The following is a 123,835-nucleotide window of genomic DNA, read 5'->3' as shown; positions in this document are numbered from 1 at the left end:
GAATTAAAATGACAAATATTGCGATCAGAATGACTTTGACAATTGGATGAAATTGATTGGATGAGTATAATGACTTAACAAGTTCAGTATTAAATTGTATTATTTGACCGATATGTTAAATAAGGAAATCTAGCAATCAGTTTTTAATGTGATATTAAATTGTCTCAATAGAATTGTAGTATATGATTAATTAGTCATTAATTAATTGGTACATGTTTAAGAAAGAAAATTGTATTATTTAACTGATATGTTAAATAAGGAAATCCAACAATCAGTTTTTAATGTGATATTAAATTGTATCAATTGGATTATAGTATATGATTAATTAGTCAATAAAAATTTTAAGATTAATTGAATAAAAGTTAAATTGCCTTAATAAAATTTTAATTTGATTTTTTTATTGATTGAATAAAAGTTAAACAATAAGATTACATACTATTTTTGAAGTGGTTGTGGTGGTAGTATGACGGTTAACTGAAAATCATGAAATTCTGCAAAATATCACTAAAAATCCCAGGTGACCTCCGGAACGGTGTTTCTAAAGTCTAAGTTAGTACCCACATATGAGTTATATGATGTAGTATTGTAGTTTAGAGAGAAAAAGTCTAATATTGCATTAGAGAGGGAAATATCAATTTATCATCTATTTACCCCAAAAAGATGTATATTTAATGAGGCTCTAAATTTAACCCTTTTAATGGACTTAATCTATATAAAATATAGGCACATATTTATGTACAATCACCTACTTTAATTTATTCTAATATGGATAATATATGGATGATGAATGAAAAACAAAATTATATTAGACCATATGCTACATAAGAGTGGGATTCTTAGGCTATGTGATTTTAGATGAAGGTTTAGGTAGATTAGTCCAAAACTAAAGCCATTAAATCTTAGCCTATTCATATAATACTCTCCGTTTCTATCAATTTAATAATATCTTATTTTTATAGAAGATTTATATATTAAAAGAGTTTAGTACTCCAATTGTTGCCTCCTGTTACACTACACTCATGATAGAGTTTTAGTTTGCTTGTTGACCGAAAAGCTAAAAATAGTGTTTTGTAAATAGTTTTGTAGAAGATAAAAAAAATCTAAAGTAAGTAAGATGAAAGACGAGTCACACAAGCTATCACAAAAGTTCTTGTTTGAAGTTGCTTTTTCTATAACAGTGCCTCTCCTGAGAGACCGTCTTTATAAGAGACGACTTTTTAGGCACAGGCTCAATAATTTAAAAAAAGAAAAAAAAAAATCTAAAAACTGATGCGCGCGGTTGAACCTATTTGGAGTTGGTGTTATAACCTATTCAAGTTGGTATTATAACTTATTTGGAGACACCAACTTTAATAGGTTATAATACCAACTCTAACAGGTTACAATACCAACTTCAATAGATTATAATATCAACTCTAACAGGTTACAATACCAACTTCAATAAGTTATAACACCAACTCCAAATAAGATTACACAGTGCGCGTTTTTCTGATAGTTGTTTTTTCTAAGTAATAATGTGCCGACCCGTTTGAGATGCGTCTTTTATAAAGACTGTCACAAGTAAGAATTTGTGTTTTTACAATGTATAGAAAATTTGCTGTGTTCTTAAAATCTTTTAACGAGTATAAGCTCAACATTTTGACTTCAATAAACTCCATTTGATACTCATAACTCAATCATAAATTGTAATAATAGAAATGAGTTTTAGTGTTTAAATGTGTAATGTTATTATCACATTTTCATAGTCATATTAAAGTAATTCATTTAAGTCGGGTCGAAATCGAGTCTTATATATATATTATAGTTTTTATATTATTATAAATTCATTTTTAAAGTCTATCAGATAAATATTAAATCAAATTTTAACACCTCAAATATGTCTCTATCTTCAAAGACATTTGGTAAACAATATAAAAGTGTTCATATTTTATATTTTTGAAAAAAAAAATTATACTATTATACTTCCTCCATTCCATATTACTTCCATCGAACCAACTTTTACACTATTCATCATTTGATGGTAATTTACATATTTCGGCTACTATACAAGAAAAAAACATAGTCAGTGGATCTTGTTTTATTCGTCTCGTCGGATATTTTCATAATATCAAATTTTTATAGTTTTTAGTTATGTATGACTCTAAATATAAATGATCCGATAAACGTATTTAATTGCGCAAAAATTTGTTTGGTGCAAGTATTATTCATGTTATTCAATAGAGGAAGTATTATTCTTTAAGCCCAAGACTTAACACCAACATCACCTAAACAAACACTTTTGTTTTTTATATGGTCTCTCTTACTTTATTCATACCCAACTATTTATTGTTACTCGTCAATCATATGATATCAACACGTTTTTCATGAACAACACATTGTTATGAAATTTTTTTTTCCAAATCACTCTTACTTCCTTCAATTTTCCTTTTTTTAATTATTTTTTTCTCTCAATATCAATACCACTCCGCTTAAACATTGCTAAATCCACCTTGAAAAACTTCTATTGCCATCACTGCTTTAAAACATTGCCAACTTTCATATAAATTTTTATTATTATCATTTAATACCACTCAAACAAGTGAAAATAGATGAAAATAAACTATAGTAAAAATTGGTTAGTATAGGAAAAATGTGATCATAAACTTTGTCAAGTGATTCTCTAGCTAAACTGTGTTAAATTTTCATTATTATTTCCACCGGCTTCTACCAAAAAAAACACAGGTTCAATTTCTGCCAACTGCCATTCTTGTGAATTGGTCTTCCCTTGATCCCCATAGTCCCAATCCCATCCCCCCTTCCTCAATTTTCAGGCAACATTAAAACTATTTACCAAATGAATAAAATTAGAACACAAAGATAGAGATGTCATTACAAGAATTTAGCCAAACAGCTTCCACTTCAATATAACAAGATTACATTACAGTCTGTGAATTGGTACCATGTGGTATCAACTTTCCAATATAGCTCTAGCACCAAAATCGTAGAAACAGGTATTCAATATCCCGCAAGCTGCCACCAATGACTTCGGGTGTTCACCGGTTGCTATGAGGGTCAACCACATCACATTCATGTTCAGGCTCTTTGGGGCTGGTACTCGACACTGCTTAAAATCCACTTTATCATCTTCCAACTATTCAATTGAAGGATCCAGAAGATTGGCACATGAATCCCAATCACCACGTTCATCAAAAAAACTATTAGCAGCGTTTTCCTTCCTTAAACGCCTTTCCTCTATAACAGCATTATCTGAATCAGTACAAAGACCACGCCTTGATTGTCTCGTAGGCCTTTCAGCCACCACAAATTTGTTCCCATCACGGCCTCTTTCGGGAAAACCTGCCCAGACTTTGAAAGAATTACGTGTCAGATATAGTCGCCACCATCATAATCATGTTCATAAAAAAGACGATCATACAGGTCAGATTTTATCAATGGAATAAATATACTCCCTCTATTAGTTTTTTGTTGCGTTATTTTCACTTTTCAATTGTCCATGCACAACTTGCACCATCAACATTTTCAGTAATTTATTAGAAAAGTAATAAAAAGTTGAGCCATTTTTATACAGTCTATTATCACAACCAATGCCCTCCGCTAACCCCCAACCCTTATCATAACCAATGCCCTCTGTTGCCCCCAATCCCTGAACAGCATAAGCAAGAGATTTGTTCATGGGACACATAGTAACGTTGAACTCAATAAGCAACGCATACTTCAACTGCTTAATGCATCAAATATGAAATTATAATTAGGTCAATGTGAAATAGTAAAATACTATAAAACCTAATCTTTAGTATCTACCTCCAAAGTGATGAAGGACAATAGAAGCTGCTATAGTAACATTCAATGAAGCAGTCCCACTTCCATACTGTGGAATGTAGACAAAGAAATCACATATCTCACATTCTTTGGCGGAGAGACCTGTTCCCTACAAAACAATATGGTAGATATTAATAAGTTGTAAACCTGTAGTAGTACTATAGTAGACAAGGTTCTCAGTTTTCAATAATTAATGTACATAAAGTTATCTCGAGGTTACAGAGAACATCTTTAACAAAACATTTAGGGAAATGCATCGCATGACTATTGAGTAATAGAAAAAGGAAAAAGGAAAATGAATTGCACAAGAAAGTTCATGCTATATGATTCATCATAGCTCTGAAGTCTGAAAGCCTTTGGCTCCTACTACATGACAAGCAAACAGACATATTCCCTAAAAAATATATGGTAGGATGTGGATCGATCGTGACAGGGATGAACATTTCCACAAAGTAGCAGGGGTGACTTGATTTTCAAGACAAGTATTCAGCACCCTTTCCAACCAACACTCAAGTGCTGCTATGGTACTCCCCCTACAATCCCACCAGAAAAAATACCATGCAAACTTACAAAACGAGATTCACTAGGAAATAAGCTCAAGTTTGGTTCATTATCGGGTCATCAGGCAAGATCAATTAAAATTAGTCATCTGCCGTAATTAAAAGACGTCATTTGCTGTAATCAAAAGATATCTAATACATAGTGTGGTCTGATCTCATCTGTTGTAATTAAAAGATGTCTAATATCTTGTCTCACTCCTGATCTTTTTTCTGGTCTAATCTAGTATTCTTATTTCACCTTCATAAGTTCAATCTGGTTTGTGAATCTACAAAGAATAGGTAATCAGAACAAATAATAAGAATAAGTATTAACAACCAAAGCAAAGATTTCTTTGTACAAACATATCGGGTGTGTTTGTTTAGAGGGAATGGAAATTATGAGATTTTTAACAAGAGACTTTGATGAGACTTTAAGGTTAAAAACAAATCACATCTCTTGTTTGTTGTATGAATCTTTTAGTTGAGGTTTTAGGGCTAAAGTCGAAATCTTAAACATCTGCCTAACATATTCCCCAAATTCCCTCTCCCTTTCCCCAAATCCCTGTAAACAAACATATAAGTATATAACATACCCTCTAAAAGTCTCAATCAATGTTGGGTTGAATACTCTGGAAATTTGATACAAATATGGGACAAACACACTAATAGCCGAAACAAGTAACATCGCAGTGAATAAGTAGGACGCAAATACAGCTATTAACTACATCCCACAATGGTTTAAATCTACGTAAACATTTGATTAAAGAAGATAGAAATAAACCTCATTGCCAAGTAAGAACGCAGTACTCCTACTAAAAGGATGTTGATTGACTGGCATAGCGTTACTGGTTATCTCTACACCACAAATATCACAATCTTTTTCCTGAAAACCAAATCAAAAAGCAACATAGTACAATCAAAAAACAATCTAAAGTTAGGGTTAGGGTTAGAGTTTGATTAATGGTTTACCTTGAGATACTTGCGAGCGTCAATAAGAGAGTGAAAGTGACGAAAGCGGATGTGAGAAATGGAGCCATGGTTGCCGAAGGAATTAAAGTCACGACGGCCAACCAATATGAACTCCGTTACGCCAAAGGCGGAGGCACTTCGCACCATTGTACCGACGTTATGGCGCTTAGCAATGTTGTGTACCATTACAAAGCATTCCACCATTCCGTTGTTTTCCTTCATTGAAAATTCACTTCAACTTCAATTTCCAATTCAATTGTGATTCAAAAGGAGTTTGAAGTCGCTCAATTACCGGAATTGGGGGTTGCAAATTGCAATTCAAAGAATTGTTGGCTTCCATGAATATTACCCGGTTCCCCCCGGTTTTACTGCATTTTTATTTTTAATTTACATTTATATATTAAAATTATTTTTTTATTCACACATCTCTTAACTTTTTTATAAATTATATACTTTTTACCGTTTTTATTCATTTTAAATCTATTTTATTTATATCCTTAGGGGGCGTTGGGATGTAGGAATGGGGATTTAAGATAAAAACGTGAAATTAAAATTGAAAATTAATAGTTAGGAATTGTTAAATTATAATTTAATTTTCTTTTAAAAAAATTATTATTCAATTTCTTGTTTAGTTTGTTAATGAAAATAGTATGAGAATTGTAATATCTCTCTTATTTGATAGGTCGAAACGAAATTAAGAATAAAATAAAAATTTACAAATTTACCCTTTCTAAAAATAATTTGAGAATTTTAATATTTTTTGTTTAGTTTGTAAAATTTAATAATTTTTTAAGGGTATAAATGTCTTTTATATTTTTCCTTCAATTTCCATCCATCTAATACCAACTCTTTCTTGATAATGAATTCATGAGATATGACCAAAATTTAATTTTATTCCCAATTTTAATTTTAATCTCATTCCCATAAACCAAACATGAGGTATGTATATTTTGGGATCTTAGTGTTAAGAGTGTTATAGTAGACTTTGCCATATAGGTCAATATTTCCTAGTAATGTTTTAGAGTTTGTCAAAGCACTTGATTGTTTCTGTTGAGGGTAACAAAAAGAGAAGCTCTCTGGTAGGTATATATATTCCATTTTATGCTAAAGGTTGGAGATAACTTTCAAACATCAAAAGAGTCTCTTTTTCCTCGTCCTATTAAAAAAGTCTTCGAGAATAGACGGATCAGGTAAAAGATATCAAGTCAAATTATTAGCTTTGGTGAACAGGATAAAATCAAAGAAAAATAAGCAAAAGTAAAGAAATTTCATTGCCTCCTCTTTTCTTTATACACAATTATCAATATAGTTCCCCACGAGAGATGAAAGCAAGAAAAACATTTCGGTAGTTCTCCAAAGGGCAAGTTTTGACTGCTTCTCTTCTATACAGAAATTCCTACTCTAGAGATGCTTCCCAAATCCCAATGTTACAATTGTTTGTTGAATCTTGTTAACTATTTCTGTCACCGTAGCATCAACTGTGTGAATTTTTTCAAAGTTGATGATATTAAAAAACAACTTTAAATCTTGGACAATCAAGCAATTTTATGCATTGAGAAAGATATGCTTGAATCTCTTTCATACATTGTTATTAGTGATTTTACATCAAAAAATGTTCGTAGGAGACATCTAATTTGATTTAATATTATGAATATTTATATGGTAATGGGAATTATATTGATGATTGTTAAATTTGATCCGGTGATGCAAGATAAATAAAAATTGAAGAAGTGATACTTTTATAAGATGGTCAATCGTTTTTCTTTCACTTTCTTCATTGGTTGAGACATAATCACAAAAATAAAAATAAATAATTATAATAATGGTGAAGGAAAAAAAAACAAGATGAGTTTTTTAAATCAACACATAAATTATCATAAATTATTACAATGGTAAAACAAATAATCACCTAAATTAAAGAAAATAATTTTTGGATAAAAAATGGAATGGTTTTTAAAACTCAACTAAGAAAAAAAACCAAAAAAAATAGAGATGGGTTTTTAAATCAAAAATTAAGATGGGCTTGTGATTAAGTTTTTCAAGATTTTCAAGGGGATTGAAATCAAAAGTTCAAACTAGTGCATGATTTCTATTTATTTTGCACAGTTTTAAAGACTTACAATTAAATTAAAGATATAAATGGTTAAACGGAAGAAATTAAGGATAAAAGAGATGAACAAGTTTTAAAAAGGTGAAGAGGCCATACTTAAAGGGAAGAAAACCACAAAAGAAACAAAAACATAAAAAGATTAAAATGGTGAATAAACCATAATTGAACGGAAAAAAATCAGAAGAAATCAAGGAGGAAATTGTAACTAGTAATTAGAGGTTGCTACAATTGAGAGATCTTTTAATTGAGGGAGAAGGATTGTTTCCTGTTTCCTTCAATTAGTTTTATCAGCTAAAAAAAAGAAATTTTAAAGAATGAGAAAGTTTACCGGTAACAGGTAAATTTGTATGTCAGCGGGAAACATGTATCAAAGTTCGTATTATTCATGGTTAATTGAAAGTTTGTATTATTGTTGGAAAATCAGTAAAAGTTCGTATTATTCAGAGTATTTTTTCCTATTTAAAATTAGAAGTACCAATTTTCTTTCTTTCCTTTTAAAGGCTTCAACATTTGCCTAGATTTGCTTTAAAGGACCCTCACGCAGCCATTCCTTCTTCAATCATCTTCCTGAAGCTCGTGAATTCCATTGATTCTTCTCCCTCTCGTTCTCACGTATCAACTCCATAGATTTCATCTCATTCATAGTTAGTTAATTCTTCTTAATTGCAATTTAAATCCCTAAATTTTATTTTATTCCCAAAAATTAGGGCTTGTATCAATTTAGGCGAAAATGGATAAAATTATGTGTCCATGTACTCGAAAACGGATGGATGTTTGTTTCCATTTTGTTAATCCATACATGATTATTGTTTGATGTTGATTAAAAACTCTTAAGCCTTTAAAAATGGACGTAATTTACTGTTTTTTTTGCTTTTTTTTTAGCCAAATTTTCGCACTGCTGCAGCGTTGTTAGTGCTCCGGACAAGTTCCCTAGGCTGTTGTTTGAAAACAAGAGAAAGGAAAGTGAAGTAAGCTCACCTAAACTTTCGGGTACCTCACCAGTTAACTCATTTTTAGCAAGTCTCAGAGTTCTAAGTTTCTTGCAACTAGAAATCGAAGTCGGTATGGTTCCATTAAGGTGATTACTGGCAAGTTTAAGTACTCTAAGATCAGATAGTCCAATAAATCAATACCAATATTGCCCGAGAAAGAATTGTTTCTAAGATCAAGTGTCTGAAGCTTCGAGCAATGAGACAAGCTCGCGGGCAATGGCCCAGAGAACAAATTTGAATGTGCATCAAATTACTCTAACTTAGTAAATGTACTGAACACATCAGGAAACAAGCCAGTGAAGTGGTTGCACGAAATGATTAATTTCGTAAGCCCAGAAAGCTTACTGATTTTCGCACTTATCTCGCCAGAGAAATTGTTACAAGAGATAGTGAGCTGCTCCAATAACAACATGTTATATATAAAGCTCGGAAGCTCACCAACAAGTGAATTCGAATCGGTGTGCAACTGTTTGAGAGATGAGGTGCAATTCTCAAGACACGGGGTTCAAAGTGAGCAAGAGGAAGAAGAGGCTGTTGAAAAAAAGCTCTCTACCCATTAAAATGATGAAGAAGTGGAGAATTTACCGTTTCTCCAGGTAAAGAACCGGTCAGGTATGCCAACGGGAAACATGAATCAAAGTTCGTATTATTCATGGTTAATTGAAAGTTCGTATTATTGTTGAGAAATCAGTGAAAGTTCATATTATTCAGGGTAATTTTTCCTTTTAAATTTTCCAATACTTTTTTTTCATAAAAGAGAAGAGATTAAAAATATAATTGAAAATTAAAATTATTGTTAAAAAAGTTAATAAAAGCCTGAGAGGTTAGAAAATAAATAAGATTATTTGTTCGATTTCTATTTAGTCATAAAATCCATTGCCTATGCTATATTCTATAATAAAAATAAAAATTGAGTTTTTGTCCGTAAAGAAACCAGTTTCGCTTACTGGAATACATGGACACGTCTCTAGACTGGCGTGTCCCATGTCGGACACGCGAAAATTCGTGTCCGACACGCCAAATGAAGTGTCCAATATTTTAATATTTTTCCGAACACGCGAACGCGGCAAGGACACGGAAGGGACACGGCAAGTAGTCAAGGACACGTTTTTTTTTTTTAAAAAAAATGAAATCATAATTCATAAACAGAGTTCTGAAGCAGAAGGCGAGAAGCACTCGACCCTTCCCTCTCAATTCCCTCTCTTGCTCTCACTCCTCTCAACTCTCTTTCACTCTAATTCTGAAAACTCTACACGACTATTCCTCCACCTCCACTGTCGCTGCCGGCTGCCGGCTGTCGCACTCCCGCACCACGCCACGACCGGCTGCTCCTCCATCACAAACGAACAGTCGAACACTGCTGCTGTCCTGTGGGTTTCGAAGTTTTTTGATTTTGTTTAAGGTATTTTCACTCTTTATCTTAAATCCTAATATTAATCTTGTTCTAATCTTTAATCTTAGTGTTAATCCTAATATTTGGTTTTCTTTGATTTGGTTTGTATGACTATTTTTAAATACTCATGTTGTTTATTTGGTACCTATTTGCATTTTATGTGAGTTTTATGTTTTTAAAGTGTTTATTTACATATATCAAATGAAAGATTGTAAAATTATCTTTAATTTGATATATTTATTATATTACCATTTTCGTGTTCCCGTGTCCGCCGTTTTTAAATTGACGTTTTTCCGTACTCGTGTCGTGTCCGTATCCGTGTCCGTTTTAGTGCAACCTAGTTCGCTTATCCGGTAAGTGTAAAAACACAACAAAATCGATAGCTTTCTCAAATTAAAATAAAAAACCCAAGGTTTTTTTTTTTTTTTTTTTTTTCTTCTTCTTTTTTCTTTCTGTTCTCTCTCCCTCACCCTTAGACTAGATTTTTTTCTATCATCTTCTTCATCATATCTGAAAAAATAAAATAAAACAAAACCCGCCAACAAAATCTCCCATTTTCTACAAAGATCGAAACTTTTCTTCTCTCTCTTAAACATTTTTTTCATCCACCCATCATTTCACCCCTTCTAAAAACCCTAATCCACAATTTAATTTCAATTATTCCAATTGTTTTCCCGTTTCCGAAGCATTTAAGAACAACCCATTTTGTAATTTGATTGGAACGTTTGTGGGTTTTATTTGTTTTGATTGATGGGGTGAACTAGAAGTGTCCAGAAGAAGATTTAAAGAAGAAAGAAAGAAAGAGAATGATGGAATGGGATAGTAGCTCCTCTGACGAAAGTGGAGAAGAAGAGGAAGGATTTCTATTGAATGATGGCGCTTCTATGCCGTTTCCTATGCATAATCTTCTCCAAACGACGCCGTGTGGTTTCGTCGTAACTGATGCTTTAGAGGCTGACCATCCAATCATCTATGTCAACACTGTCTTTGAGATGGTTTCTGGGTATCGTGCTGAAGAAGTTCTTGGTCGCAACTGGTATTTCTTCTTTTAATTTTTCTTTGAAAATTTTGGCTAATTTTATATTTCAGAGGTGTTAATTGGCATTTTGTGCATTATATGATGTGGGGTTTTCTGGGTTTTTGCAATTATTGAGGAAAATGGTTTCTTTTTGATAATTATTATTATTTGTCATAAAATTTGCTTGATTTAAGATATATTTTTTGGTTTTTTGCAAATGTTGAGGAAAATGGTTGCTTTTTGGTGATTACTTGTCATATATTTTCTTGATTATAAGATATTTTATCTGGGTTTTTGTAGTTGTATTGATTTGGTTAGGTTGGTTGGCGTAAATGCATGTAAGGAATGTGTTTTTTTGGTGTTGTTTCTCAATGATGTTGAACCTAGCTTGTGTTTGTCTATATGTATGATTACATTGCAAGACTCAATGTGGATTGAAAATACTTGCCTAACTTGGATATTATTGAAAGTTATCATAAAAATGGAATAATTAGTTGTTTGGGAGAAAATGTAGTTGCTTGTTATTTTTCATCAATTTTCATATGGTATTACTGGTTCCTTTAGGATCTAGAAGTTAGGGCTTTTATAGATTTTGTGTACAGTCTTTGATTATGGATTGTTGGACCTTTGTTTGATCTATACAACAGCGATCATAGGTGAGATAGTGTTAATAATCATGGATGGTATCTAATACAAGGCATGTACGAGGCTTGTATGAGCCTTATTCAAGTTCAACTTTAACCTATCCTAGTTTAAGTTAACTGTTGAGAAGTTAAGAGTTGGGAGTTTTACCGGACACTTCCCTTTTGCCTGCACTGTACGTGTAAGATAGCCATGGGATTAGCATTAGTTTGTGGGTCTGTTTTCTCCAACTTTTTACAATTTAGGGCTAATAAGTTGATCACGATAACTAAACGATGATGCGGTATCGAAAGTTGTGCGGTATTGCGGTTATTATTACACCAAAATATCGGTCAAAAGCATATGATTTCCCTTGATACAGTCCAAAACGCAGGATTTTTCACACCTTTATAATGCGGTTAAATATTGTTTCCTTCTTTTTGAAAACCTTTAAAACGCGGACGATGCATGGCGATGTGGCCTTGCTTTTGCACTATGCTTGAAACGACTCAAAGTGCATTTTTGCACCTTTACAACAATTGAAATATTGATTTGTTTCTTTGAAAACCATTACAATGCGGTTGATGCATGTGATGCAATGCAGACTTGTTTTTGCACTATGCAACTAGGTAACTGTGAGGGGAGAAACACCCTTGTCACCACCCGGTATGCAACTCTCATGAGTACAGAGAACCCAAAGAGACTCTTTAGACTCTTTATCCTTTGCAAGCTGCCACACCAATTTGCCAACCACAACTTTGTTCCACACCTCAATGTTCCTAAAGCCAAGATCTTTCTGTTCTAGGAGAGCACACCTTTTCCCAGCATATAATATTTGAAGATCCCTAACCATAACTGCCTAACCACAAGAATATTCAACAAACCTCATTAATCATCCTATGAGTCCTTTTTAGGGAGATTTTTCATTGATAACTTGATTATAGTTTTTTTTTTTTCCACTTGCAGTTCACAGTTTTTAGCATAATGTGCTTAGGATACATTAGCTAACCAAATTATTTGAAGTTTATAGATCTAATCAACCTTTTCTTCACTTTTACCAATTGCATGAATACCTAAGAAGTATCAACAAACTGGAACTTAATAGAAGCATCCATTCCTGTTGTAGAACATCATCTACAAAACAATGATGTTCACACATAGGATGGAACCTGAACTTTGGTGTTTCCCCACCAAGCTCATCAATCTATTTTGCATGTATACACAACTCCGACAAGAAGAAAGGGGAGTCCCTTGTCCGACCCCTCTTCTAGCTTGCACCACCTTAGAAGGATCAACAAAGAGAAACTTAGCAGAATTAGCTCATAATATTACTACTTAAATAGCTTTGGAGGCAGGTTAAAAGCAATGAGCACCTCCTGAAGGAAAGCTTAATCATAGGCTTTCTTGATGTCTATCTTAATCAAGCAACTAGTTTTCTAATCAACTTCGAACAAAATATGACATTATGCAAAATGCTTCTTCCTCCAACAAAAGCACCTTTAAAGTAAGAAATCGAGATACAATTGCAGCGCCTAAAATCCCGAGTGTTAGGGCAACAAACCTTAAAAATCAAAGACAATAACAACTATGTTTAGAGTGGAAAAAATTCCTTCACGACCACACACACTCCAACTCTTCTTAAAGAAACCACTAAAGCCATCCATGTGTGGATACTCATCCTTAAAACTAACCCACAACACTGCCTATTTTTTGTGATCAACATAGGCTAAACTGAATAAACCCTAATAATGAGGAGAGCTCATGACCTTCTCGAATAACCTCCATAATAACTTTATTCCTCTTACACATTTTCTTTCCCAACAACTCGAAATAGTGAATTTATAGGCTTTCTTAATCAAGGTAGGATCAAAAGTTCTACCATTGACCGTCTTCAGTCTCCAGGACATTAATCTTATCCCTAAACTATGCTCTGAAAGTAGACTTTAAACTGTCACCACCATACTTTAAACACCGCACCTTAGCTTTTTGTTTCAAAAAAAGGCTGCAACTCCTTCATTTTCTCCTTAGTAGCAAGATCATGATCCCTAGGATACCTATCCATCTCAGCTTTGATACCCTTAAACTGCTCTTCAGTGCTCCTCAACATGGGGCAGCATCTTAAAGCTTGAGCTGCTTGGCTTTTTGAGTTTTTCTAACTGAATACCCTTAGACTCTATGACTTCAAAGTCTGAAGCCTCTTTCCCCACCCCAAGAAATTCCACCCCGTCTCTTAGAAAGTTAAGTCCCCTTTGAAGTTAAAAACATGAAGTGTTTAGTACCAGTTGCTTCACAAAGAAGGACACCATCAGAAAATGATTATGCACCTAGTTCTCTCATGCATGTTAGCAACACAATTCAAGTCACCTAAAACCAGCCAAGGGCCAATCATCGTACTACCAATATCAACCAACTCCTTCTGGCTTCCGCACTTTCTTGTCACTCCTACTAAAATTCCATCACACAAAAAAGAATTAGCAAAAAGGCATCCCAATCTTAGGGGTTACTCTGCGGTAAAGGATGAATGTTGACCTTTGTCTCTAGGAGACCAAATTGACTAACTTGATCTTGCAAGAGAAAAGATCCAATCTCTTTTTTTATAGAAATGTTGTTCAATCCCCTAATTAATGTTCTAGTTTAGGATACTATCATCACGTGGATGGTGAGTCCCTAACCAATTTGCATCCCTTTCGCTAGTTAATGCATCAACATCTACGACATGATCCTCAATACCAATCCCATTCTCTATATAACACTTTCCAACCCCTCTAATGAGTTTTTAACAGAAGTAGGAACATAATTACCAAGCCCGGTATTTTCCCCCACAACTTGTTGAAAGTAAGCTTTCTATCCAAATGAGAGAGAATAAACCCCTTACGCTCCCTAACTTCTTTTCTTTCCAATTTTCTCCATCCAAACAAGCTGTTAGTTCTCAAAAGTCGGCTATGTGAGGTCTTTTTTATGTGGGTAGAAGCTATATGGCCCAACGAAAAATCGTGTTGACTATTGGCAATCAGCAATCTAGCTGCATGCATCTTCAGTTTTCATTTACATACACTCAAAATTATATATTCGTCTTTAGTTAGTGTTTTTATTTGCACCTTTGTTGTCCATCTTAGCTTTTTGGGCTACAACCTACAATTAACGTTGTTTTTCCTCTACCCTTTTATGTAGTTTAGATTTCTGTAAGCATTCCTAGTAACTATTGTTGTGTTTTTTTGGATTTGTTGTTTTCGATGAAATTACGTGGTGAGTGTTTGGGAAGTTTGATGGAGTAATTATGTTTTCTGTAGAATAGGAACTTAAACAATGTAGAGTAGGTTTGGATGGAATAATTATGTTTGGGAAGTTTTGATAAGAGTAATTATGTTTTCTACAAAATGGGCAGTGAACATAAATAGAGTAGGTTTTTGATAATTCTGCATGCCTTAGACTGGTTCCCTGGACATCTTACAAAAATCACTCTTGTTGCATCAATTTTGTATATTATTTTTCATTGTAGCATGCTATATCTCATACTTGAAGGAGCCCCATTATAGGCATTAGTATTTATCAACTTTCATTTAGTAATCTCAAATATCATTGATGTTAAATTCGTCGTTTTGAGACTTATATGATGTGTATGTGAAAGGTCTTTTGTGATTACTTTATTTTCAACTTTTCGAGTATCAAGCAAAGCTTCTTCTAACACAAATGAGAGTGTCCATAGTAGGGTTTGTAGAAAGAAAGGAAGAAGGGGTGCTTGGAGGAGAACGTACTGAATGATGAGTTTATGTTGTCATGTTTAAGTTGGGATGGAGGGAGGCTGTGTTTTGCATTGAGAATAGGGTATTTCTCATGTTCATACTCACCATGCATTTTAGGCTTGCTCTTAGTAACCATGGTTTTACCTCTGTTTTCTTGCGTGTGCTAGATTGGAAGATGTGAGTGCCATATTCTAGCAAGCAATAGAATGTGAAATCAATGCACTTCAAGAAATAATCTGATTACAAAAAATCAACTTTATGACATAGCTTCTCTTAGTCACTCTTGAAAAAGTAATTTATTAAGGAGATTGATATATGCAATTTCTTGACGCTCGTTGTCATAATTTTGGTAAAATCTTAATCGTTTTATAAATGTTCTTTGTCAGTGACTTTTAATTTGGTAACATTGTGATTTTCTTTTTAACTCTTTACGTTGTCAAAACATGTGTTCCTCGCTTTGTGGGAGGTGGAAGACATAATCTTGTGCACTATGTTGCATGTTGCAACTGCTAGGCCGCATCGTATCAATCGATTGTGTTGTGAAGTTTTTAAATCTATCGAATTCTTATCACTTGTATCGTAAAGGTGTAAAAAAAAATCATGTTTTAGGACTCGTCAAACGATATTACATTGCTAATATTTGGCGGTACGACAACCATATTAGCCCCCCCCCCCCCCCCCGCCCCCTGTTATCGCGCCACTGCAATTGTGACCACATTTTTTGCATTATGCTAGGTTTTCAAACATCATTGACATCGTACTAACATACCATTGTTCCATTGTGGGTTTTGTTGTAGATAGCACCCACATTTTAAACAATGCACTAATTACGTACGTTTCATAGCATGTCAAAGAAAGCGTTGCAGCATAATTACCTTCATTTCAGTTGTACACTAATTTTTAAAATCTAGGAAAATTTTGTGTTACTAGTGTGGTTTCACATTATTACACTATGGTGTCATGCACTTGTGCTAATTTAATTTGGCACTATGCTGTAGTCCTCCAATATTTGCCCTGTTTAAGTAATGAGTATTGTGTTTTTCTAAATAATTGGGCATATATATATTTTTAAGTATTACATACCTTCAAGTTATTGCCCACCTTGGTTTATGCATATCAATCCAACAACTATATGGGAGGGGAAATTATGTCCAACAAACTTTCAATGCCACCAAATTAAGATTGAATTCATGATTATTACTCTGGTTCTAACTAAAATTATCATGCACGTCACGCATAAAGAGGTTAAGACATGGACGTCTTTTATAGAGTTGACTAAAGGGTACTAGTTGGGAAAAATTGATCATTATGGCACCAAAATGGAAATCATAAAATCTTAGGGAGAGTAAAATGGAGTTGTGCCTGACATTTAAACTCTCCCTCTTCTAACAAACCTGGTAAATATTCTATTTACTGTCTTTTCCCATTACCAATATCAACTTTTTTCCTCTATCCTATTGACAATTTTTTCTTGTTCCAAAAGACAATGTTTTGCTATAAATAAATTTACACTTTTCTCGGGTGTTGCCCTTGGCCCTATGTTATAGTTGATGCAAATTGATCATCATTTCTTCAGACAGATCTTGAGAGGCCGATTTTAGGCAATGTTGTAGGCTACGTGCAGTCTTTATCACCAACCCAGTGATTTGGTGATGGAACTGTCTAGGAAAATTCAGTTTCTTAATGATGCATGCATATTTGTAAATAAAATGCTGAACCCCGTTATTAGAGAAAGCCTCCATTTCCCGTTAAAAATTTTTGGCCTCTACTTGCACACCCTAGAAACTTTTTCACTTAATTATCTGATGTATTTGGCTTAGATTAATGTAGTGCATAATTAATCTTAGTAGTGTTTACTAAAAGTAGAACATATATTTTAGACCTGGGAATATCCTCTTGACTGGAGTTAAAGAGAAAAAACATATAGATATCAGTATGTTAGTTTTACTTGATTGTCTATCATCCTATGTATGGTTAAGTCGCATAATAACCTTAAATAAATGATTTCATATCCAACTACCATTTATGTCCCAAAAGTTCTTTAAATCAAGGTTCCGAAAGCAAGTGTTTGCTATCACTTAACAAAAATTTGATAAGTGATGCTCCATTAGAGTGGTAAGATAACTCTAGTTTTTTTGTACTTACATGGTAGTTGTATAATGTGAACAATGTTCAAGGTCTTATTTGATGAAACAAAGTGGATGCAATGTGAAACTTCTGGAAGGAAAAAGTTACATTAAAATTAAAATGTATATTTTCGGAGGTAATTATTTGAATAAGAATATCAAAGATAGTTTGAGGGGGAATCTGAATAGCTAAATCTCTGGACATGGTGAATAGATCAAAAAAGTCTGATGTAAATTCATGATTTTGAGAAATAATTGTTCCTTATTTTTGTGCGAATTAGTTGTTCTAGTGTTGGATTATATTATTGTCCTCAATAATCATGTCCTCTGCTATTCATGCAGCATAGTTTGATGGTTTACATTTTTTATTTTGTTTTTCCTGCTTTCTTGTATATGACACGCTTTATGCTGCATTGCAGTCGTTTTTTGCAATGCAGAGGTCCATTTGCTAAAAGAAGACATCCATTGGTGGACTCCACTGTAGTTGCTGAAATTCGGAGGTGCCTTGATGATGGTGTTGAGTTCCAAGGTGAATTGTTAAATTTCAGGAAAGATGGCTCTCCTCTAATGAACAACTTGCGGTTGGTGCCTATTTATGGTGATGATGAAACTATCACTCACTTTATTGGAATTCAGTTATTCTCAAAGGCCAATGTTGATCTTGGCCCACTTCCCAGCTTTGCGGCGAAAGAATCCACGAGGGCCTCTGATCTATTTCGTTCTGGTCTTTCGTCATTCCAACCTTTACAATCCTGGGAGCGAAACATGTATTTTGAGGTTTGTGGGCTGTTTCAACTGAGTGATGAAGTTCTTACTTTAAAGATATTGTCACGGCTGACACCAAGAGATATTGCTGCTGTGAGTTCTGTCTGCAGGCGACTTTATGAGCTAACACAAAATGAGGATCTTTGGAGAATGGTTTGTCAGAATGCTTGGGGTAGTGAAACTACCCGTGTGCTGGAGACTGTTCCAGGGGCTAAGAGGCTAGGGTGGGGTCGGCTGGCTAGAGAACTCACTACTCTTGAAGCAGCAGCATGGAGGAAGGTGACTGTTGGTGGTGCAGTTGAACCTTCACGTTGTAACTTCAGCGCTTGTGCAGTTGGAAATCGGGTTGTGCTGTTTGGTGGAGAGGGGGTCAATATGCAGCCTATGAATGACACATTTGTCTTGGATTTAAATGCTAGTAACCCTGAGTGGCGGCATGTCAAAGTGAGCTGTCCACCTCCTGGTCGATGGGGTCATACTCTCTCGTGTGTGAATGGTTCTAACCTGGTCGTATTCGGTGGCTGTGGAACTGAAGGACTGCTCAATGATGTTTTTGTTCTCGATTTGGATGCCAAACAACCAACTTGGCGTGAAATTTCTGGACTGGCCCCGCCTCTTCCGAGATCATGGCATAGCTCTTGCACACTCGATGGAACCAAATTAATCGTATCAGGTGGATGTGCAGATTCAGGGGTGCTTCTTAGTGACACTTTCCAATTGGATCTTTCATTGGATAAGCCAGTATGGCGAGAAATTACCGCAGCTTGGTCTCCACCTTGTCGCTTAGGCCACACATTGTCAGTATATGGTGGAAGGAAAATTCTGATGTTCGGCGGCTTAGCAAAGAGTGGGCCCCTTCGCTTCCGTTCAAGTGATGTTTACACAATGGACCTGAGTGAGGAAGAGCCTTGTTGGAAATGTGTCACTGGAAGCGGGATGCCAGGTGCTGGAAACCCAGGCGGCATAGCTCCTCCTCCCCGATTGGATCATGTGGCTGTGAGTCTCCCGGGTGGTCGAATCCTAGTCTTTGGTGGGTCTGTAGCAGGTCTCCACTCAGCATCACAGCTATATTTACTTGACCCAACTGAAGAGAAGCCAACGTGGAGGATCCTAAATGTACCAGGTCGGCCGCCAAGATTTGCTTGGGGACATAGTACTTGTGTTGTCGGAGGCACAAGGGCAATAGTTCTTGGTGGTCAGACCGGAGAAGATTGGATGTTAACTGAGCTTCACGAGTTATCCTTAGCGAGCAACGTGACCCAGGAAGCCGAGCTATAGAAAATAACATCATTCTTGAAAGTAATAACACAGAATCTTCATCGGCTATTCTTAGGTGGGTACTCTGTCTTGGATGAGGGCTCTCTGCGCTCGACTCTGGGTTTATCATCTTTTTGTCAGATTGACTTTGTCCAGGTTTTGATATTTGGGGTTTGTAAGAAAAAGTACCACTCTAGAAAATATGTGAATCATTCTTCTGTTTGCACTGTAAATATATCTTTTAGATGCTTTTAGTCGCGATAGTGTAGGGTTTACTCCACTATTCTTCTTTCATGTTGTAGATCCTGTGCTTTCTGTCTGTTTGAGGTCTGTAGTAGTAACTTAGGAAAATGGGCGAAAATATTTTTTTTAAAACGAAAAAAACTGGAAAACCATAGATGAAAAGTGGGCTTTGCAGCTTGTGTATATACGAAGTAATGTACTGCTTTTCTGTATGTATCTGAACAAGTTCTACGCTTATGGTCTCTAATATCCTTGTTGTGCAAGCTCAACTGATTTTCACACTGAGAAGGTGCCAACTACCGAGTTCTTCTGATGAGCAGCTGAATGTCGAAGCTGAGGCGCCTAAGCCGAAGGCTAGTTTATTTTTCGATGTTCTATATTGTTTTATATGTTGTTTTTTCTCATTTTCATGCGGCGAAATCTAATTGATTAATATTTTATATAATGTTTAATATTTTCACAACCATTTTTTTGTGTCAAGTGCTGCATTTCTGCAGCAGCCTAAGTTGTACCCTGTCTGGGCCCTGTTCCTTTCATAATCCTATTGCTATTTAATGGTTGAATTGGCATTTGTTTTGTAATATAGAATATAGAATATAGAATATAGGACGCATGAAATGTAATAACCGGGTTACATCTCCTTTTCATAATTACAAGCATTAAATAATTTTAAAGTTATTCTTGTGAAATACTGTCTCTTGATTAGACGATTTTAAATAAGGAGCTTATATTCTCATAATACATATTAGATGAACTATTTAACTTAAGTATATAAATAATCTCTTAGTGAGACAGTCTCGTAAGTATACAACATTTTGTAATAACATTAAGCATCTTATCTAAGCAGAGGTGAGGGTGTTAGATATACACAATTTTACGTCTAGTGATAATAAAGTAATTACTTTATATTGAACCTTAATAACAATATATATTGTAACTTCACATAAATAAAACTATAAAAAGAAAAATTTTTTGATAGCTTTTCTATAAAATTCTCCACCAATTGAGATTTTTGTTTTGCTCACATTATAAACAAAATATATTCTCATTTTAATAAGTTTTGCCTCTTGGCCCTCTGACATTAAATGGGATTTCACTGTTCACTAGATTTTACACAAATTAAACCAGAAATTCACAATGATTTTGCAGTTTGCTGCAAATTTGGTAATACAAAATGCTCCATCAGGAGGTAATGTTACAGAGAGATAAGATTACAGACTTAACAGTAGTGGAATACAAAAAAATGAAGATTACTACAACATGATTAGTAAAACATAAAAATGGCTTAATTACATAAACAACATACATTACATTTCCCCTCATCCTTGCTCCTAGAATCTTACTAGTACACCAAACAGATTTTTTCTTTTGAAATTTGTTTACCTATCGGTTAACGAACGCTTCTTGGAACTCTTCAGTTCACATGAAGGCAAACAGCTTTTTAACGGAGAGCGTATAAATAACGAAGAAGCTGAGAATTGCCTTTGACGCATAGAGATTGATGATAGACAAGAAAAGGCGTTCTTCAGTCTTTTCTTATCATTATCATATGTTACCAAACTTGCATTTTCTTGGACAGTATTTATCTTAAGTGTTTCAGGAAGAACACAGTTGCATGCAGAACCTGAAGATTTAAAACACAAAACCGAAATAAGAAAAGCAGCTTACATTGTAATTTGTATTTTTAGGTCATGTGTGCCAACCGAACCATACCTATCTTGGCTAGTCGATTAACCCATTTAGGGATTTTCTTTCCAGTCAGCTTATAGCATACATCCTTGCAGAAATGGTTGCAATTTTTCACGATCAAGTGGTATGTATCTCCATTGTAACTTGTAGCCTGCCTCTCCATGAACTCTCTGACTTCCTTTGCATCTAAGGATGTTGTTCCGATAAAAATCGATTTTCTAAATTTAAAACCTGGGCACTTCTGTGGATCAACCTCGAAAACACCACTAGTTGGGAAATCATGCGCGCCAAACGCATATTCCACACCATGAACTGTCGGTAGATAGAAATATTATCAATATCATTCTCCTACATTTACACAGGAATAACACTGACAGGTGAAACCATATAAGCAAACAGCTACTTCGTACTCAGCAGGAATATAGCAGCAATGGACAAGCAATTCACACAATGCAATAGCTATAAGATTTTGTATGCATCTGAAGCAACACTCGAGCTAAAGCTGAACTAGTAAACTCATCATATAATACACGAGCATAATTATGTACCCGTAAATACACCAGAAATGCACTACATTACCTGGACACAGATCCGGGTGTTGATTTCTAACATATGTCCATGTGTCTGGCAGCAATGCATGAAAATTTTTGGACATACAACATTCGGACACAGGTAAAGGAACATAGCAGTTGACAAAATATTTGTTCATTTATATTGAAATCGAAATGTAGTATTTTTCTTCTGCAATAACTTTACAAAAATTAAGCCAGCCTTTTCAAAATTTTTAGGATGTAATGTTAGTGTGTTACCACCAGTTAACATACAAGTCTACTCCTAATAGCAGAGGAAGAAGAGTTGTGTTACTTAAAACTCATATACCTATGTCCGACATAAATATGTGTCTAAGCTTCCCACCTAGCTCCAATTAAAGTGTCCAAGTATCCTATCCATGTCTAAGTGTCAAGGATCCTACACGCATACCTGAGGTAATTTGAAGAATCCTAGCAATGTAGAAGAAAAGCAAATGATGCTTCTTGTTCTTGAGTTCTTAGAAGAGAGAGAGATGAATGAAAAAACCCTACCACTTACCAGTTAACACTGATAACCTACAAATTATTTTGTACACCATGAAGCACTATTCCACCAGGCACATTAGGTGGTCTTCAAAAAGCACATATGTGCTTTTAAATTTCTCAAAACTGATGAAAATAGACAAGTGCTTTAAGAAAGTACACAAGGGCTTTTGGAAGCGCCAAAAGAGCTTTCAATGCATGCTTTGCGGCGCAGAAAATAACTAACTGTGAGATAGAAAATGAAATGGTAGTGGTTATGATTTTGGGTGAGGATGTCGGCTCCAGCTTCACAGAGGTGTAGAGGTGATGACTGTAAGATAGCACATGAAATGGTATTGGTGTTGGTTTCTGAGTGACTGGTGGTGTTGGCTATAGGGTATGAAGTGGAGGTGGGCTGATGGGGTTCGGGTTGGATATGAGTCAGAGGTAAGGAGAGTACACAACATCATTCTGTTATCCTAACGCCAATATATTGGTTCCAGCCAAGGTATGGTTAAGATTTAAGAGGGATATGATATGTGCAACATTACCCTAATAATACTAAAGAGGTTGTGTCTTATTCACCTTTAATTACAATCATAAACCACAGCTTCACATAATTACCATTGGCATAACAGAGCCCATTAATCAAATGAATCATATGCATATACCAAATGTAGAAACCTACCTTCCACACCAGAGTGAAAGATGCCAAGGCCAGCCCAATAGAGATATCCATTCATTGGAGTAAGATCATAAACATTGAGGTAAACAGGAGTACTTCCCGGATCAGAGCTAGTTGACTTTGCCTTAGGAAACAAACAAAATCTTGTTGCTGATTTTCCCCGTAAACGCAGAGGCATTATAGACGTCCATCCTTTCTTTTTTAGAAGTTTCATAGTTTGTAGGCAATAATCTCTAGATCTCTCCAACTACAGTTGACATCTGCAAAAATAAATTTACCAAAAGAAGCATCAAAAGAACAGCAGCCACTAAGCCAATATAAACTTTCTTCTTTTGGGTTCTAACCCCAACCCCTTTTGTTTTTTTATTATCGATATTCCATATCCTGACGGATTTGCAACATAGCATTTCTTTCAAATTGGTGGAGTCAATTCAATCCTGAGTACAATAGGAAAATAATATTTTTAGAAAAAAAAAGGAAATAGAAGGCAAATTACATATAAAATCATCCACATCCGAAAGTCAAAAGGTGTAGCTTGTTAGTTACCAATCAGCATCAAATAAAAAAATTGTTCACTTAGTCATTGATTCTTAATCCAACTCAATTTGCTTTCATCATGCAAAAAACATATGTGCGACCCAGAGGCAGCCAACTAAGCGCTCCCCATCCAATGGCTGGGTTACTAGATGGTACAACTTTCCAACATTCTGGGAAAAGGGATAATTCGGTAGTGGGGGTGGAGAGAAGAGCAGGCATTATATTCATTGAGATATGCTCAGAAATCAGAAATAAGAGATCCGGCATTTTTGCAAGACTACATCTTGTACATAAAATAGCATTCATATACTAGAAAAATTTGTATCGAAGAATTCTGAATCAATACGAAATCTAGACCCATCAACTTAATCAAGTAAATACAACATACATTGATAGACACATAAAGCATAACCTATCTAGATTAGAGAAAGCGTTAGATCTTAATGGTATGTTTTTTCTTCTCTTCTCATCTTTTCTTTTCTCTTCTTTATCTTCTTTTCTTTTCTTTTTCTCTTGTTTCTTCATCTCATCATATTTTCAATGGCCGAGCAAGGTTCCCACCATAGTGTAAAAACAAGGTCGCATCAAATCGCATCGATAGCGTTGTAAAGGTTTTCAAAATAAAAGAATTGATATTTCTCACATTATAAAGGTGTACAAAAAATTCATTTTGGGTCGTATCAAGGGATATTTTATAATTTTGACCTATATTTAGGAGTTACAAACTTACAATAACCCATCATTCCGTTACCACGATTACGACCATTATTGCATTTTTACGCTATAGTTCCCACTTAGTATTCGAAACATTTTCGTCGACGATCGAGTCCCGTTACGGTTTTGGTATGAACGGTTCAAAATGTAAATCGAGGGAGCAATCCGCGTTTCGCGCTTCTATGGGATAAATCATTAATATTCTACAAGATCTGATTGTAAAATGAAAGAATTAAGCCTATAATGGGAGGAAAACCATCCATGAAGACAATGTTTATAAAAGAGTGCTTATAGTGCGCCTAGGCGTTAAAACTCACTTGCATGGTAGCTTTAACTTTAAATGACTTGGATGAGGCCTATTTACTGACGTGTACCTAAAGTGCATGGTTGCTTTAGCTATAAATGACTTGGATGAGGCCTATTCAATGAAGTGTACCTAAAGCGCACTCTTACACCCTGTTTTGTGTATAAAATATCTAATTTAGAGATGGTGCCTCACTTCGATATCCTTGAGCCTTTTAGAACATTGCTAAAGAAAGTTTAGAATGTTTGTACTTCATACATTTTTATTTATGTGCACAAATTTTGATATATAGAAGTATTAATCTACTAACTATTATTAGTAGTGATTGTGTGAAGTTTCCCACGTGACGTGATATATTTCAAGGATCAAAGAGTTTTAAAGGCTATAGATAGTCATATAAGTTCCCCTTTGTCATTAAGTCACCGAGCGTAACATACAAAATTCCATGCTTCCATATTATCTTTCTTATCATAGGACTAAAATTAAAGAGAAAATCACTAAAGGGTTTTGATCCTTGTTATATATCCTTAATTGTTGGTGTCCTTAGAGTGGTGCTAAATTCTAGTTCTTTATCTAGATGCTTGTAGTTGTCTTTAAACCACGGAGAAAGACTCATCCCTTTTCTTTGTATTCCTTTTAATTCTTATATAAAAAATAACGAAAATCAAAATTTTAATCACAATATGAGGTCCTCTATTCGGCCCATGACTTAAGAGATAAGGTTACTCCTTTACCAAGGCTTGAGACCAACAAGGAAAGCAGAGACGCTCACAATAAAAATATTTGCAACAGCCACAATGCAAAAAAAAAATAAAATTAAAGAACAAATTTTAGTTCTAACCTTCTAACAAAGAATAGTGAGCTGAGACCAAAAATTTCGAACCATCAATGTCTAGTAATTTATAACCATGCACAGCATCAATATTTATGATTCAAGTACATCGTACACTTCTAAAAATGTCGATGCAGTAAAATAAGGTCACCAACTAGTACTGAAATTTGAAAGATAATTGTGCAGCAATAAAGTAATATGAAGCTGGGAAAATTAGCATACGAAACAATATCAGCTTCTTCCTCTACAATAAGTTAAACAACTAATTACAAGCCCTCCAATAATTTACACTCATCACTCACATATGTGTTTTTCTACAAAAACTTTTCTATCTTGCCTATCCAAAATGAACATTGACACTTCACCCTTAATAGCTCCCAACAAGGCTACCTTCCATACATAGTAATGAAAGTCGGCAAGGATAGTCATCAAAAATAAATAAATTTCCAACAAGAGGCAATAATTTTGTAAATAACAACTATTCATTGGAAGTGTGGGACAAATATATAGGCTGTCTGACCAGATCCAAGTCTAACTATTTGAATAAACAAGCCGGAAACTATGACAATAATAATATACACGGAAGTGATAATGACCTATTTTTTTAATTTCCTACAGCAGTCACCAACCTTTTCTTCTCAAAATTGAGGGAGATCACTATTGTCTTACTTGCCCATGATCATGAAGTCCAAAAATAAGTCATTAAAATAAAAACTATACCTTTTCTAAATGATGTAATACAACATAATCTGGATGGCTATCCAAATGATGAAATCAGAAAGGTAAGACCACGAAAATGCACCATATTTTGCGGTTACTTAACAAAATACAAAATCAACAAAAAAGTTCATTAAGTTAATACTAGTACTTAATGAACCTTTTTGTTGAAAAGAGTACAAACTACAAAGTACAACCTCTGCAAATTCTTACACAAAAAAAAAGTTAATATTTAAGCCAAACTTAAAATAGTAAGGCTAAAAATATATATTTAACATATACCAAGTGGCACTGACAGGTCAGGGAAACATATATTTATCAATTGAAAAATTCTTAAGTACCCATAATTATTAACTCAAATTCCAACTAAAAGTTCCAAGTGGTGAACACGTTCAAAAGAAAATCAATAGGAATTTTTGCTCAAAGTAATGCCCAATAAACCCAAATTCCCAATGTACAGCCAACTTAATAGGGGGAGGGGGATAAAACAAACAATAAGACAAAAGAATAATTCATTACAGAATAGATCCCACACAATGGAAGACTAAGAACTTCAATCATTGATTTTATGCACTAAAGGGTAAAATGAAAAACAGCTAATAAAATTATTGCTGGTATCCAAAATTGATATCACAAGAAACATAATCAATTATTCAATTGACGCAAGACTCAATATCTAACAACATAGAAATTGAACATAATAGTAAAACCTACAAATTCCGGAAACAGGAAAATATAATGCCACCCCAAAATCCATTTTAATGCTCAAAATTCTTTGTAATTGCAACAGAAGCTTTCAGATCTCATAAACAGCTACTAAAACAGACCGAGGAAGCAGAAAACTTAAAAAGAGAAATGAGACTTACAAAGAATAAAAAAGAGGGAGCAGCCATTAGCAAACGTTAAGCATAAAACAAGCTCGAAAATGATGTTCTACAGCAGAAGTAGCAGAGCAGCCATGAGAATGAGAATTGAGGAGTGAGGAGAGATGAGATACAAAAATGGCGGACAAGAAAGTGAAAAATTAGCTCTGCTCGGCGACTTCTGGGTAAAACAGAAATCCAATGGAGTATTCCGATATGTTGCGAATTGCGAGTGGTTCTCTCTCCTGTGTTTTCGTGAGGAAACTTAAAAACAGCTTTTCTGTGTTCCGCGCGGCACTCTCTTTTTGTACTGGTTCTATCTCTTAATAGAGCACTACGACTAGATGTAGGAAAATAATGTCGCCCTAGCATCCCCCACTTGACTCATTAAAACATGATTCAAGCATTCCAACAAAATTACTTCATTCTCCTTTGAGATTGCTCCCTCCACCTCCCCTTCTCCGAAGTTATAGAAGTGTTTGGTTCTTAACTTTTAGCTTAGTTTTTTTGTTGACTTTTGAATTTTAGCTTGTTGGTTGGTCAAACAACAAAAAAAGTGTTTAGTAAATGGCTTTTAAAGCTGATTTTTAAGCCAAAATGAAAAAGCTGCTCCAGATAGCTTTTTTGGTTAGCTTTTGGCTTGTTGGTCCACTTTTTTTCTAATAAACAATCAACAGTCAATACTCAAACTTATCAAACATCTTCACAAACAGTTAGCTTTTTCAGCTAACTTAAAAGCTAACAATGTAACAACCCAACTTATCGTTGACTGAGTAAACAGGGTCATCACGGGATTTATTTTCCAAGAAACTTAAATCTCAATTCCAAAACTTGTGCAAAAGGATCACCAGTTCTATGACATAGCTGTATCAGCTAATGCTCTATAACAACTCGACTTACTGTTGACTGAGTAAACAGGATCATCACGAGGTTTATATCCCAATAAACTTAATTCTCAATTCCAAAACTTGTGCAAAGGGGTCACCAGTTCTATTACATAGCTGTATCAGCTAATTCTCAATCCAAACATCTAACTAAAACCCAAAGTTAACATAAAAGTCCAACATAACCAATGTAATCTAGTCCAATATACATTTACCAAAACCTAACACAAAGCTACAACTTCTCACGTATTCATCTCAATTTAACATCCATGTAACTTTGATCATCACAGCTAACCCATTATTCCCGACCGATTCTGATCTGTAGACAGTCTAAAAGATGGAAACAATAGGGGGTCAGGTTAAACTGAATGAGAAATAACAATCCAAAACAACAAAACACAATAATTCAAATCATAAGTTTAAAAGCAACATCAGTTTTCTAGATCTATGTGCGCACAGGTAGTCTAGTTGCGAGGAACACCCATAGCTCTAAGGCTATATCACTCTCGGGTGAGGCTTATCAATATTTGAATGACGATTCACCTCAAAATAGGGAGTAAGGGAGATTTTCCCTCTACTCCGTCAATGACTTGCTCGTGAGCCCGATCCATTGACCATATCAATATCAGCATAATCATTCATAAATTTGTCTCAACAATATAAATTTCACAACTTTAGTAAAATAATTTTCAAAACTGTAGTCTGGCCAGACCCTTTAAGAGATTGCTACTATCACCGTCACAGAAAAATCATCTTCTAAAGCATAACAATAAACATAATATCACTAAGGTGCGTTCGATACAATTAATATAACATATAACTTATTACATCTCCTCCTAATAAGACTGTGACTTAATCAAGGATTATATTCTAACATTTCTAAGCATTAAAGGACTGTGCACTTCTAACATAAACACTCCATATATCATCAAAATATTATATCCGCAATCTAGATTTGTTTAACTTCTTTTAAAGATTACCCGCTTCTCTAATTGATCTCTTTATATTTTCCAAATAAACACTATATGTACATTCATACCAAAAATCAAGAATACTCCTAATTAATTCTAAGGATTCCAATTATTCAATACTTCCTCTAATATTAACCCTTTTCCAACAAAATTCATACTCTCAATAATTTCATCATTTCCTATTAGTGATCAATATCAAACAATTTTAACCCAACATGAAATCTTCACAAATAATATCAACAAAGTCTATAATCTCAATATTTCTTTAAATCAATACAAATATCCCAAGATTCATCTAATTAACATCAATCAAGACAAAGTTCACTACTCTAATTTAAACAACCACATATAATTAGTCTTGAAATCAGTTACTTATGATTGAGGAGATTTATATTTGAAAATTGGAACAAGTAATTCATAGAAAGCAAAATTAAAAGAAAAGAAAACTTTTGAACCTGAATCATAGAAAAGAAAAGAATTAACCTATCTTCTTTCGTAAATCAAGGACAAAAGTGCGGTTTTTCTTAGATTAAAGATAAGAAGAAATAAGAGACTTGATATTGTTTCAATGGAGTTCAAACGCAACAATGGCGTGAAGGTGGTGCTGTATGTTCAACTAATCTGAACCATCACCATTGTTGTTTATTTCAAAAAGTTTTTAGGCAAAAATGGCAAGGAACGAAAAGCAGTAGAGCTATTGTTCTATACTCAAATTTCTCAGAATAATTTGAGGGAGAAGGCTGCGAAATTCAGAGGAAAAGGATGAACAAAATATGGATTGAAGGTTTCAAAAATTCACAAAGAATTGAAGGTGATTGTTGCAATTGTTCAAAGGAAGAAGAAGGCCATGAACCCAGTGTTAGTTTTCAGTTTTTATTTATGAAATGGAGGCAACAAAATTATTTTTTTTCTTAGTTTTTCGGTTTCCAAATTAGAAGTAGGAAGAAGGAAAAAAAATTTATAATCAAATAAGAAATGAAAAGAAGGAAAAATAAATTAATAAAATTAAAAGAGATATTTTATAATATCCGCCTATACTTAGACCCGATCTGTTTCCTCGTTATCTTAGCCCAAAATAAATTATCCGACTCAATTCAAAATAATTCTCATTTTAATATTAATTTTAAATTCTCCAATTCTAAAAATATTAATTTCTCAAATATTAAAAACAAAAACAACCAACATTTTCAGCTGGTCAAACAACTCAACTAAAAAAGCCAACAACCAATTGCCAAACACCCCCATACAAGATAAATTACTAATTTTTTATTGAAACTGTCTCATCATGAGATTATTTCAATCGGGTTAGTCCAAATCATTTAAAAAATTATTTCCTATACAAGTGTGAATTCATACAAGATTTGCTACTACTTATATGGACCCATCTTATGATGAAGAGGTCTCATACAAGATTTGCTATAAATCCTTGAGTTAGTGGGTAGTGGGATATTATAAATGCGATTATATTTTTTAATGATGCAATTATAGGTTTTAACGTAGGAAAAATATACAATATAAAATATACAATATATGTTTTGGTGGACCAACTTTCCTTGGCTTTTGTGGTTGTGAAAAGTTTTCTTAATCTTAAGTCTAGAGATTGAGGGTTGGTGCATACAAAAAAAAATGTAAGTTTTGATGGGATTTTATGAGTGGAATGATACATCCTAAACTAATAATTGAGCAAAAGTAGGACATACTAATATAAGTATATGGGATAGAATCATGGGAAGAAGATAAAAGATTTAACACCAAAATATTAGGGTCGGTTACATCAATCATTAGATCAAGTTTTACAATCATATAAATTCTTGTTCTCTATTCAATTTGATTTTCTACCATCTTGACTTGTAAATTATATGCTTCGGAGTATTATTTCTCACTCCTGCCCACCATTTTATTTCGAGTCTTCCTTACCTTTTATAAATTTCTCAAGTTTCAACTTTATATATGTCTTACCGATGTATTAATATATTGTCGTTGTTTATGCCCAAATCATTTTAAAAATTTTACTTTCATCTTCTTCGCAATATATATGACTCCTAAACTCTTTCTTATATCTTCATTTTGAATTTATTCTCAAAGTATGTCCCATCTAGTCGGGTTAGGTTGTATTACTTTAATACTGTTTTATTTATTAATTTGAATAACTTGATACTTAAGGTAAACATCCATTGGTGGATACAAGGTGTGGTCATTGACGTTGGTTGACGTTATTTAAATCCAAAATAAAATCAAGTAGTATATGTATATATATATATATATCCTAGATGAGATGGTTAGTGGCGTTATCTCCCACAGGAAAGACCAGCATCTGAAAACCATTACTTGTGTTTTGGCGTTTGATACAAATACACCACAAACTTACGGAAATAGTCGGCGAAATTGATGAAGAAAGTGAAGGATATTTAGCTAACTTTAAACGTTAGGGACACAGACACACCATCCTGAAGCTAACACAACATTATCAACATACTCATTGTAACACTTGGCTCATCCAATCAACACATCTTATATCTTGTTGGAAACTCTAATTTTTTATACCAACTAGAGCTGATCAATACAATCGAATATAACTATAAACTTAGGTTAAACAAGCACACACAGTAAAAAAGACTAGTGGAAAACAATTCCAAACTACAAAGGAAAATGTGAAACAAATAAGCAAAATTAACAAAAAATATATATATATATATATATATATAAATGAGATTAGGATAAAGTTAATTCTAAAAATAAGCGTTTCTATGTCAGAGCCTAAAGTTAGGTTAGTTCGCAGTTACTAACAGCGAACAAAAAAATTGGTCAAAAAAAGCCAAAATTGTTTGTTCATAGTTATTAACTACGAACAAAAGGGAGACAATGTCATACCGTTAAAAGAAACAATAAAAAAGAAAATTATGTTTGTTCGCAGTTAGGAACCGCCAACAATCATATTTTTAATTTTTTTGTCTCTTCTAATGTTATGACATTGTCTCCCTTTTGTTCGCAATTAGTCATCATCATTATCCTATTCAATGTATTTCGTTCATAGAAAAACTATGAACAGGGCTTGGGGAGGGAAGGACGGCGGCAACTCATACCCATAAAGGAGAGCGCGGCCAAAGAAGTCCTCCGGCTTGCAAAAGATAAAAAGACGTGGTTACATGGTAAAGATAAATTTAATGTATATAAATAAAATAAATAAGCAGAACAAAATAATGGAAAAAAAATTAAACTAAAAATAAACCTAACCTTAGACTCGAACATAAAAACGCTTATTTTTAGAATAAAATTTACCCAAAGCTTTTTTTTTATTTTTTTTGTTAATTTCGCTTATTTGTTTCACATGTTCACTAGAAAGTGAGGTTTGATCTGAAAATAATCTTGGCTTGGAATTTGGCCTATTATCCAAGCCAACTTGAATTTGGCGTGTGATTGATCAACGCTAAGATCAACAAAGGAATAAATTTATATACACTCATTTGCTATATAAAATACATTTTGTGATTCGTATATTTTCAATAAATGGTAAAAGTGAATTCAAAAAAAATATTTCTAAATGGTAAGATGATTGCTCTACTTGAAGTCAATGAGCCGGCCCATTGGGAGCAGGTGGGAGGAAAAGGAAAAATCCCATCCCTAATGTGCCCCTTTGATCTAATTTTTTTGGTTGCTTAATGAGTAACTATGAGAGAAGTCCAATGGCGTTAAATTGCTCCCAAGCCTCCTGCATAACATAATATAAAAGTACTAGTTAATATGTGTTTCATTTACGTTATTTGCTGAACGTAGGGCTGCTCCCGACTCTAGAAACAGTAAACATTTGTCTAAAGTCCAAAGCTAGAAAGGAGCCTGGGGCCTAATATTTCAACTCAACAATGTTATCACGTAGGACGTGGAACACCGTTATGCTATGTTTGAGAATGAGGATTTCATTTGAAAATATAAATTTGACTTAAATTTAGTGTTTGACAAATAAAAAAATTTCAAATTTGAATTTGATTCAAATTCACAATTATAATTTAAATAGTTAAAGATGAGGATTTGAAAATGACCTCCCAAACTTTGTCATTCTCAAATTCTATATTAATGATTTTATAATTGAAATGTATAATTTGAAATGAAATGCTTATTCCCAAACGCAACCTTAGTAAAGTTGTAACTATACTTTAGTCCAATACCTCAACTTTAGCATGCATTTTTATTAGATTAGTTCTTTTATCAATTAAGAAATATATAACACATCTATATTTATAAAGATAATTGTAATATATAGGGCTTCGTATTCTATTATTTTGCCAAGCACCCATCCTCTATAGGGAAGACTCATTATTTCATTTTGCCTAAGGCTTATAAAATGCCAGGAACGGCACTAATTGAACTTGACATCTTTTGAGCTTGATTAATTTACTTAGCGTGAAAACAATCAACCGTTAGGTGTAGAGGACAGAATTTCCTTGGCAATATTCATCTTCAAGAGGCTTATTTCATAGTATTAGAGAAAATAGAGCTAAAAAAGAAAGAAAGAGCGACAGAAATGAGTTACCTGCAAAATATCAAAAACCTTTTCTGCAATTAACTTTTGATAAGGAGAAGCACCTTTTTGTTGCAATTTATCAGGGTGTAAACATAATAGAGCTCTTTGATATGCTTTTTTCACTGCATTGGCTTCTATTATATCAACTAGTGGAATCGGTCTCCATCCACTATTAGGCCAAAGAACCTGTCAACAAATAACTATAATGATAAGTTTAAAACTTTCAAGGATTGTTATTAGAGAAAGGGAAGAGGAGAAAAAATTAAGGTTTCATGAAGGAAACCCAAGTTCTTGATACCATGAAAATTTGTCATATTGTATTCTTATTAATGTGTGAATATGTATACAGGAGTTAATGGTCAGATAAACCCTAAGGTCCAATAAATACAGAACGAACAATGCCAAAGCCTTATTCCTAAAAGATTGCAGTCGGCTAAACAAAGCAATAGATCAGTTTCAGTGATCGTCCACATGAATTTTTTTTGCCAATTATTTAAATAAATACAAAATGAGTTTACATAATTACATTTATTATATTAGAATCAACAAAGTCGAAAAGCAAACATGTAATCGGGCTTAGACTTACAAATTGCAGGGTTGAGAGCAAGGCACGCATGTTTCTCTCCTTTCCTTTAGACCATTGCTTTACTTTACGCTCATAACTCTGAAAATATATATAATTGCTTCAATTGCTTCAATTCACCATTCTTACTTAAAGACTAGAATATGTAAGAAGGGATTGATAAAGATTAGATACCTGAGTTTCTTGTGACTCAGTTCCATTGTCTTCTGACACTCCATTAACCTAACATTATAGAACATGTATCACACATCACAAACAACATACAAACGCTCATCATTTCTAAAACAACATAAATGAAGTATTAACACACCTGATGGTTGTCACCAACACAATTAACATTGATTTTTGGTGCAGATTCTCCAACAGCTTTGTTTGGTTCTAGCAAAATCACATAATTAATTATAAAAACTATAACAATATAGAAGAACAGAACTACCAAACTAAAAAAACTATAACAATATGGTTCCTTTTATGAAAGTGAACGTTTATATTTTGTATCTTAGTTAAATCATATACTAAACAAAGTCTGTTTATCATGGCATCATATTCAATCCAACTTTTGCCTTTGGTAAGCCAAATGTTGTGCCAAAAACCAATCACTTGGTCATGGAGATGAGTTTGATCACCTTGTTGCTCACACCATGCCATACACTGTGAAAGATGATGAGTTTGACCATATGATGTTTGGAACCTTGGTTGAAGGTTTAGTTGAAGCAAGACGAGAGCTTCTTGAGGAGTACCTTGAACAAGGCAAGGAGTGCCTTGAACAAGTGCACAAGGTATGCCTTGATCGAGGCAAGTTGTGCATGAGGGGTGCCTTGAACGAGGCATGAAGCTGCTGCAGTTAGTGAAGGGTCTGCAAGAGTTGCTCATTCGAGCAACATAGACACATAGTACCAGGGCATTTTCGAGTTTCTGTAATGCTCGATACTTGGTGGGAAAGTTTGTCTAATGAGCTAGGGTTATTCTAAATGTTTGGGGCTATATATAGACCCTAAATCAGATTTGGAATCAACCAAGAGGAGGCTAATACAAGGGAAAAGGAGATTGGGAAACCTAGAGTGCTTTTGTATTAGAGTGTATGTGATCTCCATTAAAGGTGAGATCTTTGAAGTTAAAAGGTTGTTCTCAAGTGCGGGTTGTTTCATTATTGCATTGTTGAATCATAAATGAGATACAATCTAGTTTGAGAGGGAATTGTCTAGGAAACCTTATTAAAGTTCTTGTGTTCTTGCTTTGTGTTTATTAAGTCCATTGCTGTGTGCTCTGTTTTTCCCTTGTTTATTCATGTTCTTCTTCATCAAAGTTAGGTCCTTTTAGCTTTTATATCAAATATTAGGCATGTGGAGTAGATTTTAGCATAGCGGCAACACAAATCCCATATTTAAATACAATTCAATCAAGCAAAGGAAACTTATGCAACAGTTTATCTAACGAAATCAAATACCTTTATTTGATTTTGAAGCATTGGTATCAGAAACACTGCCACTGCCACTGCCACTGATGGTATCAACCTGAAAATTTGGACAGCAGAGTTCATAATGCAAGTTCATATATGGTAGTGATAATCTGAACATTAGTAAAAACTGATTAAGTGAGCGATCTGGCAAACCTCACGTATGGAGTCAGACCGAGTTTTGCCCAAGCTAACAAAGGAAGCTTGCATTTCATCATCATCTTTAGCCTGACGAGTTTTAACATCACTCTCAGCTTCAATGGTGGTTGTGCTAGTAATGTCCTTCCATCTCCAACTACGACTATGACTTCCAGCATTTGGACAAGATTGTTGGTTGAAAACTTTGATATAATCCTTCACTTTTGTTCTTCCTTGGCTTTTGTCAACGTATTTGTTTTCTCCACTCGAAGTATCAATACCATGCACCTTAGTTTTATTAACTTTGTAACTTCTTGTTTCTGTTTCATCATTCACTATGCTTTCCTTCCCTCCCTTAACAGCGCTTGGTTTTCTATTCTCTACATACCATGCACACAGGATTTATATGTCAAAGGGAATGGCATAGTAGCTATATACCAACAACACAACGATTAAGCATCTATCCAAAATTGTTACATCTTTTTAGAAAGGACAAGCATAAAATTGATAAAAAATAATAATACCTTTTTTGTGTTCCCTAAACAAGGAGCTTAGAGACCTGAAACTAGATTTAGTAATCTTTGAAGAGCTTTGTTCTAAACTTTTCTGTGAATGATCAGACACTTCTTTTGAACCCTCTTGCCTGTCAGAAGCAAATTTTTCAGTAATTGCATCCTCTGATTTGCACTCTCTTACTTGAATATTAGATTGTATTCTTCGTTTGCTGGCAGAAAGAGAAGCATCATTAACGATAACATCAATTTTACTACTGCTCAAATATCTTTCACTAGTTATCAATTTAACTTTCGATCTTGAAGGGCTTCTTTTCTTAGAGGATGACATTGCAATAGGAACTCCTTTGTTTGCCCATTTATATATTGAAAAATGGAATTGAATATTTTCATTTGAATCCATTGTAGGCTTTGCATCGTATTCTGTTCCACTGAATTTGCTACTGTTTGTTGGCTTGTTACCAAAGGAAGCTAAATCATTTTGGGAACTTTGCCTTAATCTGGAAATAGAACGCCTAGAAGACTTGGAACTTTGATTCATTGATGTGGATGCCATAATGTCTGTGCTTGATATTCTTCCTGGCAGGCTGCAAATAGGTAATAATATGAATAATCATCAAAACTAAGTTCTCATAATTCTTGTTCCTTGTTACAATATGTGCTTGTTTAAGTCACTTGAACCATATTTTAATTCCTCCTATACTCTCTTCCTTCTTTTTCAATTCACTTGAACCCATTTATACCTATCTTGATCTCTTTCTTCTATATTCACATAGGATTGGAAAAAGTCTCTACTCCCTTTTTATGGTAGGAAAAAAATAGCTAGCATTGTTAGCGGTTTAGTTGCTGTTTTTTTAGAGCATAAGATATCATGTAACCTCAACCATCAACTTAAGCTTTTGGTTGAGTTGATTTCTTAATATGGTATCAAAAGCTAGCGTAGCAAGAGGTCACTGGTTCGAATCTTAACCACCCCTGACTTAAAGTAGAATATTCAACATCAGGTATGAGGAGGTTTGTGCTACGTCCCACTTCTAACCCAAAGGGCTCTCGTGTGTGGAAGCTTGTTAGACATATAACTTATTACTGGTTGAATTTCAATCACCCCTTATTTAAAATGGAATATTTAACGCCAGAGAAGAGCACGTGTTACATCCCGCTTCTAGCCCAAAAGGTTTTCATGTGAAAGGCCGTCTTCTAGCCCATAGGGCTCCCCAATAAAAGGGCGTGTTAGAACATATAACATACTGTCATTAACTTAGCTTTTGGTCCGAGTTGATCGGATATTTTTTAGTCCCATTCTACGTAGACCACTGACCATAGAAACTAAAAAAATAACAGTAGAATACGAAATTTGGTTTATATGAGGATGGCTTTAGCAAAAAGTCTACTCAATAACAAGTTCATTTATAACATTTAAGTCGCAATAACTAATTAACTACATAGTCACGTAGCAATAAATAAGAGCGAAGGAAGTTGAAAAAAGGAGTATTTATCACCTCAACTTTGAAAGAGTAACTGAGGGGTCAACGCCAGGAGGCAAAGGCCGTGAAGGACTGATAGGCCGAGAACCCGGAGCCGAAGAAAACGGGTTTCTACCTGGCATATGAATTCTCGGAGACAAAGAACAACTCAACAGTGGTTGATCACCTCCAAATACATCATCATAGAAATCCTGGCTCGAATACCTGTTTCGGACCCCAATTTGATCCCCAAATACTGGCTTCTCCCCTAATTCCAACCATGAACTCGGAAACCTTTCATCAGCATCTACATCGGCATTGATTTCAACATCATCATTCATACAATCCGTGGAACCGATTTCATTCTGGAAAAATTCATGAGTAGAAGAACGCCTGGGTGGGCCACCAAATACATCACTAAAATCAACTTCAGAATTCCTTCTACTTGAAGAGTTTGACAAAGAATTTGAAGCATATCCTAACAGAAGTTTCTCCCTCTGCGAAATTTTCGCCATTAAATTACCTAATTTCAAGCGACAATGTAGTGTAATTCATTGAATTTGAGTAGTTTTGATCCACGAAATTAGTTTGGTAGGATGCTTGGAAATTATAACTCCAATTACTGAAAAACAATAGAAATTGGAAATACTGTGGGTAATAAGAATTGGAAATCGAGTGGGTTAAAGTAAAGATAAGAAGATGAGATATTGAGATGCAGTAGTAAAGAACAGGACAGGTGAAGAAGGTTAGTGGCCACTGCTGAAGTAAACTTAAGTGACAAAAAGAATATATTAATAATCATTGTCTGTATTAACTTGGCTCCATAAGTTTGAAATTGAAGTATTGGCGTTGTCCGAAACAGCAAAATGCGACAGGGTTGAGGTGGTTATCGGGATCATCAGGTTCATTTTGGATTAGATATTTCGGATTAGATGTTTATATTGGTTTAAAATTGATTCTTGTATTTAAGTTGGTTTTTTCATAATCATTAATCCTTTTTTTTATTTCGGGTCAAATCAGAATCGGTTACAAAATCGAGCAAATTTCAGATCATCGGATCTATTTTGAACATCGCTAACTAGGGGTATAGCCTTACTCTATTTGATTCCATGATTTAATTTAATTCATTTTAGCCTATGTTTTAGGTTATGTTTGGAAAATAATTTTGAAAGAAAAAGATAGAAAGGCAAGAGAAAGAGGATGGGATAAAAGGAAGAAGATTGGAAGAAATTGTTTGTTAAAGAGGAAAGAAAGACCTTAACAAAAATGATTCATCTTATCCTTTAGATTTTTCTCCATCAAATAACTTTTCTCTCATTTTGTTATTGAGGGATATTTCATTTCTCCAAATCTCTCTCATTCCTTTTTCTTCATTTCGTTCCATCTAAGCGTATTTACTATATAAAATAACCGTTGTTTATTATGAGTAATCCTGTCAATACTATTTTTCAAAAAAACATGCTACTTATTGATTTTAGTCGCAAACACAATTGTTTGCTGCATGGTGTGTTCAGGAGGCTCAAGTTCATTTTGATAAAGATGATTGGGGTTTACCAACTAAATATTCAACACAAAGTCCGATTGATTGCAAGATGATCTACGTAATTTTGAACATCTTATTTACCATAGGATCAATCATTGCAAGATGACCTACATAATATGGGCAACGTCCACACCTAGTCTAGATATTTAATAGATGAAAGCAAAGTTTTCTTGAAGCTTCAAGATGGTCTATAATGGTGATTTGTGCGCTGTGGAGCCGACTCGTCTTAACATGTATTAAATAGATTTTCAAAACACTTAAAGTCGATTTAGTAGTTTGGATCCTTGGAAATAAAGCCGATTCAACTCAACCCTATATGATGGCTTGAGGTGGATTTTCTTGGGTAATCTTTGAGGATTTATGGGAATCTGTTAAGTTATTGTGTATAAAAAGAGAAACTTTGTTTAGATGTTCCATGTAAACACTTTCAGATTAAGTATTTTTTAACCTAATCTTTAGTATTATCCGATTTCAAAAGTGTTTTAACGGGTCATTTGATGCGGATTTGAGTACTCATTCGAATCGTTACTTAATTTCTCAAGATTCGATAGAATAGTAGCAACTAGCAACATGCCTAATATTATACACAAATTTTACTTTCGCACTTAAAATACTCTAAAAATTGAACATTCTAAAACTCCTAATAACACAACACCAAAGGCCAAAAACTAGGCCAAAATTAGAAGCAAAACTACTACATTCAAGAAACCTGTCATACCCATTGTGACTGTAACTGACTAGGAAAACTCAGTTGTAAATTCACTTGATAAATCGGCGTACTAACATCAGAAAATCGCTCAGTAGCCTTCGAAACAACAGCAACACCACGAGCAAAAGAGAAAGACCCTGTACCCCCAACAACTTTAAGCTCATCCCTCGCCTTATATCCCAATTCCTTAGCTTGAATACTCAAACTTCCCGAATATTCAGGTGTGCTAAATGTTAAATATATTATGTTAAAACTCGAATGAGCAAATTCTTCTACTGGTATGAAAAAACCTTGCGCTTTTCCTACAATTGTAGATGTGCTTTCGGGTCCTTCTGTGAGCATCCGATGAAAAGTTAATGCTCGTGCAGAGGAGACTGTATCGTGGTTCATGTTATGGGCAGTCCTCGGCTGCTGGATGTACAACGATAATGCTAAAGGTTTCGGTGAGCCAGTCGTAGCATGCTGTTTGTAAGGAACGGGTGATAGCACAGCTAACAGAAGAACTGCTAATGTGGCTAATGAAACTGCTGAACAGAATATGATTTTAGCTAGCATTATGTGCCATTAAGAAGTTGTGTTGTTTAGGAATGTAAAGTGGACAGTTTATAAGGGATGAAATTTAGCTCATTTCAAGTGAACCTGCTCCTCTTGTTCACAAATTTGGTCACCTAATCCACACTTACAATGTTAACAAATAAGCTATGAGTAGACAACTACTCCACTTTTTAGATTCAAAAAGAATCGTCAAAACTTTAGTAATTTACGAATTACAGCTTTAAAATTTGGCATTTTTGCGAATTATAATATCAATGTTTATTTTTTGCGAATTACAGCTACCAAAATATCAAAGTTTACAGGTTCAAGCCAAAACCCAAAATTTCGACCATTTTGGTGGTCGGAATTTTAGGTTAAGTGGTCGGAGTTGTGTATTTTTGGCTTGAACCTGTAAAGTTTGATACTTTGGTGACTGTAAGTCGCAAAAAATAAACATTAAAGTTATAATTTACAAATGTGTTAAATTTTAAAGTTGTAATTCACAAATTATTCTCAAAATTTTAGTCTTAAACGAGCCGGGGGCGGATGTAGTCTTTATCAATGTTGTCATCTGATGACATTTAAAAAGCTATAGCTCTAAATATGCTAATAAGTGTACGGTTAAGTTGGTTAAAACATTGGTGTGTGATAGTATTGTCTTAGGTTCAAGCCATCATCAACATTTTTAAAAACAATACTTGAAACGTTGAGGTCATTTGATTTTTTTCTTGGATCTGATCTGGCTATAATATAGGCGTGTAGTAGATGCTTACAGTATGAATAATTAAATTAGAAGGCGTGTTTTTGTTTATGCCGAAGAGGTGCATTTTGATGTCCTTTAATATTGTTGGTCTCTTCTTTGAGACTTTTTTTTTTTAATAAAATTTTCTAATTTTTAAAAAAAAATCTAAAATTTTAAGTTTTGGGCTTTTTTGGAAAATGGAAAGTCAAATTCTACTAATGGTGAAACATTTAATTTTGGGCCAATTTAAGACATATAAATGAAATTAGTTTTCCAAAAATGATCATTTATAGTGTTTAAATAAATATATAGTCATTATAAAATAATGAGAGTTTTATCTTATATATAAATTTAAAATCTCACACAAAGATATTAATGTGTAAAATTAAATATATCCATCAATAGATGATTAATTTTACAGAGTAAAAATTTTATCTTTTTTATTTGATCACATTTCTATTTGATCACATATTGTATTCAGTTTAATTTTACCGACTTTAACTTATTTTAAGTGAACTGAACTAAGTTCGTTAAATTAGACTAATGTTTTATTAGATTAAATTTATTTTTACTAAGTTAAATAACTTATTTTTTTGTTCTTTGCACTGCTTATTTTTAATATAACTTGGTTTTATTGAATCCAAACTACTTTATATTATTATTTTAAGCAGAGCAAATAATTACCTATTTTTTAAAAAAAATTGAGCATATTTTTAATCAATCAAACTTAATTAGTGATTCTTTACTTTTTTTTATTCTTATTTTTACAGTCTTTTCTTATTCAACTAAACCTAAGTTGATGAACTCAAATTTTTTTAGTGAATATTTTTATAAGGTGAATTGGTTGAAATATTTGTAGATTATTATTTTTGAGAAGTTATATTTTATTTGGTGTGTTGTTTGTGAAAAAATTTTAAAATTCGACATTTAATTTGTATTTTGAAAACTATATAAAAGAAAATATTAAGAGATAGGATATTTGTTAAAATTGGTTTATGACCATTTATGGAAGGATAAGATGTACATCATTTTGTAGTTAGTTACACATTTTTTTATTCAAACCATTTTTGGAAGGATACGATTAACATCCTTTTGTAGTTTGTTTCACATTTTATTATTTATTCAATATACAAAGTAGGAAAATTAAGATATCAAAGGGATCCATTTAAAAAAAATAAAAAATCAAAGAAATCTTATATCAATCAATGCCTAGTTCTACTTTAACTATTCTTTCTTGATTTATGATTTATGAATATGTTTTTATAATTTTCATTTTGACAATTAAATTAATTTTTTTTTGTAAAAATTATCATTTTATACTAAATTAAACATATTTTAAATATTATCTCATAAAAAAACAACAACACAGTATAAATATATATGACGCAACCACGCCATTAATTAACATAGCGAGTTAAAATTCTTCAAATTTTTGCTATTTAAAAACAAAAAGAAAAAATTTTATTAGGTATTTTTTGACAAAACTTTTTTATTAGGTATTTTTTGGAAATTTTTTTTATAGGTACTTTCTGACGCTTTTCCTTAAAAAAATTTTTTATAAAGAACCATGTGGTCACTATAAGGAATATAAAAATGTTAAATTGAAGTTAATCGGAGATATGTAAGGATCACAAGCATTATTCAATTATTAAAATAAAAATAAATAAAGTTATTTTTCTTATCATCGTACAAATAACAAATAAAACATTCAAAATAACAAATAATAACTTTTTAAAAAAAAAAGCAACAGGTGATTATTGAGTAGTATATATTATTTAATTAGTGACAAAATTAATTATTACATATCACGCTTCTAAAAATCTTTGATGTTAAAAGAGGGTAGACTAGTTCGGGGACAACAAAAAGAAAGTAATTTCAAACCTGAAACCCGACCCATTTTATTGACGGCCATTTTCTCTCTCCACTACTGTACTCTACTCTACTCTTCTAATTCTCTCTCCGGTCGACGCTGCTTCATTCCCGTCGTTGTTGTCACCGCCGACAACAGGTTATCTTTCCCTTACTCTTTCTGTTATTGAATTAACTTTCAGCTATTTTTCACCCTTTTTAGTTGAGAATTCCAATGATTTTTACCCTTTTTTGCTCAAATTTGATGTTTTTTTAGAGTTATTATAGCTGCTAATTGAACTTCTCTAATGAATAGGTGAAAGATAACAAGAATGAAGTGAAATATTTTTATTTATTTATTTTGACTTGGTAGTTGTACATTTCTTTTTGTTTTATTATATAAACACACGTGTTTTTTGGTTTTGATTAGTGGGTTTATAAAGTAGGTTGTGATTAAAGGAAGAATTTGTAGGGTTTTGGTGTTTTGCTCATAATTCTGGTGTGTAATTAATCATTAAATGAAATTTTTGGTTTAATTTGTTGTGCTGGAACTTTAAAAAGAGGAGAAAGGAAATAAGAACAAAGTAAAAAGACTTCATTTTTGTTTGTTTGTTTGTCTTGATAGTCTTACATTTCTCCTTTGTTAATTATCTTACAATTGTTTTCTTAGTTTGATTAGATTTGAAAATAATAAGGAACTGGGTGAGTTACATTTGTGAGTTAAAAATGATTGATGGGTTTTATTAGTTTTCTGAGAAGATATTGATGAAAGGAAGAGTTTAATTAGGGTTTATTAATTTTGTTTTAAAAAATTATTTAATTAGTTTTTATGTGTAATTTTTATGCTTAACAACCTGAAATTTTTTGAGTTAGAATGGGTAGTGGCAGTCAGTATGAGATAGATGTGGGTGATGGCCCTGAAGAAGAACCTGGGCTTGAAGAGACTGATACACCTTCTCCTGTAACCGAGGAAGACCAAAATCAAAGTAGCTCACAAGGAAATGGTAATGTGAAATTCAACGGGAATGGGAATGAGAATGTACACTCCTCTAAGCGAGGACATGACAGCGAGGAGCAGGAAACAGGTGTAGGATCTGATAACAAGACCCAAAATGGTGGTGGCTCAACTGAGTCCAGTACCCCTCGATCTTCCTCAGGGAGATTGTTGATTAAAACCTATCATGATGCAACTGGAGGGCGCTCTAACAATGGTGTCAAGAGATTAAAGGTGCCTTTGATAAGATCAGTGCTATAACTTAAGTTTGAAAAATGGGATTTTGAATTGTATTATCTACTATTAGTGCTTGAGAATGTGTATGCTTTTTATATATTTTTTTTCTATTTTTTTTACTGTTAATGGATCAGGAACAATCATTACTTTGAATTACTTTTAGATGATTGAAGATGACGAGGAGGCTGGAACTAAAGAAGAACAAGCTGAGTTCATAAATGAGCTGATAGCCTTCTATAAGGGTAGATGTATGGAATTCAAACCACCCAAGTTTTATGGGGAGCCTTTGAACTGCTTGAAGTATGGCCTCTTTGTTTTGTGTTTACCTCTCAAACAAATTTACCTGATTTCCTCTTTTTAGGAGTGTTAAATTTGCTTGATTGACATAGATGCTCTTAATCTTTTGTTGTCTAGGTTATGGAGAGCTGTGGTTCAGTTGGGTGGATATGACAGGGTATGCTTGTTTGTTCCAAGTGTTATAATTTTTATTATTAATGTACAAGGGCTGAAATTTTTTGTAATGATAGTCATTTTGTCATTGGTATAAGATTTTTGCACAAAATGTCTTGCTCTAGAGAGCTGTCGGTTCTAGGTTGTTGCCTTTGTTTCATTCCTTGATGCCTATATTTGTGGTGTGTTGCATGAATCAAATGATTTGCTTGCTTCATATTTTCACGAGTTTCAGATGCTTGATGTGTACAGTGTAGGGGTGAATGACTTTTTTGACCGTTAATCAAGCATGACTTTTATATGCATTTTTCAGCTAACTAGGTTAATATTTCCTGAATTGTAAATGATATTTCACATTACAATTAAGGACCCCATGATGTGTGACCGTTTCCACAATGTTAAATTCATATAAACAATGCCGGTTCTTTCTTATCTATTGACTCTTTCCTTCCGAGATGTGTCTGATTATGGATCTTTGGATTTTAGGTGTCTATTTAAATACTGGTTATCAATTGCTGCTAGTTTTGTATGATTAAATCCCTTTTCTCAGATTACACTGAACTGACGCAACATATACTAAAATATGTCTCGTCCTTTGCAATCCTTGCCTGCACCACAATAAATTTTCATTTGCGTACTCTCTTAATGCATTTGAAAGAGTTCAGATTTTTTGTTATATATAGAAGTAAAGGCACTTGTTGATCCATTGATTGATTTTACTGCCTCATTAGCTTAGATTGGATGTACACAGGTCATATTTCAAGGACAAGGGAATGGTGTTGTGCATTCTGAAATTTCTCGTCTTTTTACAGGTTACTACGTACAAGCTGTGGCGGCAAGTTGGGGAATCTTTCCATCCGCCAAAGTATGAAATGCCCTGTTCATTAACTTTTGTTTAAATGTTTCTGGAAATGGGATAAATGTTTTTTTGATTGATTGAACTTCATTTCATTTCTGTTTATTAATAGTTCAGTGAGAAGTTTATGATGTCAGCTGAACTCGACATTTAACCCAATTATTGGTCCATTCTTGTTCAGGACATGTACTACAATTTCTTGGACATTCAGGATTTTTTATGAAAAGGTAATGGCCCTTATTGCACAATTATGTCTTTGGGATATAATTATCTATTGTATCTTTTTGTGTGCATATACATCTGGGATGATTTGTACTGCGTAAAACTACTTATTATTTGATGTTTGTGAGTCTTCTTTCTTAGCCATCTCTCAGTATATGTATAAATCCTTTGGTTGATGTTGAATTAATTATTAACTGGAGCTGTGCTTAAGAATTAGAAATTGGGTTTGGAGTAATAAATAGAATTAAATAGGAATTGTTGGAAAAGGAAAATTATTATTGTGGATTCATACTTTAATTGGTTTTAATTTATGTAGCCTATCCCATTTATTGGTATAAGGCTTTATCATGGTTGTTGCCTATCTGGGATTCAGTGACTCTTACACATTATTTGAATTAGTCTTTTGGTAAAAAAAAGGAAAGAAGGAAAGGGGCGGGGTAAGACGAGGAAAAAAATACTCAATTGTTTGAATAGGAGTATAGGAAAAGGGTAGGAAGTGGTCCGATCTTTCCATAGGGAGAGTTTAGAATTGAAGAATGTATGAGTAGCTCCATGACTACAAATACTCTATGAAAGACACCATTACACTTTGTTGGATTGTAGGAATTGAAGAAAGGAATGGATTTAGAGGGATATATTTTCTTTGTTTGGATAACAAATTTGAAGGGGAAGGGTTTGAAAGGAAGGGATTTAAGGAATTACTTTCCTTAATTTTTTTGATGACCAAATCTCTTCAAAAACGGAAAGATTTTGAAGGAAAATGGTTTGTCTTTTCACTTTCCCTCTTATACAAACACAAGGAAAGCTTTTCTTATTATTCCTTCCCATTCCTTTCTCGTCCATCCTCCCCCTTCCTTTTACTTTCCCTCCTGAATTCTTATCCAAACATATTGTTAATGACTAATTTGTGCCGCTGACATGATCTCTATTTTTTTGATGTTTCTTAATAAATGAGTCTCATCTATTTCATATGTATAAAGAACAATAAACCCGATCTGATATATGTATGGCTTGTGCCTTCTTTTGTAATTGACCAATGTGGGGTAAGGAGGAGAAAAGCACTAGAAAGAGATATTAGAATAGGGTGGAGGGTTAGGGGAGACAAATTGATTGATATCTTTCCTTTATGTGATAAAATATGAGAGTTTAGTGGAGTAAAGCTGTCTTTTTCTGTTTGATGAGTCTTATCATTCCATATAGCTCACTGATCTTTACAAATGAGATGATTTATTTCTTAAACAATGAAGGAAGAAATTCTCTCGTTATTTATCCTGTTCATTTCCCTCACCTCCCTAATTTGTCAAACAAGGGAGATTGCCTCCCTCAATCTCTTCTCTACGTTTCTTTGCATTTTTTTCATGCAAACAAGCGATAATAGTTCAACTGATGTTCGTGTGAAGCACAATTGTCTGTATAACTATTCATTGTCACAATTTACTCTTGGTATTCCAACCTAATATTCTAATGAGGTTTTTGCGTTGTTGTAGCTGTGGTACATTTAATTATTGTTTTTAAGATTTTGTTGCTGCTTTTTTTTCCTGTGCAGGCGCTTCTGGATTACGAAAAGCACAAAAGAGAGATAGGTGAGGTTGAATTTCCAGAAGTCACCATCCCTGATTCTACTTCGGTTGAAAATGAGGTAGTCATTCATCTGACATGTTAAAGCGAGGTTCTTTGTTCTTGTGTCTCTGCATTTTAAGATTTTGCACTTGGTACAGTGGCTTTAAATTCCATCTATTGTGTGCATGATGAGAAACAAGGTACAAAGCCTAGTTCTGATCTGCCATCTCCTTTACCATTATATATTGGGGAAATGTATGTTCAGATGTCCTGTCAAACACTTAAACTACCAATGCCCCAGGTATGTAGGCGTCACTTGTTGAATATTGAGGTATTTGTGTTTAGTTCAGCACTTTCTGGCAAATTAAGACATATAAGAGTTTTAGGGATCATTGAAGTCATTTATGATGAATGATTTGAAACCATTCGAAAAATTTCATTCATTTTTTTTGAGCAAGACCACTGATTTTCAGGAATCTTAAGCCATCCTCTTTTCTATATGGGTAGCTGCTCTTTTTACCTCCCTAGGTGAGATCCACTTGATCAGGTCTCTACTTTTAGCAACAAATTATCATCTTATTCCGACAGTATCTATAGCCCTTTCTTTATTTTAATTAGGTATGTTTTATCAAAAATTTCTAAAATCAATATTTTGTTTTTCTTCACTTTTAGAGAACTATATGATTCTTTTTACAACAATAATACCAAAATCTAAATCCAATAAATCAACGTGATTGTCAACGACAATATAATACTAGTCTATAAGACTATAACTAAGAAAGTTGATTCCAGTTACCATACACGTATACTCATCCTTCATTCATTCCTTCCTTCCATTGTTGTATGCTCTTATGAATTTCATATTTCATGTCATTCTTCACGCATGTTAATTGCTCATCACACGCCTACCTATTTTAGTCTTTGCACATGACCACATCAACGTAAAGGGTGACTCATGAGCAAATCTTAAGGGAAAAGTGAGTTGGTGCTTTGTATTTTACTTCTATTATGGATTGGGGTGGCCAAGACTTTTGTTGTTGACTTTTGTATCTTGTTTTTAAGGAATCGTGGGAGTGAAGGTTTTAAGCTTACTCCTAACCGTTTCTAAAGTGCGACTCATGAGCAAAGGAAAGCTAATCCTTTGTAGATTCACTAGAACACAATAAGAAAATCTTTTGTGAAAGACTTTAAGGCTAAACCTTTGTGTGGTGTGGTGGGTGGAATAAGCTATAGTGTATATAGGGAAAATAACAAATGAAACTTTACCAATTTTGAACCTAAATTAGCATTACTTATACTTGAGAAAAAATATATAAAGCTTTTTCTGATTTAGCATTCTTAATGACGGCCGATGGTACTACATTAAGGGATAAAAGAGTTACTTACATTGACAATGAATATCCTATATGCAAGTTTAGTAGAGAGGGCAAGCATAGAGGCCAAAACGCCAACACAACTTTTCTTGTTCGGAGAGAGAACATTTATTTTGAGGCTTATTCTATTGATAATGAAATCACTTGGTATATATTAGATGACAATACCATTGACCTGATAAAATGTAATACTTATCCAAAAAGTGATGGTTTTAGTTTAAATATGGAGGGGTTATGAACATAATGTAAAATGTACGTTTTCAAGTGAGAAATTTGGTCCTTTATAATTTCACCTGCCTTGTCCTTCTTGAGACATAATGATGCATTGACTAGGAAAAATGATTTTCACTGTATGTGTGTGTATTTTGCCGAAATGGTTCGTTTCACAACTATAAAAGAAACGATTGCAAGTTTTATGAGTTTTACTTTTTAAACCATTACTAACTAGATCATAAAATAATAACATCATAGAGCTATTAAAGAAAATTATCATATATGATAAGTTTAGCTACTTTTGGTTCCTTATTAATAATTGAAAAAAAAAACTCATGGAAATTACAATGTTTCTTTTATAGTTGAGAAACGAACTGTTTTGGCAAAATGCACGCAGATACAGTAAAAAGAATTTCATTTAGTCGAAGCATCATCACGTTTCAACTAGGACAAGACAAACTAGATTATAAAAGGACCAAATTTTCCCACTTAGAAACTTGAATTCTACATTTTGTTTATAAACCTTTGTAGTTTATATAAAACCTACACATTTTAGACTAATATTACCGTTTTTCAATGTTGCCAAGTGGCATCATTATCAGTAGAAAAAGCCTCAAGATAAATCTTTTATCTCATGACAAGAAAAGCTATGTTAACGTTCTGACCGTTATTCTTCCTGCGTCTAAACTTGCATATGGGGCGACTTTTTTCAACGTAAGTAATTCCTTTGTCCCTTAATGTAGTCCCTTCGATCGTCATCATCAATCTTAAATCTAAAAGAGCCTTAATATATTTTTCCTCAAGTGGGGGTTCTTCTTAAGGGTTGAGTCTTACTTTGGATGTGATGGTATCTGAGTTGTTGCATACACTATATACATAGCTTTTTTGTGTGCTATAATGTAGACCAATAATTACGCTTATCTAGTTGTATTAGACTATGACAGAAACAAAGAACAAGGCAAATCACTAATTAACCGATCTTTGTTTGTTGGTTTGTTTCCAATAACAATTAACTATGGTTTGTAGAGACAAAAAATGTATAAAAAGTAGCTTAGTAAATGCTTTTATTAGTGTGATGCTAGGCAAAACCTTGGTTACTATCTCTTCTACCTTGGTATGATGCTAGGCTGGACCATATGCTTTTGTTATGAGTACTTTGATTGCAGGCTTGTGGCCTTATTTGATGCGTAATTTCTCCTGTTTTAGGGAAATGCTTATCAGACCGGTTCAGGAAGGGTGAGAAGGGACGCTGCTGCTCGTGCAATGCAGGGTTGGCATGCTCAAAGAGATTTTGGCTTAGGAGAAGTAGGCGAGCCGATTATCAAGGTATGAAAAGATGGAGAATTGCTTGAAATACTCTGTATATGCTTTTTTTTTGAACTGTAGGACAGGCTATAATACTATCTGACTGTAGGACAGCTGGACACCCGACATATAAGGATTACAGTTTGAGCTAAATGAGCTTAATGGAATTTGCATGTGTGAGCAATATTTCAAAAACATTTAGAATGAGAAAAATGATGTATTGAATGATAATAACGGTAAGAATAGTAAGAATTTGTCTAATTCTTTTTTCTCTTTATGACATGCCACGTCCACCTCTCCCTCTTGTCTGGTTCTTCTTTTTTGTTCCTTTTGCTTTATGTTGCCTTGGATATGAGCCCTCCAGCCTCTCTCTTTCGTGCTTTCTTTCTCTTCATGTGTCTATTGCCTCCTCATTTCCTCAATCTTCCCAATGCTGCCATTGCAACCATCCCTAGACCTCTTTTCCTTTTCAACATTCTCTTCTCCTACACCTGAAATATCATCTAGCAATCAAATGAGCTTAATGGCCATCCCATGCTCATGAAAACAAGCAATATCAACTAGATAAAATATGTCTTTTTCCCATTTTCTCATTTGTCAATGACTGAGCTTGAGCATGACTATTTTTTTGAGTTTAAGCATTACTTGACTTGGAGTGATTTTACTTTGGCTCATTACTTCAAGTCTTCATGTGATGGATAAAGAGTTGGAAAAGTTTACATGGAATGGAAATGTAATTTTTTGTGAGACCAACCACACATGAAAGGTTGGAATTACTTCCATTAGGGGAAAGTGAGACTGATATTCACTTAACTCAAAAACTTGAATATAATCTGCATTGAGCCTGACTGAGCTTGAGCGTGGCTATTTTTTAGTTTAAACGACGCTTTTAGGTGTGTGCTTGGTCAAGCTGAGCCCAAGCAAACCAATTGAGTTTGACTGAGCAAAACCAAAGAGCTCACTGAGCTGGTTCACATTAGTTGCACCACTAGCTTCACAGAATGACTAGCAAAGTCTTAATTGTGTTTGAAAGCACAATGAAGCAAGGGGCTTGGTTGTTGCCCTTGTTGGTGCTGACTAGGATAGTGGATCTATCCATTTAGTGGAGTAAGGATGAAAGACAGAAGTGTGTTGGAGGACAAGGGTGATGCCCTGGGCAGAAGGGGATGATGGAGAGTTACTGATTTTGCATAATAGAAGATTTTTCTCCCTTTTTATGATTATCTTTGAATTATGTTATGCATGTAATTTTCTAGTGGATTTCGTATCTGGCACTCTAACGTCTTATCTAATTTAAAAGTAGACATTGTTGTAGGAAGATTCCTCTATGCAGATTTTTACCAATACTTCAGATGACTCTAAATTATTACTCCATTTCATCCTATGTGTCTCATTTAGTTTGGCACACGTGCCATTGCACTTATTCAAGTCGTAATATCTCTGATTTGACATAATTAAAAACTATAATAAGTTGATATTAATATTTGTATTGAGGCGAATCCAACATGATTCCACTTGATTATGTTTTAACTTATTAATCAAGTGTAAAATATAAATTAAGAGTGATTGATGAATAGTGTCAAAATCAAATGGAATACTAAGGCTGAAACGGAGGGAGTATTTTTAAAAAGATGGTATGCCATCTAGGTTGGAGATTCTATCGCTTGAAATATTTCATCTTTTTTGTTGCGTATCTTTTTCTAATATATTTCATATGCCAGGATAAGAGCATCAATTCTTCACAAAAGCGAGAAAAGAATCTAAAAAACATTGGTATGTAGCTGTTTCCTATTGCGTTAATATTTGCACTTGACCAAAATTAATGCTGCTTCATTTCAATGATTATTGACTAAGGTACGAAGCAGAAGAAACCAAGTAATCTGGAGCTTGTAGAACATGAAATTCCTGAAGCAAACAAACAGTTGAGTTTTGTCAGATTGCCTCTTTCTTCTCATTCCCCCTTTCAATTCCCTCCAAAATATAAGGAATTTTATTAAAAAGAACAACTACACTCGTACATGAATGTTCATATTTTTATATTCGTGGCTAAGACAAAATATGAGGACAGTACCTCCTTTCAACCTTCACTTGTTTTAACACTAGATATATTTTGGAGAAAAATGTATTGGCTAGAATCATAAGATATGATGTTCTATGAAATCTATCCATAACATGCGCTCTGTTGTTTAGTTTTGAAATCATGAGGTGCAAAGGATTGTGCCTCACCTTTTTGCACCTTTGAGTGCGTTCGCGAAAAAAGTGCAACCAAAAACACATTGTAATGTTTTCCTCGACTAATCTTGCGCCTATGTTGAGGTGCAACCTGCGCATCCCCTTAGACTACATTTTTTAAAAGGATGTCAACACAACCACATTTGATTTCACTACATAGTTTATCCCCAAGTAGATTTGAACACTTGCCTTGAATGGATATGCCAACAACCTATGTTACTTTGACTCAATTACTGATGTTGGACACTATTACGTGTCCAAGTGTCGGATACGTCTAAATATTCAATTTCCTTGAGAGGACCTTTTTGATCACATCTCTGCTGGTCTAGTGCTTGTACGGTAATTTTTCCCGTTTACTTGAGACTTGAGAGGACCTTTTCACATTTGCATTACATCTTGGTCAACAGTTTCTTTAATGGTTGATCTTAAGAATTAGGGTTCATACATATATGCAACCTTACCTTTGTTTAATGCATCTTATGAATTACTTTCTCCTTTAATTTTAGGTCAGTGTCAACAGTAATGGATGTTGGGCCTCCGGCTGATTGGGTGAAAATCAATGTCAGAGAAAGTGTGAGCTTTCTTAAACTGATATTCGGTGGTACTTTCTTCTCGCGCAACAGAATATGTGATTTGACTGACGAATGCTCCTCTTTTTTGTTATCCTTTTGCAGAAAGATTGCTTTGAGGTTTATGCTTTAGTTCCTGGGCTCCTTCGAGAGGAGGTACTTTGGCTATCTTATAAAAATGTAGTGCTATAAATCTTTGGTTTGCTCTGGTCTGATCTTGTCTTGGTACCTGCTCATGAATCCTGGTTTTACATGAGCACATTTAACTGATTCTGATAATAAGTTTTCACTTTTAATGGAGTATATCTGTCTGGTTTTATTTTAATTTTCTGCTGGCTTGGCAATATTTGCAGTGTATTTGATTAACTTTGAACTATCTATCTGAACCTTCTGTATGCTGTATTATTTGTTATCAAATATCAATGATCATAAAGGTTTTCATAAAAATGTGGAAGGTTTGATGGGAATAGGCATATGGGACTTATAGGTTGTGCAATAAAATGGTCAATAAGGCAGGTCAATGTGTGAAAAAGAAGAAATGAGTGTGGCTGCTCATTTCGGTTGGGCAGAAGATGTGGAGTAATTTGGACTCTTCTGTCGTGAAGCTCACACTCTATGTAAAGGGGTATAGTTTAACTTGTTCATGTGCTAAAACTTTTGTGATTTCTTCGAGTTTGCTATCTGCTATTTATCTTCACATTCTTGTACTATATCAAAGTTTTTACGCTTCATAATTCTGCAAGTTATATTGTGGTTTCTTTGATAGGATTCATTTTTCTCCTGTTTCTTGAAATGAGGATATTCAGTGCTTATGTCAACAATTTTTTTTGGCTCTAGTAGCCGGCCTCATAACATGGGATTAAGGCTCTGACATTGTTGTTGTTAGGTTATGTGTGGACCTGAATGATGCGTTTTCCTTTCAATTGATGTTCTTTATTTTATGATTTTTCCTTGCATTAGATGACGGATGAAACTTGTTTCTTGGATGGATAATACTAAATGATTTTCTTTTGTATCTTGATGATTTAGGTTCGCGTTCAGTCGGATCCTGCTGGACGTCTGGTCATCACTGGTCAGCCAGAGCAGCTTGACAATCCTTGGGGCATCACACCGTTTAGGAAGGTAAATTGTGACAGTTCCTTTTTAAAAATTTGTTGCAATGGAATTCTTTCTCTTCATCTTATTCCTAGGGGTGTTTGTTAGAGGATTTTGGGGGAAGCAAATGTGAATTTATAGAAGAAAGTCGCTAGTCCTTGTTTGCTTGCAAGGAAGGGATGGGATTTAAATTTGATCAAAATCCCCTAGAAATATGTCCTTAGGGGGTTGGTGGGGGCGGTGGGGCTATTGAAGTTTGAGACCTCAGCTCTTTTTTTAGCTTCAAAATCTCATCTCAAGTCTAAATTATAAGTCTCACCTTCCCATTCCCATCATTCCCATTTCCATTCCAATTTTCCAAACAACCCACCTAGTACGGTACCCATTTTAATATAAATCAAGTTCTTCCTTATGGAATTCCTTAGTCTTTCACTCTAGGCACGCTCATGTGCAGGGAAAAAGCCAGGATATTGAACTAAGAGGGTCAAATTAAGTATGAAAATTGTAGAATCATGTAGATTAAAATGATTTCAACCCATGAATTTGAAGCTTCCCTATAATTATCCCTTTTGAAAAAAAGCAAAGTGTTTCTGATTCGTCTAGTAAGTCTCAACACTTAAAATTAAGACTGAAAATATAAAAACACACAAAAAAGATAAAATGTAAAATTATGAGAGTAATGACATTATAATATAAATTTGTTAGTTTATTCAAAATAAATACCAGTTTAAATTAGGATTTGAAACCCTTGACCTTACAATGTGAATTTCGCTCTAACCATTGAACTATATTAGTTTTTGTTACATGTATTCACTTTTCATGAAATATACTCCCTCCAATTCTTTTTAGTTGTCTAATTTTCTTATTTGAGCAGTTCAACTCTATTGTCTCATTTTCATTTTAAGACATACATTTATAGGAGGTCCCCTTATTTCTTAATATTAAAAGTACCCAATATTGCCCATGGGTCTACTTTTAGGTGGTCCCCTCCAATTCTTAATATTAAAAATATCCAATATTACACTTGAGTCTACTATTTTAGGTGGTCTCCTCATTTTCTTAATGTGTCTAAACCGAATGGGACAACTAAATTGAATTAGAGGGAGTATCTTACGCTAGTAGGAGGGGCCAAAGCGAAAAATACAAAGAATAGCATTTTTGGCACAGGGGTCGAGCCTCCTTCGGGACCCCTTGTAGCTTTGTCCTGCTCATGTGTCTTCATACAGTCACACCGATACCAAAATTTAAGTAACATGGGTTCTTTGCTTTGCAATTGTATTTTGAGTTCATTAAATTAAAATCCGACGGTCGATGGGTTTCAGGTTGTTATCTTTCCAATGAGGATAGATCCTCTACATACATCAGCTGTTGTAAGCTTGCATGGCAGGCTGTTCGTTCGTGTTCCTTTTGATCGATCAAACATCTGAGCTGGCCATCTACATGTAGATTCGTGTGATTGTAGTTTTCTTGGGAGGTAAAAAGGAGCAGAAACTGCTGACTTTTCTTGGCAAGATTATCGGAATTAGAGAGAAGTTGACTAATTAGTTGTTTTTAGGTTAGGATTGCAAAATTATGGGACGATTTCGTAGTTCTTTCCTTCAACTCCATAGCTGTGCCTGTAACTGTATGGAATACTGACATTGTAGAGTGCAACTTTCCATTTTGTAAATTTGATTAGTTTTCAATGAATTTTCTACAATGTTGTAATCTTTGTCAACTTCTTTTAGATTGCAGAAGCAATGCTGGCTTAAATGCCCTCTTAACTTAAATTCCATAAATACTTTCCGCTTGACCTCGATGAATTTATATAGCAAATTCAAAGGGATATAAGAGTATTATAAGAGTATTATGAACATGTATGTAACTGTTGTCCGCTTTTTTTATTCATGAATCTCTTACTTTTTGTGTTTTTGTATTTGGAATTCCCAAATGATTTATGCTTCTCCGGTTATGAAAAAGTAAGCTAATGAATTAATCTTAAACTACACCCTTTAACATGCATAACACAGCCCACTAAAGAACAATTCAGCAAATAATCTTTCAGCAAACAACAGCCAGTAAACAAAAGCCCACACAACAAACATTCGAGCAAACACCATTTAACCCAATAAAATCTCTACTTAACATAACATAAGTTCCTACTTGGTAAAATACCTATTATGACTTATTAAAATATCTATTTTTAACGTGTACCATAAATCATCATAGTAACTACTTGTACATGTAAATACTTGTTGTAAGCTATTATAATACTTGCTTCTACTGGTAAAATTAACTAATATGATTTATCAAAATACTTACTTCTACTTTAAGAATAACTACTATGACTTATCAAAATACCTACTTATACGAGTAAAAATAATTATTATAACTCACTAAAACCCTACTTCTACTGATAAAAATGCCTAATGCTTTTATAATATATAAGGTAGAGGTTTTTGGTATGTAGTGGGTGTTTGTGATATGTTGAATAAAAGTTTACTATGTAGAAATAAGTGTTTATGATACGTGAAGTATATAGTTTTTAGCATGTGAAGTAGAGATTTTTAATGCGTGAAATAGGTTTTTAATATATACTCCCTATTTTCTTTAAAGAAGTTTTAATTTGCCATTTTGGGTGTTTTATTCGTAGATCTCATAAAAAATCTTTCTATTTACTTCATATCACAAATTTTGGATAAAAAATAATTTTGTTCATCCTTATTTTAATATTTTAATAATGCTTATGGTCTCCACTTATCTTCTACTAACTTTTTTTTAACATTTTTATATTCCTTATGGTCCCTATATGTTTTCCACTAACTTTATAAAATCATTTTTTCACTAGCTTTCTTTTAATATTTTTTTATGTTAATGTTCTTTACTCTCTTCTATCAAATTTATTATTTAATATAATAATTTAATCGCTATGTAAAAGATTTTATTTTTCTTAATTTTTGTAAATATTCTTTATGGGAACTATATAAGGAATGAAGGAAGTATTAACCATTGATAAATAATAATAATAATAATAATAATAATAATAATAATAATAATAATAATAATAATAATGATAATCAAAAATATTATACTTATTTTCATTTGCATTGTGTTTGAATTAATTTAGAGATTTAAAGTTATCAAATTCAATCATCAATTTTTTTTTTGAGTGTAGAGCACCAAAAAAACGTAGTTTCAAGATTAACAGAGAAAACTTTTTTTAAGAAAGCTTGCAAGTTGCAACAACAATTGTTATATGTACTTTTTTCAATGTTAAACTCACAAGAATTGCTAAACATTTTATAATCTGGTTGATTGACGATTTGTGTTTAATCTAAAAAACTCGGAAAACACTCCTTTTCAATTCATACTCCGGCCTCCAGACTCCAAAGACAAAGATGAACCCAAAATGAATGAGAAAGCCACCAAAAATGGGGGATGATCTACAACACTCATTGCTGCTGCATCTGAATCCCAACAATACAATTGTTCATTCAGGAGATGATTTAGAGGCTAAAATCAATCTGATTGGAACACAGAAGACATGGGAAGAATTCAAGAAAGTATGGAGAATAGCAGGGCCATCCATTTTTTGCCGTGTTGCAATGTTCTCTCTTACTATCATCACTCAATCTTTGGCTGGTCATTTGAGTGACCTTGACCTTGCCGCTTTCTCCATTGCCACTACCCTTCTCATTTCCATTAGCTTTGGCTTTTTGGTACTTCTCTCTCTTTTTTCTGTTGTTTATGTTCATGGGTATTGTTTATATTTTGATAATTTTTTGTTATTGCATGTTTTGGTATTCGTTGGATTCACTAGAAGAAATCTTTGATATTTTGACATATGTTTTTTGGGTTTTAATTGATTGTTTGATTGGAATTCAGTTTTGTATTGGTTTCTAATTGTTATGGTTCCTACTTAAAGTAAAGTTGGTTTCTTTTGACTTCTATTGATAAATGTGTTTGAGCTTAATGTTAAGAAAATGAGGATTTTATGCTAGGAGCATAGTGTAAAAATACGGTTTCAGACATGGTTGCGATGATGGTCGAGAAACGGATTTCATGGCCAGGACAGAGGATTTTGCGGTCAATGCAGCGTATATTTCAGTAGCGGTGAGCTCAAAACTTTTATAATACGATTGCTATACGGTGATGCGGCCTTGTTTTTGCACTATGGCTAGGAGGGTTAGTGTCAATAATCCCCCCATGATTTCAGCAATGATCCTTCATTTGGATTCCAAAAGGTGAGGGGGGAGAAATAGAGGGAAGGGAATTGGAGGGGAGAACTGTTGAAACTACTATTGTGTAGTTTAGATATATATCCTTCCTATGTGTACACTATATAGCAGGTGAAGATATTATAGGCTGATTCAGCTCCTGCCCTGTATGTTGTAGACTCAGAATGCACCTGTATATAAGCACGGAACAGCTCTTCTGAGTAAGGGTAGGACTGCTGATCAGAAGCTTAACATGGTTGGCAGAGTGCACACTCGTATCGCTACTTTTAGCTTTGTGAACACCACTTAGTTGGACCTGCACAGCTGAACAAAACAATCTTGTACATGTTGCCTAAAAATTATTGCTCTAAGTAATTAAACAGTACTTACCAGCAAGGCACTGCTGTTAACTGCGTCGTCGTTAGAGTTTATTGATTTATCCCATGCTCATCAGTTGTCTATACCGGCTTGATTTCATCTTTGTTGTCACAGTATCTTCTGCTTCTCTGTTCTGTGAATCATTTAGAGTACATTTGCACTGATTCTTTTCCAAGTGTTTGGCTTGAAACTAGGTATCCAACGTCTGTTTATACTATGGTCATGGATTTTACATTGGTCATGATAGTATGTGTTAGGCCTCTTGCTGTCAGAAAGTTTGCTCCTCCCTTGCACACTCACTATTAGATTCCCATATGTCAGAAGGATGCAAGTAAAATACACCTGCATGATTGTTAGTGGGTTCAAAAACATGATGAGTGGTCTGAGTATTACTAGTATGAAAAGTCAATTCATGAGTGATGAAATGTCAAGAGTACATTAATCTATTATAATGAGCTAATAAGGAGTGTATAGGTTTAGCAAAAAGTTGATATTCGGTAGTTGGTCACAAAAGGTGTCTATCAGGTAGTTCATAGTTTTTCCACCAAAAAACTTCAATATAGATGTAGATTCTGTGTAACACCTAGAGGCTAAAATAATTATTTTTGTGAACATTAAAGAATTCCTATGTTCTATAAACATCAAGGAAAACAAGCACTCTGTTATTATCTCGACAATCGTTAAGTATCATTTTTGTCACCTCATCATCGTTTAAAGTTAGGAAGGACAAAGTATTCAAGAATGTTCTAGAAGCTTCAGTGTTCAGCATGTAAGTTAATATCAATACGATACTTCATAGTCACTATCTATTCTAGGTGGAACCATAGAATATAAACTCAGCTGTTTCGTTATGTTACAACCATTATATAACGTGAACGCATATTTCACCGTTACACAGCGTGAATCCATATTTCACCGTTACAACTTTATTTGTCAAGAAGAGGTTATAGAAAATTTCCTCTGACATTTCCCTAGTACATTGTAGAAAAAGTTCTTATAACATCTCCCATTAAAATTTCATTAATGCCCATTAACTTTAACTATTACATATCTATTACACTATAGTTACTCATAATTTTGATCATTAAACAAGATAATTAACTAATAAGTACCTCCTATAGTGCAATTATAATAACTATAGTCAAATTAATAGTAATTCAACAACAAAAATGCAATTATAAGCTCAAAACACCTCTTTTTTCAAAAAATTCACATTGCGTCAACCGTGTTTCGCGTTATTATTCCGTTATAGCCAATTTCACGACACCGCGACTATTTCCGCAAATTGTTTTTACATGGGTGGAACGGAGGTAACATAACCTGTGTATGTTGTGCAAGATGATGTTTGCTAAGTAAACAGAGCATGCACTAAAACCTTACAACTAGGTAAACAAAGTTAAGATACTCATAAACATGTCTTTTATGTGAAATTCTTGTTGATTGGAGTATTAGCCTCCTGAATACCTACTTTCGTTCATAATTTCCCCCATAAACTACAGGTTTTAGTATCATTTAGCTAGAATAAATCTACTCAGATTGTTGTATTTAACATTCTATCAATTATAAGTGTATGTAAATTGTAACCATGTCAAAAGTTCCTTCCATCGGTCCATGAGTGTAAAATTTCACAAATGCATTCGGGGTTTATCAGTCCCACAATTGCTTACTTTCTCTCCTTTTCTTTCCATGCTGCATTAGTTTACCCATTTCCTTTATGATATGGATCCACACATTTTTTAATTCTATTTCCAAAAGTGCAGCTCAATCTTAAAGGTTTTTCATAAGTTTTAATACTTATTGTATTTTTTTTGGGTGGATTTATGTTTTATAGATTGGAATGGCAACTGCATTGGAAACATTATGTGGGCAAGCATATGGTGCTAGACAATACCACATGTTAGGCATCTACATGCAGCGTTCATGCGTGGTTCTCTTTTGTTGCGCAATTCTTTTGCTTCCCATGTTCATATTTGCCGCACCTTTATTGCAGATCCTAGGCCAATCAGCCGAAGTGGCTGAAAGAACTGGCTTAGTAGCGAGATGGTTGATCCCCATGCACCTAAGCTTTGTATTTCAGTTTTCACTCCAGAGGTTTTTACAAAGCCAACTAAAAATGGCCATCATTGCTTGGTCTTCTGCTGTAGCGTTAGCAGTACATGCCGTTATCAGCTGGTTTTTTGTGTATAAGCTTGGTGTTGGTATAGTAGGAACTGCCCTTACTCTTGATTTCTCGTGGTGGTTCTCTGTATTTATACTGTGTGGATACATTTTTTACGGTGGGTGTCCTTTAACATGGAATGGTTTGTCATCGAAAGCCTTTACTGAATTGTGGGACTTCTTCAAGCTTGCTTTGGCTTCTGGTGTGATGGTCTTGTGGGTTCTTTTACTCTTAAAATCTATTTCTCCTGGTTTACTTTCCTAATTCGACACTTTATTTTGTAGCTCTCCAGGATATATGATTCTGGTGAATGATTCATCACCACTAGGGGTGTTCAACAGGCCGAGTCCGCATTTTGACCTGTTACCCGGCCCGTTTTAGAAGGGCTTTGTAAGGGCCGGGTTGAAAACGGGTTCTACTATAATTAAAATGAAGCGGGTTATAAAAGGCTTTAATAAGGGTCGGAAGCGGGCCCTTTTAAATAGCAAAATTGATTGAGAATTTAATTATTATAAATGACAATGCCAATACGGATTATTAAAGTTTCTACAATTTAATTATTATAAATAATCATGGGGATTATAATAATTTTAAGTAATAAAGCGGGCTGGATCAGGACGGGCCAGGTTTTCAAAGCCCGGCCCATATAAAAGCCTATTAAGTTTAAAGGGCCCTTATTTACTAAAGCCCAGCCCGGCCCTTATCCGGCCTATGGAACACCCCTAATCACCACGAACAATCCTCTGAAGCTTTTCATTGGGCTAGCCTTGACTTTATGTTTGCTGTTTTGATGAAAGCGTGAAATAGCTTGCTGAGTTATCTTCCGTCTGAAGTTTGTATCTGTCGGTGAAGTTATCACAACTATACATATTAACAATTATCTTCTTGTCAAACATATTTTGTCTTACAGATTGGAGAATGTCTATTACCGCTTCCTAGTTATAGCATCTGGGGGTGCTGGAAGCTCACATGTTGCTGTTGATGCTCTCTCCATATGGTTAGAAATGGACCCATGTTCTTGCTCCGTATAATTAGCTATAGTTGCATTTCCAATTCTATGTGAAATACTCACTCCATTTCATATCAAAAGAACTGACGAGAACTAGTCCATTGATATTAATGTTAAATAATATTAGTATTAATATTCTAATGCGTCGTATGATAAGGGATGCAGGGAGCATTATATTCGATTACGTTTCCTTAATTGTAACTAAGTGTTGTTATTGACAGTGTAACGCTGTTTGGCTGGGAGTCCATGGTTCCACTTGGAATCCTTGCTGCCACTGGGTATATCATTATTCAGAATGTCTTACAATTTTTTTTTTCATTTTTATTTTATATTCGTTGTAGAAAATGCAATTTCTAATATTGAATTATTGTATTATTGGTACAGCGTGCGAGTAGCCATAGAGCTGGGAGCAGGAAATGTCAACAACGCCAAGTTTGCTGCTAAAGTGTGCATGCTGACATCGTTAGTCATCGGATTGATATTTTTCTCACTAGTCGTAGCCATCCCTGACAGATTGGCAATGATTTTCACTCCGAACTTGTCTGTGATCTCCGGTGTCCATGAGCTAGCAGTTCTACTGGGATCCACTATTCTCTTAAATAGCGTTCCTCCAGTCATCTTAGGTAATTGGATTCAAATATAGAAGTGAAATTATATCTTTTAAGTCGGTTTATAACAGTTCCATATGATCTTCCGCAGGCATAGCAGTCGGATCTGGCTGGCAAGTATTGGCAGCATATATAAATATCGGAAGCTATTACTTGGTGGGCGTCCCTCTTGGGATTTTTATTGGGCTTGTATTAAAGTTTGGATACATGGTAAGTCGAAGAACAACATACTCTATGCATGTCATCTTATTTTCTACGTAACCATAATTTGGTGAACTTCATTAACTCGTTATTGTTTGTTTAGCTTGTTTATTGCTCTTTTTCATTTATATTACTTGCACAATGTTCTAGTCCATTGATCCACCACCTTCCTGACCCGTTTTATTCGCTTCCGCTTAATAGTATAAAGATCATTTCGTCTTTAAAATTAGTTGAGCATGTCCCCATGAATTTTCTTCTGTTCTAGGGAATCTGGGTTGGAATGCTCGGTGGAAGTCTGACACAGATAATGCTGCTGGCTGCCGTCGCAAGCAAACTTGAATGGGAAAAGGAGGTATTAAACTTGAATGCCATTGACACACAACTAGCAAGGGTTCTTGTGATACCCCGGATTGCGCTTTAAAAAGTATTGATAGACTACCCATGTCAACAAGGCACATCTTCTTTTCAAGGGAGCCATATGCTAAGAACTCCACAGTTAAGCGTGCTTGCTTTGGAGCAATCTTAGGATGAGTGATTGGGAAGTTTCCCTGGGTGCGCACTAGTGAGGCCAAAATGCGCTGAAAAGACTTGTGTTGGTCTGTGGGGCTAGTCTACAGTCTCCATGGGTAATCACCGACTGTCTGATACGCTGGGGTGTGTCAATTCTTAACAGCATTCAATTTATTTTTCACAAGATATTAAGTCCTGATTCTATGTGATCATGATCGAAATGCAGGTTTTGAAAGCTCGTGGCAAGCAATTTATGATGAATAAAGCTTTAGATGACTAAACAAGAAATCTTCACAATTTGCCTTATTGACTAAAAAAACATGAATTTGATTATTTACAAAGGTCAGATTTAACAAAGGATTTTATGATAGTCTTTTCTTTGTCCACTTTGTAAGGAGGAAACTGTGAAATTACTGCAGAAAACAATCAATTTTGCTGGATGAAGTGTACAATTTCTTTGCTCAAATTAGCGACCTTTCTTTATATCGTTCTTCATTTGCTCTTTTGATTTGCTATGTCATTCGTGCAGTACGTGTGTGAATACTCTTAATGTTTACTATAAATTTCTGTTGCAGTTGTTCAATATGAAGCACGCTAAATTCAGTAGCTGCCAAGGAAAGGTTAGCATTAGACAAATTTTTTCGAAAACTTGCAAGTTATTATGCTTCTTTGCTTGACTCTTGCTACATTAACCCGAATACCAATCCCGATCCCAATCAAACTGATATAACTCCAACTTTTGGTCGAGATCAGCATTTGAACTCTAATAGACCTGTTAAATTTTGACCCAACCAAACCCGCCTCTTTATTTTTCCAAAATTTGGAGAATTTTTGACCAATCAAATCGATCGACACTAGCAATCCTTGTCTTGATGATATTCATGATTGATTTGGTAGCAAGGGAGCCAAATTGTTGGATTATTTTAATGTCATTTGTCAAATTAGCATAGTCTTGAGTATGTCTATTGGCTAGGATCCAAAGGACACTAAACATATTAATATTCTCACTATTATATATCCTAAGTGACATGCCATTAGTCTTTAGACTCACCTCATCATCATAATTCATTTTAAATATTCAATTAATCCATGTGAATGATCATAGAACTGATATATTGATTCATGTAGCTGACTACAATCTTTTGACATCAAAACTTTGGCATGTTCCTACAGTTTTTCGTTTCTTTCGCACGTAACAAGTTCATAAAACTAATATCCATTGGAACATCTTAAGTCAACTCTCATTTTCATTCTTGAATCTTATGGGATACGCTCTAATATTCTCTTCTTCCTAAATAATTCTCTACAAACCTTCAATCCCTCAAAAATCCCATAAAAAACCCTAAAAATGCAAACAAAAAACCACTTAATTCTTTCCTCTCTACTCATTCTAGTCCTCCTAGCACCATCAAACATTGTAGCCCAAGATAGCTTCAAAGGTAACACTGGAGACGTCTTCACACCATCAACCATAATCATCATCATCATGGGAATAATCTTCATGTTTACAGGCTGCCTTGCGGTTTTCCTACGCCAATTCTCTGATGGTTGTTTTGGTCTCAACGTGGCCCCACCTAACCCGAACCTAACCAGTGACGGGCAAATCATTACCCATGGGCTTGACCCGGAATCCATTAAATCCCTTCCTACATACCTTTACTCAGATGTTAAACAACACAGAAAAGGTCAAGTCGATCTGAACTGTCCGGTATGTTTAAGTGAATTCCAAGACGAAGAAGTCTTACGTTTGTTGCCCGTTTGTAGTCATGTATTTCATCCTCGTTGTATCGATCTTTGGCTTACGAAACATGTAACATGTCCCATTTGTAGACAATCTTTGGTTCCTGAATCAGGTGTTACTAAACCCCACAGTATTATCCATGTACCGCCTCAAGGAGATCAATCACAACCGTCTGATCATCATGAATTTCATCAAGATAGTGATAATGGTGAAATGGTTGATGATGTTAAGAAGGTGATTGTTGGAAAGTTTCCTAGGTCGCATTCAACCGGTCATTCTATGGGGGATAATTCAGACCGGTTTACATTAGTCTTACCGGAAGAGGTTCAAAATAGATTACCCGACCGGTCTAAGACGTTGTCTTCTATACTTAGTCCTAGGAATGCTAACAGGTGTGGCTGGTTTTCTGTTACTCCTCCTATTATTAATATTAATATCCGGTCTAATTCGGCATCAACCAGTTCGGTCGTCAATAGTTCAAAGACTTTGACTCGTGGACCGGTTAAAACGACTGATCGTTTATGGCCTATATAATATTTTTCTGTTCCATTGGATGCAAAATAGAAAAAATGGAAACGTTAATAATCCAATTTCTGATCATACGTTGAAAATGAACTCGCCTTTTGATTATCCTTAAATACTCTTGCCTATTACATATGTTCATCCAAAATGTATCCAACATCTTCTACTTCAATTTAGCCATTAAAACACCGTAAAGCTCATCTCTCTCTCTTTTTCTTTTTTTTTTGGGAAGAAAGGCAACATATTATAAAACCATAAAAAATTAGGGTAGATCATAAGGAAATAGAACAGTCTCATGCTCCTCGAACATAGGGGGAGGCGAAGAGACAAGAGGAAGAAATAAAGAGTCTATAGTTGCATCATCACAAGGCAACAAAACATCAAAATCAAAGATAATAACATCGTTTATATAGGATGGCGGTCTTGAGAGCTTAAATATTTTGAACTGATGGGAGATTTTCGTACGATCTTGGTGGGAGAGGCAATCAGCATAGTGAACTTCCTAACTGGGGACATGACACACTTCCTTCTTGAGGGTCCAGCTTGGGAGCTCCCTGCAAAAGGTACAAAGTGACGAATATCTGTCCCTAATAGGAGTGATGTCTGATAAACCTTCCACTGCTACTTTAGAATCCGAAACAATATAAAAATCAGTCCACAAGAGGAGATCGGTAACCAAAAAGCCCGTAATAATAGCTAGAAGCTCAGCCATGTTAGCATCAAGGACCCTAGCAGAGACCAGAGAGGATAAAGGCAGAATGTCAACAATCAAGTTGGGAAAAGCAGACCACGCGCCAATGGTGCAAAGGTTAGAGGATGGGAGGAAAGAGGCAACATCTACTTGAATTAAGAAATTTTGAGGGGGAGCAAGAGATGAAGGTCCAAGCAGGCTTAAGGCAGGCTGACTATGGTGTGGCTGAGAGAAGAAAAAATCAAAAGCGGTAGTTAAAATTAGATTGAAGGAAAGGTTGGTTGAGGGGTTTGGTTTGGAGAGATCTTGTTATTACTTCTGGTCCACAAGGTCTAGAGCGCAAAGCTGAACCAAGTTGCCCACGGAATAGAGCGAAAGGAGGAAACAGATCCGAGATTTAAGGATAACCAGTCAAACGGGTCAAGGGTGAAGAAGTTCTTGGGTAAATTAGAAAAACAGAGTAGCCAAAATTCTTTGGCTACAAAACAGTCCCGAGAATATATGAAATTATTTAAACGCTAATTTTCATTTAGGAACATGCAATTAATATATGGAATTATTTAAAGAATGATTAAAAGACGAGTTTAATTTCACGAGATGAACAATAAGTTGAATTATTAATGTCTGTTTTTTCTTCGGATACTGTGTTCTTTAAGTCATCTTAGTATGGTGTTCTCTTTAGCCCTAATAAGAGTGAGTGATATATATGAATTGGACAGAAAATTATGAAAATTGAATAGCGTATGCATTACAATTTATGATGTTTGTGATTTTAATTGCTTTAAGAGTGAATCATGTAAAATTGTAAATTACTTCGGAGTTAAGAGACATAGTGAAATTGGAGGAATCAAGTTGTATTATATTGTATCATATATTTGTTTTGAGATTAATGTTTGTAATTATAATTTTCTTTCAATTTAACATTATTAACAATGAGGTTTGGTAAAATTAAATATAATACTCTCCGTTCCCTCTTGTTGTTATCATAAGAAATATTCTATTTAAAGAGAGATATATATAAACATAAGTTTTCATTGATATTTACAAATTAAAATATATTTATGTGAGTTCTTATTAAATTCGTTTTAATGTATTAAATTTTTATTATATATTTACTATAATTTTTTATATGGGAAGGGAGAGAATGTGAGTTTGTATACATAGTAAAGATTTATTTACTTTAATACTAATTATAATGAATGAATGAATTACTAATATTTTTAATCATTTGGATCTTTGTTGTGTCATGTCAACAAGTTGTAAACAAATTTTGATGTATACTTCTAAATTGGATGCCCCCTTAATTTAATCAGGGACTTTTCATTATTGCAAATGCACATTAATGTATGTCTTGGGTTCGGTCATTTAGTATTATTTGCTATTTTAGTTTGTTATTAATTTTTATTATTTTTATTTTTAAATAATAGCTTATTATTTTTTTTAATAATATTTCTATATTTTAATTTTTTTTAATATTACTATAATTTATTTTTTCAATTTCTTTATTAAAAATTCTTAAAGAAAATTCTCGATTCGAAAATAACAAAGTACTACTAAAGACAGACTCGACTTGTGTATAAAATAATATTACGCCAAATGAGCATAGTTGCCCCTTGATATATAATTATGCACTCAAGATAGTTGAGAAGAAGTATGTGTGTATCTGAAGGAAGCATCTAAATTAGCGAAGTCATATGCTACCATTTTTTATATTATTATATAATATTATTATTGCAATTATTGGGTTACACATTTGCCAACAGGGAATAAAAAGAATAAAAAAATAGGATTGTTGAGAAGTCAATTTTATTGATAATGATTGCTTTGTGGACAACTAGCTAGAGATATGTATATTAGCTTAACTTTCGATGCATAACATTTTTCAAAATAAATCAAATTCATCATCTAAAAAAAAAAGTCAAATTCATATATATATATATATATATATATATATATATATATATATATATATATATATATATATATATATATCATTTTTATATTTTTTGAGAAATATGTTGTTTAATATTAATGAAAATAAATATTTGTGAATTTGTTAACTATTTGTCTTTTTATCCTAAGGATTTTTAGCAAGAAAAAAAACTTGTTGCAATATATAAGTTGAAATGAACGATATTACTATATAGTATAGATAGATGTAGATTGTGGAGTATATATTATCCAAGAAACTAATTTCTATGTAATATTTGGGGGTGTTTGGCAAATTAGCTTATTGAGCAATTTTAGCTTATTTTGATATAAATAGAGGGTTAGTTGGTCAAACCAGCCAATGCTAGTGTTTGGTGAATAGCTTTGAAACAACTTATTAATACGAATAAGCTGTTTTTGAACAAGCTGCTTATAGCAGCGGGTTCAAAATCAGCTAGTCAAATTAACCACTATAATAAGCTATCAACTATCAGCTGTCAGCCATTCGCCAAACACCCTCAAATTTATCTATAACATTACAAGTATTGTAAATACATGGGTTGTGTTCTTCCCGAGAGCTAAAAAGTTTAACATTGAATAATTTAATTGTTATTAACTTGTCTAAAAATAGTTCAATTCAACTCTATTCTTAGTTAAGCTAAGTTTATTTTGTGTTTAATGCCAAAATATAATATTCATTCAATTCTTTTACTCATATTAGTTGAGTTATATTTAATTAAATTGAACTAGCTTGAATCCCGTGCCAAGCACGGATAATTAAAAAAATATTTAAAAAATGTCTTAAATATAATAAAATTAGTTTAAATTATTATGATATTTTGTTAACCATAGTAAATATAGACAAAATAATATTTGACATGTGAGAGAAAACAATATAATATCTTAATTTTTTAAATTTATGAGTGCTTTTTGTATTCTTAATGACATAAGACAAGATATTTCATAAGTGATAGAAGCATTATGATTATTATCAATAGATGTAATGGCGTAGGAAAATATTTGTTAATTGAGTAATTAAATGAAACTTATATATGACAATTTGTAATTCTAACACCTTATGAAGATAAAAATTATGCAATATGACATTATATATAGCTTGATAATATTCAACATTTTTTTTTTATATAAAAAACCCATATATTTTTATTTGAATCATTTATTGAAATAAAATATAGATTAAAAGTTTTACTTATGAATTCTCTCTCAAAATAATTGATACTATTTACGTGTTTGTGATTACTTATGGAGCACTAACAGGGAAATAAGAGATCATGTGAAGAGTAATGATATTAATATTGCTTATTCTTTAACTTTTTACACTATGATAAAGATAATTAAATATAATTTTAAATTCAAAAATATATGAATTATACAACTTAAATATTATATTAAAATCAATCAGTGTTTATATGGAAAATAGAGAATATTATTAAAATATGTAATATAGATTTTATTATAAAATTTATTATGATAAATATTGTATGTATAATCTCTATAGTAAAAATGTTTATATTCATTGAATACTATAATATAGCAATTTTCTTATTCTTTGGTTTTTTAGAAAACCCCACATAGCATTTTTATAATTTTGATATTAGACTAATGTATAATATATTATGGTATAATGTTAATATCGTCATGTGATGATTGATAATATTTCAATTTTTATGGAATAAACTTACATAATTCCAGATAAATTACCAACTATTAATAGACAAATAAAATATATTTTTATTAGTGAATTTAATTTTACTATTTTTAATATCTATAAGTAGTGGATAGATTACCCAGTAAATAGATGTAACTAAGCTCATATTTCATATAGAATGCTTAAACTTTTGCTAATATCTCAGTTCTCATTTTCAATCAAAAATTTATATTTCTAGTAAACAATTATAATCGTATCTCTAACTTTCAAGACAATATTGTTTGTTGAGTATTCACTAAATTTATATAATTAGTGTGAGTGTGTGACTATTTTGAAATAGTTAATACGATGTAACACATATTTCAATATATGATATCAAACTTTAATATTAGTATAGATTGTTAGTAATATTGAATGACTTATTAGAGAGACAAAATGAGTGAATTGATGTAGGTATCTCCTTCAATTTTTTTTTTTTTTTTTTTTAATTTTTATTATTATTATTTTTTTTAACTTTGCTCTTTCGATGTTGTTTTAGTACTTTTATTAGAGAGATATATGTTAAACCTTTAACCTATTATTTTAATCCTTAGACCAAACTAATTAAAACCTTTTTACTCCTAAAAATTCTCTCCTTCTCTGTCTCTTTATTGTAATTTTTTCAAGAGTTTATATTTTTCCAGGTTCTCATTCCATAATCAATCAAAGCAAAGCCACTACCAATGAAGACTTGACCCATATGAATTAGGACAAATTACATAGATTCATTTAATATTTTTATGATTTTCCTATAAGAATCCCATCTATTGATTAATTATAAATAGTTTCAATTTTTGGGATATTTTTCTAGAGTAAACTCGGGTAACCAAATGACCTACTATCATAGTTAATTTACAAAAAATATAAATTGAAAATTAATATAAAATTAGAGAAAACTTTTTAAATTTACATAAAAGATTCTAAAAAAAATTTAACATTTTTTTGACATTTTTTCAGACATTTTATTTTAATTTATGTTGCTATATCCGATAAAGTTGCTATATCAGACATTTACAGACATATGGTTGCTATATCGGATAAAATTGGAATTATTCATTATTAATCAATAGATGGAATTACTGTAGGAAAATCATGTAAATGTTGGATTATTCTAGACAAATTTTTCTATTAATTAAACCTTATATATTATTGTGGCTTTATTTATTGCTTTGTTTTTTTTTACTTGTTGGAATTTCTTTATCTTGCCTTATTCAACTTCTTATTGCACAAACAAGTTCATTTGAAGTGTCTTCTTTCCAAAAACTAAAGTTGGCTTAGGTTGGAAACTTTCATAACTAGAACATTGATGCCCTTGGAAAATTGCTTTTCATATTTGTGAAGTCTTTACAAAACGAGTTCATGAACATTACATTAAAGAGGGTGACCGGTGGAATGCGTGGTGTCGATTTATGCAATATCAGGACGAATATGTGATAAATAAATCAACTATCCCACAATATTGGAAATCCTAACTACTTGTATTAGTATTAGTATCATTTCATGGTATGAAAATAAAGACCAACTTAACCTATGTTTTATTTTCATCTTTTATATTGGTATTCGTGTCGGCCATCATCATACACAGTATATCCCGCTCATAGAAAACTATGGTTAGGGTTTGGAGAGGGAAAAAAGACGGCAGGTCATACCCATAGAGGAGAGTGCAGTCAAAGAGTCCCTCGGCTCGAGAAAGATCTTCAAAGAGAGAAAAACCTGCAACTTACAAATAGAATAAATAGAATACGTACAAATAATTAAAAATAAAGATAAAGGTAAAGAAGAAGGTAAAGTGCGATAATTAAAGGCAATGACCAATAACAAACGATGGGCTCTACCATAATTGAAAAACTGAATGGTAGGTTCGGAAAAAATGACATTTATACCATAATTGATTACTCTGACATGCAAACTTGACACGGTTCTCATGTGCGGAGGGTGTTGGGATGGATTCTACCACATCAATGAATTAAAGAGTGTGCATTCTTTATAAGTCAATGAAGCCTTTCCTCCATTGTCATATAATTTTTGGATGATATCTCTTCGGCATATGAAGTGTGTTCCTCGTATTTTCCATTTATATTCTAGCATTGACAATAAATTCAGCTCAATTTAACAATAAACACCACACAAATGCTTTTTTAGGCATGAGAAAAAACCTTATTCTACCAAAGCACAAATCTTTAGTCTAGTGAGACTCAACAATCCATACATGGAGTAATTGCTTTTCAATTTTTACCTTATTTGTCTATCATGACTTCATCTTTACACGTATTAACATTTAAAAATCAATTTCTAGCTAATTAAACATCCATCACCTTCTCTAAGGCTCCAAATTAAAGTTTAAGTATAACCCGATCAACCGAAATTGAGTAACACTCGATGTGTCAGTTTGACATGCTATTTACGCACACAAACAACCCGAAAGTGACCTGATCCAAAATATCGATCATACTCGAATGTACGTAGAGCTTAATGAAGAATAGTCAACAAATCTGTCTGATTTAGAAGAAATGGAGCCCCAATTATCATGCTGTTTATTGAGAATTGTCCTATAATCACTCTTGGGACTACTTTCTTTAAGCAATGATGAACTCAATGTACAACTATTTAGTCGTGCCATGTAAATCATTAAGTCACCTGTTGAGTAAGACCTATAATAAGGTAATCTTCCCTGCACACTACTACTGAGTAGTACTGGTGAACTGTCCAAATTAACTTCTGATTGTGATGTTGAGGACTCTTCAATCTCAACAATAACATCATCATCATGATTGTTATTATGATCAAATCTTTGGGATAGAGGACCTGAAATACCGTCAAATCTTTGGGATAAAGGACCTGAAAGCCCATCAAATCTCTGAGAGAAACGGCTTGAAATACCATCAAATATGGAAGATCTACTCATACTTGATCCTTGTCTATGATCCAAGCTAGATCTGCAACCATTATGATCTTTTATTATATTTTTTTTATTATATAGTAGGCCGAGGGAAGGGGAGGGTAAGTGCTTTGTTAAAGTATATAACATGCCTTCGGTCTCAACTATTAACTTAAATTTTTGATTGAGTTGATTCCTTAACATGATATTAAAGGCCAGTATGACAAGGAATTTTCTTGATAGACTTTTTTCGGAAAAAGTGATATTTACTCCAACTAACACAAACGTCGATTCTTAACTTTTATTGTATTAGCATAGGTTTAATCAACCATTAATTCTTAAGTTATTATGCAAATAAATGGGATGTTGAGGCTTGTAGCTCCTATAAAAGAGTTGATGTATTAGCATAGGATTAATCATAAAGTGCTTGCAAGTTGCAATTCTCTCAAACTAAATATTCTTTTTTAGCCTAATTATCTTAAAGACATGAAATTTAATCTTTGTTAATAATAACTAGCTCAAATTCTTTCATTTTTTTGTCCTTCACATATTCTCAAAAACTAACAACATCGCAAGAATAAGACCAATATTCTTTCTTCTTCTTTGACATATTATCACAATTAATTTTTTGTTAAAGCAAATTATATAAAAATATTGGTTTGTAGTTTACATGATTAATTAAAAATGAATTGACTTTCATTAAAAAATAAATTCTAAATAAAATAAAAATAAAAGTAATCAGTGCATGACATATGCATCTATCTACTATCTTATACTTTCATGTAATTAAATAATAATAATACCCCTTACTATTTATAAGTTGAATAATCTCTATGTCTCTTAAGATACTCCAATAATTACATTTCACGTAAATTTTAAAAATAAGTGACGTGATTTAAATTGTGTGGATAATATTAAAAAAATATAAGTAAGAATTAAATAAAATGATAAAGATGTTTTCATAAAAGAAAATTAAAAAAAAAAATCAAAGACACAGATGAAAGATAAAAAGTGATAAATTTTAAAGGGTTAAGAGAATATCTTTTATTTAAAATTTTACAGGAAATTACGTCATGCCTCTATATAGCACACAGGAACTATGTTTTTAAATCATTTTTTTAGTACTTGCAAGGCCGGATTAAGAGATTATTAATTTCTATAAATGTTGACATTTTAAATATGATATAAATAAATTCTTGGTGTCTTAATTACATAGTTTCAATTAAAGTTTTCATTTGTGGCCAAGACTAGTTTCATTATAGTTGCACATAATACATAAATTAGTATCTTATGTGTAGTGAAATATGAATGTATAAACTTCATCAAATACTTCACATTATCACCGATTAGCTAGGTAGTACTCGACATATTTTCTAATTTTTGTTACAAAATATAATTAATGAAAGTAATATTTTATTTATTTATATTTCATTTTTGTAATTAGTAAAGAAAAACACTAATTTATGTAGTTCTCATAGCTAATAGATTAATCAATGTATTATATTGCATGATTGTAATGTTAGACTCTATCTAGTAGAAATTTTCATTTTCATCACCATCATACTCGGTATATTCTGCTCATAAAAACTATAATTGTAATGTTAGACTCTAACTAGTAGATTAAACATGTTCGATAGTACATGGCTCCAAACAATTAAGAGTATCAATATTAAATTACACAGTGATGTTAAATGTTTAATGATACAAAATTGTTAAAAAATATTATAATTTTTAAATTGCACAGGACATTTAAAGATTAATTTTTACTCCACCTCTATTCAAGACTTTCGGCTGACAAAATTATCTATTTTAAAAGCATGTATTGATCTAAAGAGGTAAACCTTTTCTAACCTGCAAGTAGGGCAAGTGATATGAGAAGCGAGCCAAGGCGCAATACATTGCGGATGAAACACATGAAAACAACCCGGCAATAGACGTAAAACTTCTTGATCCTTAAACTCGCTTAAACATACCGCGCATTCTAATTGCTGATCTTCCTCCGCAAGCCTATGCATTTTCATTTCCGAGAATCTAAGCGATGGAAGCGACTCTATTTCCGTCGCATCCATCCCTCGATCTGCGGCCGCATCCTGTTGGTGGTACTCCAAGTTACGGCCGCGGTCTCGGCAATGACGTATACAAAGGGCTACCCCGGCAGCAATTAGGAAAAATCCTATGTAAAGGATTACAATTAAAGGGGTTGACCACCATTTTTTTGATTTCCCTTTATCATGAGCTAATGCTGAAGTTGGAGATAGAAGTAAAAGAAGGATAAAGAGAATATTTTTTCTCATGATGGTATGATGGGGAAATTAGTTGAATTAGGAAGATTAGTCTTCGCCATGTAGTAGTACAAAACTACATGTATTATGCATTATCTATTGATGAATTATATAAGTTGTGCTTATCCATTATTTTTCTAATTATATACTATTCCGTCTCTCTGATTTAACTATAGTGAGAAAATGAAGTATTTTTAAGAAAAAGGTAAATACTGGATTTGGTGGTCAAATTATCCGATGTTTTATCATCATCAACATAATCGTCATACCCAGTGTATTCCGCTCATAGAAAACTATGATCAGAGTCTGGGGAGGGAAGAACGACGGCAGCTCATACCCATAGAGGAGAATGCGGTCAAAGAGTCCCTCGGCTTGAAAAAGATCTTCAAAGAGAGAGAAACCCGCAACTTACAAATAGAATACAAACAAATAACTAAAAATAAACATAAAAGTAATGAAGGAGGTAAAGAGCGATAAATAAAGGCAATGAACAATAACAAACGATAGGTAAAAGGGACGGTTTAGTAAATCTAAGACTTGGATAAGGTGCTTATGTTTGGTAAATTATGACATAAAATATTGTTATGAATAAGGTGTTTTTAAACAAGCTACTCATAGTAGCGGGGTCAAAATCAGCTGGTCAAAACAGTTAATAAAATTAGCTGATCAAAATAATTACTATAATCAGCTATTAGCCATTTGTCAAACACCCATATCAAATTGAGTGCATACAATTAAAAAAATTTTAAAACGTATGCATTAGATTTAAAAGTTAGAATAATATGAAATGAGTGAAACAATATAAAACAGAAAATGAGGCAATTTGATAGCCAAGGAGAGAGTATTTATGTAACAAATTTGTCAAATAGGTTTATTTAGTGTAATGGATTAATTTATTTTTGTCAAATGTTGAGATGTTTGATTGGTGGCTAGTGCTTACCCTGTTATTATTACTTAATATATATAATTATAATTATAGTAGTCCATTAGGCAGTAGTAATGTATATTGTGGAGTACCATCCTATATTCCTGAGAGGTTGTATTTATAGTTTGACTAATGAATCGGTGGCCCCTCTTTACTAGTAGGGGCCAAAAAAGTTACTGTTTTGAGGTTGAAATTAAATTATCAAGGTCCTAAAATATTATTCCAATTTTAAATTGAGACTTTAATTGGTAGTTTAAATTTTTGGTGAAGTAATTTGATTTTAACCAATTAATCACCGTAAAAATTCATAAGAGACCGTATTATTATGAGTCGGATATTAGTCGGCTGGCCCAAATTTAAAAAATATTTAATTTTGACTTTAAATTAAAGGTATCAACTTTAAATAAAAAATTTTAATTATAATTTTAAAGTGATTAATTATAACCTTCAATCTATAAACTATAAATAATTAATTATAACTTTTAAAAAAATTCAATTTTAACCTTAAATATATCAATTATAAATTTAAATTGATCAAAAACTAATCGCTGATTGTAAAAGCATATTATTAGGCTGATTGAATTATTAATTTCGGTAAGGCAATCTTCCATAAGACCTGCTGATAAATCACTAATCACCAATGACACAAATGCCCATATTCTTGAAAAACTTGCTGGCCCATGAAGAAGACCCAAGACATATGGGCTGGAAGTCTATTCCATTACCAGTACGTGTGCAGTGTGTACTATTCTATGTATGTTTATAAATTGTTGTGAGAGACGCTCTCTCCGAAAGACGCATTAGATATATGGGTTAAATAGCTCAATTAATATAAATTAAAGAGAAAATAAAAATGTGAGTTATTTATTTTAAGATCGTCTCTTTACGAGAAAGTCTTTCACAAAAGTAGCTGATATATATTTGTCACCCTGGGATTGCACAACTTAAAAAATTATTTTAGTGGGCTACTATTGATGGAATTTTGTCTTTCAATAGGGCCAAATTAGGTGTGACAAACCCAAATAGCATATGAAACAAAATTAAAGGAACATAAATTTGGTCTACAAATTCTTTTCAGCGAGTTTTGTATGAAATTGTTTCATTGTGAGATGATTTCATACAAATAATTTATTAGTCAATAAAAATATAAAAAACAATGAAATTTGAATTTACTCTGGTATAGAAAGCAACTTTTCTTTAACTAGTTTAAACTGACTCAATTAAAGTCGTCTCATGGTGAGACGACCTTAATTAATAAAAAAAAGCAGTGAATTCTTTATTAGTTTGGGCTGAAAAATGAAAATCTGAATTTTTTGTAACTTTTATGGCCCGTTTGATAGATAGTAATAAACAGTGGTAATAGGAATGAAAAACTAGCGTAATTTTGGTTGAAAAATTTCTTGGCTACGTTGATGGACATGCTTGTCCAACTTTAATTATCTCATTATCTTCATAAAATTCATTCCAATGCATTACCATTGGGAGAGGTGGTATTAGATGGTAATGAAAATTTGTAAATAAAAAAAAATTTTTGTGATCAATGTTTTATTACCATGGTAATAATATGGAATTTTTTTATGAGATTTTACACTATAAATCACTCCCATTACCATCATTTAGTACCACTAGCCAAACGGACCATTAGTTTAAATATAAATAATTTGGGTTACTTGTATGAGCTCATCTCACGATAAGATAATCTCATACAATACTTGCGAATTTGGTCTGATGTATAAGTACTATAATTTTTATTTCTTAAACTCTTTGTTATTATTTTATGTGCTAACTTCCTAATTTTTTTGTTATATACATATATATTCGTCAACTATATATTGGCCGATTGTTATTTGGTGATTGTGTAGGAGCTTTAGAAGAGTGCCCAACACATGTGGAAATGTTATTGTCAAGTTTTGGAGGATGAACAAAAGATGCTTTTCTTTTGTCTTACACATTTTATCTTATGACTTACTAATTGTCTAGTTCATGACATACTCATTCACGCTAGAATTCAACATGTACCTTGGCCTTACATCCTAGCTTTAACTTATTCATAACAAAATTCATTATTAAGACCACTAGTCTTAAATTTCTACTTCTCATGGAATGAACTTATGGTTTTGATTATTGTGGTTTTGATTAGACCTGAAAACGATGCTATATTAGAGTTCGAACAATGTGTTTCAAACTCTAATATTGTCAAGATCGAAAATATGAGGTTTTGTGACAAACAAATTAAGCTATCAACGATATCGATGTTTGTAGGAGAAAGTAATGCAATAAAACGACACAAAAAATTAACAAGGTTCACCCAACTTAGGCTACGTCCTCCGGTGTGTAGTATCTCTTATATTATCAAAGGAGTTCAAAGAACTCTCAAATATGGAGAATTACAATAGAGAAGAGATATAGACTAGTGTTTGGCTTGGGGTGTATTTTGTGGATGATTCTTTATGTGTGAATGAGAGCTCTCTATTTATAGGAGAGATCTCATTAAGTAACATTAAGTATATTAAAACTATAACAGCATCCTAAGAGCATCAAGAATTAAACTTTTGCACTTCTTCATTAAGTCCCATAACTCCAATGAATAACTCATACTTCATTACCTCATTAATTCATACTTTTAATCACCATCATAAATCACAATCATAAGACTCAACTTAATATACCTACATTAACAAACTCATTGGATTCCAAACCCAAGAGCCACACATGAATGCACACACCAAATATGCACTTAAGTCTCACCATTCATAACAAGACCTATCAATTTTAATCTAACTTCAAATGTGATTGAACCCGACCAACTTGAACGAGACCGAACAACTCGACCAATCCTGCTCGATTTTCTAAATCTGGTGAATGTTTGAATTTTGCATCAATATATTCAAATTATAACCTATTATTCTTTCGTCTACTTTTATTATTTGACTTATGATTCCACAATTTTGACTTGAGAAGTCGTTCATGGGAATTAAAATTTTCGAAAGCGAAAATAAAAGTAGTGTAGTCCAACTTCCTAAAAATCTTTGCAACAATAATAATATCGTATTTAGGTTTACATCTTAACAATTTTATATTATTTTAGACTCAATTTAGACTTATATATTACAAATATACCCTGTTTAAATCTTATTAAACTTTTACTAATGTAAAAAATTGTAAAGCACATCAGTTAAAATAAGACTCATATAAGATTTAATATTGACCTTTTCAAGAATTTAGACCTATCACACCTCACAAGTCAGGGTTTGAATTCAAAAAATTTCAAACCCTTTGGGTACACAAAAAATTAATGGGTTAGGATTTTGGACTAATTAAATCCACAAAAAATTAATGGTTTAATATCTGAGTCTAGTTGAATTCTATCTTGGTGGAAACTTAACATTGTAAAATTTTTACTTCCTCTTGTTTTTATTAGTTGTTATAAATAGTGATATCTTATGAGAATAAATGTCAATATCTATAGCAATTAATAAAACCACAAAAAATATATACAGGCAAACTTTTACGTATTTGAATCATATAACGAAAATTCAAAATTTACGAGAGAAAAATATTTCTATAACATGGTAAAATGTTGAAAGAGTAGATAATATTAATAATTACGAACCTGCAAACGGGGCACGTTAAATGATCAGAGAGCCACGGAGAAATGCAATGAGGATGAAAAACATGTAAACAATCAGGCAAAATCCGCAACACTTCCTCATCTTTAAACTCATTTAGACACACTGAACACTCCAATTGTTGATCCTTTTCATCAAATTTATGCATTTTCATCTCCGAAAATCTTAATGACGGAAGTGATTCTATCTCCTCCGGGCCTAAGCCCGGTGCCGCCGCCAACCTCCTATTGTTATATAACTCATGGTGGAGGCGGCGATCGGGATAATGTCGTAAACATAGCGCGACCGCCGCGGCCAATAAGAAGAAAGCGATGTATAGGACTATGATGATTGGGGTTGACCACCATGCGGTTTTCCCCTTCTCAGCTGATACCAAAATTGGTGATGAGATTATTATTAGAACAAATAGAAAAAATTTAATCCTCTCCATTTGATTTGCTTAACTAATAAAAGATGATTAAGAAATTGTAGTTGATAAAATAAAATTGTAAGCTAGCTAGCTTGTTAGAAGAAGTAATTTAAGTTGTACGTGTTTGAATTTTATTAGTTGGTGGCTTGTAAATTGTAATGTTATAAATAACGTGTTTTTCTAGGCGCGTTTTGTAGAAATTTATTTATTTGCGGATAAATTAAGTGTGTGTATTTTTTCAAACCTTTTTCTTATTGGATCAATGCTACAATAAAAGTAATTTTTCGCGATATAGGATTAGTGACATTAAAAAAAATGTCAGTCGATTTATATTTTTAACATAATAATTATTAGTTTTTATTTTGAACTTCACTACAAAGTGATTTAGTGACATTTTATTTGACTTTTATTCACATATGTAATTGTTATTATAGTCTATAATGATATTTATAAGAAATATCATTAGTTTTTATGTCGAAAAATACTTTAGTATGATTTTTTATTACGCTGCTAAAGGTAATAAATATCATTAAATCCATCATATAAAATTAATGACATTTAAAATAAATATCACTAAATGTATTCCACTAAAAGTAAATTATGTTGTAATTGAGGCACAGTTAAAATCTGTTTTCTATCTTCCTATATCCTTATTTTGCGAGATATTGAATTAATAACTATGACTTTATCTAATTTTACACACTTGTAATAAAGGTTTGTCTTTATTCAACTGTCTATCTAGTATGTATCTTCTCAAATCTTAATTTATACGCCAAATCAGATATCTTTCTTAGTCTTGATAATTGATTAATAGATTTTGTATTTTTGTTGCAATTTTGAAGGCTTTATTGGTATCATTTTCATGGGTCACATTACTGTTATGTTGATAAATGAGTTTTTTATATGTAGTTTGATTTAGCAACTTCCTTCATTTTAGGAAGTTGGACTACACTACTTTATTAATTGAATATTTAGGACATACTTAAATTGAGTGTAAATATTTAGGGGGTAAAAAAGTTAACGTAAAAAAACAAAGTTAATAAATGAGTAATTAGTGAAATTTGATTGTTGTAGAGTTGGAAGAATGGTTGCAAAGTAAAGAAAAATAAAAGAAGCTCTTAATTTTGTATGGTAAATATTTATCCTAAGGGAGGGTGGGGGAATGTATTACCTCCATAATAGGGGACATCATCTTCTTTTTCCTTCATTATTTTTATTTTATACTCATTTTACCTTCTTTACAACTATCTCAATCACTTCAAATGCATTTCTATTTGCTTTTATTTCATTAGTTTGATTTTATTTCTCCCCTTAAATAGTTACACACAATCCAAGCACGCCCTTAATATGAATTGTTAAACGAAATATATACACTCCCTAACCCTGCTTTCTCATTTTACAACATTTTTCATTTTAATTTGTCCCGTTAATTTTGCAATCTTTTTTTTTTGACAATGTATCACTCTCATTCTTATAATTTTTTTTCCATAAACTCGTATTCTTTCTTCATCTGAATCACTCATTTCTATTATCAACTTACTTTTTATTTTAATTTTCAATTCAATTTCTCAATCTTTTTACTAAATTTCACTTATTTCATACGAGGAGCAAAATAAGAGTCACATGAGTAGTGCTTGTTTATGCTATTAAAGTGGCATATTGTTGGAAATTATAGTAAGCATCAAATGTGATGATGTAATTGTGAATGAATTCGTTAATGATAATTTCGATGAAGGAAATAGACTGTTTCAACAATAAGTTTTCAAAAATATTTTAATTAATTACACATATTTGATTGAAAACTTTTGTTTGATACTTAAAATTATAATTAATAATTAATGTAATAAAATTTTTTTGAATGTCACAAAATTACCTTTTCACCTATAAAAATACTCCATTTGGCAAAACTTTATAAAATCATTATTTGGATTTTTTTACTTCTTTTATAATATTGTATGATTACTCATAATCTTGTTGCCTGGATTGAAACTTTATGACGAAAAACATGATAATGGTTATATGGTACGAGGAACATGAAGGTTAAAATTATAGGTGAATTTGAAGGGAGAAGAATAATACTAAAATATAATTGTATGAGAATATATTGTGCGACAACTGAATTTGAAGTAATATCGAAAATAATAAAGAAAACAATACAAACACTAAGAAAAATACACCAAGAATTTACGTGGTTATTGATGTGATAGCTAATAGAATAGAATAATATCTTGTATATTTTGAAAATCTTTTGATCTGCTAATTATATGTAATTATTTAGTTTCCTAAAACTAGAGATTATCTTTTGTATATATTCATCAAATCATGAAATAAATGGGAAGGAATCATTTTTTATATGGTATCAGTTGCCTAGGTTCCTTTGCTCCTCTCTTCTCCCTCACTCCTCTGCCAGCCAGCCACCACAATTGGTGTTGCTGTCGCCTTCTTCCTAAATGCATCCCGCTTCTTTGGTTGCTAACATCAAAACATGTGTACCAATTCAACTTGATGAAGATGGTACCAATTTCAATTTCACTACTTGGGTCACTCTCTTTAAACTTCATTGCCTCTTCCACAAAAATGCATCCCGTTACTTTGGTTACTAACATCAAAACATGTGTACCTATTCAACATGATGAAGATGGTAACAATTTCAATTTCAATACTTGGGTCACTCTCTTTAAACTTCATTGTCAGGCTCATCTTGTGGATTCTCATATTGGGTCACTCCTCTAACGCATTGGTTACTAAAGATTTCGATAGGCAAAGTCTTGATGATATTGTTCACACATAGATTTATGGTACTATTAGTCCCTCTCTTCTTAAATTGATTGTCCGTCCCGATGATAATGCTTTTGATGCTTGGACTCGCATTGAGAATAACTTTCTAAACAACAAAACTTCTCGTATTCTTCACCTTGAGTCTCAATTCAATGATATTTCCCTAGCTAATTACCCGAATGTGAAGGCTTATTGTAACGAACTTGAGAATATTGCTACTTCTTTTAACAATCTTGGTACATCTATCTACGACAATCGATTGGCTCTTCAACTTCTCCATGGTTTGACTACCGACTACCATACCTTTCGATCCTCGGTTCAATATATGTCTCCGGTTTCTTCTTTTGACACTCTTCGCTCCATGTTGGAATTAGAAGAGCACTCAAACAATAAAAAAGTTTCACCATCTCATGACTCGGCTCTTGTGGTTACCCCGAAATCGTGCTCTTTGGAAAATTCTGAACATTATAATTCTCATGGTCCCTCTCAATCCCATGGTGGCCGAAGCAGCCGTGGCTACCACCACAGCCCAGCCTCTCACAGTGGGTATACAGGCCCAATGCACCGAAGCCCACATCACCACCCACATGCAAGAAACAACCGGCATCCCTCAACTCCTGGCCCAAATCAATTTTCCTCTTGGAATTGGGCCCCTCCTTATTGGGCTCCACCCCTTGCCCTTTTTCCAATCAACCATGGGCCTCTCAGCACACTCATCAGAATGCATCCCAACCCAAATCTGCTGCTCGAATTCTTGGACCCAAACCGGCAAATAATCTTTATTCTGAATCTACTTCATCTACGTGTTATTGGCCTACAGACATTGATCAAGCTATGCATACTCTCTCCTTATCTTCTTCAGATGAGCAATATTACATGGACATCGGTGCCACTTCCCACATGACTTGCTCTCAAGGTACTTTAATGAATTATTCTCCTTTAACGCATCATTTATCTAATGCTATTGTTGTCGGTAATGGTCATATGATTCCCGTTCATGGTCACGGACACATTTCCCTTCCTTCCTCTCACAAACCCCTCACTATAAAAATGTCCTTCATGCCCCAAAACTTATTAAAAATCTCATTTCCGTTTGCAACTTTACTCATGATAATATGGTTTCAGTTGAATTTGATCTTTTTGGCTTTTCTGTAAAGGACTTAGTCACGGGGAACATTGTTCTGAGATCTAATAGCACTGGTGATCATTATCCTTTCCAATCGACACATGGAACCACCATTCCATCCTCTTCATCATTAGCTTTTTCTGTTTTCTCTTCTAGTATTTGGCATTTTTGTCTAGGTCATTCGGGAAATGCAATTTTGGAATCATTACACTCTTCTAATTCTATCAAATATAATAAAACTCCATCTTTTGTGTGTCATTCTTGTCCTTTGGAGAAACATATTAGATTACCTTTTGTTAATTCTCAATTTGTGAGCAGTAAACCGTTTGAAATTATTTATAGTGATTTATGGACTTCTCCAGTTATAAGTCATTCGGGCTACAAATACTATGTTTTATTTCTTGATCATCATACCAAATTTTTGTGGACTTTTCCTCTTTTTCGCAAGTCTCAAGTGTATGATATTTTTGTGCAATTTAATAAAAATGTCAATACCCAATTTGAGCTTCATATCAAATCTTTTCAATGTGATCATGGGGGTGAATTTAATAATACACTATTTCACCAATTTTGTGCTAATATGGGTATCACTCTCCATTTTTCTTGTTCTCAAACCTCATCTCAAAATGGAAAATCCGAAAGAAAAATATGCACAATTAATAATATCATTTGTACTTTATTGTGCCATGCTTCTCTTCCCCCGTATTTTTGGCCTCGCGCCTTGAATACCGCTACCTATCTTCTCAATGTTCTTTCCTCAAAATTTCTCGGTCATTTAACTCCAACCTACATGCTCTACCATAAATCTCCAACATATAATCATCTCCGGGTTTTTGGGTGTTTATGTTTTCCTCTTATCTCCTCCACCAAAATTCACATATTACAACCTCGTTCATCTCCATGTGTCTTTTTGGAATATCCTTTTTTGCATAGAGGTTACAAGTGCTATGATCTCTCCACTCATAAGATTTTTCTCTCTCGACATGTCCTTTTCGATGAAACCAATTTTCCTTTTTCGACATGTCCTCATGAGTATGAATTTTTGGATGATTCAAACCCTCTCTTATTTTTCCAACTTTCATCTAACCCATGTTCACCTTCTGCTGGGCCCAATACCAATTCAGGCCCAAACCCCCTTACCCCCCAACCCTCCTCACCTACGGCTGACAATCCAAGCCCAAACACCCGTACTCCCTCATCCTCCCCTCTTACGTCTTGGCCTATAGTCAGCAGCCCAGTTTCACTTCCTCCCTCCTCTACTGGGCCCGCCATTGCCCATCCTTGTTTTGGGCCTACATCTCCCTCATCCATCTCATCCCCCTTATCTACTCCATCTCCTCCATCTCCACCCGGCATGATTACGCATGGTAAACATGGCATTTCAAACCCAATCCCAAATACACTTCCCATGCCCTTTTCCGTCTCTTTTTCTCCTATTCCAAAAAATCCTATCCAAGCCCTCCGTGACCCAAACTGGAAACAAGCCATGACCGATGAATTTGATGCTTTAATATAGAATCATACTAGGGATCTTGTACATTGACCTCCTATTGCCAATATTATTCGGTCTTTGTGGATTTTTCGGGTTAAAACAAAGTTTGACGGTTCGTTTGAGCGCTATAAGGCGCGTCTAGTTGATGATGGTAAGTCTCAAAAGGAAGATATTGATTGTGATAAAACCTTTAGTCCTGTGGTCAAACCCACATCTATTCGCATTGTTTTGAGTATTGCTCGGTCTAAGTCTTGGACCATTCATCAGTTAGACGTTAAAAATGCTTTTCTTCATGGTAACCTGAATGAAACGGTATACATGCATCAACCTTTGGGCTTTCGTGATCCTGATCGTCCTGATCATGTTTGTCTTCTACGGAAGTCTCTTTATGGTCTCAAGCAGGCTCCTCGTGCATGGTATCAGCGATTTGCTGAGTTTGTCACTACTGTCGATTTTCACAATAGCATTTCTGAGACTTCTTTATTTGTTTATTGTCATGAGACTGATATTGCTTACCTTCTTTTGTATATGGACGATATTATTCTCACTGCATCTTCTGATCGTCTTCGCCAATCTATCATGTCCCAATTGAGTTCTGAGTTTGCTATGAAGGATTTAGGTCCTCTGAGTTATTTCTTCTATATGGTTGTTTCTCGTAATTCTGCAGGTCTCTTTCTTTCTCAACAGAAATATGCTACCGAAATTCTCGATAAAGCCGGCATGTCTCAGTGCAAACCTGCTCCAACTCTTGTGACTACTTCTGGCAAACTTTGTGTTAATGTTGGCTCGCCATATGACAACCTTACTTTATTTCGCAGCTTAGTTGGAGCCTTACATTATCTTACTTTCACCCGTCCGGATATTTCCTTTGTTGTCCAACAGGTAGAGGTGTTCATTCGGTTGATCGGGTCGGTTTCGGACGGGTGTTATTCGGTTCAGTTGCATTTCGGATCGGTTATTTTTCGGCTGTGTGTTACGACGGGTCACACTAGGGTCGAGTCGGTTAGTCACGGTTTGGTCAGAAATCGGTTATTCAAGCTATCGGGTTAGCATCAGTTCGGTGTCGGTTGAAGTTCGTGTCGAGTGTCAATCGGTCTCGGGTTGTTATCGATTACTAATTGGTTCGGTTTTTTCGGGTACAGATCGGGTTCGAGCTTTATTTTTCGAGTAGTTATCGGTTACGAATAACTATTGATCGGGTCAATATCGAAATAAGTTAATAGTCAGGTTTTTAATTGATGTATGCTCATTTACTTACAAAAAATAATAACCGATTGTTTTATTAGATATAGCAGATAGAGGTGTCAAACAGGTCGGGTTGGGTCATTTTCAGGTTCAGATCATATATAAATGGGTCAATAAACCCTTAACCTGAACCTGACCCATTTAATTAATGCTGGGTCAAAAATTAAAACCCCGACCTGATCTGTAGCAGATCGGATCAACCTGCTTATGACCCATTTAACCTACTTTTTTTTGTAGGTCATTAAATTCATACATTTCAGGTCATTTGACCCATTTAACCTTAATTAAAGGCTTCCTCCAAAAATAAACGTATGTCACTTAATGCAGCGAGCACACGGTATTCTTTAGTAAAAGGCGAAAGAATAGTTCGCTTTGTGCTCACGGCGTGGCTGCGTAAGTTGGTATGAGATCTGTGGAAGTGATTTAAAGGATTTTTCTTTTATTAGTATCTTTCATAGCCGATGTGGGACAACTTCCTTTGTTATTGAAAGTCATCTTCAGCTGACAAATCCCTTAGCCGATGTGGGACAACTTCTTTTCTTATTGAAAGTCATCTTCAGCTGACAAATCCCTCAATACATGGTAATTGGTATTATCTTAGTTTTACGAAGTATTTGGCAAATGTTGATCCGTTTTAAATTTAATAAATGGGTTAAACATGTTTTTTTCGGGTTTAAATATTCAACCTGAACCTAACCCATTTAATAAACAGATCAGGTCGGGTTGACCCATTTAATTAATTGGGTCAAAAATCTAAACCCAAACCCGCTAATTTCGAGTCGGTTTTACATCAGGTTAGCAGGTCAGGTTAGCTTTTACCAGCCCTAATAGGCAGATCAATTTATTTTAATTAGTTTATATATATATATATATATATATATATATATATATATATATATATATATATATATATATATATATATATATATATATATATATATTCTGTATGCAATCTCTTCTGTATAGAACTTGTGTTCTTCCTTTTTCCGTATTATTAGAAAACTGAAATTGGACTTAATTTGCTAAAATTAGGTGAAAATTTGATTCGGATTTATAACAGTTCGATTTACAATCGGTTCGGGTTTGTATCAGTTCGAGTTAAAAACAGTTCGATTAATAATCGATCGGGTTTGTATCAGTTCGGGTTAAAAACAGTTCAATCTTAATCGGTTTTAGTTAGGTTGCATTCGGTTACGTGCATAATTCGGGTCGTATTTGACTCGGGTCGATCACTGTTCAGTTCGGGTAACATCGATTAAGGTTTATATGTCGGTTATAAAATTCGGTTGCAGTTCGAGTTCGATTTTGCCCTTTTCGGTTATCAAACGGTTCGAGTGAAGTATCGGTTCGGGTAATTGCGGTTCGGTAAACCTAAAAAACTTACATTTTTTCAGGTTGGATAATTTTTGATTCCGGGTCGGGTTTGTTTTGAACAGCTCTACCAACAGGTGTGTTTATTTATGCATGATCCTTGGGTAGAGCATATGGCTGCTCTCCATCGCATTCTTCGATATGTTCAAGGCACTATTGATCATGGCTTGCAGCTATACAAATCTCCTGTTTCTTCTCTTCTGTCATATACTCATGCTGATTGGGGTGGTTGTCCTGACACACGTCGTTCCACTTTCGGTTACTGTGTTTTTCTTGGTGATAATTTGATCTCTTGGTCTGCTAAGCGCCAACCCACAGTTTCTAAGTCCAGTGCGGAGGTTGAATATCGCGGTGTTGCAAATGTTTTTTCTGAAACTTGTTGGATTCGTAACTTACTCCTTGAGCTTCATTGTCTTATTACTACGGCCACACTTGTTTATGGTGATGATGTCAGTGCTCTTTATCTATCTGGCAATCCTGTCCATCATCAACGCACTAAACATATTGTGATGAAAATTCATTTTGTTCATGAAAAAGTGCAACGTAGTGATGTACGGGTACTTCACGTTCCGTCTCGTTATCAGATTGCCGATATTTTTACCAAAGGTCTACCTCAGATTTTATTTGATGATTTTCGATCCAGTCTCAGCGTCCGCAAACCTCCTGCTTTGACTGCGGGGAGTAATAAAATAGAATAATACTTTTTATATCTTGTAAATATTTTGATTTGCTAATTATTTTGTAATTATTTAATTTCCTAAAACTAGAGATTACCTTTTGTATATATTCATCAAATCATGAAATGAATGGGAAGAAATCTTTTTTTATAATAACTACATCCATGAGCAGCAAGTTTAAAAATTTAACTATAAAACTACAAGATTACAAAGATGCATCAAGAATATCTCTCTAAAAGACTAGAATGACTACCTTATTTTGGGAGAAGAATAAAAATATTTTCCATCTATCCCACTAACATAAATTTACGCCAAAATAAAAAAACTAATTAATTTTTTTTTCTTCTCCATTACTTTACAACAATTTCCTACTTTATTCTCTAGTTTGACAATAACAAATAGATCAATAAATTTAATTTAAAACCAATTGCGATCGTGCTTCTAAGTTCTTTGTTCTAATGAGAAAGTATAAATAGCTAATTCTTTACAGATGCGTCCTCCACAATCCATGAGTCATATCACATATTCTCATTCTACCAATCCTTTAATAAACAAAATTTTCCTGTCTAAGTTACATATCCAAATATTCCCTCTATTTTTAAATGAAAAATTTTATGTGATAACTTTATATTTTGAATTTTTACATGGTAAACGAACGTATTTTCTAACTTGTATGGTTTTTTACTAATTTATATAATAGATAAAATGTTAAATTTTTTGTTAAATTAATTTCAAAAACATTTTCAGAAAGTGTCCTTTAAGGTTGATCAGGACGTTTGTTTTTATGAAAAAGAATCGTTATAATGAATAATAATAATGTAAATTTAATAAAAATCTTAACATTTTGATTACCAAGTGAAAAAGTGAGAAGCTTTAGATCACTACACGGATTGAAAAAAACATTTGTCACAACGTAAATTAGTCAAAACTCGAGATTACCACATAATATTATTCTTTTAAATTTTTGATACTGAATGTGACACAACATGTCATCATTAATTGCAATACTATATACTTAACTACTATTAGTAATTGCAAGATGGCCATGTTGTTCATTTTTTGGTATCAAAATAAATATAAAAAAAAAGCCTTTAAAAACATAAAGTGTAAGAATATAATATTTTTTTGTTTATATTATTGATATTTAAATTACTTTATAAAAAAAAACACCTATAATTCATACTTCATTGCTTAAACAAAAAATGTAAATAATATTTAAATTTAATTCAAGTTGTTATGGTATCATTTATTTAATTTATTCATTTATTTAAATTATTAACGTCATATTACTTAAATACCCTTTGACCTTTTGTTTTGACTTTGACTTTCGGTCAACGGGCTTTTTCTGGATTTCCCATCTTCCTTGAATGGCCCGTGGGCCAAGTATCTTTAAAAACCCTAACTTCCCATAAGGGAATGACCATCAAGTTGACTCACTTCCCCACTCTCCCACAATACATGGTTCCCCTTGCTTGGTAACTTCCCACTTCCCCTCAATTGCATGGTAATCCTTCTTCCATGGGAACTAACTACCCATGTCTCCCATGATCTTCAACTCCCACTCTCTGATGTAACTTCCTCCTTGAGCATTATAAAAAGGGACAGCCATCAGAGAGGAGGGGACATCTGAAAAAATAATCTACAAGAGCCTTACTTATTCTCTACTTCCTTTTCAACTCCATTAGCCTACCAAAATTCAGTAACATCCACCGCAATATCTCGCATTCAATTTATAATCACTCACTACATATTATCATATCCACGTTCTAACTTGAGCGTCGGAGGGGTTTTCCGGGAGATTACCCCCGGACAAGGCTAACGTGTTGTTTCGCAGGAATTCAAGTCACTTCCTCCCACAAGTCGCTCCTCTAGACCACACTTCCACCTATCTCCAGGTATTTTAAGTGTCTTTTGCACTTCCTCGTTTCATCAACGAAACAGTTTGGCGCCGTCTGTGGGGAACATAACAGAAAGTCATGGCTCCTAAGAAGAATCCTACACAAACTGCAACCGTGCGTAGCACAGATACAGACACTTCCGCAGGTCACGCTAACAATCAAGCCGTGACTCGTCGTGATCTGGACATGCTAGCACGCAACCTTACTGCCGCTTTTACTGAACAGCTCCGCGCCGTCATAAATAATACTCCCACTCAACAACGAGTATTAGAAGATATGGCAGACCAAATTAAAAACTTGCAGGAACGGATCGAACCCCATCAGGAGGTACCAAAGTCCCATGAATCTCAAGATGGGAATTCGAGGACTTCCCACTCCAGCAGGCGTAATAAGAAAAGGCGGGAAAGATCGAGAACCCACACGGATGTTAGCAGGAGTGATCCACAGGACAAAGTGTCCAAAACCGCCTCTCGAGATGCCCGAACCTTCCTAGAAAGCAAAAAGCATAAGGCATCCGAAAGCGTCCAGTCGCTGGTGGATCGACGGAGGCAAAAGAGGAAGAAGGCGCAGCTGGTAGGATCTAGCTATCCAGCGAGTCCTGTAACCATGCCGCGGAACGAAGTCGAGGTCAATATCCTCCCTGGAGATCCTACGCCGATAATCTCTCCAATGGCTCCTGAAATACTAAACCTTCCCAACCCGGGGAAAATAAAAATCCCAAATATGGCAGCATTTGACGGCACGTCATGCCCCGGGGAACACTTGATGGCGTACAAGAATTTGATGGTGCTGCACACTACCAACCCTTCCTTGTGGTGTAAATTCTTCCCAACTACTCTTACGGGAGTAGCCTTGACATGGTACACCTCCCTTCCAGGAGGAAGTATCCACAATTTTGCCCAGCTAGAAGGCAAGTTTCTGGGCCACTTTATAGCCTCAAGAAGGCAAGAGAAATCAAACTTCCACCTACTTAGTATCACTCAATTGGAAGGAGAGTCCATATCCTCCTATCTTAAGAAGTTCCATGAGGCGGTGCTAGAGGTGACGAATTTAGAGGAATCAGTCGCCTTAAACGCCCTAATCAACGGAATGAAGGCTCAAAGGCTCAAGTTCCAGTTGGTGGAGAGCCAGGTGAAGACATATGCGGAGGCCATGAAGCAGTGTCAAAGTTATGTCACGGCCTCCGAGATATGTCAGGCACATGACCCCAAGAGGCGGAAGTCTGACAAGAAGGACGCCGCAACTCCCCATCAATCCTCGAGGAACAGAGAAGAGCCCCAGTTGAGGAGGGAAAGAAATTACATGCCGCGTCGTCCCGCGCCCTCTTCTGACATGGGACCACCACGATCCCGTCACATTTATACCACGGAAGGGGAATCCAGAACGCGCAATTTGTTAGACGGGGGAAACGACCTGATGTTTAATCGAAACAGAAGGGATATTTTCTTTGCCGTTCGAGACAAGTTGCCAACTCCACCTCCCACTACCACTCCTTCCGACAGGCGCAATTACAATTTGTGGTGTGACTACCACAAAGAGCACGGCCATACCCTTGCCCAATGTCGCGAACTCAAGCGTATCTTGCATCAACTGGCCGATGAAAGAAAGCTTTCCAGGTTCCTCAACAGGAGGCACTATGACACGGGAGGAGAAGCGAACAGAAGGCCGTGGAATCAAAGACGCAGATCCCCCAAGAGGGAAGAGGCAAGACGCGAAAGTTCCCACACACAGGGGACCATCAACATGATTTTTGAAGGATATACCGAGGAATATCCTACCGTTCGCGCCGCGAAAGACAACATCCATACTCTGCTGAAAAGACCGACAACGACCGTAACCAGCGGGCCGGTCATGAAATTTGATGCCACGACCTCTCAAACGCTGCAACAGCCCCATACTGACCTTCTGGTGGTCACCCTCAAAATTGGACAGATGAAAGTCAAAAGGGTACTCGTGGATACCGGAAGCACGGCTGATCTCATTACAATGGAGTGCTTGAGAAAAATGAAGTTTGAGGAAAAGCACTTGCAGCCCCTAGATAAGCCGCTGATCGGGTTTGGGGGAAGTCAGGTCATTCCGCTAGGAACGATCATTCTCCCCGTGCGCGTAGGAGAAAGAAATGAAAGCAGGTCCATGCCCATACGTTTCACGGTAGTGGATCTCACTTTCCCCTACAACGCCATCATGGGACTTCCCCTCATAACAAAATCAAAGCTGCAATCTTTCCTCATCAACTCTTGCTGCAATTCGAGCAGGATGATGGGCAAGTAGGCATCCTCAAGGGAGATCAGGTAACGGCCCGCCAATGCCTCATAAACACTCTGAAGCGTGGACATTCTGCGACACCCGCCAAGAGGGAAAGGGAAGATCAAGACGCTTCCGCTGTCATGAGCGTGTATATGGAAAACCCTAGCACACATGAAAGGCGTCGCCCCATAGAAAGATACGAGGAAGTAGACATGTTCGAGGGGAAGCAAGTCAAGATAGGGAAAGATCTTCCTGGTACGATTAAACAAGAAATCGTGGCCACCATTGCTGAGTTCCGCGACGTCTTCGCCTTCAGCACGGAAGAAATGCCTGGCATCCCTACTAGCGTCATGTGTCATAAACTTGACACAAGACCAGGCCACAAACCAGTGAAGCAAAAGCTGCGGCATCAAGGAAAAGAGCGGACCGAGGCCGCCAAAGAAGAAGTCGAAAAATTGTTGAGAGCCGGATTTATTAGAGAATGCAAATACTCTGATTGGCTATCCAATGTCGTCCTCGTGAAGAAACCGAATGGCAAATGGAGTATGTGCGTCGATTTCACGGATTTAAATAAGGCATGTCCCAAGGACGACTATCCACTCCCAAAAATAGATCGCCTGGTGGACTCCACAGCAGGCCATGCGCTATTAAGTTTCATGGATGCCAATGCCTGATATCATCAGATTCAATTGGCGCCGGAGGACCAACCACACACGACCTTCATTACTAGCATGGGTGTCTACTGCTACAAAGTCATGCCCTTCGGGTTAAAAAATGCTGGAGCCACCTATCAGAGAATGGTAAACAAGGTTTTCCAATCTCAGATTGGACGGAATTTAGAGGTATACGTGAATGACATGATAACAAAGAGCAAGCACGCAACTCAGCACGCCGCGGACTTGCGTGAAACGTTCAATACCCTCCGTAAACACCAGATGAAGCTCAATCCGGACAAGTGCGTATTCGGGGTCACCGGAGGAAAGTGTCTCGGCTTCTTGGTAGACGAACGGGGCATCGAGGCAAATCCAGATAAGATTCATGCCATTCAGAACATGAGATCCCCCACCTCCGTAAAAGAAGTACAAAAGCTCACGGGGTGTATAGCTGCTCTAGGAAGATTCCTTTCAAAGTCCGCGGACAAATGCTTGCCTTTCTTCAAAATGATAAAGCAACAGAAATTCGAATGGACCGCGGAAGCAGAAGAGTCTTTCCGCCAGCTTAAGGAACACCTATCGGCCTTGCCAAAACTAGTTTCGCCCATCAACGGGGAAAAGCTAGTCTTATATGTCTCTGTCTCCGAATACTCGTTATCCGGAGTACTGGTGGCGGAAAGGGAAAAGAAGCAGCTCCCAATATACTATGTGAGTCATGCATTCCGTGGCTCGGAGGGGAACTATTGCGAAGTGGAAAAGGTCATATTTGCGATAGTGATGGCCAGCAGGAAATTGAAGCCATACTTTCAGTTCAACCAGATCATTGTCCGGACTGATCAACCTTTAAAAAAGATTCTTGAAGGGAAAAACAAGTCAAGCAGCGTCACAGATTGGGCAAACCAGCTAGCAGATTTCGGCATCGAGTACGAACCTCGAACAGCAATTAAAGCACAAGCTTTGGCTGACTTTATTGCTGAAAGCACTTCCCCCCTCCTGCTGAACTCAACCAAGAATGGAAATTGTATGTAGACGGGTCCTCAACACAATTGGCGAGTGGGGCCGGGCTCCTCATTGTGTCTTCCGCCGGGGTCCGTATGGAAAGGGCAGTCAGATTCGAGTTCGCGGCATCCAACAATGAGGCCGAGTACGAAGCATTACTGATGGGGCTGAAGATCTGCTATGAGGCAGGGGCTAAAGAATTGGCCGCATTCTCTGACTCCCAATTAATAGTGGGGCAATTAAACGGGGAATTTGAGGCTAAAGATGATAGCATGAAAATGTATCTGCAGCAAGTGAAGGACTTTGTTCCAAAGTTTGATAAGTTCACGTTGGAGCACATTCCACGATCCCAAAATGCCCAAGCCGATTCCCTAGCAAAACTTGCCAGCTCCGCGGATACTTCTGCGACTCGTGATATAATCTGGGAAGTGCTCCCTAACCCCAGCATCAACTTCATGGTCAATACCATCGACAGATCTGAAACATTGATGGGGCCATACGTTAAGTACTTGCGAGATCAAATGCTCCCCCAGAACGAGAATCAGGCCAAAATGCTCCAGAAGAAGGCCAAATGGTTCGAACTTCACGAAGGAACGCTCTATAAAAAGTCATACACACATCCCCTTCTGAAATGTGTTACTCCTGAAGAAGGAAACTATATCCTACGCGAAATACACGAGGGTGGATGCGGAATACACCAGGGAGTGCGAACTGTCATTAGCAAAGTCCTTAGGAGTGGATATTATTGGCCTTCACTCCGGAAAGACGCGGAAGAACAGATCCAACGGTGTCCCGAATGTCAGTATCACTCAAAGATAGGGAGGAAGCCCTCTAATTACTTGACCGTCTTGCAAGCCGTCCTGCCCTTCGACAAGTGGGGTATGGATCTCCTCGGCCCCTTTCCACCAGCAAAGGGGCAGCGCAAGTTCATCATTGTGGCTATTGATTACTTCACCAAGTATGTAGAAGCAGAGGCTCTTAGTTCAATCACAGACAAGCAAGTCTGTCAGTTTTTATGGCGGAACATCATCACAAGATACGGCATACCACGGGTGATCATAACAGATAATGGAAGGCAATTTGTCAACAAGAACACCATCAAGTATTGCGACAAATTCCACATCCAAATCAGATTTAGTTCTGTCTCCAGGCCGCAAACTAATGGTCAAGTCGAGTCCGCCAACAAGGAGATACTAAATGGTATCAAAAAGAAGATAGAAGGGGTCAAGGGAAATTGGGATGAAGAACTACCCGGAATCTTATGGGCTAGTCGAACCACCGTCAAAGAGGCCACGGGGCACACACCGTTCTCTTTAGTGTACGGATCCGAAGCCGTACTTCCAGTGGAAATAGGAGTACCCTCTACAAGGGTCACCTACTACTCGTACGACGAGAACGAAGAAGGAAAAAGAGCAAACTTAGACCTACTACCAGAGACAAGAGGAAATGCACTACTAAGATCGATGGCCCAAAAGCAGAGGATAATTCGTAGCTTCAACCGCCATGTCAAAACAAGACGTATTCAGGTCAATGATCTCGTCCTCCGTAAAGTCGAAGCTACGGGGAAGATAGTTGAAAAAGGAAAGTTAGGGGCCAACTGGGACGGACCTTTCAAAGTCACCCGCGTCATCAAACCAGGAACGTTCGAACTAGAAGACATGAAAGGGAAAAAACTACCCCGTCCATGGAATGGAGACCACTTAAAGAAATTCTTCATTTAATAAAATTTGCAAGGGGCAATCAGTTACTAGTATCAGTCTTAGCAGCTTCATCAGTGACAGTCTGATCAGCATCAATCCGCGACTACCTTCATTCCGCAACATAGTTGCGTTGTCATTCGAAATCACTTCTGTCATCGTCATTTGTATTCTTATCAATCATTTATAACAGAAGTTTCATTTTCAGATTATCCGGCTCTTATGTTCGCAAATATTTGGTAAAGTTCTATTGCAAATCTTATTAAATCAGTAATATTCATAAGTCGGACCCCTTGAGAGGGGTCCCATTATCAAATTATTCTAAGTCACTAACGAACTTGTGATACCTATAATCAGTAATATCCATAAGTCGGACCCCTTGAGAGAGGTCCCATTATCAAATTATTTTAAGTCACTAACGAACTTGTGATATCTATAAGTCGGACCCTTAGAATAGGGTTCCAAGACCGAAAATCATTTGAAGTATATATTCACCATCTGTTCGTGACATCGATAAGTCGGACCCCCAGTTTGGGGTCCTTAAGTTCGAAAATATTCAAAAGTTATTTTCACTAAGATGTTTTCTAACCGGGACGTCGACAAGTCGGACCCCCAGATTGGGGTCCCAAACTTCAAAAATATTCTAAGTTATTCACCAAAATGTTTCCCAATCGGGACATCGACAAGTCGGACCCTCAGACTGGGGTCCCAAGTTAAAAATCATTCCAAATAAATATCTAGCTGAATGTTTCTTGTCCGCAACGTCGACAATTTGGACCCTCTGATAAGGGTCCTGAAGTTCAACCAGCCGTGACATCGATAAGTCGGACCCTTAAATTGGTTCTAAGTTCGAAGTTGTCAAATCTACTCCAAGTAAATATCTTCTAGCCGTGACATCAATTAAATGCTGTTTCCCGCCTAGTGAGGGAGAGAAGCCGCGGCCGATGAAAGAAAATTTGAAATACTTAAACAACAATACGTTGGAATAATCATTAATCATCAAAATAGTTCAGCGCACAAAGTAATTCTATTCAAGGTTACAAAAGTCAAAATTACAAAAATTTATATTACAAAAACTAAACATTATCCAAAAAGGCATCGACGTCCCCCTCGGCGTCCTGGGCCGGCAACGGAGGAGATTCGGCCGCCCCCTCCTCAAGACTTGGAGTGAAGCTCACAACATCTTCAACATTGAACGGCTCCACTTCAATCCCGGATAGCTCTTTGGAAAAACCCTGGAGGTTCTTTCCTTCATCAATAAGGAGATTCGACAAGTCTAGGCACAAACTCTCCAGATGGGAAAGCGCCAAGTTTTCAGGGGCCCCCGAGGTCGAAGGAAGGGAGAGGGTTAGCTGATCCAGATCAAGGCATAACGCCTCCTTCTCAACCGCGACATCAACCCTCTCCGACCAAGCCCTTGCCTCTTCCACATCCCAGTTGGGGTCCACCAGTACCGCCGACTCCCGTTCCAAAATTGGAGCTAGGTTGGCCAAAGCTTCGTTCCCCTTGAGATATGCCTTTTGTTTGAAGGAATCGAAGTCAATGCCTAACTCCGCGGCAGCCAGACGGTACTTCTCTTCAGTAATTGTGGACCCCGTGCCCACCATTTCTGCCGTCAGACTCCCTAAGAAACTCGACGCTTCCGGTTCGTCCGAAGTAAGCCAATCCCTAGCTATCCGGGCTCGTCTCCCTAAGCTGGTCTTATCAATCCGGGCCGCGGATAGCAAAGTCTTGAATTTGGCCGAATCAGTCGACACCTGTTCCAAAAGACACTGGTTCTGATGAACCAGTTTAGCATGAACATCCATCAGGTGACCGATTTCATGGCCGAGGGTTGCCGATTTATTGGAAGCCGCGTCCAGACTCTCGACGGTCTCCTCAAGTTGCTTCCTCGCCCTCTCCCGCCACTGCTCAGTTCTGACTAAACGCTCCTTCAGCTCAGAGCATTTAGCCAACTTTTCCTTTAAGCCCGGCAGTTCATCTCGGAGCTTTTGAAGCTCCTCGTCCTGCTCATCACAGCGGGAGGATAAGGCAGCCAGAGTCTCCCTGTCCGCGGCGCTTTGGCGACTGAGGTTGAGTTCAAAAGACAACCTCAGAAAAGCCTGCGAAAAGAATAAATCAAAATCTAAAACAGTTAAACTCAAAGAGATGTAAGAGGAAGGAAGTTACCTCAGCCGCGGAAACTTGGAGTTGACGGACCCTATCGGTGGGGGAAAGGGAATCCAATAGATCAACATCCACTTGGCTGATCAAGTGAGAAGTTGCCCTATTAAATCGAGTTATCATGCCCTTTTGGCCTAAGTCGGTGAAAGGGGTGTCGTGCCGGAAAGGAAGAACCTCCCGACGACGATACACCTCTTCCACCTTCGCTTTAGGAGCCGCGGCAGACTCCCCCACCTTCTCTTTGCCCCGACTCAGGACATGGGACGCCTTGGTTTGAGGTGAAGCCACCTCCTCTTCCACCGACCTCATTTGCAGAGGTACGGCCGACATAATTGTTGTTCCCGCCGAGGCCTTTTTTGAGGCACTCTCTTCATGGGAGGAAGAGACTCTCTTTCTCTTCCTCTCCCTTTTCTTCGATTCCCTCTTCTTAGAAGGGATTACCCTCTGAGAGTCATCGGGAATATGGACCTGTCTTCTCTCCTCAAGGAGCCGGAGAGCCTCCTCTTCGCAGGGGACCTCATCCAGCCCCTTCTCCGCCGTTGCAGAATCCTATAAGAGAAAAAATTAGAGAGAATCAAAGAAATCCACTATAATTCGGGAAGAACGAAGAAAGTTATACCTTTGGCGGAAGAGGTAGAGGTTTCTCCGCGGGCCGTTGAATGGCCCCTTGAGCAAATCTCATGACACTGAATTTCTTCATGAGTTCCGGATCTTTTGCTCGAAGATTTTCCTTGGCTATCCCTGTAAAACCACGAGTTAGAGACAAGCAAATAATAGAAAAAAGAGGGAAGAAGTCCGACAACTCTTACTCCGATCGATAGCCAAGCTGACGCCGAATGCTGAGAGGAGGTTTTCATTCTCCAACTCAGGACGACCTGGTATCCAGTTGAGCTGGACGTTCATGGGTTTCCTTCCCGGTTGAACGTCCATCTTTGCATACTCGATTATTACCGCGTCGCTAAGAGAACATTGCGGGATACCATTATTGAAACCCGAAAGGTTGGGTTTGATGTCGAAGGAAGTCTTGATATTCCATCCTTCCGAATTATAGAGGTAGGCAAATTTAGTCCTATACCCCTTTTGGTTATCAGGGAGGTCGTGGACTATCTTCAGTCCACGACGGTGGGTAAAAGTTATCCAGCCACAGCCGTACGATTGAGAATTACATAGGCGGACTCTAAATATATATCTAAAGGCGGTGAGTGTTGGTGGCACGGCCAAAACTTTACACAAGATCAAAAATGCCACCATACAACCCCAGGCGTTTGGGTATAACTCGGGCACTGAAACGTTCAAAAACTCTAACACCTCCCTAAAAAACGGGTGAAGAGGAAACCTAAGTCCTAACTCAAAAGAGAGAAAGTATACAGCTATACAGTGTGGGGGAGGAAACCTAACAGTGTCATAATTTCCCGGGGTAATAATATTTATGTTGTCTTTCAAAGCCCATTTTTGAGAGATGGCTTCCCGATGGTTGTCTAGGTCTCTCTTGGTTTGTAAATCTATGAAATAATTAAGGGGACCGCCGTTGGGAATGTAGAATGGAGGAGGAACTGGCGCTGCGCTCTCCCTTCCAGAAGACTCGGCTGATCCTTCAAGGTTTTCCATATCTACATACAATAACCCTTCCAGGTCAGAATTTATTCGCGGTAATTGAGAAAGAAAGCAATGCTCACTTCCTAAGGAGCAGTTTTCATAATCTCCGGAGGGTATATAGGGGATACAGACGACCCATCCCCGGCTTTTATTGGTTCATAATGGGGGGTGATTCTCACTGAACTACTTTCATCCGAATCATTCATTAATAACCCCTCTTTATTAAAACGTCTACATGCTACCAAAGGAATTTATGTCGGGATATCCGAGTTAATGTCGATGTTAGCTATTATCTCATGAGTAGCCGCGACATCCATATTAATGAATCAAAAAATAGTAGGCGAAACTTTTGAAGGATTGGGGCTAATTTCATAAAATTAATTTAAAAATTAAATATTCAAGAACGCGAAGAACAATCTGAAGAACAGTTTAAAGATTAATGTGAAGAAATTCAAGAAACTTGAAGAAAGATTCGAATACCTTGAAAATATTTTGAAGATTTGTCAGAAATTTGATGAAATTTTGTCAGAATCCTTGAAGATCTTCGAGAAGATTGTCAGAAGTTTAAAGAGGGATTGAAGATTCTCAGAGCGTCTCTCTCTACTTTCTCTTTCTAAGCAATAAGAATTGAGGGAATTGATGTGTTGGGTGAAGGAGGATTTGTTCCAACAACCCTATTTATTGCAGCAATAAATGCTGAAAACATCGGATTTAGACCTCTTTTGAACGAAAGGAGGTGTCCAAAACTTAAACCGGGGAGTCGATAAGTCGGACCCCCAATAAGAGGGCAAACGCCAAATAATTTGTCAAGTATTTTTACATGACATCCGAGAAGTCGATTAGTCGGAACCCTCATGAAGGGAAGTATCGAAAATATTTTCCAAGTATCAAATCTTGGTTATGACCGTGTGTTCGATAAGTCGAACTATCAGGATGGGGTAAAATAGCAATAGTTCTATGTTATAAAAATTCTGTTAAAACCGTAGGTTCGACAAGTCGGACCCTGAATTACACTCCAGAACGAATACGAATTATTTCAAGTATTGGGATGTCCGCATGGTCGATAAGTCGGACCCCCAAATGGTCCCAGTTAAGGTGAAAAATTCTAAGTATGGGAGAGATGCTTCCGTATTTTTAGTATCATCCGTGACATAGAATTACAAAATCTTTCCGCATCTTTGAAGGAAAAAGGGGGGGGCATGTCAGATCAAAGAAATTCAAAACGACTTCCCCGCCACATCCATAAGTCGGACCCCCTTAAGTACCTCAATGAAGAATAAAAATCAAAGTATATATTCAAGCCGTGTCTTCCATACATATGGCTCATTTTAACTAGTGGGTCAGCTCAATTATGCCGCGGTATCATGTTTTCCCTCTACTCTCCGGCTCGAAGCATTGATGAAAAGGAAGGTAGATCAGGTCAAACCAGCATCCTGTCCGTAGGGTCTATAAGTCGGACCCGCCTTGATGGTGTTCTCGTTCAAAGATATCCAGGCCCTTGGAGATCCGTGCGGTCGATAAGTCGGACCCTCTTTGGGGGCTTCCTTATTCAAAAATATTCTAAGTATTGAGGCTTCCGCGACATCAGTTGGGCACGTATCAGGATCCGACTCCTGCATCTATTCTTCTGCTGATAAATGAAAAGGGGCAGCCAAAGATATTCCGCGGCACGCTGGAAGCCGCGGCTTATTTGATGTTTATCATCTTTCCTTTTTGAAGCATCTCCTGCGGCTATTTTGAAAAGGCTATAACTTCTCCGTTACAACTCGGAATTCGGCATATGAGTAGTCGATTTGAAGCTTGCAAATCCAATTTTCAGGATCTTCCAGAGAATTTATCAATTGACGGTTGCTATTTCCACACGAAGAAAGATTCTTCGATTCATCAAGATTGCCTGTCTCATATCATTCTTCGTGCGTGGGGCTAACTGTTATGGTATCATTTATTTAATTTATTCATTTATTTAAATTATTAACGTCATATTACTTAAATACCCTTTGACCTTTTGTGTTGACTTTGACTTTCGGTCAACGGGCTTTTTCTGGATTTCCCATCTTCCTTGAATGGCCCGTGGGCCAAGTATCTTTAAAAACCCTAACTTCCCATAAGGGAATGACCATCAAGTTGACTCACTTCCCCACTCTACCACAATACATGGTTCCCCTTGCTTGGTAACTTCCCACTTCCCCTCAATTGCATGGTAATCCTTCTTCCATGGGAACTAACTACCCATGTCTCCCATGATCTTCAACTCCCACTCTCTGATGTAACTTCCTCCTTGAGCATTATAAAAAGGGACAACCATCAGAGAGGAGGGGACATCTGAAAAAATAATCTACAAGAGCCTTACTTATTCTCTACTTCCTTTTCAACTCCATTAGCCTACCAAAATTCAGTAACATCCACCGCAATATCTCGCATTCAATTTATAATCACTCACTACATATTATCATATCCACGTTCTAACTTGAGCGTCGGAGGGGTTTTCCGGGAGATCACCCCCCGGACAAGGCTAACGTGTTGTTTCGCAGGAATTCAAGTCACTTCCTCCCACAAGTCGCTCCTCTTGACCACACTTCCACCTATCTCCAGGTATTTTAAGTGTCTTTTGCACTTCCTCGTTTCATCAACGAAACACAAGTAAATATCATACTATTAACTCTATACATGAAAAAACACTAAGGCTCTAAGTAATAGCACAATTTATCTTGCTAATCAACTGTCATAAATTGTAATATGTTACTTTTTTTGTTTTCTAATATTCTTCCCATTTAGAATATTCAGTTTTGGAAAGAGAACTTTGATTAAGATTTTTTATACATCTATTGACAATAAAATATATTTATGTAAGATTTCGTCAGATTCGTTTTAATGTATATTTTAATTATATATTTCTTATAATTTCTTATGATGCGTATTTAGAGATATTAAAATTCAAAATTTACATTGAAAACTGTACAAATAAAAAAAACAGTAAACTCTAAATTAATCATCAAAAGAACCGCCCAAACAATCACAATCAAAATAAACAAATAAATATACACCAAAATGACTAACAACATTCCTAAGAGTTAGTATTATTTGGCCATAATTTATCCGATGATCTTTCCCCTATATCATCACACCGAGAAACCCGGTTCAATGGTGATTTTCTTGGTGACTTCATTGATTTTAATAAACTCTTTGGACTTTTAATCAAACCCATTATATTACTATTATTATTATTATTATTATTATTATTATTTAAATATTCCTCCGTTTCTGATGAACCAGACCGAGAAATAAAAGGCGGACTCATGGTGAACCGCCATTGGTCCGGTTTTCCCGGCATCATAGTAAGACTGGTACTCCTCCTCTTGAACCGGTACCCGATTTTCGGACTAACAATTGCAGCTGGTAAACCGGTCAAATTAGTGACATTCACCAACTTGTTCCGTACCTCATCCGGTAACCTTAGCGTAAACCTTTCATTATTTTCCACCAATGAATGACCCGTTGAATGTGATCTTGGAAACTTTCCTCTACGCTCACCCATAACTTTACTAACATGCACTTCTGGGCTTTTTATAGTAATTTCAGGGGCTTCTACAATATCAACAATCACATCATGTTGATGATGATCCTGTGTGATTTGATCAGACGGTTCTAATTCATCCTCATTTAACTGTTGGATTACCTGATCATGATTTCGATTATCCACTTGAACTTCCAGATTTGCTCTGCAAACAGGGCACGTGACGTGTGAAGCAAGCCAACGTCCGACACAATGAGGATGGAACACGTGGCAACATCCAGGTAATACCCGCAATAATTCCTGGTCAACGAACTCGTTTAAGCAAACGGCGCATTCTAGAACCGCCGTTTTCTTGATCAAATTCTTAACGTCGGAAAATGAATACGTCGGAATAGAAGCGAGGATAGAAGGGTCAAGTCCGCCAGTACGAGGATTCTCCCTCCGACGGACTACGCCTTGGTCTTCGGTGGCGCTGAAGAGGTAGGCATCGCAGCAAGCGGTGAATTGGCGGACGTAGCAGGTGATTAGTCCGACGGAGCAGACGACGATGACGATGATGATTGCGTTGGTGGGTAAAGGCGATCCGTAATTTTGGGTTGAAGGTGGGGAGTGTTGGGCTTTAATGGATGGATTAAGGATTATAATGGTGATTATGAAGGTTATTAGATGAAGAAGGGTGGGATTAGTGAGGGGTTGGTTAGGCGGCATGCCAATATGTTTGGACTTATTGAGGATTGTTTCGGGAGGATAAAAGAGAGGAATTGAAGTGTGGGTGATGCGGAGTCGTTGAGATAGGAAGATTAAACATATGAGTAGTTGTCATTTATTGTTCAAAATTTTATAATATTATGAGTTTAAATTCTCATATTGTGGTGTATGTAGAATATGATTGACTTTAATGTTGTGGAAAAAATATGCCAAATATTGGCAAATGTATTGTATACTTGTATTTGTTAGGATGAATTTTTTATTAGATTTTATCCTATAAGTTTTATCTATTTGTGAACGGTATATTTGGTCATTTGCTGACATAGCTATCAAGTGTGTTGTCACATGTATCGTGACATTAAGAAAGGGAGTCATATATATGATCACATCAGAAAAGGAGAAACGTATATAATCACATTACCAATTGACTTGATGTTTAGGTAACCAACAAGTAACAGTTTGTTGGATGAAAACTAAGTTTAAAGTTCATTTTAGTGAGTACTATACTTGATTTAGACATGATGAACTATTTTTGACCAAAGTTTGGCCTTTTACATACAATTTTTCCTAAATTATACAATTAATAATTTTATTGGAAAATTTCAAATGGTGGGTCTTAGAGCTTTGTCAAATGTCATGACTTCACATGTTAATATTAACTCAAATTCTTGTACGAGACGGACTCACCCTGAGGCATGGCTCATACTTGGAATAGTCGAATGATGGAAATTTTTAGCTTATAAACTTCTTATTTCGAGGTTGTCTCACCGTGAGACGGCTTCATACAAGACAGGCTGTAATTAAGGGTGTTCGTCGGTTCAAACTCGGACCGGACTGACTAGAACCCGTTGGACTGGAAGAACGGAATTTTGAATATTCTAAGACCGAAGACCGAACCGGTTCCATCCAGTCCGGTCCTGGTCTAACCCAGTTTTCTCCCAGTCCGGTCCGGATTTAGCTCGGTTAGACCGAAAGTAATTTTTGATATAAAAAATAAATTAAAAAATGGAAGATTTTAAAATATTTAGAAAATTAATTATTATAAAATTAAAATATTTGAGTTAAAAAATTATTTTGTGTCAGAAATAAAAAGCCCTTTTAAATAAGTATATACATAAAAATCGTAAATATTATTCCTCTTTAATATATATATATATATATATATATATATATATATATATATATATATATATATATATATATATATATATATATATATATATATATATATATATATATATATATATATATATATATATATATATATATATATATATATATATATATATATATATATATATATATATCCGGTCTAACCCAGATTTTTCCGGGTTTAGACCGGATTGGACAGTAAACCCGGAATGAAATATAAGTAAGACCCATGGCCGTCGATTAGAAAGGGTAAAGCGGGCTACCTAGAGCTGTTCAAAACAAACCCGACCCGAAAATTCGACCCGGAATCGAAAATTATCCGACCCGAAAAAATATAAGCTTTTTAGGTTTACCGAACCGCAATTACCCGAACCGATACTTCACTCGAACCGTTTGATAACCGAAAAGGGCAAAATCGAACTCGAACTGCAACTGAATTTTATAACCGACATACAAACCTTAACCGATGTTACCCGAACTGAACAGTGATCGACCCGAGTCAAATCTGATCCGAATTATGCACGTAACCGAATGTAACCTGACTAAAACCGATTAAGATCGAACTGTTTTTAAACCGAACTGATACAAACCCGATCGATTATTAATCGAACTGTTTTTAACCCGAACTGATACAAACCCGAACCGATTGTAAATCGAACTGTTATAAATCCGAATCAAATTTTCACCTAATTTTAGCAAATTAAGTCCAATTTCAGTTTTCTAATAATACGGAAAAAGGAAGAACACAAGTTTTATACAGAAGAGATTGCATACAGAATATATATATATATATATATATATATATATATATATATATATATATATATATATATATATATATATATATATATATATATATATATATATATATATATATATATATATATATATATATATATATATAAACTAATTGAAATAAAGTGATCTGCCTAATAATATTAGGGCTGGCAAAAGCTGACCCGACCTGCTAACCTGATCTGAAACCGACTCGAAATTAGCGGGTTTGGGTTTAGATTTTTGACCCAATTAATTAAATGGGTCAACCCGACCTGATCTGTTTATTAAATGGGTTAGGTTCTGGTTGAATATTTAAACCCGAAAAAACCTCTTTAACCCATTTATTAAATTTAAGACGGATCAACATTTGCCAAATACTTTGTAAAACTAAGATAATACCAATTACCATGTATTGAGGGATTTGTCAGCTGAAGATGACTTTCAATAAGAAAGGAAGTTGTCCCACATCGGCTAAGGAATTTGTCAGCTGAAGATGACTTTCAATAACAAAGGAAGTTGTCCCACATCGGCTATGAAAGATACTAATAAAAGAAAAATTCTTTAAATCACTTCCACAGATCTCATACCAACTTACGCAGTCACGCCGTAAGCACAAAGTGAACTATTCTTTTACCTTTTAATAAAGAATACCGTGTGCTCGCTGCATTAAGTGGCATACGTTTATTTTTAGAGGAAGCCTTTAATTAAGGTTAAATGGGTTAAATGACCTGAAATATATGAATTTAATGACCTAAAAAAAAAGTAGGTTAAATTGGTCATTAGCAGGTTGATCTGATCTGCTACAGATCAGGTCGGGGTTTCAATTTTTGACCCATTAATTAAATGGGTCAGGTTCAGGTTAAGGGTTTATTGACCCATTTTTATATGATCCGAACCTGAAAATGACCCAACCCGACCTGTTTGACACCCCTATCTGCTATATCTGATAAAACAATCGGTAATTATTTTTTGTAAGTAAATGAGCATACATCAATTAAAAACCTGACTATTAACTTATTTCGATATTGACCCGATCAATAGTTATCCGTAACCGATAACTACTCGAAAAATAAAGCTCGAACCCGATCTGTACCCGAAAAAATCGAACCAATTAGTAATCGATGACAACCCGAGACCGATTGACACTCGACACGAACTTCAACCGACACCGAACTGATGCTAACCCGATAGCTTGAATAACCGATCTCTAACCGAACCGTGACTAACCGACTCGACCCGAGTGTGACCCGTTGTAACACACAGCTGAAAAATAACCGATCTGAAATGCAACCGAACCGAATAACACATGTCCGAAACCGACCCGATCAACCGAATGAACACCTCTAGGGCTACCGCCCAGGATCCCTAATTTTTTATGGCCGAAAAAGCTTATTTTTATGTATATAAGTGATATTAATTAAAATTAATTCTAGACATAACTTACTTTTTTGCTAAGTAAGAGTATGAGTTTTTAGTGTTTTTTTATAAACTAGTTTAAATATCAACAATAAAAAGCAAAATGTGTATTATATTATTCGTTACGCCTTAAGTTTTTAGGGGCTCTTTTTATTTTTTGCTCTGGGGCCCAAAAATAAACGAGACGGCCCGGGTAAGACCCGAAGCCCGGCCTGGATGCAACTGGTCCGGTCCAGTTTAGGTCCGATTTCGGTCCGAATTATCAATCTGGTCTCATTTTGTACACCCCTAGTCGTAATATTAATTAGATGGCATTAAAGTTAAATCAAGAAAAAACTGCTCAATTTTGGCAAACGTATGTGTTTGCTGTGACAAGCATTGAACTAGCTACTTTTCACCCCACAAGCTTTTATCTGTTATTGAACTAAATATCACTTCACTTGCGAGCCGACATAGCTACCAAGTGTTGATAGGTCGTTTTACTATCAAAAATAATTCCTATTTCACCTAACTAGTATAGTTGGGCAAGTAGGGTCGAACCACTTTGGAAGGACAAATAAAGTCACAAATTGAACCAAGTTCACTATTACTAACGATCAAAAGTTGGATTTTTGTTTATCTAAGTAGAACGAAAAGACAAGAAATGAATAAAATTCAATAATTAAAAACCTAGGGCTAAAAGGATTCACTATGCATCGATCATGATTCATGAACAACAATTGGGATAGGAATGAATATAGGCGAAGGAAGATGTTGCTCTCGCAAACAAATTCGACAATCAAACAATAAAATAAGCTATCGCGATTAAAGCTTAATTTTTCAAAGAAGGAGATCATTCACTCAAACTCGCAACTCTCGCTTATCGAATTGAGCGAATAAAACTTGCAAATTGGCCAAACATGCAATCAATCTAAAACCCATCAATTGAATCGTCTAGACAAACCAAATTTAAATCCTAAAATCAAACAAGAATCATGACCTTTTGCATAGTTTCACCAAACCCTAGAAATAAAACTACTCACTAAGCATATTAAAACTAACAAGAGATTCAACAATTAAATTCATGGAGAAAATCAAATTCAAAATTAATTGAGAAACAAGCATTCAAAGATAACAATAATAAACAAGAACAAGAAATTAGAATTGAAACTAATACCATCAATATAATTAAGATTACGATGTCGAAGTATTGATTAACAATCCCTCAAGGCAAGTAATATGAGAAAATCCCTTCAATACCAAACCCTCAAAACAGAGAAAAAAAATTGTCTCAAAAATTTTCCTCTAAAGCTATTTATATCCTCCTTAAAAGAGATCGGAGGATATGGGAAGTTACTATCAAAAATAACAGCTGGACCCGGCCGGGTATGTGGAAACCCGGCCGGGTGCGAAGCAAAACTAAATCTTCAAGACCAAAAATTTTCTAAGTTTAAGAGTAAACCCGGTCGGGTATGTGGAAACCCGCCCGGGTACACAGCAGAGCAATTTGATCTTCAATGAAAGCCTGGCCGGGTGTCTAGAAACCCGCCCGGGTATGAGAGGCTCACCCGGCCGGGTATGTGGAAACCCACCCTTGTGCGAGTGGCAACTTTACTTCCAAATGGCATCTTCAAATTCTTCTAAGTGCCAAGTGCAAACCCGGTCGGGTATGTGGAAACCCACCCGGGTATGAGAGGCTCACCCGGCCGGGTATGTGGAAACCCACCTGGGTATGAGACCTGGTCAGCACAAAAATAACCCTTTGAGTAGCTTATGACCTTCCAACTTGCAAATCTCTCTCCAAGAGTCGATTCCTAGCAAAATTAGAGCTTTGTACAAAATAGATAGGAAACAAACACTCCAACCAAGCATAAAAACCAATAGAAAATTGAGAAAAATACGCAAGAAATGCTATGAAAATACAATGGGGGCATAATATATAAAACATACACATCAGTGTTGTAACATCTCGGAATAACTCGGGTCGTACGAAAAGAGAAAATGACCTTTTTAAAAAAAACGAGATAAGTATTATCCGAGTCAAACCGGGATGTTAGAAGGCAGTTTAAAACGGTTTGAAGTTAAGGAAAACTTGCGGACCGAGTTCTATTAGTGTTATTATAAACTACTAGATATAAGAAATTCTTAGCAGCGGATAAGAACGAAAGTTAAATCAACTTATTACAACTTGAGAACGAAAATCGCCTCATAAAACCAAATGTTCTTTAACTTAATTTAGAAGTTCTTATCAAGACTTCTATATCCTAACAATTTATTTCTTCAAGAGTCAATCCTCACTCCCCAGACCTGCAACTTAACTTACTGCTAGTCATTGCCCAGATAGGAAACAACATCATCGCAGGGTCGTTAAGACCAAAAGTACACGTCAGCAAACGTCGCATACCAAATAAATAATAACACAAGAGAAAGTTTTAATTTATTATCTAACAATTCACAGAACCGTACGCTTCGAACATGCTTACTAAGAATATTTATTTTCATGTAAAAGTTAGTCAGCCATACTGCTGTACTATCCAGCCATACTGCCGGTACACTTCAAACTCCATAAGTGAGACAATACATTAGGGGGAGCTAACCCCTAAGCAAGTCTCTACCATAGACAATCGCCTTACTTCGGTGCCTATGGTTAAGTATGCATACCCCCGCGGTGGCTCATAATGCCCTCATAAACCGCGAGTAATTCTTTTCCACCAATTGACGTCATACTACGTCCACTTTAAGGTTAGTGAGGTCATACTACCTCTGCTTATCAAAACAATATATCAAAATTATTTATTCGAAAAGATAACATTATTCATACTATATATCCCTACTTTACTTTTGTATACCATTATTATATGATACATCGGTCTAAATGCGAACTTCGCTGCGTGTACATACCTTAAGCAAGATAACCAACTCACAAGCGTCTTAATCAATTCCCGGTCACGAATCGACTTCCTACAAGGTTCAATCGTATTCGGGAAATAAGCACACATACACATTTTCCTCAAATCATCTATAACACACATATACAATCACATCCATACCTAGAATACTACACACAACATGAACATCCATCACATACTATAACATGGTAAATACACAAAACAGGACAGCCTATACAATCTGTCCAGAAACTCAACTTAAAACTGTCAAATTAAAAATCCGACTTCACCGTTGCGTCCGGAAGGCGTCAAAACCCCCGGGTACCAATTTTCATAATTTATAACATATTATAAGTATTTTTAACTTAATTTCAAAGCCAAAAATGCTCCAAAAACACATTTTTTTCACCATTTTCAAAACCTACGGGATTTCATTTTTTTTTTTATCACAAAAATATAAATTTCAATGCTTTATTTCCTATTGAATCTAAACAATAAAATTTACATAATTTTCATGATCACATACAAAAATAAATTTTAATTAATTATATATTTTTTTCTCAAAAATAATTCTTTTTACACAAATGTACACACACAAACACATCACATATATACATGTATATTTCTCTACCAACATTATAAATTTCTTCTTTTAATCAATAAAAAATAAAAATAAATTTCCATCACCACATACATTTTTTTATATGAGTAACCATTTTTTATGTATATATATATATATATATATATATATATATATATATATATATATATATATATATATATATATATATATATATATATATATATATATATATATATATATATATATATACATATATATATATATATATATATATATATATATATATATATATATATATACATATATATATATATATATATATATATATATATATATATATATATATATACATATATATATATATATATATATATATATATATATATATATATATATATATATATATATATATATATATATATATATATACATATATATATATATATATATACATATATATATATATATATACATATATATATATATATATATATATATATACATATATATATATATATATACATATATATATATATATATATATATATATATATATATATATATATATATATATATATATATTTTCAATCATTCATCAAACAATTCTTCACACACATGTAAACATATCTAAAACCCTAAAAACCATACATTAATTTAGATAGAAAAACATCATACTTCCACACATGAATTTTAAATCATGAACAAATCATAAATTATAAAATAACACACATAAAAATTATAGAAATTTAAATTGAAACTTAAAAATAAAACTAGGTTAAGAATTACTCACAATTGCACAAGGACAAAACACCAAAATTGATGAACCAAAGGGGTGATTAGGCGTGAGGATTAGAGCATTTGGGAGTGTTTTCTTTACTTGCAAATGATTTTGAAATGAAAGGATGTAAGGTAAGGAATTAATTAAGGAATTATGGGATTTAATTGTGATAATTTCCTTAACCATTCAATTGCCAAAATGGAAGTTACAATCTTCCCCAAATCCTTCATGTGGCCGGCGAAACCCATACACATTCCCATTTTTTTTTTTTTTTTTGAAATTAAAGATAGATTAGGAAAAAGGTTTGGACTTAAAATGGTTTTAATTGCCTTAAAAGTTGAAGTCTCATGATTTAATCTACTAACAAAATAAATAATAAAAAGAAATATATTTTTCTAAAAAGAATAATAATAATAATAAAAATAATAATATTACTAGCAAATCATTTAATATATCGGAAAAATATCGGGGTGTTACAGACTACCCCCCTTAAAAAGGTTTTGACCCCAAAACCTCAACGTACAAACACAAACACACAACAATCAAACACAAAACACACAACAATCACACACATAAAAAACGACAAAACAAGCACACAACAAAAGAAATAGATCAAAATAAACCTCAAAGCGCGCAAAATTCTACCGCTTCCTACCCCCCTTAAAAAGTTACGTCCCCGTAACTTACTAACCTGAGGAAAAAGATGCGGATACTTCTCTCGCATTGAAGCTTCTGTTTCCCAAGTTGCCTCTTGTGACCGATGATTTGACCATAGAACCTTAACCATTGCAACATCTTTTTGCCGAGTACTGCGAACCTTTCTATCTAAAATCTGAACAGGTTGCTCTTCATAGGTGAGGCTTTCATCAAGTTCTAACGGTTCCGGGTCTAAGACATGCGAAGAAGCCGCAACATAACGTTTTAACTGGGAGATATGAAAAACGTCATGAACTTTACCCAGCGCATTAGGTAACGCTAACCGGTAAGCTAACTTCCCAATTCGCTCCACAATATCATAGGGGCCAATGAAACGCGGGCTTAACTTCCCACGAGCACCAAAACGAACCACACCTCTCATCGGAGACACACGGAGTAGGACTTTGTCGCCCACTTCGTACTCATCAGGCCGACGTCGGAGATCGGCGTACGATTTTTGTCTATCCTGGGCTGCCTTCATTTTATCACGAATTAACTTTACTTTCTCAGTCATTTGCACAAGCATATCAGGTCATAAGGTGACAGATTCAGTAAAATCATCCCAACATACAGGATTACGGCACTTACGACCATAAAGTGCTTCAAACGGAGCCATTTGAATTGTTGCCTGATAACTGTTATTATAAGAGAATTCCACTAAATCCAAATGTTCATCCCATGAACCTTGCCATTCCATGGCTATTGCTCTCAACATGTCTTCTAGTATCTGATTGACACGTTCAGTCTGACCATCCGTCATAGGATGAAAAGACGTACTATGAAGAAGAGTGGTTCCCAAAGCCTGTTGTAATGACTTCCAAAAATGTGACAAGTATCGAGTATCACGATCGGAGACAATAGTACGAGGTATTCCGTGATATCGAACAACGTATCTAATATAGGCACGAGCAAGTTGTTCCATATCCCACTTACAGTTCACCGGAATAAACCTTGCAGACTTAGTAAGCCTATCCACAATCACCCAAAGAGTATCATTACCAGCCTTAGTTCGTTGCAACCCTAACACGAAATCCATAGATATGTCATCCCACTTCCAGACCGGGACTTCCAGAGGTTGCAGTAACCCAGCTGGTCTTCGATGTTCACTCTTAACCTTTTGACACGTTAAACACTTGGAAACAAAATCAGCAATATTCTTTTTCATACCAGACCACCAAAACATGCATTTTAAATCTTGATACATCTTATCCCCACCAGGATGAACCGAGTATCTAGAATAATGAGCTTCGTACAATAATTTTTCCTTCAAGGAGTCACACCCATCCGGCACACACCACCGTCCTTTAAAACGAAGACTACCGTCCTCATGAATTGTAAAACCTTCAGCTTTCCCTTCACTGATCTGCTCCCGAAGTTTTATGAACTTTGGGTCTTCCAGTTGCTTAGCCATAATCTCTTCGAAAAAGGTAGGTTGAATAGACAAGGCACTCAACCTGGCTTCCAATTCCCCTTCTTGGATTATCTCCAAGTTCATTCTCCCAAACTCCTTCCATAATTCCTCAGAGGTTATTAACGCTGAGACGGAATGCCTCGATTTCCTACTCAAAGCATCAGCGACTACATTCGCACGGCCTTCGTGATATGAAATCTCTAAATCATAATCACTGATAAGTTCTAACCAACGTCGTTGGCGCAAATTCAACTCGGATTGAGTGAAAAAAAATTGCAAACTTTTATGATCCGTAAAGACCTTGCATTTGACACCATAAAGGTAATGTCGCTAGATTTTCAATGCGAAAACCACAGCAGCTAACTCCAAGTCATGTGTTGGATAATTCACCTCATGAGTCCTTAGTTGACGTGAAGCATACGCCACCACCTTTCTATCTTGCATTAAAACACAACCTAATCCATGTTTGGAAGCGTCACTGTAGACAGAGTATTCCAAGGATGGATCAGGTAAGGTCAACACAGGGGCGGTAGTTAACTTTTCCTTCAATAACTGAAATGCCTTCTCACACTCCTCAGTCCATTCGAACTTCTTTTCCTTCTTCATCAAGGCTGTCAGTGGACGAGCGATGCGAGAAAAGTCCTTCACAAAACGACGATAGTATCCTGCTAATCCCAAGAAGCTCCGGATATCTGTAACATTCCGAGGTGTAGACCAATCTCGAACAGCTGCTACTTTTGTTGGATCAACGGAAATTCCTTCCTTAGAAACAATGTGACCCAGAAAAGCCACTTGCTCTAACCAAAATTCACACTTCAAAAACTTAGCATACAACTGATTCTCTCGCAGAATCTGCAAAACTATCCTTAAATGCTCTTGATGTTCTTCTTGGCTCTTGGAATATACCAAAATATCATCAATGAACACCACCACACACTTATCGAGGTACGCGTTAAAAACCCGATTCATCAACCCCATAAATGCTGCAGGTGCGTTGGTCAACCCAAAAGGCATCACGGTAAATTCGAAGTGTCCGTATCTGGTTCTAAAAGCTGATTTACTAATATCCTCCTCCTTGATACGTAACTGATGATATCCGGACCGCAGATCAATCTTGGAAAAGACTCCTGCCCCTTGCAACTGATCAAAAAGATCATCGATCCGTGGTAACGGGTACTTATTCTTAACAGTGACCTTATTAAGTTCTCTGTAATCAATACAGAGACGCATCGTTCCGTCCTTTTTCCTTACAAACAACACTGGGGCTCCCCAAGGCGACACACTAGGTCTTATATAACCCTTCTCTAACAACTCTTCCAATTGGACTTTCAATTCTTCCATCTCCTTTGGGGCCATTCGGTAAGGAGCTTTTGAAATTGGCCCTATCCCAGGGATTAAATCAATCGAGAAATCCACATCCCTTCTTGGCGGCATACCAGGAAGTTCTTCTGGAAAAACATCTTTAAAATCACAGACTACTGGAATGTTCTCAAGCTGCAACTCCCGCTCCCCTACTTTACTTATACTACACAGAAACCACGGTTGCCCTTGCTTGATTAACTTCCTGACCTTCAATGACGATGCAATTTTTATCCTCGGTCCCTTAGGAAAACTCCTATATTTAACCTTCTCCCCCCTAGGTCCACTTAAAGTCACTGACTGTTCTTCACAATCTATTATCGCTTTGTATCTACTTAGCCAATCCATCCCAAGTATTACATTTAGATCATCCATTTCTAGAGAAAATAAATTACTTGGAAATTTTACTTTCCCTATCTTAACCGGCACTTCACGGAACAACATATCACAATGAAAAGTCTCCCCAGAAGGAATAGAGACTGAAAAAGATGTTTCCTCGGGGTTCTCCAATTCTAAATCCTTAACTCTAGACTTTGAAACAAACGAGCACGATGCACCAGAATCAAAAAGTACTTTAACGGATTTTGTATTAATACAGAACGTACCTATGACCAAATCCGACGCCTGCGCTGCCTCCCTCGAGTTAACTGCTGAAAGCCTGCCGTCGTTCTGGGTCGAAGTAGTAACACCTCCTTGATTACCACGTTGGCTTGAAAAGAAATTCTCGTTTCTAGCATTTCCCAGTCGTTGCTGAACACCGGAGTTATTTCCCGGAAACCTAGGGTTTGAGGCACCTCCCAAGTTTCGGCCAAAACTCCCATCATTGTGATTCCCCCTTCCAGCTTCATTACTACTTCGTCCGTTAGTGAGTCTTTGCTGTTGGAAACCTCTATGATTTCCCCCTTGCAACTCTTGTTGTCCTATGCGAGTATAACACTCGTACATTCTATGGCCCGGCTTACCACAGTAAGAACAGTCCACTAACGCCCCCCGGCAGTCCCTTCCTGGGTGATTCTTTTGGCATCTCCTACAGTTGAAGATTCTTTCCTTCCCATTGCGATCATACAAAGGCTTCTGCATTCTAGCCTCTAGTCTCGAATTTCCCCCATTCTTGCTGTTTTGACCAGAATGGAAACCTTTCTCCTGAAAGCCTCCAAACGGTTTGTGCTTCTTAAATTGATTTTGGACTTGATTACTCGCGTTTGTATCATTCTGAAACACGGGTTCTTTTCTCTTTTCTCCGCTATGGCCCAACTTCTCTTTTTCCTTCCTGATAACATTCCCAATCTGCGCAGCTCTCTTATATAGCTGGTCTAACGTATCATATCTATCAGTCTCAATGTGTTTTTGGATCTCATACGATAGACCTAACTCAAAACGCTGTATTTTCTTTCCCTCAGTTGGGACATCGTCAGGGCAAAACTTCAAGTATTCCATAAATTTCTGATAATATTCATCTACCGTTAGGTTTCCCATTTCGAACCTAGCAAACTCATTTGATTTGTCCTTCCTAACATGAGGCGGATAAAATTAGTCCCTTAATGCCCCCTTAAATACTTCCCAGCTTAAGTCACCGTCGTTTTCGGATATCAACCTCATCTTACTATGTGTCCACCAATAGTCAGCGTCTTCCACCAGGAAAAACGCGGCTTGGTCAACCATGTGCTCAGCAGGACATCTCACCACGCTAAAAAGCTTGTCAAATTCTCTCAACCAGTTTTCCAACATAGAAGGTTCACCTTTTCCACTATAAGTCGAGGGTTTACTCTGCGCTATTCTCTTACTAATTGACGAAGCCTTTTCCTCCAAGGATTTCGGTCTCGGATTCCTTGCGCCAGCTAGGGCCTTAACTAGGTTTCGAAGCACGCGATCAGAGTTTCCTCTTGGCACGGACCTTTTCAAAAAGGGTGGCATAATGGCAGGTATACTGCATTAGGTTAAACAAGGTATGTAAATACATTACTACAGCGTTCGTGGTTAAGGAGAAAAACTCATTCTGTTATAGTTCTAAAATAAACAAGGTAGTAGCCCTAAAGGAAAAAGGGTTGAACAATGAGTCTATAATCAAATCTATTCTTTCTTTTTTTTTTCCATAAATACAATACTGAATCGATTCTACTTACTAATGTTTAGACTTTTAAAAAAAAAATTCAAATTCAAAACAATAATACCATATAATTCCAATCTAAAAGAAATAATTGGGTCTAGATTCCCACATAATCATTGTTCAAATACTACAAAAGTCCGAGATAAACAACCAAATCATTTAACCAACAAAATTGTTCACAATTATTCTACTAAGGGACTAGACATACGAACTCGTACACATGCATAATCAAATAAAATAAAAACAATCAGACAAATAAACGCGACGCATCCATACGGTCCCGATCCTCCATGTATTGATCAGGGTCAAAATCAGCATCATCAGAGTCATCGCTAGACGCGCTATCGGAATCAGAAGGGGTTCCTACAGATAAGGAATTACTCATAGTAAGTCGCGCTACGGAATTAGAAAGCTCTACAATTATTGGCTCAGGTGGTTCCTCCTCCCACATCATGATTTCACTCTCTTCCTCACTCATGAGATCCTCTCGCCTCACCGGCCAACCCCCTAGAATAATTACCCCGCTATCATTATCACTCAACATTCCATCTCTATCAGCTAGTTCCCCCTCCTCATCAGCATTATATCCATCCCCTAAGTTATCCTCATCAGGCTCTTCTACCACTCCTAAAGAATCCTCCTCCATGAATTCTCCCTGCTCCTCATCAGAATTTTCTTCGAAATCCTCCTCAAATTCCTCTTCTGGGTCCTCATCGAGGTCCTCCTCCGGGTCATCTTCTGGATCCTCCTCGGGATCCCTCTCGAAATCCAACTCATCGAAGATTATAAATGTCACTGAGTTTGGGTTTACTATGGGAACATCTTCCTCATTATTATCTCTCCTTGCCCCACTAGGTTCTGGAACGTCAACTCCGTCCCGACCCTCAGTTTGCACTGCTCTCACCCTTCTGTCAATCTCTAGGTGAAACTGGTCACTCCTCTCTTTCAGTGCAATCATCTCCTCCTCCATTATTCTTTCATACACTATTTTGGACTTTTTGTAGATCATTTCCATTCGTCGGGTGTAATCCAAATCACTTTCCCCCTCTTTTCTATCCCAAATTCCCAGAGCCTCTATTTCTGCCCAGGCTGGGGCATTAACTAAAGCTCTCCAGGGTTCCTCTCGGGTATTAATTCCCTCTTCGGCTGGTCTTTTTCCTTTATCCATGAAAGAAAGTAACAATCGAACTTCCTGACTCACAAAGAAAGAAAACAAGACAATTAATTTCTGAGATAAGACAAAGAGAGATAATTCAAAGCATCAGAGATATAAACACATAAATCCGATCATGCACACATCAAAGTTATCCATGACATCATGCTTAAAGACACCAAGCACAACACATCATATCCCCTTAATGTCTACCCCTTTTACTCTCGTCAAATTTTTTTTTTTTTTTTCTACGTTAGTCTATCAGTACAGATAAATAACACTAAATAAAACTCCCGCTCTGATACCAGTTGTAACATCTCAGAATAACTCGGGTCGTACAAAAAGAGAAAATGACCTTTTTAAAAAAATGAGATAAGTATTATCCGAGTCAAACCGGGATGTTAGAAGGCAGTTTAAAACGGTTTGAAGTTAAGGAAAACTTGCGGACCGAGTTCTATTAGTGTTATTATAAACTACTAGATATAAGAAATTCTTAGCAGCGGATAAGAACGAAAGTTAAATCAACTTATTACAACTTGAGAACGAAAATCGCCTCATAAAACCAAATGTTCTTTAACTTAATTTAGAAGTTCTTATCAAGACTTCTATATCCTAACAATTTATTTCTTCAAGAGTCAATCCTCACTCCCCAGACCTGCAACTTAACTTACTGCTAGTCATTGCCCAGATAGGAAACAACATCATCGCAGGGTCGTTAAGACCAAAAGTACACGTCAGCAAACGTCGCATACCAAATAAATAATAACACAAGAGAAAGTTTTAATTTATTAGCTAACAATTCACAGAACCGTACGCTTCGAACATGCTTACTAAGAATATTTATTTTCATGTAAAAGTTAGTCAGCCATACTGCTGTACTATCCAGCCATACTGCCGGTACACTTCAAACTCCATAAGTGAGACAATACATTAGGGGGAGCTAACCCCTAAGCAAGTCTCTACCATAGACAATCGCCTTACTTCGGTGCCTATGGTTAAGTATGCATACCCCCGCGGTGGCTCATAATGCCCTCATAAACCGCGAGTAATTCTTTTCCACCAATTGACGTCATACTACGTCCACTTTAAGGTTAGTGAGGTCATACTACCTCTGCTTATCAAAACAATATATCAAAATTATTTATTCGAAAAGATAACATTATTCATACTATATATCCCTACTTTACTTTTGTATACCATTATTATATGATACATCGGTCTAAATGCGAACTTCGCTGCGTGTACATACCTTAAGCAAGATAACCAACTCACAAGCGTCTTAATCAATTCCCGGTCACGAATCGACTTCCTACAAGGTTCAATCGTATTCGGGAAATAAGCACACATACACATTTTCCTCAAATCATCTATAACACACATATACAATCACATCCATACCTAGAATACTACACACAACATGAACATCCATCACATACTATAACATGGTAAATACACAAAACAGGACAGCCTATACAATCTGTCCAGAAACTCAACTTAAAACTGTCAAATTAAAAATCCGACTTCACCGTTGCGTCCGGAAGGCGTCAAAATCCCCGGGTACCAATTTTCATAATTTATAACATATTATAAGTATTTTTAACTTAATTTCAAAGCCAAAAATGCTCCAAAAACACATTTTTTTCACCATTTTCAAAACCTACGTGATTTCATTTTTTTTTTATCACAAAAATATAAATTTCAATGCTTTATTTCCTATTGAATCTAAACAATAAAATTTACATAATTTTCATGATCACATACAAAAATAAATTTTAATTAATTATATATTTTTTTCTCAAAAATAATTCTTTTTACACAAATGTACACACACAAACACATCACATATATACATGTATATTTCTCTACCAACATTATAAATTTCTTCTTTTAATCAATAAAAAATAAAAATAAATTTCCATCACCACATACATTTTTTTATATGAGCAACCATTTTTTATGTATATATATATATATATATATATATATATATATATATATATATATATATATATATATATATATATATATATATATATATATATATATATATATATATATATATATATACATATATATATATATATACATATATATATATATATACATATATATATATATATACATATATATATATATATACATATATATATATATATATATATATATATATATATATATATATATATATATATATATATATATATATATATATATATATATTTCAATCATTCATCAAACAATTCTTCACACACATGTAAACATATCTAAAACCCTAAAAACCATACATTAATTTAGATAGAAAAACATCATACTTCCACACATGAATTTTAAATCATGAACAAATCATAAACTATAAAATAACACACATAAAAATCATAGAAATTTAAATTGAAACTTAAAAATAAAACTAGGTTAAGAATTACTCACAATTGCACAAGGACAAAACACCAAAATTGATGAACCAAAGGGGTGATTAGGCGTGAGGATTAGAGCATTTGGGAGTGTTTTCTTTACTTGCAAATAATTTTGAAATGAACGGATGTAAGGTAAGGAATTAATTAAGGAATTATGGGATTTAATTGTGATAATTTCCTTAACCATTCAATTGCCAAAATGGAAGTTACAATCTTCCCCAAATCCTTCATGTGGCCGGCCAAACCCATACACATTCCCAATTTTTTTTTTTTTTTTTGAAATTAAAGATAGATTAGGAAAAAGGTTTGGACTTAAAATGGTTTTAATTGCCTTAAAAGTTGAAGTCTCATGATTTAATCTACTAACAAAATAAATAATAAAAAGAAATATATTTTTCTAAAAAGAATAATAATAATAAAAATAATAATATTACTAGCAAATAATTTAATATATCGGGAAAATATCGGGGTGTTACAAGTGTGCTGCTATATATATTGCTTTATTAAAAAAGATGTCATATGTACAACCACTTCAGAAAAGAGGTTACATATATTATTAATTCACCAATGACTTGTTGTTTAGATCACCAATAAGTAAAAGTTTGTTAGATTAAAACTAAGTTTAAAGTTTATTTCAACGACTACAATGCTTGAATTTTTACATGATGAACTATTTTTGACCAAAGTTCACTTCAGCCTATTACATGCAATTTTTCCTAAATATTGTTGGGAAGTTTCAAATGACATGTTCTAGCAGTACGTTTTGTAGGTGGTAATAAACGGTGGTAATGGGAATGAAAAATGAGTGTAATTTTGGTTGAAAAATCTCTTAGTTCCCTTAATGGTCATTCTTGTCAAACTTCAATCATCTCATTTTCTTCATGAAATTCATTCCAATGTATTACTATTGAAAGGGGTGGTATTAGGTGGTAATGAAACTTTGATCACAAAAAGGTTTTTCAAAAAAACGTTTTTGTGATCAAAGTTTCAATACCATGAAAATGATATGCAACTTTTGATGAAATTTTACACTATAAATTATTTCCTTCACCATCATTTAATACCACAAACCAAACAGGCCGTAAAAACTTTGTCAAATGTCGTTACTTACTTCACATGATAATATTAATTAGATGGTATAAGTTAAAATATGTTTTGGGAATTTTTTAATTTTTGTACTATTAGGTAAATATATACGACATATAACATAATAAGATTATTTACATTAGAAATGAAATAGTATTTGTTAAAGAGGGTAATAGAGTGTATTTTATTTAAACATGTTATTGTGTTAAAAGTTTATTTGGCATATCGCACACTTGAAGAATGGAAATCGCATATTAACATGTTATCATTCCTTCCTTTACAGCTCCACCACAACCATGGTCGCCAATCCACCATTGCATTATTACTCTCTTCCTTCGTGGTTTAGTTGAAGTCTTAATAACTATAGACATTCCGAAACTAATTAATAATATTTTGTAATGCTTATGATTTCTATTTTTTTCATTTAAATTTATTATTTAATAAAAGAATATATTTAATATTTAAAAGATTCTATTTTTTTTTATTTTTTGTAAAGATTCTTGTGATAACACGTTTAAAGAATGAAAAAAAATAGTCAATTATAAGAGCTAAACTTTTATTATTCTTTAGTTTATACTTAGATAGATCAGCGCCACTTTTATCTATAAAGTGTTTGATCAGTAACACCTCAATGTGCTGTTTTAAGGTTTATGTTATTTTTGATTTATCTCTTTAGTTCAGTAGGTATTGTGGAAATATATTATTTGATTTGGAATATTATTTAGTAAATATTTGATTACTTGAATTAGCCTAATATATTTAAGGAATTTTTCTGATTGTCCAAATCTTGTATTTTCCTAATTATTTCATAAGAGTTTGTATATATTAGGATTGTAATTACAATGATAATCAATACAAGAAGTATTCATTAAACCCCAGAAATCTCAGCTTCCCTTAATCTTCATGGTATCAGAGCCAAAGGTGTTTTCAGGGACCGGCAACACCAGTGGTTATCATCATCTACTCTAAACCTTACCTGTAACAATGGTAGAAACTAACCCAAACCAAATCGTAACCATGGAACAAATGGAACACATGTTCAGATTGTTCCAACAGATGCAAAAACCAAACACAAACCTTGAAACTATTTTCCCAGACTTAAAATTGGCCAAAAAATTAAACTATCAAAATTACACAACTTGGTGTAAAATGATGCAGATAGCCTTAGAATGCAGGGGTCGTCTCAGCCACATCATTGACGACCCTCCTAGCATCTCTAATCCAAATTACAAAACATGGAAGCAAAAGGACTCAATAGTCCTATCATGGATAATCTCAAATATAGACACTGAACTCATAAATCAGTTTCTAGGTTATATAATTGCAAAAGACTTATGGAAGGGGATGGAAGTCTTGCTGAGCAGTGGAAGGGACGAACTTCAGATCTTTGATCTGAGTTCACAAGCAAATAACATGAAACAGAACCAAGATCCATTAGAGGTCTTTTATGGGAAATTGACTACAATTTGGAAGGAAATAGACCGACGGCAACCAAACCCGATGATACATGCTGAAGATATCACCATTTTTAACACTTTCATCCAAAAACAACGTCTTTTTCAATTTCTGGCCGGATTAAATGAGACGTTTGATAAAGAAAAAAGGGACTTACTGAACCTTGATCCTCTCCCAACCGTCGACATGGCATATGCTACAATCAGGCGAGAAGTTTCACGGCATGGTATCATGATCCACGCTTCATCATTGGGAAAAAATCCCTCAGAAATTGGAAGTGGGTTGGCCGTCAAACATCACCGGTCAAATTCATCATTCCGGCGTAAAATGGAAGACAAGACTCACCTCAGGTGTAGTCATTGTGGAGGAAGCTGACACACAAAGGAGGGATATTTTAAAATCATCGGTTACCCGGAGTGGTGGGAGGAACACCGGCAATGGAAAGCCGCCACCAAGGCTCCAACCAGCAGAACCGGCGGCAAGGCTAACATGGCTACCAGTGCTCCCCACATCTCCGATGAACCAACCCACAGAATGAAGGCCAGGGATAACAAAAATGGTGATACAGGTGAACAGCCAGAAAAGAAAGAAGGAGACAGACCAGAAGAGAGAGAAAAGGGGAAGGATTTAGGAAGAACCCAAAAACT

General features: G+C 34.9%; 10 protein-coding genes and 2 non-coding genes across 16 annotated transcripts; 5 read left to right on the top strand and 7 right to left on the bottom strand.

The window, feature by feature from the left end:
• Positions 1-2,825: 2,825 nt before the first annotated feature.
• On the bottom strand, positions 2,826-5,690 carry LOC130811163 (uncharacterized). Its single transcript, XM_057677349.1, has 4 exons — positions 5,328-5,690; positions 5,140-5,241; positions 3,802-3,928; positions 2,826-3,345 (listed from the first exon to the last, which is right to left on the bottom strand). The coding sequence occupies exons 1-4, from the start codon at positions 5,547-5,549 to the stop codon at positions 3,131-3,133; spliced, it is 666 nt and encodes a 221-aa protein (XP_057533332.1). The 5' UTR covers positions 5,550-5,690; the 3' UTR covers positions 2,826-3,130.
• Positions 5,691-10,217: 4,527 nt separating this feature from the next.
• LOC130811427 (adagio protein 1-like) lies at positions 10,218-20,058 on the top strand. Its single transcript, XM_057677749.1, has 2 exons — positions 10,218-10,858; positions 17,750-20,058. The coding sequence occupies exons 1-2, from the start codon at positions 10,629-10,631 to the stop codon at positions 19,371-19,373; spliced, it is 1,854 nt and encodes a 617-aa protein (XP_057533732.1). The 5' UTR covers positions 10,218-10,628; the 3' UTR covers positions 19,374-20,058.
• Positions 20,059-20,714: 656 nt separating this feature from the next.
• On the bottom strand, positions 20,715-27,577 carry LOC130811428 (deSI-like protein At4g17486). Of its 2 annotated transcripts, none has more exons than XM_057677752.1 (4): positions 26,992-27,577; positions 23,025-23,458; positions 21,309-21,596; positions 20,715-21,219 (listed from the first exon to the last, which is right to left on the bottom strand). In XM_057677752.1, the coding sequence occupies exons 2-4, from the start codon at positions 23,233-23,235 to the stop codon at positions 20,975-20,977; spliced, it is 744 nt and encodes a 247-aa protein (XP_057533735.1). In that variant the 5' UTR covers positions 23,236-23,458; positions 26,992-27,577; the 3' UTR covers positions 20,715-20,974. The 2 variants fall into 2 exon arrangements, with proteins under 2 accessions (XP_057533735.1, XP_057533733.1); XM_057677750.1 differs by having other exon boundaries at positions 23,025-23,281.
• A 4,622-nt stretch (positions 27,578-32,199) lies between these two features.
• On the bottom strand, positions 32,200-38,294 carry LOC130810631 (J domain-containing protein required for chloroplast accumulation response 1-like). Its single transcript, XM_057676764.1, has 9 exons — positions 37,551-38,294; positions 36,064-36,638; positions 35,558-35,919; positions 35,393-35,459; positions 34,256-34,323; positions 34,120-34,167; positions 33,949-34,026; positions 33,372-33,548; positions 32,200-32,552 (listed from the first exon to the last, which is right to left on the bottom strand). The coding sequence occupies exons 1-9, from the start codon at positions 38,027-38,029 to the stop codon at positions 32,511-32,513; spliced, it is 1,896 nt and encodes a 631-aa protein (XP_057532747.1). The 5' UTR covers positions 38,030-38,294; the 3' UTR covers positions 32,200-32,510.
• Positions 38,295-39,591: 1,297 nt separating this feature from the next.
• On the bottom strand, positions 39,592-40,355 carry LOC130810624 (pterocarpan synthase 1). Its single transcript, XM_057676756.1, has one exon. It carries the CDS (start codon positions 40,319-40,321, stop codon positions 39,770-39,772), a length of 552 nt encoding a protein of 183 aa, XP_057532739.1. The 5' UTR covers positions 40,322-40,355; the 3' UTR covers positions 39,592-39,769.
• Positions 40,356-42,839: 2,484 nt separating this feature from the next.
• LOC130810227 (AT-rich interactive domain-containing protein 5-like) lies at positions 42,840-55,765 on the top strand. The gene is made up of 14 exons (XM_057676205.1): positions 42,840-43,050; positions 43,764-44,118; positions 44,285-44,421; positions 44,536-44,575; positions 45,384-45,436; positions 45,609-45,654; positions 47,196-47,288; positions 50,002-50,121; positions 51,822-51,873; positions 51,955-52,021; positions 52,839-52,905; positions 53,007-53,057; positions 53,931-54,023; positions 55,319-55,765. The coding sequence occupies exons 1-14, from the start codon at positions 42,869-42,871 to the stop codon at positions 55,421-55,423; spliced, it is 1,461 nt and encodes a 486-aa protein (XP_057532188.1). The 5' UTR covers positions 42,840-42,868; the 3' UTR covers positions 55,424-55,765.
• Positions 55,766-57,168: 1,403 nt separating this feature from the next.
• Positions 57,169-63,649, top strand: LOC130810591 (protein DETOXIFICATION 27-like). Of its 3 annotated transcripts, XM_057676707.1 has the most exons (9): positions 57,571-57,694; positions 57,977-58,088; positions 60,402-60,943; positions 61,639-61,725; positions 61,959-62,015; positions 62,122-62,360; positions 62,437-62,555; positions 62,812-62,898; positions 63,283-63,649. In XM_057676707.1, the coding sequence occupies exons 2-9, from the start codon at positions 58,038-58,040 to the stop codon at positions 63,334-63,336; spliced, it is 1,236 nt and encodes a 411-aa protein (XP_057532690.1). In that variant the 5' UTR covers positions 57,571-57,694; positions 57,977-58,037; the 3' UTR covers positions 63,337-63,649. The 3 variants fall into 3 exon arrangements, with proteins under 3 accessions (XP_057532688.1, XP_057532687.1, XP_057532690.1); XM_057676705.1 differs by lacking the exon at positions 57,977-58,088 and having other exon boundaries at positions 57,169-57,694; positions 60,561-60,943; positions 63,283-63,524; XM_057676704.1 differs by lacking the exon at positions 57,977-58,088 and having other exon boundaries at positions 57,170-57,694.
• A 204-nt stretch (positions 63,650-63,853) lies between these two features.
• LOC130810592 (E3 ubiquitin-protein ligase ATL6-like) lies at positions 63,854-66,848 on the top strand. The gene has a single exon (XM_057676708.1). The coding sequence runs from the start codon at positions 64,405-64,407 to the stop codon at positions 65,329-65,331; it is 927 nt and encodes a 308-aa protein (XP_057532691.1). The 5' UTR covers positions 63,854-64,404; the 3' UTR covers positions 65,332-66,848.
• A 4,680-nt stretch (positions 66,849-71,528) lies between these two features.
• Positions 71,529-79,865, bottom strand: LOC130810486 (E3 ubiquitin-protein ligase ATL15-like). 2 transcript variants are annotated; one of them, XM_057676563.1, is made up of 2 exons: positions 79,346-79,865; positions 71,529-72,583 (listed from the first exon to the last, which is right to left on the bottom strand). In XM_057676563.1, exons 1-2 carry the CDS (start codon positions 79,789-79,791, stop codon positions 72,094-72,096), a joined length of 936 nt encoding a protein of 311 aa, XP_057532546.1. In that variant the 5' UTR covers positions 79,792-79,865; the 3' UTR covers positions 71,529-72,093. The 2 variants fall into 2 exon arrangements, with proteins under 2 accessions (XP_057532546.1, XP_057532547.1); XM_057676564.1 differs by lacking the exon at positions 79,346-79,865 and adding an exon at positions 74,377-75,275.
• A 6,821-nt stretch (positions 79,866-86,686) lies between these two features.
• Positions 86,687-86,802, bottom strand: LOC130811947 (U5 spliceosomal RNA). The gene has a single exon (XR_009041559.1). It is a non-coding gene; the product is annotated as a U5 spliceosomal RNA (small nuclear RNA).
• A 15,758-nt stretch (positions 86,803-102,560) lies between these two features.
• On the bottom strand, positions 102,561-104,123 carry LOC130810404 (E3 ubiquitin-protein ligase ATL31-like). The gene has a single exon (XM_057676447.1). It carries the CDS (start codon positions 103,932-103,934, stop codon positions 102,777-102,779), a length of 1,158 nt encoding a protein of 385 aa, XP_057532430.1. The 5' UTR covers positions 103,935-104,123; the 3' UTR covers positions 102,561-102,776.
• Positions 104,124-106,460: 2,337 nt separating this feature from the next.
• Positions 106,461-106,576, top strand: LOC130811957 (U5 spliceosomal RNA). The gene has a single exon (XR_009041569.1). It is a non-coding gene; the product is annotated as a U5 spliceosomal RNA (small nuclear RNA).
• The last annotated feature ends 17,259 nt before the right edge of the window (positions 106,577-123,835 follow it).

This window comes from Amaranthus tricolor, chromosome 4, assembly GCF_026212465.1.
Source record: "Amaranthus tricolor cultivar Red isolate AtriRed21 chromosome 4, ASM2621246v1, whole genome shotgun sequence".
Taxonomy (NCBI): Eukaryota; Viridiplantae; Streptophyta; class Magnoliopsida; order Caryophyllales; family Amaranthaceae; genus Amaranthus; species Amaranthus tricolor.
The sequence above is the reverse complement of the archived record's forward strand: the minus strand, read 5'-3'. Positions and strand labels throughout refer to the sequence as shown.

What these genes read in the sequence shown, in the direction of transcription:
- LOC130810227 (XM_057676205.1), top strand. Translation starts at nt 42,869, where the DNA reads ATGTTAAAAGAGGGTAGACTAGTTCGGGGACAACAAAAAGAAAGTAAT. An exon ending in ATGGTGTCAAGAGATTAAAG is followed by an intron (nt 44,119 to 44,284) that starts GTGCCTTTGATA and finishes AATTACTTTTAG; the next exon opens with ATGATTGAAGATGACGAGGA. An exon ending in AAATCAATGTCAGAGAAAGT is followed by an intron (nt 52,906 to 53,006) that starts GTGAGCTTTCTT and finishes ATCCTTTTGCAG; the next exon opens with AAAGATTGCTTTGAGGTTTA.
- LOC130810591 (XM_057676704.1), top strand. Translation starts at nt 57,389, where the DNA reads ATGAGAAAGCCACCAAAAATGGGGGATGATCTACAACACTCATTGCTG. An exon ending in GTTGATGCTCTCTCCATATG is followed by an intron (nt 61,726 to 61,958) that starts GTTAGAAATGGA and finishes TGTTATTGACAG; the next exon opens with TGTAACGCTGTTTGGCTGGG. An exon ending in CGTTCCTCCAGTCATCTTAG is followed by an intron (nt 62,361 to 62,436) that starts GTAATTGGATTC and finishes GATCTTCCGCAG; the next exon opens with GCATAGCAGTCGGATCTGGC.
- LOC130810631 (XM_057676764.1), bottom strand. Translation starts at nt 38,029, where the DNA reads ATGGCGAAAATTTCGCAGAGGGAGAAACTTCTGTTAGGATATGCTTCA. An exon ending in GTTACTCTTTCAAAGTTGAG is followed by an intron (nt 36,639 to 37,550) that starts GTGATAAATACT and finishes ACCTATTTGCAG; the next exon opens with CCTGCCAGGAAGAATATCAA. An exon ending in TGCTTCAAAATCAAATAAAG is followed by an intron (nt 34,324 to 35,392) that starts GTATTTGATTTC and finishes TGATTTTGCTAG; the next exon opens with AACCAAACAAAGCTGTTGGA.
- LOC130811163 (XM_057677349.1), bottom strand. Translation starts at nt 5,549, where the DNA reads ATGAAGGAAAACAACGGAATGGTGGAATGCTTTGTAATGGTACACAAC. An exon ending in ACGCTCGCAAGTATCTCAAG is followed by an intron (nt 5,242 to 5,327) that starts GTAAACCATTAA and finishes TTTGGTTTTCAG; the next exon opens with GAAAAAGATTGTGATATTTG. An exon ending in TGTCCTTCATCACTTTGGAG is followed by an intron (nt 3,346 to 3,801) that starts GTAGATACTAAA and finishes ATTCTTTCAAAG; the next exon opens with TCTGGGCAGGTTTTCCCGAA.
- LOC130811428 (XM_057677752.1), bottom strand. Translation starts at nt 23,235, where the DNA reads ATGAAACTTCTAAAAAAGAAAGGATGGACGTCTATAATGCCTCTGCGT. An exon ending in CTTTCACTCTGGTGTGGAAG is followed by an intron (nt 21,597 to 23,024) that starts GTAGGTTTCTAC and finishes ATCTACCGACAG; the next exon opens with TTCATGGTGTGGAATATGCG. An exon ending in TAATCGACTAGCCAAGATAG is followed by an intron (nt 21,220 to 21,308) that starts GTATGGTTCGGT and finishes TTAAATCTTCAG; the next exon opens with GTTCTGCATGCAACTGTGTT.
- LOC130810624 (XM_057676756.1), bottom strand. Translation starts at nt 40,321, where the DNA reads ATGCTAGCTAAAATCATATTCTGTTCAGCAGTTTCATTAGCCACATTA.
- LOC130810404 (XM_057676447.1), bottom strand. Translation starts at nt 103,934, where the DNA reads ATGCCGCCTAACCAACCCCTCACTAATCCCACCCTTCTTCATCTAATA.
- LOC130810486 (XM_057676563.1), bottom strand. Translation starts at nt 79,791, where the DNA reads ATGGAGAGGATTAAATTTTTTCTATTTGTTCTAATAATAATCTCATCA. An exon ending in TTAACGTGCCCCGTTTGCAG is followed by an intron (nt 72,584 to 79,345) that starts GTTCGTAATTAT and finishes TAATGGTTGCAG; the next exon opens with ATCTAGCTTGGATCATAGAC.
- LOC130810592 (XM_057676708.1), top strand. Translation starts at nt 64,405, where the DNA reads ATGCAAACAAAAAACCACTTAATTCTTTCCTCTCTACTCATTCTAGTC.
- LOC130811427 (XM_057677749.1), top strand. Translation starts at nt 10,629, where the DNA reads ATGATGGAATGGGATAGTAGCTCCTCTGACGAAAGTGGAGAAGAAGAG. An exon ending in GAAGTTCTTGGTCGCAACTG is followed by an intron (nt 10,859 to 17,749) that starts GTATTTCTTCTT and finishes GCTGCATTGCAG; the next exon opens with TCGTTTTTTGCAATGCAGAG.